General features: G+C 32.9%; 2 protein-coding genes and 1 long non-coding RNA gene across 9 annotated transcripts; 1 reads left to right on the forward strand and 2 right to left on the reverse strand.

Moving 5' to 3' along the window:
- The first annotated feature begins 6,040 nt into the window (after nucleotides 1–6,040).
- On the forward strand, nucleotides 6,041–38,789 carry LOC145327529 (uncharacterized). Its single transcript, XR_013882181.1, has 5 exons — nucleotides 6,041–6,396; nucleotides 20,668–20,709; nucleotides 21,779–21,841; nucleotides 26,133–26,192; nucleotides 38,712–38,789. It is a non-coding gene; the product is annotated as an uncharacterized LOC145327529 (long non-coding RNA).
- A 5,989-nt stretch (nucleotides 38,790–44,778) lies between these two features.
- On the reverse strand, nucleotides 44,779–105,943 carry LOC145328862 (RNA polymerase-associated protein RTF1 homolog). Of its 7 annotated transcripts, none has more exons than XM_080172776.1 (30): nucleotides 105,850–105,943; nucleotides 105,578–105,654; nucleotides 105,116–105,192; nucleotides 104,623–104,686; nucleotides 103,943–103,971; nucleotides 103,232–103,285; nucleotides 102,289–102,373; nucleotides 99,496–99,567; nucleotides 93,221–93,313; nucleotides 83,291–83,382; nucleotides 82,309–82,408; nucleotides 81,610–81,747; nucleotides 80,760–80,825; nucleotides 78,464–78,605; nucleotides 77,890–78,010; nucleotides 75,468–75,570; nucleotides 74,824–74,937; nucleotides 74,038–74,143; nucleotides 71,568–71,649; nucleotides 63,716–63,787; nucleotides 63,111–63,222; nucleotides 52,350–52,431; nucleotides 52,082–52,139; nucleotides 51,548–51,681; nucleotides 50,110–50,205; nucleotides 49,528–49,672; nucleotides 49,187–49,284; nucleotides 47,716–48,214; nucleotides 47,241–47,470; nucleotides 44,779–46,837 (listed from the first exon to the last, which is right to left on the reverse strand). In XM_080172776.1, exons 1-28 carry the CDS (start codon nucleotides 105,886–105,888, stop codon nucleotides 48,095–48,097), a joined length of 2,571 nt encoding a protein of 856 aa, XP_080028902.1. In that variant the 5' UTR covers nucleotides 105,889–105,943; the 3' UTR covers nucleotides 44,779–46,837; nucleotides 47,241–47,470; nucleotides 47,716–48,094. The 7 variants fall into 7 exon arrangements, with proteins under 7 accessions (XP_080028902.1, XP_080028901.1, XP_080028897.1 ...); XM_080172775.1 differs by having other exon boundaries at nucleotides 44,779–46,879; nucleotides 47,203–47,470; XM_080172771.1 differs by having other exon boundaries at nucleotides 44,779–47,440.
- On the reverse strand, nucleotides 105,932–120,656 carry LOC145328864 (uncharacterized). The gene is made up of 3 exons (XM_080172778.1): nucleotides 120,498–120,656; nucleotides 108,530–108,630; nucleotides 105,932–108,014 (listed from the first exon to the last, which is right to left on the reverse strand). Exons 1-3 carry the CDS (start codon nucleotides 120,563–120,565, stop codon nucleotides 107,095–107,097), a joined length of 1,089 nt encoding a protein of 362 aa, XP_080028904.1. The 5' UTR covers nucleotides 120,566–120,656; the 3' UTR covers nucleotides 105,932–107,094.
- Between the last annotated feature and the right edge of the window lie 1,240 nt (nucleotides 120,657–121,896).

The following is a 121,896-nucleotide window of genomic DNA, read 5'->3' on the forward strand; positions in this document are numbered from 1 at the left end:
TATTTATATAGAACTAAGAACAAATTATCATACATGGATCTTAAGGGATAAGACAATTGAAGGTAAAGCAATTAACACCCTCAATGATAAAAAACCTAATTATTATAAAAGTTATTGGTGCAAAAGTCTAGACACTGCAATTTTGTAAAAACCAAATGTAATAAAAGTATCTTTTTTTAACTAACTAAAGAGAGAACGTGGTTATAATAATGGGTCCAGTATAATTTTCACTAATTTTCCTGCCACTAATGCCAGTACTTGAAAAAAAAATCAATAATATTTCTTGGAATTAAAAAAATAAAATAATAAACAAACAAGAGGCTAAAAAGTACAGTTCTAAATTTCAAGACTTGATTATATATATGTTGGCCTAAAACATTTTGCCCAATCGCCTTAAAAATCACCATTCCAAAAAAGCAGTTATGTATTCTTCTTTTTTGGTTGCATTTGACTTTTGTAAAATTTTTATCAATATTTTTTTTAATATTTCTGTCTCTTACTATACAGCTACAGAAGTAGATATAGAATATACATGGATGTTATGACAGGGGAAAAATGGTCGTCAATTTAGATTGCTAACATGGAACTAAATTATTGATCAGTTCGTTCATCCAGTAGGAGGGGAAAGGATGGAGAAAAGGGTGTAGTTGGAGGGGAGGATATCGTTATTTTAGCCCGCTGCGAGTTTCACTTTAATAGAAAACATGAAAATCTGGTGTAACATTCACGTAATAATATATCCATTGCTACATAAGGTTTGTGCAAAACTAGTTGTTTGAATTACATATTACCATATTTTTGCATTTTTGTTTAAACAAAACGATGCATATTTTTAGCAGCGAAGCTTATTTATAATTTTGTAGTGTAAGATATTGGTTAGTTCTTTACATTGCTTAAATCATTTTAATTTATTGAAATGAAATCAACCGGATTTGTTTATGTCTTTCCCTTATGTTCAAGTAAACGGCGAGAGGTTCATGATATTTAGAGAAGCTTAGTTTTGGTCCAAAGCAGGGTTTTAGATATTTACTCTTGAAAAATGGGGCTATGAAAAAAGATATTCTCCCTGCTGGCATTATGTCAAAAATTATCCATGTGACGTCATAAAAATGAGGGAGATAAGAGCATTGGGAAAGAAAACCCCTAAAAGGGAGATAAATTATACCTCATTTTTATGACGTCAGATAGATTATTTTTGACACAATTTGGTCTTTGTCTCCTTGCCAAAAAGATATTTTATTAAACAGGACAATCTAGGAAATTCTTATTAACCCATTGGAGTTTTGTTATGCATAAAGTTTAAAAATCCTACACAAAAAACTTAAATTATTTAGGAAAACACTAATTTGATCAAAAGTGAAAATTACTTCTATGAATTACACAATTTTCCTTGGAAAAAATTACTTAAAATCTAATTTTAAAACTATTTCCTTTTTAAGGGGTCAATTGTAGCCAACCAGGAAACTGCATAGTTTTTGCATATGCAGAATATTTAGTGAATATTTCATTGAATCTGACAGCCCATACTAGGCTTTACATAAATATACAATACTACCCTTTTTACATGCATTGCATCTCTATAATATACAATTGTCAATTTCCGATTAAATTAATTAAATGTTTATTTTAGTGTACATACAAAGATGTTTTGTTTTGATACATTACCACTTTTTGCACGCGGCCTTGAAACATGCTGTGCGGCTGAATGGTCGGCAGTGTGTCCTTCAAAGATACTTTTATCAAAAACAGTGGCGTGCAGAGGATTTTGTAAAGTGCAACTGGAAGCTTTTACACTCCTTTTACACCCCTTGAAAAAAATCTACGAGGGTGTGGGCTTTAGATGGTGCATTACAGATAACAAAGTGGTTAATGTTTTTTTGTGTCAGGGGGTAGATACACCCTTCTTTGTGTCCACCTCCCACAGAAAAGTCTTAAAGTTTCCATGAATTTAATTGAACTTTTAACATCCCCCTTGAGTTTCAAAGGGGTGTAACTTTTTTACCCTGACATCCCCTGTGGCTGTATTAAGGTGGTGTAGACCCTTGTCTAGAGGGGTGTAGGGTTTTAAACAATACACCCCTACACCTCTGCACGCCTCTGATCAAAAACGCTTTCATTTGTCGTTTTGTAATTATGAAAACGAAAAAATCTGAAATAAAAATGAACCAACTTCAAAAATTTAAAATATTAAATAAAGTATTGAAATTTAAGTCTTTTGTTGGACTATCAATTCTGGGGTTTCTTATAATTTATAAAAATTCAAGAGTGCAAAAATTTTTAATTATCTAATATGTTTTTACACAGAGAAGAATACTTTTTCAAAATTAAAATTTTTAAAATTTACTTAGTTATGAATTTTTAGAATTTGAATGTTAAAATTGGTAAGTTTTGAATGGCGGAAAAGTTTGAGGCAAATTTTTATTTTTCTGATTTCCTATCCCTGATTTAAAAAAGAACATTGACAATGAACAACTGTTTTTATACTGAAATTCCTTTCTCGCATATTTTGCAACAAAATACTTCATTAAGTAAACAGTATCAATTAGTTGTAACAGGTCATTTCAAATTCGGTAGCTGGCACAATTTTTCCAGATAAGTAAAATTTAGATTCTATATTTAGTAAAACTTAAAATGTTAAATTTGCTAAATTTCTTTAAAGTTGCTAATCTTAATTCTTTATTCGTTTGAAATAAATAATTTAGAGATTTAAAATCAAATCTAGTTTTGGTAAACTAATATTTTTTTCCAAATCAATAATTCTAACTGAACAATAACTTTTAAGAATTTCTTTTTTTCAGATTGAAAATGTGAAGAGGAAATGTGATATAAAGTCATTTCTTGGTGTAGTCTTTTCATACAGGAATGAGCTGTTTTCTTTGATAATTATTTTTGCATCTTTGCATGTTTATTTAGTTTTGAGTCTTTTACTTTTAAAAGAAATGATTTTTTGCCTTTATGGATGCTGTTGTTCTTGTCTAACAAAACTTCCTCGAATGAAAATAGAACATTTTATGGCGCTTTCCCCAAAGTAGTTTGTTTAGCAGATAAATACCCCCTACAAATTTAATTTTAAAGTTAATTTAGAATAAAGGGGAGGGGAGATGTAGTTATATTAGGTACTGGGTAGTCCTGCAGGGTTGTGGAACTACAGGTATTTACCTGCAAGGTTTAAACACCCTGTAAGGGGTTAAAACATAGGGAAAGAAATCAAAATTCCCCTTTATTTTCAATTTTAAAATGAGAGGGGGTGTTAATGCTCGGCAGGCACTTTATGGGAAAGCAACCATTTTTTATACATATTCATCTAAAAAAATGCTGAGTTACTTAAAATGCATTTTAAATTTGTAAAAAAAAAACGTTAAATCTCTACAACTTTATGGTTCTACATATTGTTACATTTTTTATATAATTTCATAGGCAAATGAAATCTAAGTAATTTTTTTTAAAGAAGGTGTATCAACTTTTTTTTTATAGCTAGCCGGTTCTTTTAGTAAGTAGTAGATGTAAAATTTTTCATAGAATTCAGATATGCAATCGGTTTTTTTGTAGACCTCTTATTTTTTAAGTAATTTAAGTTTTTTTTTTTAAATTAAGTCGATTTTAAGGTACTAAAATGCAACAAAAAAAAGAAAGAAAATGACCATTTTGAACAAAAATAGTAAGATCTTTAATTTGACACCTTACTTTTTGAATTTTGTCAGGTAATTATTGAAAAAATTGATTTTTTTAAACCCACGAGAATAAAAAGTTTGAACTTGATTTTATCATTCCCCAGGCATAAGAAATAGGTGTTATATATACTGTTAGAATGAGAAAAGTATTACAAATCCACTCTAAGCAAAATTGAAATAAAAAGTTTACAATATAGTATATAAACTACAATAAAAGGAATTATATGAAAATATCATATTATATTATACAGGCAACGTCTTAATTCTTGAATTGAGTATAAAAATGGGAAGGGGGTAAAGAGGGGGTAAAGATGGGATGACAATAGTGTTGCCTGAACCAAAAAATATTAATGGCCATTTTTTTATTTTTTATTTTTTTACTTTTTTTCAATTTTGCTTACAATGGATTCGTAATATTTTTCTGATTCTAAAGGTATATATGAACCCATATTTTTTTACCTGTGAAATGATAAAATTAAGTTCAAACTTTTTATTCTCGTGGGTTTAAAAAAATCAATTTTTTCAATAATTACCTGACAAAATTCAAAAAGTAAGGTGTCAAATTAAAGATCTTACTATTTTTGTACATAATGGCCGTTTTCTTCCTTTTTTTTGTTGCGTTTTAGTACCTTAAAATCAACTTAATTTTTTTTTTTAAACTTAAATTACTTAAAAAATAAGAGGTCTACAAAAAAACCGATTGCATATCTGAAATCTATGAAAAACTTTACATCTACTACTTACTAAAAGAACCGGCTAGCTATAAAAAAAATAGTTGATACACCTTCTTTAACTGATTACATTGTAGGGTGGGTCGATTTTGGAATTTCACATTAGTAGACATTGGCAAGGGTTACTGGGCCAATATAAAACCCTATAAAACTTGAAAGAGGTTTTTTAATCCAAAAACAACGGGCGCGCGGGGGTATACCGCCCCCTTATAAAACTAAAAATTGAAATTCCTTCAAACACAGGCATGTTGCATATCAAAATGACCGCATTGAAATGCTGATTACAGATCTGAAAATCGTTTTGAAAAATATTGATTCAGTCTGAAATGATTTTCAAATAACCTTCTAAAATGAACAATTTTGACTAAATCAGCTGTTTTTAGGTACTTAATGAGATCTTATTCGAACTAGGAGCAATATTTTTCAAAACGGTTTTCAGATTCGCAATCAGCATTTCAATGCGGTCATTTTGATATGCAACATGCCTGTGTTTGAAGGAATTTCAATTTTTGGTTTTATAAGGGAGTGGGTACTATTTATAACCCCCGCGCGCCGGCAGCCATAAGAGCCAAGTCACTTTTGATACTTGAATGGGGCTTATCATACATATATATGACTTCCACAACTTATGATAACAGTAAAATCTAAAAAAAAAAAGGGTGAAATGGGCCCACCCTATTACATTGTATATATTTAGTTTTATTGCTGATAAATTGTCTTAAATTTTTAAGCTAAATGGAATGATTCTATCTTGTTGAAATAAACGAATTAAGCAAAATTTTAACAATCCTCAAATGAGTTAATTTTTTGATGCAAAAATTCTGAGAAAAAATTTTAAACTAATCTTTCTGTCAAATGTGTCATTTTCTCTCTAAACAAAATATGAAAAATAAAAGAAAATTTGACATCTAAAGCTTAAAAAAAATTCAAAACATATGGAGGTATTACAAAAAAGTAATAAAATAAAAAATAATAATATTTAGGTTTGAGATGAAAGGAAGGATAAATCTTATTTTAACTAAAGTAAAATTTATCCGTAAGTAGCTTATAAAAAGACGAAAAAAACTTATATAGTAATACTATACTAAATAGGGAAAAAAGATGGAAGCTGCTAAGAGACTCTAGAGTCTACTAAGAAAACTTTGTAGAAACTGTATGGTTATGGTCTAGACTGCGAAGTATATTTAAATTTCATAGCAGCGCCACAAAGGAACTTTTAGAAATAAATGTAAAAGAATAGAGGGGGAATGGGCTATATGTAGCTTTGCCCACATGGCGGACAACCTATCCCGTTTTTGTATTGGGTCTTTAAATTTATTAATAGCATCACAAATAAAACACAGCCGAGAAGAAGAAAAGAAAGCAATTTGGTAGCAGACGGAAAAGGTCTCCACCACTTTGGAAAGGTAGTTGTCTAGATTATACATCTAAACTAGCACATTTATTATTTTAGGGATTAATTCATTTGGTCCAAGGCAAAACAATTGGCTTATTTTTCGTAGATAGTGGTCAAAACAGGTTTTAATCAAGCAAAAAAATTTTAAAAGACAATTTTTAAATTTTGTATCCCCTTCAATTTCAAAAACAATTTTCAGGTCAGCAAAAATAAATGGCTCAAAACTGTTTATAATAGAAGCACATGAGGAGTGGGAGAGAGAGAGAAAATAACAATTCTGATTTGTGATAAATTAGTTGAAACAAAACAAAATATTCTAGTTGTGATTTATTAGTATTTTTGCTAGAATGTAGAAATAAAGAAAAATCAGCTTTATATGCATTAGTGACATATTATCATCATAAAAAAAGTGAATTATACAAACAAAATTATGATAATTGCATATATGTATATTAATTGTGATTTAAAGTGACATATATCCTAACAAAAAATCTACAAAAATTTTTGAGGAAAAAAAATCTGCGGAAAGGTTAAAGAAAAATCTGTCAAAATGGATGATATGGGATCAGAGGACATGGATTCAGCAACTGATTGTCAGGTAAAATCACATACCCCCCAAGACTACCTGGATTTTAATTGCTTATTAGAGGTTTAGAGTCTACATATTTAATAAGTTTTACAGAAAAGCTAATAATGGTTATCTATCGCATCGTATTATAGACAGCTTACCGCAGATAGAAAAATAAAAAATTTTAATATTAAAACCATACTGAAAATTTAATTCATTAAGATGTATAAGTATGTTTATTATTTGTCCGTGTAAATCATTTATCGTGTCGTATTTCAAATTATCAAATAGGAATCCTAGAATTAATCCATGTTTCATTGGCCCCCGCCAAAGCTTTAGGCCCCTAGGTGCCAATAATATAGACAAACCCTAAACCTGTCTGTAATAAGATGCAATTCATCCATTGAATAATAAATTACAATAATAAATTGTAAATTTGTGTTTTTAAACTTTTATATACATATTATCAATAATTATATTTTCATAAGATACAAGACAAAATAAGCATAGCAGTTTTATTATAATAATAACTATTTTTAAAAGCGAAGCTTTTCTATAATTAGGATCGGTCCGTCCGTCCGTCCGAGATAGATAGCTTTTATTCGTTAATTTAGGCATGTTAGAATTGTCATATCGATTTCAAACTTTGCATGATGATTCCTGTAGTAGTTACGTAGGATTTAGAAAGCGTAGCAACTCTATAATCATTACCAGAATGTCCGTACGTCCAATTTAAACATGTTGATTTTTCTACTTTTTTAGCAACAAATTTTTATGTGATCTAATTATCCGTTTGATCTGATTTTTGGTATTTTGATTCCTGGGACAACAAAGATCAATAGTATAAGCGAAGCAACTCTATAATAAAGTCCTTAAAATGTACGTATGTCCATAAACCTTATCCTGTATTAAGCAGTTTTGCAACAAATTTACTTACAATTTTGCTTCGACTCTTTCGATACTTTAATATTCTGATTATTCAGTTCAGACACTATACAAGTGTTATTGTCCGTTTGTCATACCGTTTCAGTGCTTCGTTTTTATGGATGTTGTCATCCTTGTTTTCTAGTATGTCATCAAGTTTTTTTTTAATTCAATGTATGATGTCATCCTTGATAAGAAAAATACAAAATTGATATTCTGTCTTAAAGTTGTAAGAAGGAAAATCCGTGAAAGTTATGGAATAACAGAGCTTTGCAAATTGCATAAAAATACCAGGGTTGCAATGATATGCAATAGGCATAGACATTGCCATTTAATCTACGTTTTTATTAGTAGCGAAGCTACTCTATAATTAACTTTTTATTTATTCTCAGCAGATGCTGCTTGTAAATTTTTACAACGACGCTGCTTGTATATTTTTTTTCCAGCTAAACCAACGTTACTTAGAATTTTTTTAAGGGATGGCCTTACTTGAATTGGATTTAAAACCTACAGGCGGCTGATTCACGGCAGTCGAGCCCTGGTTTTAATAGGAGGAGTCGTAGCCACTCAAAAATCATAATGTTGGCATTAAGTATATTTTTAAATAGACAGGGCTAATGGAAAGAAAACGAAGTAGCGGGTTTCGTAATATTTTTATAGTAGCTTTTATGGAACATTCTAGGTTAGGTTAATGATTGCCAGTAGAAAAAAAAGATCTATAGTATAGATGTATATACAGACAACTACCTCCATTACTTTTTCAAGGACCTCTTTCGTCTGCTTCTAAATTATTTTCTGCTCCTTGGCTGTGTTAATATAAGCGACACCATTGGTTGATTTTCAATGACTTAATAAAAGGGTTGCACAAGGTGGTTGCGATGGGGAGATACAGTTATTTAACCCTTTTCCCTCTAGTGTTTTACTCTAATGCCAGTAGGGTTAGGAAATAGGCCCATGAAATAGGAGAAAATAATACGAAACCCGATACTTTGTTTTCTTTCCGTGATCCAAAGATAAAAATATTTTTTTTATGTATCAAGCTTTTACCTATTCCTGAATAAAAGGGCACCGCAGCTTTTTCCCTTCAAATATCTTACATAAAAGTTACATTATTGTTTACAGTTGAAACAACTTAAATTTTTGCTGTGACAATAATGTTGCTTAAAATCTTGGAAACGGTGAATGTGTGGCTATATATTAGAGTAAGGTATGCATGTGTGTAAGGTGTCAGGGTGGGAGAGGACAATGGCCTGTTTATTACACCAGTTTCCAAAGTTTTAAATTAACGTTTTCTTATTCGTAAACTTAACAACTTTGGGAACTTTTATTGAATTTTGATTGGTTGGTTCATTAGTTTGAGTGTAATCGTTTCAACCACTAATTGTAATCAACAGAGTAATTTAGTGTTTCATCATTGGGGATGCAGATCAATTTATCAGATATTAGCTTATCCCTTAAGATCCCAGGTGGGGTGTGCATAAGGTTGGTTTTGTGCACACTCTAGGGAGCAGGGGAGCAGGGGGGAGGGGGGCTTTGAATATTTGATAGAAATAGAGGTACTATTAGATTGTTGTGCCTATAAATATCATAGATACATTACAATATTGAAACGGGTACCCAAAGTTTTATGGTTATACTCTCTCATTTGTGGCTTTAAAAACTTTGGGTACTTTGGATTGCATTTGTTGGTCAAACAAGAAGTGTCCTTTTTTTTCAACCTCTGGATTACTTTATAACAGTTTGCTGCTATGTTATAAATGAGCATTATTGTGTTAGTTTGAATTTTAAATTTTTCTAGATTTTTTACTTCTAATGTAGCCTAAATTCAATACATAATCAATGATATGTAGCGGTTTCCTTAGTTTTCCTATGCTACATTTAAAATGACACTTGCAAGATTTGTGTAAACTTTTAGATCGATTCGCTGCTGCTCTAAAAGTACTGTCGTCCCGTAGGTCTTGTGTAGCAGAAATAATTAATGTATATATTAAATAAGATAGAAAAAGCAATATTTTCGTTTTGAGGTACTAGTGGCCGATCACTTAGCTTATAGGGCGTTTGTATTCAAAGGTGAGGTAATTGGGACTAAAAAAAATAGCTTAAAGCCATCACTTGACCTATGTGATCTTGCTTAAAAAAGAGAGTACAATAAGTTCAGTTGTTATTAAGATCTTAAGCTTCAGACAAAAAAAAACATTATTTCTTTATATTATAGGATATTTATACTTATTTGCTTTATTTCATTATATTGCTTCCTAGGAATGTTAAACATAATGTTGTAAGCAATGCATCTCTACAATTCTTAACTCAGATGTATGTCCATATCTAGCATCCTGATGTATAATAAAATGTTGTATATACTTCTAAATAATATCAAATTGCGTTGTCACTGTATTTGTTCCATTTGTTGTGGATCTTGTTATCCTTGTTTAAACAAAATTGAAAGTCTGCAGCCCATTATATTTATTATTATTGTTCCTTATATGGTTTTAGGCTACTTTATTTTAGCAAATAAGTCGATGTAAGGTTTTAGGCTATTTTTCTGCCCTTCCATATCTCGTCGAATATATAGCTCTTCCATATACCTTCGAAATAAGAGCCACTAAATGCAAGGGAGAGGGAGATTTGAAATCTGCATAAAATTTTAAGGATTTTTTATAAAATTCTTTTTTTGTATAATTCTTTATCTAAAAGCGGAAATACAATTTAAGTTCATAAATTTTGACCAATAGGATAGGTGGGTTGGAAACTACCTGCGCTCTAATTGGTTTAATGATGTGCGACACTTAAGCTTCTCCAATCAGAGCGCAGGAAATTTTCAATCCACCAATCACAGATGTCAAAATTACTTAACTTAAATTGTATTTCCGCTTTTAGATAAAGAATTATACAAAAAACGAATTTTATAAAAAAAAATCCTTAAAATTTGATGCAGATTTCTAATCTCCCCCTAACATTAAAATTCTTTCCAACTTATATATCTTAGTAAATATCCTGTGACAAAAGAGTGGCTGGTTGTCCAGAGGAATGTCCAGATGTTGCATCCTTAGCTCTAACCTATGACGTAATCTTTACAAACAATCTTATAAAAGGTTAAGTTTGTTTCTACAGGATGCCAACAAAAGTTTTTCACCGCACTGTATTATAAACAGCTTTCCGCGGATATCTAAATGAAAAATTCTAAGGTTAAAACCAGTTTTGTTAACAAAAATGGTATGAATTATATGTTTTTTTATATTTGTGGAAAATTGTCTGTAATATGATGCTATACATGATTTTTAGTATGGCTGAGAACCGGATCTAATACAGTGGATATTTATCGGTTTCGAGGACTGTAATAGTTATTTCTCGTATCGTATTATAAACGGCTTTCCGCGGATATAGAATGTACAATTATAAGATTAAAACTAGTTTTTTTAGCCCCGTGGTGCCGAAGGCATCGGCTAAAAAACTAGTTTTAATCTTATGATTGTACATTTCTATATTCGTAGAAAGCTGGATATAATACGATGCTAGACATAGTTTTTTCGTATTGATGAGAACCGGTTCCTATCCACCGGATTCGAATGAATACGAGAAAATATTTTAAGAGAATATCTTTGGCGTAGAACCGGGAATTCAGCGGTTTTAAAGCCATACTGGAAAATTTTTGTCAGGCACTTATTTCTCCTTCTCTTACCTCATACAGATATGTACGGTTTTTACTATAAAACTTTCAACGAATGGCATTCCGTTTCAATAAAGCCATTCAGATAAAGCAGTAAAATTTTCGTGTTTGTCTGTTAAAATCTCCCTATAACGACATTGCCAATTGAGTTCTCAATTTGAGATATGCTGCATGAAAAGGAATTCTTCCTTTAAAAGTATATATGTCCCTAGAGCAGTGTTCCTTACAAATGTAATTAATATAAATTAATTCTAGGAATATTATTTCTCGTATTTATTCGAAACCGGTGGATTAGAACCAGTTCACATCCATACGAGAAAAAAAATATCTAGCATCGCATTATATCCAGTTTTTTACGAATATAGAAATGTACAATCATAAGATTAAAACCAGTTTTCTTAGCCCGTGCCTTCGGCATATCGATGCGAGAAATAACTATTATAGTAATAAATGATCTAAAATGATAGAACCATAGAAAGTTTACTTGAAGTCACTCTGTAGGTAACCTAAGCTGTGTGTGATATTCAACACTAAGCTAAGGGTGCATACTTTGATAGGGGCTAGTATTCTTGGAAACAATTAATATGGACTTGGCATATAAAGTATTTAAAAAAAGAATATAGGGGGCATGAGCTATATATAACTCTGCCCATAGTGCGGAGATCCCTACAAAAGAACAGAAAGCAATTTGCTCGTAGACGAAAAGGGCCACCAATACTTGTAGTCACTCTGTAGGTAACCTAAGCTGTGTGTGATATTCAACACTAAGCTAAGGGTGCATCCTTGGATAGGGGCTAGTATTCTAAAAAACAATTAACATGGACTGTCATGGAGGGAGGGGACATTGGACTGTTTATTAGATTAGTTTTATAATAACGTTTTCTTATTCATTAGCTTAACAACTTTGAATACTTTTATTGAAATTTTAGTGGTTAGATCATTAAGTTTAGAATCCAAACATTTCAACCTCTAATTGTAATCTACAGAATGAGTATTTTTTGTACTAGCATTGGGGATGTACATCAATTTATCGGCCATCGTCTTATCCCTTTAGATCCCTGACACAATATATTACTTTAAATAAATACTAGCGACTTCGCCCCTAGCCTATAGGGGCTTTGCCCCAAGAGGTAATTTTTAAAAAAGTTAAGTACCTCTGGTGCTGCAACCAAAACATTTAAATTAACAGACAGACATCAAGCTACTTTATATTATTAATTATATCTTTTAAAAGAACTAAACAGTGTAGTTTATTCCCATGTAATTGTCAAAGATTTTTGTTGCTGAACTGCTTATGGCCATGTTTATCCTTTTTCCAGTATATTTGTCACTGCTTCAGCGTGCATTTATGTGGATTTAAGTTTCCATAATAAATCGTCATGGAAAGGCATTTCTTTCATTCTATACATGCAGTACATTTATATGTATCATCCTTATTATAAAGTACAAGGATGTTTGTTTGTCTGTGTGTCTTTTTGTTCCAAAGGATCTCGCTAACCGCTAAACCGATAGGGTTATCTTTAACAGGGTAGCACCACCCTCCCATGAGAAATCGCCCCAAGAAAAAAAATGACCCCTCCTCCCAAAAAAATTTATATTTTTTAACTAAAATCAAAAATGGTGGGGGGACCCCCCCGGGCCCCCCCTCAAAAAAATTCTCCCTCACCCAAAAATACTTTTTTTTTACTTTTTCTTTTAAAATCTAAAATGATAAATTGGGTTATCAAATTCGACTCTTTTTCGCCCTAAGTGTCGCTAGTGAGGTATAAGAAAATGGAGGATAGATTAGTACACCCCCAAATCAAGACGTAACAAAAGTACCCAAAGTTTTTCAGCCAACAAATTAGAGATCATGTATACAATTTACAGTCCAATATCCTTCTCTTTGGATGGTGCAAACTTTTCTGCAAATAATTTTAAAATAATCTTGGAAAGCTCTTAAGTTCTGCTTAAACAAATTTTAAATGTGTGTCAGTTTTTGTGTTTGTTTAGAAGATATAAAATTAATGAAAGACAGAGAAAAGTTGTATTTAACAAATATGATTTTTTACCAAGAATTAAAAATTAGTGACTGCCCCTAGCATTTACGGGCTCTGTATTCTTAGGTAAATTGAACTAGAGGGTAGATATTTCGACTTCAATTATCCTAGGAAATATATAGAGCTTCCCAAATAGAAAAACTAAATAGGAATTTCTTCTCTTTAAATAATAGGATATACAAAACACATGCTGACGTATAAATGCTTTTTCTTAAGTCAGAGTACCGTAATAAGAATACACACTTTTTTTGAGTTGATTTATGAGAATAGTTATTTCTCGCATCGTATTATAAACAGCTTTCTGGGGATATCAAATGTTAAATTATGAGATATAAACCAGTTTTTTAGCTCCGCGATGCCGAAAGCACGGGCTAAAAAAACTGGTTTTAATCTTATTATTGTATATTCTTATATTCGTAGACAACTGGATAAAATACGATGCTAAACATAGTTTTTTCGTATGGATGGAAACCGGTTCTAATCCACCGGATATTAATCGGCTTAGAATGCGTACGAGAAAATATATTTTGACTAACAAAAAAGATATTCCTAAATGAATGCATTTTAAAATGGAATGTAGTTAAGTCTGTCTATGAAACTCACAAATATTGGGGAGCAGAATATCGCATAATTAAATACAAATTTATTTCTCGTATTCATTCGAATCCGGTGGATAGGAACCGGTTCTCATCCATACGAAAAAACTATGTCAAGCATCGTATTACATCCAGCTTTCTACGAATATAAAAATGTACGATCATAAGATTAAAACCATAATTGTACATTCTATATCCGCGGAAAGCCGTTTATAATACGATGCGAGAAATAATTATTAAAATATAAAATTCCAGGGGCCAACAAAACTGGTATGGCCTAGAACTGGTTCTAATTCAGCGGATATTAATCGGTTTCGAAGCAATGAATATATTTTTAACATATTAACAGCCAAATATTTTCGATTTTGGACGGTCCGCGTGTATTTTGTTTTAAATCTTATTCTTATTAATTAAGAGAACTATTGACAAAAGATAAAGAGAAAAATGTCGAAATTATTTTAGAATCAATACCCTATGAAAATATTCCTGTAGAAAGTGGAACATAACACAAAACAGGGTCAGCTAAATCTTAGTTTCCGATTTTGTACGTATCACCCTCATTCTATCTCAATATTTATTCCTAGGTAAAAAGCTTCACACTTCCAAAAAAAAATTAAAATTTTGAATGTATAATGTATACATCACTTTGTAAATGTAAAAAGCCTTTCCCTTTGACCGAAGTAGCTCAAAAGAGCTTTTGCATTAGTTGGGTCGTACAACTTCGGAAATTAGGAAACAAATGGGTAATTTATTTTCAGTTGATCCAAAACAGAGGTGTAAAAAAGTGTGTCCGCTCACTAATAGTAAAAACAATATAAGAAATGCTGGGGAGAAAAAAATGTTTCGCAGTTAGGAAATACAGATACATACAAAAGTCATATCCGTTACGAAGTTTTACAAAGTGTGCATAAAAAAATCAGCAATTTGAAGTCATAAAAATCAGCCATGAAGTCTCATGGCTGATTTTTTGAGACACTTTGTAAAGCTTCTTCATTCCACCCTCTTTACCCAATCCCCTCTTCTATTACTTGATAAACAAAATGACCAATAAACGAGTTCCATGATAGCAAGCTAAAAAGCTGAAAATAATTTTGGAAACTCTTTATAAACATATTTAGGCGTTAGTTTTTTAAATTAATTTAAACAAAGTGGAGATTTAAAAATAGTAAAATTTGGAAACTGTTTATAGTGCCTAGAAACAAATGACATCATACAATACAAATGACCAATGATAGGCCAATACACAGACTAAAATGGCAGGCCAGTATGTATTTTAATTTACCAATGGTAGGCCAGAATGAAATCTTTTTTAGAGGCACTATAAAAAGCTTCTAACACATGTGATCCGGGACTTAACTAAACTTTCTGTTGTGCAATGAAATCTATTGCAACAGAAATTTGTTTAAATTCCCTAACTGTCCTATACTCCTAAATAGTGAAAGTTCGTTTGAAATGTTTAAAAACTCCGGCACAAAAATTTTCCAATAACAAGAATTGTTCCTACATCTATCTGTCAGAAGGAAATACTAAAAATATTTTGTAAAACAAGGATGACAACATCCATAAAATCGAAGCTCTGAAACGATAGGACAAACGGACATTAACACTTTAGTGTAAGAACTGAATAATCAGAATGCAAATGAATAAGTGTCGAAGCAAGATTGTAAATAAATTCGTTTAAAAACTGATTAATACAGTATAATGTTTATGGACATACTTACATTTTAAGGACTTGATTAAAGAGTTGCTTCGCTTATAATATTGTACTTTGTTGTCCCAGGAATTTATATACCAAAAATCAGATCAAGAAGATAATTAGATCAGATAAAAATTTGTTGTTAAAAAAATACAAAAAATCAACATGTTTAAAATGAACGTACAGACATTCTGATAGTGATTATAGAGTTGCTACGCTTTCTATATCGTACCTAACTACTACAGGAATCACTATGCAAAGTTTTAAATCAATAGGACAATTCTAAAATGCCTAAAATAACGAAAAGAGCTATCTGTTTTAAACAAGGATAAGTTTGTCAATAAGTACTGTAGCAATAACAAACTAATTAAATTATTGCAGGAATAAATGAAAAATAATAATATCATTTTGAATAAAAATGTGTCAAAATTTAAAAAGCAAATGTATTATTTAGAAAAAGATTCACAATATGCCCTGAATATAAGGGTTTTGCCGGATACTTTTTTGGCCGGATATCCGGTATCTAGCTTTATAACCAAATATCAGGTATCCGGATAGTTTAAATATCCAGTATCCGGCCAGATATTGAAAATAGCCGGATACCCTGCCAAGCCGGATATTTGGCCCAACCCTACTGAATATAGAAATGCCTGAATATAGAATGTATTAAGTATCTATCTATCTATATTACTCAAATTGTCCATTTTTCATTTTTACTTGTTGAACTAATTATGATCTGTTTTCCATTTATCCATTTTAACTAAAGGAAATTTTTATTTTCTTTCTTCTAATTGTTCTTTCTAATTATTCTAAATAATTATTAGGCAAAATATCTGTTTTAAAACATTTTAAAGTATATATAACTAGTGCCTCTAGACGCCTCTAGTGGCACTTTAAATGTTTGTTTTTTATTTCAAATATGTAATTATTTTTTTGTTGCGTTCAAGTCTCTAGGTAAAATGTTTTTCAAATTCTCTTTGGAGGATGGTGGTACCCTCCCCTATGAGAAGCTACCCTGTTAAGGAGAACCCGATAGGTTCAGCGGTTAGCGAGATCCTTCGGTAAAAAGAGACAGACAGACATTTTTCTAATTTGTAATATAGATATTCAACTAGTGCCTCTAGAGTCAGTTGAGGGTAGGGGAGCGACCCTCCACTATACATTTTAGTGAGAAAAAAAACTTTTGGACTTTTTCAAGTGGATAAGTGGAGTTACCCTCCCCCAAAGTAGTTATAAACCTTCTCAAGACCTTTAAAAGCTTCACTGTAAAGGAGAACCATATCGATCTAGTGGTAAGATTTACAAACAAACAGATATCCTGTTACTTTCCTAAAGGGAATAATAATTATCTTAAAAGGCAGTGTTGCCTGAAATTACTACAACTGTTTATTTAATGAGCTAATATTTCTAATTAACATTTTTTCAGTAGCGAAGCTCCTCTATAATTTGAAATGTCTGTATGTCTGAAACGGTTTACGGGAAACGTGATATATTCGACTCCTAATCAAGATAGACAGCTGAAATTTTTAGTGAAGATTCCTTTGACATGTGCCCATTTAATCTATACTTTGTTTAGTTCATCTGTCTGTTACTTGGGGTGCTAGTTCGATTCCTAGATTTTCAAGTTTTTGTGAATTCCTATTCAAGATGGAATTCTGAAACTTTCAGAGATTAATTTATTTTGTATTCAAAAATTTTCACTGAGTTTTATAAAGATTTGTTTATTAATTGGGGTGCTAGATCGATTCCTAAACTTTTAGGTTTTCGTGATTTTCTCTATTTTATGTAAATTGTGAACTTATTTAATCCCTAAAAATATCAACCGCAAAGTAAAGAAAATCATTAAAACTAAAAAATATAGGAATCGATCTAGCACCCCAATTAATTGACAAATCTTAATGAAACGTATTGCAAATATGAAGGATGTTAACAGGATGTTTAACCCCTGAAAATTTCAGCCTTCTATCTTTTTATAGTAGCCGAGAAAATCACGTTTCCCCCTTTCTGTCTCTAACAGACGGACGGACAGACGAACGGACGGAAGGACGGACATTTCGATTTATAAGTAGCTTCGCTACTAATAATAGGGAGATATGATTATTGATTAAAGTTAAAGTATATATGTCGATTGATAAAAGATTTTTAAATAAGAAATGAGAGTAATTCAGATATCATTTAAAGTAGAAACAGTAAACCGAAGTAAATTAAATCCTAAAGTGTTTCTTATCTTGAAGTTAAAATATTTTTCTTTTTTCTTTTCTAAATATCTAGCTCATTACAAAGATAACGTACATTTTCTCTTTAATATTCCAGTAAGGCTTCGAAACCGATTAATATCCGCTTGATTAGAACCGGTTCTCAGCAATACTTAAAAATCATGTATAGCATCGTATTACAGAAAATTTCTCTGCGAAAATTAAAGTGAAAAATCATGAAATTAATAACATTTTTGTTATCCCGGGCCTTTGGCCACGCGGCCTAACAAAACTGGTTTTAATCTTACAGAGTTTTTACTTTAATATACACGAAAAACTGTCTATAATTCGATGCAATAAATAACTATTCTAATATTAAATTATGTATACAATAGATTTAGTAAAATATGCAGAAATAAATTTTAATTAACCTACTTTGTTTGGAAAAATACATAACTTAAAAAGAGGGTTGGGCCGGATATCCGGCAATTTTTAATATCCGGCCGGGTACTGAATATTTAAACTATCAGGATACCGGATATCCGGCTGATTTTTAATGCCAGGTATCCGGTTATCTGGCCGGATATCCGGTATCCAGCCCAACCCCACATAAAAGTTCTTTGATGCATAATTTTCTATGGAAACATATGCCTTTCTGCAATTATAGCCAGTTCGTCATACAGTTCTGTTTTTATAATGTATATTTATCATATCCATATATAAAAGATGATATATGTGAGCTTGTCTGTCTATCTGTTTGTACTGAAGGATCTCGCTAACTGCTTAATTATCCTTTAAGATGTAGCTTTTTTGGGGGGAGAGTACCACCACTCAACCAAGAAAAATCGCCCCTAGAAAAAATGCCACTCTCCAACACATTTTTTATTTTGTTTACTTTTTCTTTCTGGGGTGGGTTCAACTTCCTCCCCCACTTCTAGTTCCCCTAGAGGCCTCTAGGTGCGTAGCCGCCAGTTCTTTTATACAGTAAGAGGAATAGAAATGAAAAATCAATTAATTTACAAGATGCGAATCAAATAGTAAAAACTGTAAATTAATATGTTGAGTTTCACAAATGCTTGTTGCAAAATCTTTTGTATTGGAAATTAAGACATTGCAATTTTACAACTATACTCTAAAAAATCTTCACTATAAAGATTAAAGCTGAACCGATTGTGCTCTACTTTTCAGAGAATTTACTTATTGTTCCTAGGATGAAAAAAGTTAATTTCTTTGGGCGAGAGGAATACTCCCCTCCCCCCTCTTTTATTAAAAAATATAAGGTGACAGCGCAAAATGGCACCAAAAAATGACGTCATACGATAAAATAACCAATGAGAGGCGAGTATATATTTTACCATTGGTCAATTACAATGTATACTGGCCTCTCATTGGACAATTTTATTGTTCTGTCTCCGCAATCAATAATAATGTTTAAGCCAGAAATAAAATTCAGAAGAATTAAAAATATTTTTTTTATAGTGAAAATGCAAGATTTTGATATTTCTAGGGCGCAACTAATTACTTCAGGCCTAATAAAAGCTATGTTGACACTTAATTCGGATCTACTGCAGTTGACGGTAAAATGTTCCTGGTAACGAATATCTCAAAAAAAAACAATGAATTTCAAAGTCTGCCAACTGCCAAACGGCTAAACGTACTTATCATGCCTGCACGCCATTCTAAGCGGCATAAGAAGGCCTGCAAATAATCTTATATAGAAAACTCGTAAAATAAGTCGATTTCGCGCTTTTATGTGCACTATGCGAAAACGGTGCATTATTAATTAACGACTATTCCAGATTATTTGTAGGCCTTCTTGAAAATTGAAATTTTGTGCGAGCATAATCTTTACGTTCCACCGTTTGGCCGTTAGAAGCTTTTAAAATTTTTGGAGATATTCGTTACAAGAATAGTTATTTCTCGCATCGTATTATAAACGGCTTTCTGCGGATATAGAAAGTACAATTATGAGATTAAAACTAGTTTTTTTAGCCCCGAGGTGCCGGGGAGGGGTGCCTTGGCCCATAAACAGGTGCAACTCATTACCATGCACAGTTAGGACTTCTCAGACAAAGGTCGTGCAATCAAAGGGTTGGTTGTCTGATGAATGTTACTTAACCCAATATTTTTGGGTGTCAGAGTATTGCATCCCATTACAAGTGGATGATGCTCTGTATTCTGTAAATGATCACTAAAAAATCAAAGGAGAATCCCGCCCTTACGAGGTAAGGTAATATTTAACACTTTCTTTGGGTCTATCTGTATGTCAGTCAGGCTACAAAATACATATAAATAGGTCCGTACGTCCATTTTAAACATGTTGTTTATTAACTTTTAACAACAAATTTTTATGTGATAGAATTATCCGATTGGTCTGATTTTTGGAATATGATTTCTGGGACAGCAAGGTACTTTGTTGTAAGCGAAGCAAATTTATAATCAAGTCCTAAAAATGCAAGTATGTCCATAACCATTATCCTGTATCAAGCAGTTTTTCAACAACTTTACTTACAATTTTGCTTCAACTCTTGAACATTTATATTCTGATTATTCAGTTCTGACACTATACAAGAGTTAATGTCCGTTTGTCCTACCGTTTCAGTGCTTCGCTTTTATGAATGTTGTCATCCTTGTTTAAAAATTATATATATGAATGTAATAAATAAAGTACAAGTTATGTGAGAGTTACTTTTTAGTAAACTCTTTATGTCAGAAAAGTAATGAAGCAAATGACAGAAACTTATTAAGGATGATGGCTTACACTAGTCCTACGGCGGACACCTATGAATGAAACTGTTATGTAGTTGTATAGAAAACAAGTACAGCCACATCCATAAAAGACAGAGCTTGTCCAAGAGCGTGGAAATATATATTTCTATTGTGCTTACTCTCGAGCACTAAACAGGGGGTTGTTGCAGTAAATAGAAAATTGAAAAGGGACTGGATTTTTCTTTATTTCCTGTTTCTACCAATTTTGATGGCCCCTAGTGGCCATCAAATTAGAATTAATCTTATAAATTTTCATGTTACTATTAACCACGTAATGTCGTCTATGATACGACACGATATAAATTTAAATAACTATTATTAATTTAAAAGCATAATCTTTATGTAAATAAATATATATTGATCTAAAAGTTTATTTTTATGATTTTTTATTTTAACATTATTTTTTTGTATTTAGTCTACTGGAACATGTTCCGGCGAGGCTGCAGCCCTAACTATGGTAAGTCTGGTAGATATTGAGAAGTTACTATACAAGTATTGTTTCAGAAAGTCTAAATGTTTTTAATCCTTAGCCTTAAGTAAAAAAAAGACGTACATTGTACATCATTTCATTAATATTTCGATTTGCCCAGAGACTATTATTCGGTCAAACAGTTTAGGAGATCTTAGTTAACATTTATACAGATAAACATCTTGTTTTTACAATAGACTATATAAGTTTGAAGGAATTTTAATTAATATAATAGATTTGAAATCTGCATAAAATTTTAAGGGTTTTTTATTAAATTCGTTTTTTATTTAATTCTTTATTTAACGGCGCAAATACGATTTAAGTTAATTTATTTTGACCAATAGGAAAGCTAGATTGAAACCTACCCGCGCTCTAATTGGTTGAATGATGTACGACACTTAAGCTTCTCCAATCAGAGCGCAGATAGTTTTCAATCCACCAATCACAGATGTCAAAATTAATTAACTTAAATCGTATTTGCGCCTTTAAATAAAGAATTATATAAAAAACGAATTTTATAAAAAAAAAAACCTTAAAATTTTATGCAGATTTCAAATCTATTATATTAATTAAAATTCCTTCAAACTTATATAGTCTATTTTACAATAAAACCTGCTTAAGACCACAAGTTGATAAGAATTGGAAACTAAATTGGTCCATCTCTTTTAAATATACTACAGAATACAATCACAGACAAAATACCGTAAGCATAAAGGCAGTGCAGTCCAAGGGATGGAGGGTTAAAAAAGGGTGATTACCATTGTAAACCCCTAAAAAACCATTGTTCTAAATGTTCAAATCCAATTAGGTTAATTTTCACATTGCACATCCAAATTGTAATTGGTATCCCCCCCCCCCCAAAAAAAAAAGGAGGTAGTGTGATTACCCTACCTGTTGTTATTAAAACCCTCCCCCCCCTCAAAAAAAAAAAAACACGTCCTTGCAAGTATGATTACTTATTTATTAGAACGAAATTTTTATAGGATGGACAATAAGGAAAGTTAAACAAGAGACCTCTGTTGAAATAAAATTTGACTAAAAATTGATTTTATTTCAGAAAGTGGATGTAGTTACCCCATCAGTATTCCAACAAAGCATACTAGCAGCTCAACAATTTGGGGTAAGTTTAGAACAAGGATGACAACATTCATAACCTTTGGAATAAAAAAAAATGACGAAAAGATAAAGAGCGCTATAATAATTTGCAATAATTTGGTGGACAGTCATTTATAAATTAACATGAATGACAACATCCATAAAAGTGAAGCTCTAACATCAGTTGGAAGAACAACAATAACTCTTGTAGAGTTTAGAACTTAATAAGTTGAATATTTATTTGTAAGTTGTAATTAAACAAAATGAAAAATATTTTAGGATATAATTATAAAGATGCTGCGCATATAATACTGGACCTTGTTGTCCTAGGAATCATCATTCCTAATAATAGAAAAGCTTCGCTTTTAAATTTGACTTGATATAAAATGTCTAATTAGAAGTAATTATATTTTAAGATGATGACATTTTTAATAATTATGTCCTGTAAACATTTTGCCTAAAAATACAGCATGACCCTCAAAAAAGTATTTTTAAGCATCTGCAGCCCTTATTTCTCAATGAATTATTAAAAAATGCATATGTCCTTGTTCTCTATAGTATTCCACGTAAGTAGATATAAAAACATTTTTTTTACCTCCATTAACACCGGAGATTTTTAGAGCTAAAGTTTTGAAAAAGTGACTGAGAAAAAGAATTTTTTTTTGTTTCTCTTATTTTTTGGATGGTTATATTATTTTTTTCTGGCAACTGAATAATGAGACACAAAGAAAAACAAGTTAACTAATTATTTCTTTTTTATTCCACCAAAAAATATGAATTTTTAATGGCAAAAAATACTACTGAATGAATTGATTATTTGCAAATTTTAGGTTATTTATTAACCCTTATTTATAGAAAAGGATTAATTATGACAGTTGCTCCGCCTACTTTTCTGACATCTCAATTATTTAATAGGGGGTAAACTAAGCTTTTTAGACTAAAAAATCATTATGTTTATTTTTATTTTCTTTATAACTTTTTTGTTATTAAAGTTAGGATTGTGAAACAAAAACAATTTTCCTGCTATATTCATAGAGATTTATTTGGTTTTTTAATCTTAAACAATTTTGCCTAATAAGTAAGTTTTTCAAAATATCATTAAACTAAAAAGACTCAAAAAATATGTGTAAAAAAATGCTTTTTACTCAAAAACTAAATTTTTTATTTCATTTTTGTATAAAGTTTCTGCTAGTAACAAAAATAAAAGGATTTCTAGCTTAATTTTGCTAAAAAAGTCGTTTCATGTTAAAAGTTACTTTTTCCTCAGTCACTTTTTCAAAACTTTAGCACTAAAAATCTCCGGTGTTAATGGAGGTAAAAAAAATATTTTTATATCTACTTACGTGGAATACTATAGAGAACAAGGACATATGCATTTTTTAATAATTCATTGAGAAATAAGGGCTGCAGATGCTTAAAAATACTTTTTTGAGGGTCATGCTGTAGTTCTAAATTCAACATGTTATTTAATAATTCTTATTATATAATTTTTCCTTTCATAAATTTTTCTAAGAACAAGGATGACAACATCCATAAAAGCGAAGCTCTGACTTGGATTTACAAACTAACATTAACACTTGTAGATTGTCAGAACTGAATTAGCAGAATATTAATGCATAATTACAAACAAAATTGTAAATTTGTTGCAAAACTGCATAAATAGATAATACTGATTAAGAAAACACTTAAATTTTTAGGACTTGTTTAAAGAAATGCTTTGCTTGTAACATTGTACCTTGTTGTCATAGGAATCAGTATTCAAAAAATCAGTTGAATCGGATAATTTCAACAAACAAATCAACATGTTTTAAATGGACGTACGAACTTTTTAGTAACGATTATAGAGTTGCCACGCTTTCTAAATCGTACCTAACTGTTATAGGAATCATCAAGCAAAGTTCCAAATCGATAGGACAATTCTAACCTGTTAAAATTAACGAAAAGAGCTAACCGTTACGGACGTACGGAGCGATCCTAATTATAGAAAAGCTTCGCCTTTAAAAATATATATATTTGTTTAAATATTATTTCTTGAGATAATTCAAAATTCAATTCAACTTTATTTGTTTTAAAATAGATATTGGTTTATTTGGCGGTTTTTCTCAAATTGCCTAGTTCAGAACAGAACCCCCTCTCCCCCATCATATTTAGAAAAAAATACAAAAAGAGGAATGTATAATTTTCGTATGTTGGTCTATTACTTTAGCTTTAGGTCAGGTTAGGTTAGGTTATACTGGGTTTCTCCGTAGCCCCAAAGCAGTGGTTAGGTATATTTTTTAGTGATTTTATAAAAATGGGGAGAGTGTTTTTATTGCTCTGAAACCACTTTGCGGGAAAGCACCATTTATTTTATATAACCAAGACTAAGGACAATTATTCACATATTGCTAGCGAAAAATATGTTATTTTTAACAATGATAAGATAATAGTACTCTCACCAAATGTACCTAGAGTACAAAGAACCCTCCTACCCCCTCCCCTAACTAATAATTTTTCAAATTTTTCTAATCCATGCAGGGGGCCATAACCATACGGGGCCTATACAAGCGACACCTATCCTATAACTCCACCCCCCCCCCTGTTCAAGGACGTCCAAGATTTTTATTTGAGTGGGGGGAAGGTAAAAAATTGAAAAATAAAAGTTTTGAGGGTCGTAATATTTATATCATATAGCAAGGACGTCCAAGCAGACATGCCCTTATAAAAGAATAATTGCACTTTTGGGGAAAAAAAGAAATTCTATCAACAAAATATTCTCTTATTTTGTAAATACTTCAAATATCACAATTTTATTTCTGTTAGGAAAAATACAAAAAGAATTGACGCATTTGATTTTGAAAGAAACTAGGATAAATTTGTCCATAAGGTATCTAGCTGCTTCAGTCTGTCAAAGAGAAGTTGACTGTAGTACAGTAAAAGCAATTTATAGAAACACAGCATTATAAAACTGTATATAGAATACGTGGATATATTGACAGATGAAAATTTGTCGTTAATTTAGGCTGCTAATAAGAACTTCATTTATTGGTCAGTACTTTCATCCAGAAGGAGGAGAGGATGGGGTGAATGGGGGTATCGTTATATTAGCCAATTACGAGTATTACTTTATTAGAGTACATGAAAATCTGATGCAGAATATATCGATTTTCATAAATAGAAACTGTGAATTTAACTTATAGACTGACATAACTACGGCGTTGGACATGCCAAAATTGTGGAGTGGATACAAAACCGCGACAAACAAAACCGCGACAGGGACAAAACCGCGACAGTGACAAAACCGCGACAATAACAAAACCGCGACAATAACAGAAATATAACTATGTAGGATTTTTTGTAGAAATACATGGCCGCAGCGCTCGGCCCCCTGGCCTGCCTAGCCGCGGGCGCTCGGCCCCCTTTCCCATAACCTAACCAAACCTAAATATTGTAAAAAAAATATGAAATATGAAAAAAATCTACCAACCACTTTTTGTAAAATCCACGAAATTGTAAATTATAAATAAGTTAATGTACATTAAACATTCAAACATATAGGTTAGGTTAGGTTAGGTCATAGACAAGGGGGCCGAGCGCCCGCGGCTAGGCATGCCAGGGGGCCGAGCTCTATGGCCATGACCTTCTAGCATTAAGATTTTTATTATTATAGATTTTTTTGTAATGTCGCGGTTTTGTCACTGTCGCGGTTTTGTTATGTCGCGGTTTTGTTCCTGTCGCGGTTTTGTATCCACTCCATAATTGTAAAATAGTTGCGTTCTTAAAAAGTTGTTTGATATCTTGTTTTATGCTCTTGGCGTAAAAAGAAGTTAAAGCGTAAAAATGGTTCTTATCTTCTATGTAAATTTCCTGTTATACTTTGGTGTTATAATTATGTCAATAAAAATCTACACTTAAGAAGACATTATTAGAATATTTGTATTTTGTTACATGTCAAAATTAACTTAATTAAAAGGTCGTTGATGTCGAAATAAACACTCGTAAGCAAACAGAATGATTTAAAATTCAGAAGGGTTATATAATATAGGTCGAAAAAAGAGGCAAAAATAGATCATCTAAATTAGTTTATCTTGTCTTTATTCTTATTTTATTCTTTAATACCCGTTTTTTATTGTTGAAAAAAATGCCTTCAATGTAAGTTAGTTTTGATTTTATTTGAACTGGTCAGAAAATTTCTCATAAGGTCTCAAAGTTTGGGGGGAAAATTATTATTTTTAATCACGTGGTCGCACCCCTGGCAAATGTTTGAACACTCCACTGTTGGTTATAGTACATTTTTTATAACTCATGACTTTATTATTATTTGTTTTTTATTATAGGTGATAGTAGGAGTAGCGCTGCTAGTTGGTTCATTCTTCTTTCTCATGATAGCCGTTGAGGTAAATTTTGGACAAGATTCGCACCAGCTCTATAACTCTCTGTACAGGGACGTTTAAGCCTTTGATTTTGAGAGGAGTAATCCAATGTATTTTTATTTTATTTTGGAGGGGTAGATGAGGGGTTTCAAAGATTGTGGGGGGGGGGGGGTGTAAACACCTATTGGACGTTTATGTCTCTGTTTATGTCACAACCCTATATTCTAAAGTAATGGGATGTATGTCTCTTCGCTGAGATCTTGTAGACCAGTCGTTATGAATTTTCTATGATTGATCAGTATTAGTATTAAGAATCAAAATCAATATCCTAACCTATAAAATAAAATAGTAAGATTTTATTGATTTTTTTCTAAGAACTAGCTAACTGATTCAATTCTCCATTTTTGCGAAGCTTCATATTATTGGTCCAATGGTGATATTAGGCTATTATTAGTCCTTTTTCATGAAAAGGACCCTAGATTCTAGGGGCAGAACCACCGGTGAAAATTGTAAAAAGTCTAATTTCAATTAATAATATCTCCTGAGTACATATATTTCTCTAGTATTAAGGTTAAGAAATCCACTTCTTTTCCATAGACGTCGACATCGGACTGAAAAAGTCATTTTTATAGAAGATTTGCTGCAGTGGCGTGCAAAGCACTTATTAGTGGGGGGAGGGGGCATTTTAAACATTTTGCAAAATTTTGATGACAAATTAATCATTATTCTGTCATCTTGATCATGTGGGAAATTTTACTTTTCGCGGGAGTGAGGAGCTTTAGGGAAGCTAGTAAAAGTGGCTGATCAGATTATGACGTAAAAGAAATTAACCAATAAGAGGCCAGTATACACTGTAATTGACCAAGGGTAAACTATATAGTGGCCACTCATTGGTTAATTTTTTTTGACGTCATAATCTGAGTCAGCCACTTTTACTAGCTTCGGCTTTGGGGGCAAAATTGAGCATTTTTGTTCGTCAAGAATGCGGGGCAATTAGAAGCATTTTTCAACTTTCATGGGGTGGGGGCAAGGGGGGCGTTGGTGGATCAATTTCACCGAATGCCCCCTCTGTTTCGCACGCTACTGCTTGGCTGATAGAAAGACCAGGATTACAACATCCATAAAAGCGAAGCACTAAAACGGTATGACAAACGGATATTAATACTTATATAGTGTCAAAACTGAATAATCAGAAAATAAATGTATAAGAGGCGAAGCAAAATTGTAAGTAACTTTGTTAAGAAACTGCTTGATAACGGATAATGGTTTTAGGACTTGATTATAGAGTTGCTTCGCTTTAACTATTGTACTTTGATGTCCCAGGAACCAATATACCAAATATCAGAACAATCGGATAATTAGATCACATAAAAATTTGTTGTTAAAAAAGTAGAAAAATCAACATGTTTAAAATGGACGTACGGACATTCTAGTAACGATTATAGGGTTGCTACGCTTTCTAAATCCTACCTAACTACTACAGGTATCATCATGCAAAGTTTGAAATTGATAGGACAATTCTAAAGTGTCTATATTAAAGAAAAAATGACCGACCCTAATTATAGAAAAGCTTCGTTTTTATAAAGATGAAAGATTGTGCTAATAAAGAATCAGCAGCAACGTACTGCAATCTTTACATGAGGAAAAAATTATAATTACAAACAAGGAAATATATCAAATATTTTCTTACACAAGATATTTCATTAGAGTGGTAATGGACAGTAAGATATATAAGTTGGAAAGAATTTTAATGTTAGAGGTAGATTTGAAATCTGCATCAAATTTTAAGGATTTTTTATAAGATTCGTTTTTTTTGTATAATTCTTTATCTAAAAGCGGAAATACAATTTCAGTTAATTAATTTTGACATCTGTGATTAATTAATTGAAATTTATCTGCGCTCTGGTTGGAGAAGCTTAAGTGTCGTACATAATTCAACCAATTAGAGCGCAGGTAGTCTTTAATCCATCTATCACGGATGTCAAAATTAATTAATTTAAATTGTATTTGCTCTTTTAAATAAAATATTATACAAAAAAACGAATTTTATAAAAATAATCCTTAAAATTTGATGCAGATTTCAAGTCTACCTCTAATATTAAAATTCTTTATAAAACTTAAAAACTTATATATCTTAATGGGCAGTTTATTTAAGGCTAAAGGTTTCCCTCCTAAGGGTCTCTAGAGCCAAGAAGAGAAAAAATTTTAAATATTGTTTTTTGATGGGTCACAGGTCTCCTTAACAAAACCTTAGATTAAAAAAAATCTCCGAAGAAACGGACAACGGGGCCTTCAAATAGGGCACAGTGGTGGTCAGAATCCATTGGAGATTAAATCTTAGCTGCTCCTTCTTGCCAGATATTGCAGTTTGAAGTTTTGTGGTAAAAATGCCTAAAATTACAAGAATTTCAAGGATATATGCATAAGTGAACACCTTAATTCATCAAATAAAAAGGGTGAGTTAAACATTTGAGGAGTTTAGATATCTCTTCATATGTAAATTACACACTTCATCCTCATTTAGAACAATTTTTACTACTATCAGTGATGTTTTTAACTCCAATAAGAGTAACAAATAAGTTTAAAGAGGTTTTCCCTATTTACAACTTGATCCTAAAGGCTGTTACCCTAGAACCAGTAGGAAAAACTTCAGTTTAAGTTTACATATGACCCAAGTTACTTTTAGTAATTCTGCCCCCCCCCCCCCCCATACTCTCACAACCTGCAAACTTTAGGGTGGAGGGGGGGAGGGGAGCATAGTAAAACTATTATGTGTTTCACAAAAACTAATTGAAGTATAGTGGGAAAATTTTTATGTAAATTTTGTAGAAATTATGTTTACCACCTACTTCCCCCCTTGTCCTAACATAATTGGGGGGAGGGGGGTTTGTCAGAATATCATTCCAATGTGTTTTAAGAAACTATTAGAGATTTATACAAGCTTTTGGATTTCTATTGTTGTGGGACATAAAGCACTTTTACAAATATTGCTGACCTCTTCCCCTCCCCTCATAAATCAAAAGCATAACATTTTGTAAAGATAGAAAGGGGGGGGGGGATTTGCAGTTGAAAGGGCAATACTATGGTGTGTTACTAAGAAACCACTAGAATTATAGCAGCAAAGCAAACCTTTGAGATATGCTTTGGTAAGTTAAAAGTAACTTTTACAAACTTTGCTGAAACCTTCCTCCAACCTCCCTTTCCCTCCCTATTGCTTTACAATCTCCCCCCCCCCCTTCCTCCAATTAAGTAATAGAAGGGAGTACCCTTGTGATTTACTTTGAGATTACTTAAGATATTGAGGGCTTTTGGATTTAAACTTTAGTAGGTCCATAATTACTTCATACTTAAACAAATATTGCTGACCTTTCCCCAACCTGAACCAACCCAATCCAGAAAAATTATATTGCTGCTCAATTTCCTCTACCCCCATAAAAAAAATATTAAAATATTGATTGCCCTCCCCCTCCAGGTACCCTCCTTGCAACCTCACCACCTGTGTTTTACTCAGGAACCACTATATCAATAAGAAGCAAACTTTGGAATAAAGCTTTTAGATTTCCAAATTGCTTTATATGTATTACCTATTCAATGTTTGGGGAAGGAGCAATGGGTTGACAATATTTCTTTTATTAGTCCAATAGGTTGGAGGAGATTATGCAGCAAAATAAGCGTAATAGATTGGGAGGGTTGTAGTTGGAATAGATATTTATAAAAGTAAATATGGGCCTATATAAGTTAAAATATTAACCCTGAATATCTTCAGAGGTTTCTAAATAATATACAATACTATTTACCTATGCCACTAGCCACTATTACCAACAGATTGAGGGGGGGGGGGGGGATTCAGCAATATTGTAAAAGTAACAAGTATCCTAAAAAAGCTTAAATCCAAAGTTTATAAAATTCAGTGATTTCAAAGTAACACAAGAGTATTTGGTATTCTCTTCTTAGAATCTTTTTTTTTCAATTTTGATAATTTGAGTCCCCCCACCCCCCCCCTCCACAACAAACAACTAATTTAGGTTAGGTTATAGGCTAGGGAGCAAAGCGCTGCGGCCAGGCAGGCAAGGGGCAAAGCGCTGCTGCTAGGCAGGCTAGGGAGCTGAGCGCTGCAACGAGAGTTGTTCGTTGCTGGGGGGGGGGGGGGGGGGGTGTTTGTGTACTGAATTTACAAAATTGAAAAAAAATTTCTAAGAGGATATTACCGAGTATTTTCCATTGGGGAGGGGGTTAGGTGCAGCAATATTTGTAAGAGATTTTGATGCCTACTAAAGTTTAAGTACTAAAGCTTATATATTTCTTTAATGATCTAAAGAACTCAACTGCCTCTTCACCGCCTTCTAATTAGATTTCATTAGGAAGGGGGGGGGGGGTAGTAAACAATATTTCCAGAAACTTTGGGCCTCAGAATCTTACATATAATTTTTTCTTAAAGTACTTCAAGTAGTTTTAAGTAAAACATAATACTATTACTTTGCCCAACCCCTTCCCCCTAAAAGGGGGGGGGGTGTTGAGAGTATTTTAAAAATTTACTGAAGGTATATGTAATTTTGGATTGAAAATATCTCTACTGGTTACAGGGTAACAGCCTCTAGCTTAAAGTTGTTAACTGGACAATGTACCTTTTTCATTAAATAATTTCTTTCAAGTATTAAAATTTTCTAAATGGGGAGGGACTGTGTAGTTTACATATGCAGAGACATATAAACACCTCAAATGTTAAACTCACCCTTTTTATTTGATGAATTGAGGTGTTCATTTATGCATATATCCTTGAAATTCTTGTAATTTAAGGCATTTTTACCAAGAAACTTCAAATTGCAATATCTGGCAAGAAGGAGCAGCTAAGATTTAATCTCCAACGGATTCTGACCACCACTGTACCCTATTTGAAGGCCCCGTTGTCCATTTCTTTGGAGATTTTTTTTAATCAAAGGTTTTGTTAAGGAGACCTGTGGGGTGGGAACTTTGTTTTCTAAGGGTCGAGTTGCCCTGCTCCAAAATAGATTTAAACCTTCCCTGGAACTATAAGTTTAAATTTAAAAGATATCCATATTGGTTGAGCAGCGAGCGGTTAGCAAGATCCTACGCTACAGACATACATAAACAGACATCCTGTTATTTTTATATAACCTATATATGATTATGTGTCTGTTTTGTACAGCACATTTTCTGTACATATTTTTTCTCAAGTTTTACAAATTGTTTGAAAAGACTAAAATCACAAGATATACAAAAAAAAGTTTTTTAACAATCAAATTATAAATTGACTTATAAAGCAGTATTTTAGTGCCTTTTTTAATTCTAATTTTTAAACTGGTATACAGGCTTTATCAATTCCTATATTCAAATTGAAGTTAGAATCTTGAAGGATTAGTTGAAATGAATCTATGTTTCTTATAATTTTGACAATATTCGGGTATAGTCTCTTTCTTCGTTGCAACGCCTCTAAAGGGGCATTTCGTCGTATTTTCACAGTAGCTTTTGGAAGGTTATGTTAGGTTAGGTTAGGTTATGTTGGGTTAGGTTATTGCCATGCTAGGTTAGGCAATTGACCCCGCAGGGTTATAGCCCCTGCTTGGGCTAGAAATAGAGTAAAAGCAACCGTGAAAATACGACGAAACGCCCCTTAAGAGGCGTTGCCCCCAATCTTCTTGTCCATGACTATCATAATCCAAAAGTCCAAATGCCTCAGTTTCATTGTAAATGGTTAAACATTATCAGTGACTGACGATCTTTCATATAATATGGACGTGCAAAGCTAGTGTGTTATGAATGAAAATTATAATCATTTTAATTCATTGCTCTCATTAATCTCTTGTGTTTGAAATATTTTGTAACAGCAATTTATTTTGGTGTCATATTACAAGAACTTTGTCTATCTTTCTCTCCTCCTCTCTCTTACACCTTTTATTTTATCTCCCTCTCTCTCTCATACTTTATCTCCTTCTCTCACTTTATCTCCCTCTCTCTTTCTTTTTCTCTATTTGTCTGTCTGTTCTGTCTAGTATTTTAATTAAACAAGAATGACTGATTAAACTTTGTCGTAGATTTTTTTGATAAAGGGAATAGTAGCTTTCGCAAAATTCCGTAAAATTGTGAGCAAGCTTCCAGTCAAATGCGCGTATTAAGTCTAACTGTTCTTAATGTTGACCAAACGCATGGTACAATTAAACGCATATTTAAAAACAGTTTGACCTAATAAGCGCATTGATTGGAATCATACTCACAACTTTACTGAATTTTACGAAAGTTACTATTTCCTTTTATTTTCTACATGATTCTATATGTAATTCTATAAGGCTTTTCTATTTACAAAAGAAAATACACTAAAAGGACAAATATGGAACCCAGTAATAGTGTCTGACTGATTATGACGTAAGAAAAAAAATTAGCCAATGAGAGGTCATTATTGACCAATGGTAAAATTTATAGTGGCTTCTCATTGGCTAATTTTTTTTCTTACGTCATAATCAGTCAGACAATATTACTAGGTTCCAATTATGACCTATCCCCCCCTCCTTCCGCCCTTAAAATAATCTTATTAGGAGCGAAGCTACTCTATAATTCGAAATGTCCGTCCGAGACAGAAAGGGGGAAACGTGATTTTCTCGGCTCCTATAAAAGATAGAGAGCTGAAATTTTTAGGGATTAAATATGCTAACAGTCTTTATATTTTCACCAAGTTTCATTAAGATTCGTCAGTTGGTTTGGGTGCTAGATCGATTCCTACATTTTTAAGTTTTCATGGTTTTCTCAACTCTTATTCAACATAGACGGCTGAAATTTTCAGGGATTGAATACTTTCATATTCTGCATACCTTTAAATCTCATTGAGTGCATTCCATCAAGGTGCCTAACGATCAAATAAAAAATCAGGGAGAATTAGTTATGTTTAAAACCAGCCTAGGCGGGGCTACCAAGTACCCAATATAACCTAACCTAACCTAAAGTAGTGAACAAACAACAAAAATCTAAGAATGAGAGAAGGGGGGGGGGGTTGTGTTCAACAATGCATTTTGAAGAAAAAGCTTATGCATAACTAAACTAAGCACTTTCTGAATGTATGTCATTCTAACGGTTTTTTATTAACCATTCCCTAACAAACCTAAAGTTTAATGAAGGAAAGATATATTAATCATTCTCTCAATTCGATCAAACCATACAAAAAACACAACTTTGTGTTTTTGAATATTTATTTTTCTCATAGTAACTTCTTTCATTAATATGATTCTAGTTATGAATCCTTTTTTAAAAATTTATCCTATTTTTCAGTTTTATTAAGCAATGGGTTAAATAGTAGCTCTCCAATGTACGAACTTTTGAATTATTGAAGCGATGATAAATTTTCAAAACTCTGTAAAAAAAAGTTCTAAAAATTTGATCAAATAACTGAAAGATGATATTAATTAAAATATTTTAAATTTTGGTCATTTTTTTGATGTAAATTTTTAGCTTAAAACATTTCCACGGGACTGGAATAGTATACTGAAAAAAAATAAAATCTCACATACAAATGTTTTTAGGTTGTAAGCTGGGAATTCATACTAAAGATATTAAAACCAATTAAATTATGATTAATAGAATTTCGACAAAAGATTACTTTACCTCAAGCATAATTGTTAACAAAAATATTATAATATTTGATTCTTAGAATATAAAATATTAAAGAGCTTTTAAGTTGAATTATATTTGAAACTTCAACAATTTTCTAAGAAACGACATGCTAAAATTTAAACATATTAACAGTATGGCTTCGAAACCGATTAATATCTGCTTGATTTGAAGCGGATTTAACCAAACTGAAACAATTATTATTATTTAGTCAAATTGCATATTAAGTGTTTTGCTAATTTCAATGTGTCCAAAATTACAGTTAAAATAACAGGTATCTTGAGGAATAAGACAATGGCCGATAAATTGATGTATATTCTCAATGATGATACACAAAATACCTATTCTAAAGATTAAAATTAGTTGTTGAACCTTTTCGACAATCAACTTAACGAACCAACCTGATTCATTAAAAGTCCCCAAGATTATTAAGCCAATAAAGAAAACTATTGGGGACAGTGTAATTAACAGCCCAATGTATCCTCCTACCTCTTTAATCAATTAAAAAAAAAACGATTCTTCACATACATATAACATACTTTGATTTTGTATAGAAAGCAGGAACGAACAAGCAAATTAAACCAAAAAATAAAATTTGAGAGCCATTACTTTAGTTCCAGTGTTGCTTCGAAACCTATTATCATCCGCATGATTAGAACCAGTGTTGAGCCATACTAAGGACATGTATATTCCACGGATAATAAATTAACAAGGATGACAACATCCATAAAAGGGAACCTCTGAAACAGTAGGACAAACAAACATAAGCAAATGTAGAGTATCAGAACTGAATAATCAGAATATAAATGTATAAAAGTCGAAAGAAACATAATTGCAAGTAAATCTGTTGAAAATACAGGATATTGTTTAAGGACATACACTTATTTTTAGGACTTGATTATAGAGATGGTTCACTTATAACAATGTTAGGAATCAGTTTTAAAAAATCAGCACAATCGGATAATTTTATAAATTTATTGTTAAAAAAGTTAAAAATCAACATGTTTAAAATGGACGAACGGACTTTATGGTAACGATTATATAGTTGCTTCGCTTTCTAACTCGTATCTATCTAGGAATCATCATGCTAAGTTTAAAATCGATAGGACAATTCTAACCTGGTTAAATTAACGAATGGAGCTATCCGTTACGTACGGACGGACGGACCGACCCTAATTATAGAAAAGCTTGATACAAGTTTTGTTAGCCCAGGCCTTTGGCTGCTTGGGGCTAACAATACAAAAATCAATATTATAATTTTGCATTTTACTATCCGCGGAAAGCTGTCTGTAAGATGTTGTAAATAACTATTTTCGGATTAATTTGTTTGTTATTCAGAAACGTATGCAATCCACCAACTCAATAATCCTTATAATTACCTAAACACTTTCATATAATTTGATAAACAAGAAAAAAATAATTAACTTCTGTGGTTGACAAATTAGATGTTAATAAGACATTCACTAGACGTGCTTTAGACATACAATTAGCTATGTACAAAACATTAACCCGGCCCTGTAAGAAATTAAACTATTTTGTTGACAAAAAATATCAATTTTATATCAACTCAAAATTGTTTTTGTGAAAAATTCTCCAAAATCACATAAAAAATCTTCAAAATTAAAATAAAATTGCTCCAAGAGGTAATTAAAAAAAAATTTAAAAATAAAAAAATTAAATACTACTGGTGCTGCTAGATCTTAAGGGACGGACGGACAGACAGACATCAAGATACTTTGTATTATAGATAATAAGAGCAGCAAAGATTAACACGTAAGAATAAAAATAAAAAAAGTAATTATTAGTAGGTAGATTGGTTTTTAGAAGCAAAACTCTAATATAATTCGTCATATACTCATGTCTTTCAGTTACTTATATCGACCATCTGAAACCATATTGCCTATCACTGAAAAAAGAATTCTCCTTTGATTTCTAGGATATTATTGTACATGATTTTTTCAAGAAGTTTGTCAATTATGCCAAGACATCTATAATTGTCAGGGGTTGAGGGATCTTCCGCATTAATTAGGGTTTTACTAATATACATATTTCAACTCTTTTAACCGTAGCAGATATAAAACTATCATCGAAAACTATTTCTAATCTTTAGAGCAAAGTTGTAAGAATTGAAATACAAAAACTTGCTAATATACAGACGTATAATAAAATGATAAACTAGCAGATGCGCCCTATAGATGCCTCTAGGGGCACTTAAGTTGATGGTAGCTGGAATTTGACCCCCCCCCCCGCATATTTTAGTTTTAAAAAGATAAAGTTAAAAAAAGTTGGGGAGAATTTTTTTGTGGAGGGGGGGGGGGGTGGGTGGGTTAGCGAGATCCATAGCTACAGACAAAAAACTCCCTACTACTTTCTATAATAGGATAGGATAAATGTTTAATAATGGTATCCAAATGTCTTATGGTTAGATTTTCATCTTTATTTCAAGGCAGTTGTCATTCTTGCCATACTTATTACTTACAAGACCTTTCTTTCATATATTATTTGTAATAATATTCATGAAAAGACATCAAAATAAACACGTTATAATACAGTATTACAGACATGTTAATAGATTTTTTAATTAAGCATACGTCAAAAAAACATGTCTCGCTTTAATATGTTAGTACTTAAGGTTTTTCAAACGTTCCCATTCATTTAAAAATTTAGGTAGTCGAATTAAATGTTGATTGGTTGGTAAAAAGATAACAGTGTCAATACTTTTTAACCTAAAATTTTAATATTAAGAAGGATTAATTGTGATTATCATAATTGGGGGTGCACACTTTTTTGATTTTTCAAGAATTGAAACATTTTTCAAAAGCAAAGCTTTTTTTTCGTTAAATTAGGCATGTTCTATCGATTTCAAACTTTTCATGGTTATTCCTGTAGTAGACAACAAAATACAGTATTATAAACAAAGCAACTCTATAATCAAGTCCTAAAAATGTAAGTACGTTCATAAACATCATTCTGTATAAAGCAGTTTTTCAATAAATTATCTTACAATTTTGCTTCGACTCTTATACATTAATAATATAATTATTCATTTTTGATACTATGCAAGTGTTAATGTCCGTTTGTCCTACCTTTTCAGTGCTTCGCTTTTATGGATGGTGTCATCCTTGTTTAATTACTTTTACATCATCTAGTCATTTATTTAGCAAGTTAGCGAATAGACATGCAATATATGATAGAGAAGCTTACAAAGAAAAAGCAGAAAGAGTCATGTGTGACGTCATAGAAATACGTTTAAAAAAAAGAAGAATGATAGGAGATGTGGGAAAGGAAACCACCAAAAAGAGATAATATTTTTATGACGTCACACATGTCCCGCTTTTCTGAGTGTATTTTTGTTGGAGGGAAATCAATATATCTTCCATTTACCAACCCCTGTTCACTGTCCTTATAATAAAGTAACAGGATGTCTGTTTGTTTGTACCAAAGCATCTCGCTAACCGCTGAACCAATCGGGTTCTCCTTAACACGGTAGCTTCTCATAGGTCCTGGGAAGGTTTATCACTATTTTGGGGAAGGGTACCACCACCCTCCCAAGAGAAATCGCCCCTAGAAAAAAAACAAAAAAATTTAATTTAATTTTTTGAACTAGAAATAAAAATGAGGGGGCGTCAGCCAGCCCCTACCTTAAAAAAATTTCCCCTTCCCCATACAAATTTTTTTTTCTCTTAAATCTGAAATAAAAAAATTGTTATCAAATTCAACTTCAACTAGGGGGCGTAGCCGCTAGTGAATGATAAAGAGTTTAATGTTTCTCCCACATGAAAGTTTTGGCTGTAATTGATAAAAATGATTCCCTTAGTCTGTCTGACTTTCTAAAAAGATCCAGGATACATTTTCTCATGAAAAAGTATCTAATAAAGGAAATTAGCAAATGCAAGTATGTGTAATCTTTTTTAGTAGGGATAAGAATTTCCTGAGGAGGATAATTCCCCCCGCACCCCCCCCCCCCCCTTCCAGTTATATTTTGTGTACTTTTTACTGTTTGATTTATTAATTCTATCATAACATATAACATTTTTATAAGCAGATTTTTATGAACTTTTTTGATTACTTTTTACAAACAATCATGAATGATATTTTTAGTTCAGTTCCTAATTTTGTTCATCAAAATTTCTCTTTTCTTTAAAATTGTGTCCTGAGATCTGGAAGGAAAGTTTTAACTTTCAAACATATAATTTTATGGTTCTAGACTTGGATGTACTTTTTTGCAGATAGACATTTATACTCATAGAAAACTAGGACGGGTTTGTTTTATTATGATTTACATGGTTTCAATGGTTTTTTAAAGAATTTTTGAGTAAAAACACTTATGATAAATTTTTTATTGACAAAATCTGAAGAAAATGAAATTTTGGCAACTTTATGCAAATGCTAATATTGGTCGGTTGATGATACACTTGTCGCGTTATTTGTATAACTTACTAGTGACTGCCACTCTAGAAAAATAGCCTTAAACCATCCCGACACTAGATGAAGATTCCTTATAATGGAGAATTCAATCGGTTCACTAGTTATTGAAATCTAAAGTTTCAGACAAAAAATAACATAGTACTTTATACAATACTATCGGATGCGTCCCTAGCATATTTGAAAGGATTTGAATGGCAGAAAAATAGCTTTAAAACCATAACCAGACTAATTTATAAAAATGAAATAGCCTAAAACAATCTTAAGACCTATATGATGCTACATTTTAAAGGAGAACCATATCAGTTTTGCGAGATCCTTCACTACAGCCAAAAAAGCTTACCACTTTATTTAATAGGAAGATTAAATAAACGAAACAGTTTTTCACAGCGATAAAAAGTCTAAGTTATATTAAAAGTATATTATCAATCTTGAACAATAGTACATATTTATTAGGTTTCCTGGTATTGAAAATAATCATCCTTGTTCTTATTATTTCAGTTGGGAATGGACTGGTTAGAATCAAAGTGCTGCAAACTATTGGGAAGAAAAAATAACAAGGAAATTTCATATTTTTAGAGAAAATTTTTGTTGAGAAGTTGAATTTTTAGCAAATTGAACATTGAAAAAAACATTTTATCACCAAGTTGTAGGGTAGGGTTTAAAATATAAGGCTTCTTACAGTTGCCATCACAAGAGGGCTTGAAAACTAGTAATACGTTTTCCAGAATGGCTTCGAAACCGATTATTATCCGCTGGATTAGAACCGGTTCTCCAGCATACTGAAAAATCGTGTATAACATCGTATAACACGTTCCACGAATATTAAAATAAAAATATTATTACCAGCTTTGTTATGTAAGTAAAGTTAAATGTAGATAGTATTAAATTGTAACTGAAGATTGCTTAATGCATGAAACATGATGTTTTACAAATAAACTTTTGTTCATTCTATGTGGACTATAATGTTATTCAAAGAAATATTTCTATTTCACATTATGTTTCTTTAATACTTAATAATTAAGTAATTATTTAAATTCATAATTTATTAAATAATAAAAAATGTGAAATTTTCTATTAGGAAGCACCAGACCCTGCTTCACTTGTGGGGTCTTTTAAACGATATAAATAGTGATAAAAAAATGCAATTTAATGTAAAACTTTTTGGACAAGTGGTTTAACATTTGAAAATAGTTAACAATTAATTATGATAACATCTAGAAAAAATTATATAAAAACAACATATCAGAAGTTTAATAGTGAAAATTTCGACTTAAAAAACTTTGTTGAGGTTGGTGTTAAGAAAACGCGTGCACAGGAATTTTGCCAATAGGGTGTTCTCTTTAAAGGAATGTTCACGTCCAACCTGGATAGCAAACATTACCAAATCAGAAATTGCAAAATAAAAGCACATTTAGATATAAGGAATGTTTTACAAATGACATTCTTAGAATAATCTACAAATTAGAATTCGAAAACTAAGCGAATTTAGTTTAAATTCGTATCAAGTTTATTTAAGCATTAGAGTAAAACACTAGAGAGAGAAAGGGTTAAATAACTGTATCTCCCCATAGCAACCACCTTGTGCAACCTTTCTATTGGGTCATTGAAAATCAACCAATGGTGTCGCTTATATTAACACAGCTAAGTAGCAGAAAATAATATAGAAGAAGACAAAGAAGGTCGTTGAAAAAGGAAGGGAGGTAGTTATATGTATATACATCTAGACTATAGATCTTTTTTTAAGCCATGGTGTTTTACTGCAAATATCTATCTATACTGTACAAATAGAAGAAAATATTTTAACATGAAGAAAAGATTTCAAAGTACACAGCATCCAGTTGTATGGAAAATTTAAAAGATTGAATTTTAAAAATAGACAGATAAAGAGCCCCAGTTAATCTATTGTGATGATATTATATCAAACAATCAAAGTTTTAAAATGTCATTAATGAGTCACAATTAGTCGATCACATATTTCTCGTCAATAACATTTCAGCAATTCATACCTTTCATTAAAAGTAAGAAAGTCAACATCATCCAGTGCAAATAAATGTCAACACTGTGCCTCCAGGTTAAACTGAAGTGTATTATAAAATAGCAAATCATGTTGTAGAAAAATAGATGAAAGCCAATTCTTACAAGAAATAGTCTATACTCAAACATTCAAACACATCCGTGGAGAGGAATATGAAGTCTGAAAAAAGAAGAATTTTAAAGTAGAACACCTGTCCTACTCAAAGCCGCTAGGTTATGAATCCATCATGAAGGCTAATTTTTAGATAAAAACAACTGCATGGTAAGAATAATCTGTGCAGTTTTACCAAAAAAAACTGTTTTGTCTTCCAAAAGCAACCATCTACATTCTACATCTATACACAAAAAAAGTCATAAAATTCTTTAAAATCTTTTACTTTTATAGAACTAGCGGCTGCGCCCCTAGCATCTATGTACTATATATTGATGGTATACGGAAAGACAGGAAAATAGCCCAAAACCATCTCAGAAGCTTCACTGAAAAGAAGAACTATATCAGTTAAGCGGTTAAAGTGATCCTCTGCTACATACAAAAAAGCTTACTACCTTATATAATAGGATAGCTATCCCTTTCATTCCAGCCAGAAAATTAGTTTTTTAAAAAAAATTTTACAATGAAGACTGGAATTGTATATGCACTAAGAAAATATAGTTTGAAAACGTACTGAACGAGATGAAAGTTAGGAAAAAGGGAAAATATAGGATGAATGAATGTCGTCTTCAATACCAAATTAAAGTGTGGTTTTTTTATGTCCGCTTTTGTTTTTGTTTACATTCAGAATAGCAGGCACCAACAACCAAAACAGTATTTTATACATATCAAATAGGATCATGAACTAAATAACAAAAAATCCAAACAAACTGATAACTATGAAGTGATTTACAGAAAGTTTTGAAAAATGATATAGAAAAAGTGAAAAATCAACCAAAATTGTATTTAAACTAATAAAAATATTCTACTAAAAATATAAAAAAAGTGATTTTGTAAATAATTAAATAGTTAAATACACATGTACCGTACATATTAATTATTTAAAAAGAGAAAATTTCAACATGTTTATGAATTTATAATAAAAATTGAATTACTTTTGATATAAGGACAAAAAATCATCTTTCATTTTTATTGTAGACCATACATTTTGTCAGAAAAAAAACATTAGTTTCCAAAGTGAAACAATAATTTTTCCAATGACATTTTTATTGTAAACCATATTTGTCAAAGGATATAAAATACATGGTTATTGCGATAGGGGAAATATTTTCATCAAATTAGGTTGCTAACATAGTCCTCAGATATTGGTCAGGGAGGGTATGGGGTAAAGTCATAAGGGGAGGGGATCTTTATATTAGCCAGCTAGGTAGAAATATGTTATCAGAGTATGAGAGAATCTGTCACAATATCCACGTATTCTATATCAATTTATTTATCACAAAACCTGACAATCATGTTAATTTACTTTCTCGTATTCATTCGAATCCGGTGGATAAGAACCGGTTCTCATCCATACTAAAAAAACTATGTCTTGCATCGTATTCACACCCTGCCCTAACCAAATAAAGGATATTAGATATTTCAATTTTAAGATTTAAGGTAAAGATCAATTATTTTTCCAAATATACAATGCTAATCTACTTTAATATAGGAAGATGGGATACTTTTTTTTATAAATATCATGCTTCTGAGACACTTTTCAAATCAAATAAAATCTTAGTCATGTAAAATAAATAGGTAAAGCAGTTGTGATTTGACTTGAATCTGGTTAACTTGTCTTTGTGATTTACTTGTTTTCTTGTGTAAAGAATTCTATGCCCTAATGTTTGAGATGATTAAGAAAACAAGTAAATCATAAAGACAAGTTAACCAGATTCAAGTCAAATCACAACTGCTTTACCTATTTATTTTACATGACTAAGATTTTATTTGATTTAAAAAGTGTCTCAGAAGCATGCTTTACAAAAAAAAGTATCTCATCTTCCTGTATTTAAATTAGATTTGTCTTGTATATTTGGCAAATTTAGTGATTTTCACCTTTAATCTTAAAATTGAAATATCTGGCAAGAAGGTACAGCTAGGATTTTATGCTCAATAGATTCTACTTGTCTAGCTCTAGGTTCTATTTGAACGCTGCATTGTCCGTTTTCATGGTAATTTTTGTTTATCCTCTTTTTGGTTAAGGCAGGGTGTGTATTGTATACAGTTTTCTACGAATATAAAAATGTACAATCATAAGATTAAAACCAGTTTTTTAGTCCGTGCCTTCGGCATCTCCGGGCTAAAAAAAATGGTTTTAATCTTATAATTGTACATTTTATATCTGCGGAAAGCTGTTTATAATACGTTGCGAGAAATAACTATTCATTCTGAAGACCAAATAAAAACATTAGGATAATTTAATCAAAATTTTGTAATAGTTGTTACGATAATTGGATAAAATATTACTGTGTAATGTTTTTAATCCATAGTTAAGGATTTTTAAAAATTATGTCATTTTAACAATTTTATTTCATAATCAAGACGTTAAAAAATAATTCATTTACACCTCAGGGATAAAAATTGTATGTTTAATTAGTAAGAGTTAGGACAATGGAAGATAAATTTATCTTCCTTCATTTTTTATGTAGAATTCTGTGTTTGTTATTTGTAAAATACTAGCGGCTTCGCCCCTAGCCTCTAGGGACTTTGCCCCAAGAGGTTTAATCAAACCAATTTTTTGTATTTTAGATTTAAAAGAAAAATTAAATTTTTTTTTTTGGGGGGGGGGGTTGGGTATTTTTCATTTTTTGGGGGGTTAGGGGTGTCCCACCCCCCAAGAAAATAGTTATAAACCTTCACGGGACCTATGAGAAGCTATCCTGTATAGGAGAACCCTATCGGTTCAGCGGTTAGTGAGATCCTTTGCTACAAACAGACAGACATCGTTCTACTTTGTATTATAGATGGGGAAAGAAAGGGTTTCTAGAACTATTAATCACTATTGTCCTTACCCTTCCGTAAGTGAAAACGAAACATAGCTCAACATTTAATTGTCTGATCTAGAGTTATTATATTTAATCATGTTTCACCCCTCTCTCACTATAATTTGTTTTATGATGCATCCACATGAATGCTCGTGTCCGGCTGTATTTTCTTCAACTTCTCTAATATTGGACGTACTCATTCTTGTTAGTCTGCAAAATCAATGTTTATTTGATACAGCTTGACTTTAACAAAACATTTGATACAAAACCGAACTTAACTCAAATAATGGATATAAAAAAACGTGGCTATTATGACAGGGAAAAATTGTCGTCAATTTAGGTTGCTAACATGGACATAATTCAATGATAAGTTCGTTCATGCAGTAAGAGGGGAGGTAATGGGGTGGATAGGAGGTATGGTTATTTTGGCCAGCTACGAGTTCACTTTATTAGAGTACATGATAATCTGGTGTAAGATCCAAGTAATAATAAATCCATTACTCGAATGGTATTTGGGTCGAAATTTTCAGGAAAAAAAACAAGATTTATTTTGTGTTTAAGTTAACAAAAGAAATAAATCTTATACTAATTTGTTTCTATTACATATAGAACTTACAGGTTAGAATACAGGGACTTTAAGGGATAAGACAATGGATGATAAATTCTTGTACGTCCAAAATGATGATAAACCAAATTACCCCTTCTGTAGATTACAATTATTCATTTAAATATTTGGACATTTTTTTAAACCAATCAATCAAAATTCCCCAAAGTTTTAGAGCTAACGAATTTAATTTGTTTGTAAAACTTTGGGTACCAGTGTAATTTACAGCAAATTGTCCCCTCTCTTCCTGCAAAAAAAAATTATCATTTCATAAAAAACCTCAATATGTTGAAAATAATCCTAGAAAAGACTCTATTTTTCTGTAAGAAACACATGATCTAAGATAAAAAAGAATTATAAAAACCATGAATTTATTTTAAAGCTAGTTATATTTTTTGTGTTATTATTTTCATTGTTAAGTTTAATTAACATAATCATTGTTTAATTTATTTGTTCATATACATTTTATTTTTTGTTTCATCAGTTACAAATAAAAATTTTAATGATTTCTGTGTTAATTTAATCACTCTTAAAAACCAAGAATATCAAGTAAAAGAATAGAGTTTCTCGTATTCATTCGAATCCGGTGGATAAAAACCGGTTCTCACTCATACGAAAAAACTATGTCTAGCATCGTATTATAAACAGATTTCTACGAATATAAAAATGTACAACCCTGTCCCGATTTTGTATTGGGTCATATTATTCTACCTACAAAAGAACAAAAAGTATTTTTCTAGCATACGATAAGGGTCTTAAGAAGTCTAAGATGGCTACAGTAGCGATGCGGCCAATATTCCTATTACATAAAGTAGTAAGGCTTTTTGTCTTTTCATTTCGACATTTTAAAGCGATTTTTCTGAAATTGAGTCTTAGGATAGTTAAAGGCTATTTTTCTTCCCTCTCTCGACCCTTTCAAATACAGCGCCCTTAAATATTAGGAGCGCAGCCGATAATATAAGATAATAATTCTAAACAAAACTTTATTTCATATAAAAAAAAAACAATAATCATATTATACATACAGAAAGTAGTAACATTCTACAGTTCGTTTTTAACTGGAAGCATAACATTTTTACGTTACTTAAAGAAGGTATTTTTCATTAAAACTAAATATGAAAAATACAATGAAAAATATCAATATATTATACCTATCTAAAATCTGAAATATTTTTTTTTTATTTTCAATAAAAAAACGTTTGTGACTATAATATCACTCTAAATCATCTTTTTCTCTTAGATATTATACTTATAATTATCTAATCTATTAATTAATTTATATCAGTTTGAATTTGAGGATTTTTCTGTCTGAATCTTATTTGTTTAAATAATTTTTAAAAAATTATTAACATTGCTAGGGATTTTTACCTACAATTAGGCCAATAAAAAAAAACATGCCATTGTATTACAGACAATTTTACACAAATATTAAAATAAAAATCATTATTTTGTTAAAGCCCTTGCCTTCGGCCTAATAAAACTGGTTTTAATCAAATAATTTTTCATTTCAGTATCCGCGGAAAGCTGTCTTTAATACGATACATTAAAAAAAACATTCTTAAATTACATTAGAAATTTAGTTTTATAGAAATTGATTACAAGAATTATTTCTCTCTCTTTGCAATTACTCTTTTTCTCATTCCAATTGAAATTTTCATCATTCCTTAAAACTTTTTTAATTTCTGGGAATGAATCAAAAAATACTTTTGCTAAGTTCTAACATAAAAGTAAATTAGAACGATTGTGTCCAACGAGAGGGGGCATTCATTTTGGACCTTGAATTATACTCGTACCCAAAGTTTTATCTTCTGTTGTGTTAAAACTTTGGGTACTTTGGTAGATTTTTTATTGGTTGCTTGTTTAAAGACCAACAAATTAGTCTGCTTATAACAAAACAACACCTAGCATAAAAAATACATTTAGCGTTTAATTAAGTAGATAGGGGAGTTTTGACACATTTGCGTAAACCGTGTGTATAGGCTTTATCTTTAGACTGATAGGAGACCACCTGGAGGCCTGCACCTCCTGAACCTAGAGGCCTAACCAAAAAAATCTTAACATTTATCGTAAAAGAATGATTTTATCTCTAATAATCTATCCTCTCAGTCCAAAGATAAAGCCTATACACACGGTTTACGCAAATGTGTCAAAACTCCTCCCCTCTTAATTTTTACTGTAACAAAATTTAGACCAAATTGTAAGAACACTGAAGTTTGTGCGAAATTACATAGGATCATTGTTTTCCCTTACCTTTCTCATGAAACAATTTTACAACATTTTTTTATAACAGGAAACAACAACCCTACTTTTGGATCTAGTGCATTTGACGGTAAAATGTTCCTGGGAAATATTATCCCCAAAATTCTATGAACTTTAAAGTTTTAAATCTGGAATAGTCATTACTCAATAATGCATAGTCATCTCGCAGTGCACATAAATGCGCGAAAAGGCCTATTTTACGCGTTTTTTTCTTTTGTAAAGCTTACCCTGTGCATAATTGGATCTTGGCTATTCCAGATTATTCTTAGACCTGTCAGTTCAGCCTTTAAAGTTCATAGATTTTTGGAGATAATCGTTACCAGGAACATTTTACTGTGAAATGCACTAGATTCCTATTTCTAATAATAATGTCAGAAAGGGGGGATGAATCAGGTAGAGATTTCGTATATCAAAGTATTAAAGACACTAAAGAAAAAACTTCATTTATTGCTTCCTAGCAAAGCATATGATGGTAAAAATGGTAACACTAGCAGTCATTCATGTAGTACTTTTTGGCTCCTCAGTTGCGCTAGGTGGTCCCTCTCCTCCTTTTTAGGGGGTGGCCCCTCTTTTTTATAGGGTTTCCGTTCATATTCATAGGAGAAAAAAAGTTGCGAAAACCCAACTAACGCATCATTGTATGTATGCTAGCAGTCAATTATGAATTAACACAAAAAATAGTATATATGTGACGTGTCCTTATACTATGAATATGAGACCTCTATAATAATATATTATATCACTAGCTCTTTCCTTACTAAATTAAATCCTATAATAAGCAACAAAATATCACCTATATTTTTGCCCTTTTCTGCAGCGTTGCGGAGCCGTTTGATTTAGGTGCGGCTCCGGCTCCTGTTTTGGCTCCGACCTTAAATCAATAAAAACTCGACATATTTTTTTTCTTCACCCATCTATTTTAGACTTTTCAAGGCTTTAAAAGTTAAATATTTGATAAAAATGGACTTGAAAAACTTTAAAGGGGCATTTGCACATGACAAAACAGAGTTAACAAATTATAATTTATCAAAAATGCTTTTATTTATCTTGTCTGGAGCCGGAGCTGTTTTTAACGAAAATTACGGCTCCAGCAAAATATGGCGGCTCCAAAGCTCCCGGCTCTAGCTCCGCAACACTGCTTTTCTGCAAGGTAAAAATATATTAAAATTCACAGATTAATCTATAGGCACCACGGCTCAAAAAGCTCCTAATATAAATCTTTTCTTAAGATCTAAAACTTCTTAGAACATCTTAAAATAATAATTAAAAATATTTTTCTAATAAAAACTACTTATTAGCACACAGTTTTCCATTTAAACTCATTTTACATTATGAACTAGATAGGTTTACATACATAAAGAAAAAAATAACACTATGCAATAAAAAGAAACATAGGTGGATTCTTAAAAAACATTTTGGCTCACTGCCTCACTAAAATTAGTGAGGTTCGATAAAATTTTTCATGAAAAATCCTCCAAAATCGCATTAAAAAATCTACAAAAATAAAATAAAATCATAAAGGGGTTATTAACATAAGATTTAGTTTAATTTTTGTAGATTTTAAATGCGATTTTGGAGGATTTTTTCCAATATTTTTTAGCGAGCCTCACTAATTTCAGTGAGGCAGTGAGCCAAAAGCCAATCCACATTAGTTTTGTGATAATCAATAAGGTTTCGTTATAGAAACATTTAATACAACTGTGATATGTAATTATACGAATTTTCGTTTAATAAATAAGGCAACTTTAGTTTTCTTAATTCTTTTAATTTTGTAAATTTCTATCACTAAAAATTTTGGCACTTCAAAATTTAACTATTACTACTTTCTACAAAATTTGTTTTCTGAATGTAGACTTAGATTATTTTGCTAAATCTTTTTACATTGTTCATAAAAATATAAGTTTTTAACATCTAAGATAACATTAACAATAACTAGTAACCATATTTATTTCCCTTTAAATTACAGGGATTTTTACTTATAAGTAGGTATTTAGTATTTAACCCTGAACAAGAGCAGCTGATGGTTTTATATGATTCCTCTCTTTTTCTTCCATTCATCCAGCTTGAGGGAGCGTTTTGTTGGTCCTGCAAGGGTGCTACTGGCCGTTACGGGTTTCAGGCTTATGCTCGGTGTTATAGGAGTGCTCTGAATAGATAGATAAAGCATTAACTTTAATCATAAAAGTAAAAGAAAAAAGAAGGCATGAATGAACTGTATATGTTACTTTGTCAACAGTGTTGGGACCCTATTTTGATTTTGTATTGGGTTTTTGAAATCAGCTAATAGCGTCGAAAAATAAGCACAGTAGAGTCCCTAGAAAATAGCAGAAAGTTATTTGAAAGTAGACGAAATGAGTCTCCACAACTTAGGCCAGGAAGTTGTCTGGGTTATACAATACATCTATACTTATTAATTAGTTATCATCTGAAGATTGCAAATAGAAAATACAGACTTGCATCTTTAGAAAAAGTGAGGAAACTTTGAAAAAAATGCGAATTTTGGCAAATAGATATCTAGTGCTACAAAGTTTCATACAAAAAAATTATCATTTCGACAAATATTCCAGTAAAAGCAAAGCTTTTTGAACGAGTAATAGCACGATTAATCAAATTTAAAGCATCGTTATTTCAATCGATATATTATGACTTGGATGTTGCACCAGATATTCATGTACTCTGTTAAAAGGATGCTTGCAGCTGGCTAAAATAACGATATCCCCATTCCACCACTCCACTTTTATAGGAAGAAGGAATGGACAAATAAATGAGGTAATATTATCAAGCTAAATTAACGCCAAATTTTCCCCTTTCATAATATCCAAGTGCATTATTATTACATCTCTGATGCCAGATATCTCTGAGAATAACAATTACATGCAAACTCTGTATGAGTGACTGACAAACGGACAATGACATCATGCACTAGTAACAGAGTAGCTGCGCTACCTAACAGGTAAAATTAGGGTTGAACCGGATATCCGGCTGATTTCTAATGCCGGATATCGAATGTAGGCCAGATATCCGGCCGGATAACAGATATCCGGAATTATAATTCAGCCGGATTACCGGTATCCGGCCAAAAAAATTATCCAGCCCAACCCTAGTTAAAATACTTCACCTGAATTTCATCCACATTGATATCTAATTCAAAGTTATGAGCATCAAAGATATCCACACTGGGACCTCCCGCGTTCTTAGCGGCCTTGCTGAAGTCAACTTAAATAAATCGCTATATTAATACTTGGAGGTTGCACCAGATTTTCATGTACTCTGATAGAGTAATACTCACAGCTGGCTAAAATAACGATGAGTCCTTTATCCCATCCTCACCCTTCCTACTGCATGAACAAACTGGCCAAAAAATGAAATACATAACATAACATATCTATACGAAAGGTTTCTTATTCTGAAATAACAATGGAAATAAAAAATAAAAATAACAATATATCAAAATTTTACCAGTAGTTGCAGGAAAGATTGGTTTAATTTCGACGGCGGCTTTTTTCTTGGCAGCTGCCTCAGCCGCGTCTTTAGCTTTCTTCTCATCCTCCAGTTTTTTTAGCAACTCACTTGTCATTACTTGCTCCTCTTCAGCACCTTTTTGCTACAAATATTGGTGGTTACTCAATACTCTCAAAGGACGTGTCTTAACTTTTTTGATTTAAAAAAAATAGCTAGTCGGTGTTTTTAGTAAGTAGCAGGGGAGGGGGTCCCCCGGGTATGAGTGCTCTATAAGATTTTGAGGGAAATACCGAAAATTTTGTAATTACAAAAAAAAAATTACTAAGTACAGGTTTTAAATGGTCGTCCATCTAAAGAGTTATCGGATCATGTAAAGAAGAATAAGTTTTTCCGAAAAAGAGCAGAAATTACCTACCTTCCTAAGATTTGATCTCAAGGGGGCTAGGCATGAGCTAGTCTATCGGTGTTAAGGGTGTCTTGGCATGCTTTACAAATAACTCGACACAACCTAGGGTCTTTCCCTGGAATTTCAGCTTTGTTTGTTTAAGGCTTAATTTTCAGATCTCTTATTACTCGTACCTTAGTATTTCCAAGTCTGGGTTTAGTTTTACGTCTTGTGAACGGATCATCCGTTTCTCCTTCAACCTGTTTTCTTCTCTCCTCTAGTTTAATTCCCTAAATTAAAAAAAAAATATTTTGTATATTCTCTTTTGTGGCAACGCTTTTTAAGGGGCGTTTTTCGTCATATTTTCACAGTAGCTTTTGATAGGTTATTTTAAGCTAGGTTAGGTGATTGCCCCGCAGAGGCTAGAAATAGGGGAAAAGCTACTGTAAAAGGGACTATACCAGAATGATTTTTTTTTGTAAAAACTTTAAAACGTCAAAACCTTGGGTATATAAATCCGGTTAATCTTTCCTTTACTTCGTGTAAGAATGGTTATTGTATAGGTAAAATAGACTGATCTAAAAGTTTAAAAATAAATTTTTACTCTTCTTTTCAACTTTGATGAAAGAAAGAGCAGGTTTTAAAGAAAAATATTCTATAAGGAAAATTATTAAATAAGGCGGGTAATTGAAAGAATTTTTTCCTTATTTTTATGCAGAGTTTCGGATCCGGATCCGCATATTTTTGAGTCCAAGGATCCGGATCCGAATCCTTGGACTCAAAAAAATGCGGAAAAAATGGAAAAATCTACCTAAATTTATATAAAATTTCAGACATTCTCTTGATGAGAGCCAATCTTTAAGGTTTAGGTTCAGACTTGAAATTTATAAGTATTTTTGACTTCGAATTAAAGAATAAATATTTTTGAAAAATTTGGTGATTTTATTTTTATTGTCAAGGATCCGGAACCGGATCCGGTAGGATCCGGATCCGGATCCGCACTGACCAAATTTGGAGGATCCGGATCCGCAAAAAATCAATGCGGATCCGAAACACTGTTTTTATGAATAGCTTAAAATCAAAACTCACATTAGGGAAAATTCATAGAAAACTCAGTTTTTTTTCAATTTATACTTTTAACCTCCAAATTCATAAAATTTTTAACTAAAAAATCGTACCATTAATTTCATTTAATCTTTAAAAAAAGACATTCATAATAATTAATAAAGACATAATAACGTTTTCTTATTTGTTAGTTTAACAACTTTGGAGACTTTAATTAATCTTTAAAAATCAAGAGAGGGACACTAGGCTGTTTATTTACACTAGTCCCCAAAGTTGAATAATAACGTTTTCTTATTTGTTAGATGTTTGGGGACTTCAATTGATTTTTTTGGTTGGTTAAGTGTCAAAACATTCCAACCACTAATTTCAATCTACAGAAGGGATAGTTTGTGTATCATCATTGGCTGAACATCAATTTATCGGTCATTGTCTTATTCCTTTATATCCCAAAAAAAATATTTTGATTTTTTGATTAATCAAAGAAGCATTTCATACATTTTAAATCATCAAATAGACTTTTTAAAACTACCTAGCTTTTAAATTGTTCCTAGAGGCTTATTAACTAACCTTATACGCTCTCTCAATATTATTCTTTCTATTTCTATCATTGAGAAATGAAATACTGGAGATTGTTGATGTTCTCTTGCTGTCCAATTCTTCAGCCCTCTTCTCTAGATCATCCAGCTGCTTCTGGTAGTCAGCTACAAGATATAAAACATTGGAGTAAAACACTAGAGCGATAAAAAGTTAAATAACTGTATCTCCCCATGGCTATTGAAAATCGACCAGTGGTGAAGGGAATGGAATATATTAACAAAGCCAAGTAGCAGAATAGTCCCTTTCGTGGCAACGCCCTTTAAGTGGCGATTCGTCGTATTTTCAAATGGGCTTTTGATAGGTTATTTTAAGTTAGGATATATTGGGTAAGGTGATTGCCCCGCAGGGTTAGTCAATTGGCCCTGCAGGGTTAAAGCCCCTCGTAGTGGCTAGAAATAAGAAAAAACCCACTGTGAAATTACGAATAAACGCCCCTTTAATTACAGATTAATCATAGATAAAAAAGAATATTCTGACTAAAAGTTACTAACTATGTAACTGTACCTGCTTTTTCCATATCACCAGCAAACTGTGCAGTATCTCTTTCTTTTGTTAACATAGCCTAAACACATTTTATTTTAGCATAAATAAATTCAAAGTATGATGGCTTATAAGGAAGCTGAGGTAGGAAAAAAATTTTAAACATCCCCAAGACACATATAGACTTCGCTGAAAAGTAAAACCCATTCGAACAATTTCTGAGATCTTAAGCTTGAGACAAAATATACTTAAAGAGGATTTTTTGTTTGATTGAAATAAGAAATATAATGACCTTGTGCATAGCAAAGTTCTTTGGAGAGTTGTTGAACTTTTTCTTGGAGGCCAAAATCTTCTCAACATCGGCAGTACTAAATCTAAATGGCAACAACAGTTAGACATTGTAAAACAATTCAGACAATTTTTTTTAAAATGTGCTAAAAACTTATAATCCTTATACTAAAGTAACAGGATGTCTGTGTGTTTGTACCGAAGGATCTCGCTAACCGCTGAACCGATCGGGTTCTCCTTAACAGGGTAGCTTCTCATAGGTCCCGGGAAGGTTTATAACTATTTTGGGGGAGGGTACCACCACCCTCCCAAGAGAAATCGCCCCTAGAAAAAAATTATCCCTCCCGAAAAAGAGACTTGAACGAAACATAAACCAATTATTTCTCTAATTTGGGTAGTGCGGGGTTAATGCGGTCGGGGGGTAAAATTCCGGTCAATCGACCAACTTTTTTAAAACCGTTTTTTTACCGGTGTTCTAAACGTTTGCGAGAGATCTTCAGAAAAGCAAAGTTGTAGTTTATTGCCTATACTTTCATTTCTTACTTTAGCAAATTTGTCAGATCACTCCTTCTTTGATTTTTTTGCCCTCAAAAAGTTGCAAAAAATAAGCAAAAAAAAAATTCAAAATAGGCCATGTTCAACCTAAAATTGTGAAAAAATGGCTTTGTTTGTTTGATTAGCCATAGTTTCTTAGGGTTTGGACCTAAGACTCCTGGAGTATGTTGAGACACTTTTGTATAGCCACCAGGGCCAGTTTAAGCTCCACGTTCAAGTATGACTTGACACGCTGTCTCATGAGAGCTCCTCGTTATAACCTCACCCTCGCCGGTTTTGAGTATGGCAGGTGTCCCAGATTAAGTCACCGTAATGAATGACACTCTCCTCAGAGAAGCCTGGGATTAAGGGAAGTGATGGTATTATGCACTTGATTATTAGGCATCCAAACTACCTAACAATCTCCCTTCCAACGCAACTGGGGGAGGTTGCGTGAATACACATTGGAGAATTCGAGACTCCATGTTGTGATTGCAACATGCATGGATTTGAACTCGAATTCTCATCACCGTAACTCAGTGCAGTACCACAGAGCTACGGCGCCCCCGTGAAAAAATAAGTAAATCCTAGCGACCTCCGGGTTTTTGTAAAATGAAAGATATGGCATTCATTTATCGTTTGCAATTGGAGGCGTTGTTCCAACTTGATTTTTTCATAATTTTTTTTTCGTCTTAAAAAAATGGTCTATTACGGTCACTCTTTTTACTTTTTTTTTATTACTGTATTTATAACTGTATAATACCCTAATGTTTTATTTAGGTGATCTGGAAGCATAAACAACCTAAATGCATGACCTAAGCTTTAATCATTGCCTTGCCTGTTGTCATTTTACTAGTCATTTTACTGCTTGTATTATATCATGTTTTGTTGCCTAAGCTTTTCAATTTGTAAAGACATTACAAATTTTTCAGACACATTTTTATAGTAATGGGAAGAGTATATCACCCAAAGGAACGCCTTAAATATTTGCCTGAAGATGTATCAGCTGCATTGGCTCATGTAAGAAGGGGTATGTCTATTAGAAAGACCGCTAGAAGATTTAAAATTCCAGATGAAACCCTTGTATCTTTTTCGTATAAGAGGGTGTTTACGATATTTGCGCGGTTTGGATTTTTTATGTCAAATCGGCTAGGATTAAGCTAGAAAGGTGTTTAAGGTGTCTATAGAAAGCTCTTTGCATGTCCTAACAAAAAATCCCCGGGATATGGGTTCTATCTCCAAGATTTAGAGTACACATTCAAGATTTTGCATTTTCAAAATTCCTGTTGCATAAAATGTGTTGAAATATTAGAGTTAGACCCTATATCATTTTGAGTTAATTGTCAGGCATGTAATTTTGCATCTTTAGACACCTTAACCACCCTTGTAGGTCATTCCTAGCTAATTTGAGACAAGAAAAAATGTATCAAAAACGGCTGTCAAAACTGACAGGATTTTTAAAATAAAATTTTTGAGGAAAAAAATCACTTTTTTCAAGAAATTCCAAGACCTGCGAATCAGAAATTGCCTCTAATTTATGTATAAAGCTTAAAAAAACCTAATCATATAATAAAAAGTATGATTTTTAAAAAAAAGTTTGCATGAAAAAAATTGATGTTTTTTTTGCGATTTGACCGACTTTTTTCAATGGGGAAAATGTGGTCAAAAAATTGTCTGATCTGCATGCGACTAGTACCGTTAGAAAGCTAATGACCTCAGCTTTCTACTCATAGTTTAAAATGTTAAAAAAAATATTTTAAGGGCGTGTTCCACCCCCCCAAAGTCAACTGACCGAAATAACCCCATCGGTGGGGTTATTCCGGAATAGGCCAACCGCCACCTTTTAAACCGATTTTTGACCGACTTCTAGTTGCGAGATCTTAACGGGACCAAGACAGGCTTCTTCCTTATTGCCATATCGTTCATTTGCACTCTTAAAAACCGGAAAAAGTTTTTGGGAAGTATGTTTTTTTTAAGTTGAAGCAAAAAATTGACCGGAATAACCCCGCATTAACCTAGATATTTTAAATTTAAAAAAATCAAAGTGCCACTAGAGGCCTCTAGAGGGCGTAGCCGCTAGTCCTTATAATAAAGTAACAGGATGTTTGTTTGTCTGTTTGTGTGTACCAAAGGATCTCACTAACCGCTTAACCGATCAAGTTCTCCTTAACAGGGTAGCTTCTCATAGGTCCCGGGATGGTTTATTAATATTTTGTGGGAGGGTACCACCACCCTCCAAAGAGAAATCATAAAAAAATTGAGAAAAAAAAATTTCGTCTAGAGACTTCAACGCAACATAAAGAGGAATGTTAGAGACTTGGTCTCAAAATATGTAGATATGTATCATAGAGACTTGAACAAAAAAAAACATTTTAAGTGCCACTAGAGGCCTCTAGGGTGCGTAGCCGCTAGTTTATAAAAAAGGGATAGGACAATGGACAATATGTTAATCTTGCTCACAATTCTAAATAAACCACATAAATCCGGACTTTTTCTTATTTTTAAACAAATAAACATTAAATCGTCAATTTTAAAGATTTTATTGAATTTTAAAAACTGGGAAGGAACCTAGGTATATGACTATTAGATTATTTAATAAAATCGCCACCAGCCTCATTCACCGCCTTTAACCGCCCCCTGAACCGCCCGCCGACCCTGGTCACCATGTCCCTGTTCAAGCAGGCGAAGTTCTCCATGATAGGAGCAATGAGAGAGGTCTTTTTTATATGGGCGCGTCTATTGGTTCATGCTTTAACTGCGCTCCAGGCCCAAAAGTCCATTGGATTAAGATTGGGGCTGCTGGGAAGCCACATCTCCTTGAGGAGTGAGTAACAGCAGGATCCAAATTAACCAATCTTTAAAGCTACCCTTTGACACGGCGGCTCTCATTTGGGCCACAGTTAGGCTAGAACAACGTTTTATACCTTTTTTAAAATGGCACGAAGATTAAGATAGGGTTATCAGCGCAATACATAGTCTAAAACGAGTTTCAAGGTTCCATATGGGCCCCTGAAGTCAAGAACCGAGAAATTTTCAAGATTTTTGACGTTTTTGACATATTAAAATCTACCACGATCCACTTTGTCGGAGTACTACAGCCAAGTCAGCTGGGATAGAGAGCTCTAGTCTTTTCTTCTGTTTTCACTAGGTATCTGATAGTATATCCAGCAAGTTTTATAAGTCTATCTCACCTACAGATGGGCTGAGGTCAAATTTAGTAGGCCCAAGTCATAAATCCACGGTAATTTATCTGCGCGATTCGAATCTGCCTTGTTAAACATATGCGCGGCCAGCTCAGCGTACACGTCCTCCATCGTCCAAAGATTTTCATGGGCAAAAAGGTCATTACCTAAGCTTTTTATAGTGGGGTCAAACGTCCTGATTGCTCAAGTAGTTTTGGCGCTATGGCCATTTAAAAAAGTCCGGATTTATGTGGCGCACCCTGTACATAAGTACTCTTTGGTATATACAAAAATCATTAGTGAGACAATTTGGAAACTTTTTGTGTAAACTAATCTTTATCAAACCTTCACTTAAAGCTAACCAATAGCAGAACGCGTTTATAAACTGTAGGATGCTATTACCCTCTCCCTCTCTCTCTGGGAAAAAATAAAAAATATGCCAATAAAGTAAAAAATATATAAATACTCCTTTAAGTACTTGCTATTGATATAATAATGCAAAAGTTAGATAAGTATTATTGTTTATATATCAATATTATACCCTCTCTAAAATGTTTTCAACATATTTATTTTTATCCTAAGTAGGCATATGCAAGTAAATATTGCAAAAATATGTAGATTGCAGGAATATGTGTTATTGATTAAACTGACACTTCTCCTTCTTACAAGAATTATTACATCCAATAACCGGGAAACTTTTTTAAAATGGTAACATTTGAACAATGAAAGACATAGAACTTTTTATCAATTTTTTTCTTCATTTTAACACACTTTTGAAAAGTTTCAATATAATTTCTGTTAATTTTAACTTATTTCGTGTAAATGTCAATGTTATCCAATGTCTTTTAAAGGCAATATTAATTGAAAATGATTGTTAAAATTTAAAAAATCTTCATGTCTTAGACTAATGTAATTTCATTAAAAATAAATTGAAAAACATTCTAGATGTAATATACAGCATGACCCTCGAAAAAGTATTTTTAAGCATCTGCAGCCCATATTTCTGAATGAATTATCAAAAAATGTATATGTCCTTGTTCTCTGTAGATTTCCACATAAGTAGATATAAAAATATTTTTTTTACATCAATTAACAGCTGAGATTTTTAGAGCCAAAGTTTTGAAAAAGTGGCTGAGGAAAAAGTAACTTTTCAAGAAAAATGTTTTTTTAAAGTGAAATGACGTGTTTTTCTCATAATTTCAATACTTTTTATAAAACTTATATAAAGATGTTTCCAAGAAATTTATTTCATGCTGAAAGCACTTTTTTCACTTGCTCTAAAAGGCATTTTTAGATTAGTGTAAATTGTAAAAACACCCTTACAGAAAGAAATCCTATAAAAAATAGTAGCAAATTGAAAGTTTACATAAACAGAAATCAAACACTTTTTATTTTATCAAAATAAGTTAAAAAACCAAAAAGTTACAGCTACAAACTTTTATTAAACATTTAACAATTTAAATGATTTTTATGTGTCTTAGGTTAATTTGATGAGTGGGCGTGAATTTATTGGTAAAGGTGGCGCTAATCCTTCCGGTAATGAGCATAAATTGGGGAGGGGTTTATTTAAGGTCATATTAATAAGTGGGAGATATTATAAGATTTGAGGGAAAATGGTTATAAGAAAAATGTATTCAGTAAAATTTGAAAAGTAGTTTTTTATATGTAAAAGTAACGTTTTTTAATGCAATAAAAAATGTATCAATTGTAAACTTGCTCTTCTTTCTTATTTGTTTTTTAACTGGTTGATAAAAAGTAATATACTAATAAAAAACTAAGAAATATTTAGCAATATCCAGTTTCTCAAGCACTTTTTTCAAACTTTGGCTTTAAAAATCTCGGCTGTTAATTGATGTAAAAAAAAAATTTTGATATCCTTTGATGTAGAAAATTATAGAGAACAAGTACATATGAATCTTTTAATATTTTATTGAGAAATATAGGCTGCAGATGCTTAAAAATACTTTTTCGAGGGTCATGCTGTAGATGTAGTACAAAATAAAAATACAATTAAATTTGTGGTCGCCAGCGGTTTTTAGACTTAAGATTAATTTAAAATCATCCATAGGTGTATAATACATATTAGAATCATGTGCACGTTCCCGCTATGGTCTCATATAAAAATGTCTAAATCGACCCATCCTAACCCAGAATATGAAAACTGCAAAGAATTTATATTAAAATAAGCTTTAAAATAAGATATTTTTTTGTTAAAAGAGAAATAAAAAACTATTATCTAGTAGAAAATTATTTTTTTGCTACAATTTTCAATACATTGTAATCAAGGCTCAGTAGCCGCGCCTTGATTTCTATACTTTACACTCCAGTTTTGAGAGTCTTTTAAAAAAAATATTTTAATAAACTTTATTAAAAAATACTGGAAAGTTGGAAAGTAATTAAAAGTACACCTTTTCTGTAATCTTTGTTAAAATTAGTTTTCCCCTTCTTTCTTTTGAGGAAAAGTAAATTGCAAGTTTTTGTTGCAAAGTTGGGTGCATTAACAAAGGGTAGAGTGGCGCAAACATAGCAAATCAAGCACATCTCTATGAGTAGCATAAAATAAAAAGCTATAACAATTTTTGAATGAAAAATATAGTTAGTAATAAATGATCCTATTTCATAAAGTAGTAAGTAAGGATATTTGTCTGAAGTTTAAAATTTTAATAACTACTAAGTTAGGGAAGCTTCAAATAGGTTTAGGGCAGATTTTTAACCTAACTATTTTATTCTTTGATTAAAGTCTTAAGATGGGTTTCTGCTATTTTTTCCATCTTTGACTACGAGTCCCTAGAAGCTATATAAAGTTGTGGTCTAAATTCTATGTTGGTTCAAAGCTATCTTATTTTTAAAATTAAGTTGCAATATCCTCAATGGCAAAAAAAGAAGCACTGACTTATAGATTTAACATAGGGAACGAGGATTAAAAAAAAAAAAGGTCACGTCGCTGTTTTTTATAATGAAAAAATCGTCTAGTTTGGACAATAACAGACTCGTTAAAAGAAAGGTTTTTCTCGTATTCATTCGAATCCGGTGGATAGGAACCGGTTCTCATCCATACGAAAAACTATGTCTAGCATCGTATTATATCCAGCTTTCTACGAATATAAAAATGTACAATCATAAGATTAAAACCAGTTTTTTAGCTTTAGGAATGACTTCATTTCCTTAATATGATCTGGTTTTAATCTTATAATTATACATTCTATATCCGCGGAAAGCTGTTTATAATACGATGAAAGTAATAACTATACTTTTTACCGATGCGAAATAATCCAGAGAGATTGGGGACAATGGGCTGTTTAATACACCAGTACCTAAAGTTTTATAATAACATTTTCTTATTCGTTGGCTTAACAACTTTAGGGACTTATAATGAATTTTGATTGGGTAGTTCAAAAAATTGATTGTACATACTTTTCAACAAATATTTGTAATCTACAGAATGGGGTAATTTTGTATATTAACATTATGGATGTACATCAATTAGTCGGCCATTATCTTATCCCTTTAGAACCCTGGAAATAATCAAAAACTATGCTAGTAATTTTAAAGCCACATAGCTATTATATATCTCTAGAGCCAATTATTTCTTTTTTTAGGATATTTCTTTATAATAACAACATGAGAGAAGAAGAGAACAAGGATGACAACATCAATAAAAGCGAAGAACTGAAACGGTAGGAATAACGTACAATTACACTTGAAAAGTGTCAGAACTTAATAATCAGAATATAAATGTATAAGAGTCGAAGCATAATTGTAAGTAAATTTGTTGAAAAACTGCTTGATACAGAGTAATGTTTATGGACATACTTACATTTTTAGGACTTGATTATAGAGTTGCGCTTCTGTAATAATACTGTACTTTGTTGTCCCAGGAATCAGTATACCATCAAATCAGCTCAATCGGATAATTATATCACATAAAAATTTAATTTAAAAAAAGTAAAAAAATCAACATGTTTAAATGGACATTCTGGTAATGATTATAGAGTTGCTACGTTGCTAAATCGTACCTAACTACTTCAGAAATTACCATGCAAAGTTTGAATTCGATAGGACAATTCTAACATGCCTAAATTAACGAAAAAAAATATCTGTTCCGGATGGACGTACGGACCTGCCCTAATTATAGAAAAGCTTCGCTTTTAAAAAGAATGTTAACAAATAATTGAACATTCATGAGTAGCGTATGTCACAGGGATTTAATGGGTAAGACAATGGCCGATAAATACATCCCCAATGATGATACACAAAATTACCCCTTACGTTATTATGTCCCCTCCCTCCCTGCGTCGTATGTCAGCATTATTCAAAAAAGATTTAATATAAAATCTGAATATTTCAGATTAAACACCTATTTTTTATATAACTATTTTTTTCATTTTGTACAGCACAGCAACTTTATAATTGAACTGTCGGCTACGCCTCTAGGGGCACTTCAGGTGGTATGGTTGAATTCGACCCCCCGATCTTTTAAAATTTTAGTTTTTAAAAAAAATAGGGGGAAAAATATATTTAGATGGTAGTGGTACCCTCCCCTAAAATAGAAATAAACCTTTGAATAGGAAGCTAAATTGTAAAGGATAACCGTATCTGTTCAGCAGTTACGAGATCTTTCGGTACACACAGAAAAAACAGACAAACAGCTAGTTATCCTGTTACTTTTAAAATCCATGTTTAATCCTCTACCATAGCCGTAGTTATTAGATTTTCCATGAAGATTTAACTTTTTATTAGGGTTGGGCCGGATATCCGGTCATTTCCAATATCTGGCCGGGTACCGAATATTGAAACTATCCGGATATCCCATAATTTGCCGTTTATTGAACGTTGGCCAGATATCCGGTCGGAACCGGATATCTGGCATTTTAAATCTTCAGAATTCCGGTATCCGCCCAAAAAAGTATCCGGAGCAACCCTACTTTTTATCTAACTAGCGGCTTCGCCCCTAGCCTCTAGGGGCTTTGCCCCAAGGGGTGATAAAAAAAATTAAGGCGAAATTCGTTAAAGGACCGAGGAAATCTAAAGCAAAAAAAAAAAAAAAAGGGGGGGGGGGATTTTTTGTTTTTGGGGGGGTTGGGGGTGTCCCACCCCCCAAGAAAATAGCTTAAAACCAGCACAGGACCAATAGGTATATACCCTGAAGAGTAGAATCCGATCGGTTCAGTGGTTACCGAGATCTTAAGGGACAGATAGACAGACGGACAGACAGACATCGTTCTACATTGTATTATAGATATCTTACTTACAGACAGACAAGTAAGATATAGAGTAGCTATGCTACCTGAAATAAGTTCTAGTGAGAAAGGACAAGTTTATATTAGTTCTGTCATTCATTTATAAACAAAATATAGAAACAAAATTAGGTTTCATAACTATATTTTTCACAACACAATAATCTGATTCTGCATTTTAGGACTTATATCTATGAATAGTATAACACGGCAGATTCCTTTTTTAAGGGGAGGACGATTAATTTCTTTTATGGTTGTTTTATCTTCTAAGTGTTGAAATACACTTAGAAACAAAATTCCTAGAACAACATGAATGAATAGAATAAGAGTTAACAAAATATGGTTTGAAGTAGAACTTTTTGCAATAAATCAAACATAAAAACGTCAAACACTATACGTATCTATCCTTTTAATAAAGTAATATGATGTCTATCTCTACTGAAGGATCTCGCTAACCGCTAAACCGATATGGTTCTCATTTACAAATTAGCTTCTCACAGGTCCTGGGAAGGTTTATGACTATTTTGAGGGCGTGTACCACATCTCTCACAAGATAAATCGTCCAGAAAAAAAGGACCCTCCCCGATATTGTTTTCCTTTATTTTCAAACCTAAAATTAAAAACTGGATAGGATGGTCGACTCCTCCCCTCCTTCACCTCTTATGCCCCTAGAGGCCTCTAATATGACTATCAATAGATTTCATATCACCAATTCATTTTCTAATATTTTCTTGGATGTACAAAAAGAACAAAATCTTTTTTTGAGTAGTACAAGCTTATCTATAATTGGAGTCGGTCCGTCCGTCCGGAACGGATAGCTTTTTTCGAAAAATTAGAATTGTCCTATCGATTTCACACTTTGCATGCTGATTCCTGTGGTAGTAAGATACGATTTAGAAAGCGAGGCAACTCTATAATCGCTACCCAAATGTCCGTGCGCTATTTTAAACATGTTTATTTTTAACAACAAATTTTTAAGTGATATAATAATCCGAATGATCTGTTTTTAGGAATAATGACAACAAAGTACAATGTTATAAGCGATGCATCTTTATAATAAAGTCCTAAAAATGTAAGTGTGTCGTTAAACAGTATCCTGTATTTATGCAGTTTTGCAACAAATTTACTTACAATTCAATTTTGACACTCTACAAGTGTTAATGTTTGTTTGTTTGTTTGTTTAGCCCGACATCTACTCATCCTCCATCATCATTTACATCTGTTGCCAGATTTAGAAATCTGGCTGCTTCCAAGGGTCGGGTCCAGAGGTCTCTGGTTGTAAGGTTGGTCCTATTGTTAGGACATTCAAACAGGTGTCGAGTTGTGTGAGAGTGTTGGTTGCAGTTGGGGCATACATCTTGAATAGTGGGGTTGATTCTGGCCTTGTAGCTATTCAGAAAGTTACTGTATCCAGAGCGCAGCTGGGATAAAGTGGCTCTGGTTGCTCTGGGGAGACATTTCTCTGACTTGTGAATTTGGGGGGGAGGGGCAAGTAACACCTTGTTAGGCTCCATGGCATTGAGGGCCTCCTTGACACTTTTGGTGTGTATTTGTTTTAATTTAGACTTATATACATCCTCTGGGAGGTCAGGGCGAGACATGTGCCTGATTTCTTCTCCAAATCTAGAGGACAGGGTTTCTTTCATCTGGCGGGGGGGAGGGGGATCAGACAGGTTCACTCTGTTAGGATGGTGTGGCTTCTGTGTAGCTAACAGGAATTGCTTACTGAGTGTTAATGTTCGTTTGTCCTACCGTTTCAGAGCTTCGCCTTTATGGATATTGTCATCCTTGTCTTTATATCAATAATAATACCTGTATTCCAAGGCATATTTGATGTCTTTCATTTTCTGTTGTATGTGAGACACTGTCGGCAGGTTTGTGTTTCCCTCGACGCAAGCTTTTCTCCAATTTGCAAATTCAGTTTCTGCATAAAAAATGATATGTTTAATAATAATTTTGCAGTGCCTACTTTCCCACAAAGTGGAAGTCGAGCCTTAAATCCTTCCCCGTATTTTAACAAATAAGAAAGAGGTAGTTTTTTTGCAATGCATAACCCATACTGGGGGCTCTAACCCTGCAGGGCTACACTAACCCTCAGTAATAAACACTAAAAAATGCAACCTCTCCTCATTTTGTCCTAAAATAAAGGAGGGTGGTTTCTGTGCTCAACAAGACATTTTGAGCTAAATCGCCCATTATACATAATATTTTTCTTACACAATTCTACTATTGAAAATTGTCAGGAATAAAGTATGACCAACAAGCGAAATAAAGCTAAAATAACATTTTAGGGTGCAGATGTAAAGGCCGTTCATTCTACCATGTATTGCCCCCCAACGATAGCTACAAAACACTTATAGGGTTTGTGATTTTTTTTCGAATTGATTTCGTTGTTTGTATAAGCTTGAAAACTGTACCTGACACTGGTTGATTTGAAACAAACTGGAGTCGGAATATCTTTGTGTCTTTGCCAAAGCGCAACTTCAATCCTATAACCAGAAAGAAAAGATTAAATTATAAAAAAATATGGTTCACTTTAGCCTTAAGTGATAAACGCTAGTGCAGTATACTTAATGTGTTGTAGACTAAAGTACATATATGTTTGATAATAACAATAATGATAATACAATAGATATAATGTATCAATAATAGGTATTGTGTACACCATTCAATGCAATTCTTTTTATATTGAAGTATTTATATAAGCGTTCGAAGCGAAGCTACTCTACAGCTTGGTTATGTTTGTAACGCTGAAACTTATTCTTGGTGTGACTTTAATATTATTATGATTATTGAAGTTTGAACATTTATATTTAAACTAAAAATGACTTATTCAATGATAATTATATATTATTATTACTTGGATCTTACATCACATTGTCATGTTCTCTAATAAAGTGAAACACGCAGCGGGCTAAAATAACAATTCCCCCCCTTTACTCCGTCCCCTCCCCTACTACTGGATGAACGAACTGACCAATAAGTGAGTTCCATGTTAGCATGCTATACTGACGACATATTTCCACTGTCATAATATCCACGTATATTCTACATCTATTTAAATGATCTAAAGGAACACCGCTTAAATTTATTTTTTAAATTGAACACAAAAGTGATACTCAAGGATATAAATAATACTAGAGTTGGCTCAATATAACTATATCGCTATTGGCTAGTTTTCTATAAGTACATATCTATTTATCTATTTTTTAATAAATAAATTTTCCTCCCCCGCCATTACTATCTAAAAGAAAGAAGTAAATATTTATTAATTTAAATGATTTTAAAAAGATTTTTTCAATTATATTTTTTTCTTCACATTACCATCACCAAAGGGTTAATATGATTAAAATTTTAGTTTTAATATTTTAACACAAAGGAAGTGTCGCCACAATCGAATTCTTTTAAAATAGAGTTTTCTTAGATTTACTCTATTATGAACGTATATTTTTTATTTATGAAATAAGGATTAAATACTTCAATGTAATTCAAATATCTACATGAAGTGAAAAACTTAATTCATTTCATAAACAAATAGAATAAAGGTCTTATCGCTTTGGTCAATGAGAGTTTAAGAGGATAATTGGAGCACTTTGAGTTTTAAACATTTTACCATTGGAACACTCGAGCTCATTTATAGACGTTTATTTCCTATATAGATCTGTCATGGATCTTGATGCAATAAAGCAGGCTGTTTTGTAAATGTTTAAAATTGGAAGATTTCATTAAATAAAAGTAATCGCAAATATACTTAGTAAATAATTTCATAATATTCCTACCTAATTGATCGCTTATATAAGAACTTTCAATATGAATTTTGATAATTTTCTCTCTCTTTATAAATGAAAATTATTTTCTATAGGCACAAAAGTTTCTCTATAGGATAAATCAAAACTTTCTCGTTTTATGGGAAACAGCAAAAAATCAGATCCTGTTTAAAAACCTAGAATCATTTTGGCGATTAAAATTTATGTAAGTTTGTATCTATAATACAATGAAGCTTGATGTCTGTCCGTCCTTTAAGATCTCGGTAACCACTGAACCGATTGGATTCTACTCTTCAGGGCATATACCTACTGGTCCTGTGGTAGTTTTATTCTATTTTCTTTGGGGGGGGGTGGGGTTTAACACCCACAACCCCCCATAAAACCAAAAAAATCCTCCCCCATTTTTTTAAGGCAGTTAATTTAAAAGAAGTGGTCGCAGCACCAGAGGTATTTAATTTTTTTAAAATTACCTCTTGGGGCACAGCCCCTGTATGTAGGTATAGAAAAATCTCATAAACGGCCTTACCGACCGTTCCACATTTTTAAAGCTTTTTGGCTGGATGTAATATTATAATATTTTCTCGTATTCATTCGAATCCGGTGGATAGTAACCGGTTCTCATCCATACGAAAAAACTATGTCTAGCATTGTATTATATCCAGCTTTCAACGAATATAAAAATGTACAATCATAAGATTAAAACCAGTTTTTTTACCCGTGCATTCGGCACCTCGTGGCTAAAAAACTGGTTTTAATCTTAAGATTGTACATTCCATATCCGCGGAAAGCTGTTTATAATACGATGCGAGAAATAACTAATCTACAATTTAAAACTACATTTTATTTAATATACTCAACTAATCATAGGAGCGAAGCCACATGTAGTTTTTGTAAAATCTTAGACAACCAACCAATTTTGTACTTTACGAGTTTGGTAATAAGTAGCTTTTATTTTGTGCCAAGGCATTTTCAACACATTAAGATGGAGTGTAAGAACATAAAAACTTTTCAATATCTATAGACCATATTCTTTTATACCCACTATTCGAGAAAAAAGTGTGTTTGCTCTTAATAGTCAGGGAGGGGAGGGGACATTTTGCTGTTTATTACACTAGTCCGGTCCCCAAAGTGTTTAATAATGTTTTCTTATTGGTTGGCTTAACAACTTTGGGAACTTTTACTGAATAATGATTGATTCGTTTATTAGAGTGTCGAAACGTTTCAACAAATAATTGATATCTACAGAACTGGTAAATTTGTGTATCATTATTGGGATGTACATTCCTTTATCGACCATTGTCTTATCCCTTTAGATCCATGCTCAATAGTTGAGTGATAATGAGAATATTGTGAATGAAGAAAAACATTTTGCATCTAACTTTTTCATCAATCAAAAAGCAATTCTACATCACATTATTATGTTTAACTCAAGGCACAAAAAAGCAACATATTTTATTCTCAGAAAAAAATCCTTTTCTTGAGTGAAATGTGTACTCTTTTGCATAATCATCAGGTCAAGTAAAGCCTATGATTCAGTACACTAAATCTTTTCAATAACAATGCATAGATCTTAAGGGATAAAACAATGGTCGATAAATGTATGTACATCCATGTAAATCACCCCTTGTCTAGATTAAATAGTCATTGGTTGAAAAGTTTGAACTCTACAAGTTAAAACCAACCCATCAAGATTCAATAAAAAAACCTTTGTTTTCAAGCCAACAAATCAGAGAACGTCTATGTAAAACTTTGGGTACAAATGTCCCTTCCCTCCCTTTTACAAAGATATTACATAAAAAAATTAAACATATACTACCAAGAAATTTAAATTCTATTGATTAACATAGATATAAAAATTAATCTAAATAAGATGTACTACTTTAAATAAAAAAAGGTTGAGCTAATCCGAAATTAAATAAATGGCATATTAAACCTAAAAATTTTCCACAAAAGAATAAAAAATCCGGGGAATTTTCATTTGTGAGAATTAGAAATTCTATTTCCAACATATTTTCATTCCCTCCTGTGATTAAAGCTGAATTAGAAAACTTTGGTAATTTGGATCTGGTGCAGTAAACGGTAAAATGTTCCTGGTAACTATTATCTCAAAAATCGTTAAACTGTAAAATCTGCCGAACGGCTGGACGACGTACATGTCATTGTCATGTCCGCACACCGTAATATGGAATAGGATTGAGCCGGATATCCGGCCCAACCCTAATATGGAATAGCCAAGATCCAATTATGCACATGGAAAGCTATATTGCAGAAAAAATGCGTAAATTATGTCTTTTTCGCTCATTTATATACACTGCGAGATAACTGTACATTACTGAGTAATGACTAATCCAGTTTAATTAAATGCATAATTTTTACGTTTCATCGTTTGGCCGTTAGCAGCCTTTAAAGTTAATAGTTACCGTGAACTGCACTAGATCCGGTTTTTTCTTCTTTTTAAATATTCCTTTCAAAAAACTTCTCTTCAATTAATATCTTTTCATTAAAATTCAATTTTAAAGGCTGTTATTTGTCCGAAACATTTACGTCAAGATAAAATTTGCAAAATTTCTTCTCTTACGATTTAATTTAATTTGATACTTGAGACTTCTTACAGTAACATATTTTAGAAGCGAAGCTTCTTTAAATTTACTTTTTATGTTTGTAATGAGATATTTCGTTTGTTGTTTAAAGTAAATTTAAAATCTGTAATATATAAATGTAACAAGGAAATTGAATATGAAAAACTAATGTGTCAAGAACGAGCATGCTTTTTAAAAGCGAAGCTTCTCTGTAATTGAGGTTGGTCCGTCCGTCTGGAACGGATAGCTTTTTTTAGGTAATTATTAATTAGGCATGTTAGAATTGCCTTATTGATTCCGGTAGTAGTTAAGTACGATTTGAAATGCGTAGCAACTTAATAATTGTTACCGCAATGTCCGTACGTCCATTTTAAACATGCTACTCTTTAACTATTTTGACAGCAACTTTTTACATGATCTAATTATCGTATTCACCTGATTTTAGTAAAGATATTAAATATCAAATGTCATTATGCATAAACTTTTTCATCTTGTGATCATCAATTGTAGAGAGCAACTTTTCCTTCTTAACACATACTTATATAGGGCCCAAATCAGAAACAGTTACAATTATTTATGAAAACAGAATTGAAAAAATAAAACTTAAGTACCGATTAAATCTTAAATCAAATTGGACTTTACTTATTTAAGTGTTATCCTCTTGATAATTTTTTGTTCAATTTTGAAAATTTTGCTACCAACTATGACTATGACTCTGTTAGAGAACGATAATCAAGGTTGGGTTAGGTTACAGGCTAGAGGGCCGCGCGCCCGCGGCTAGACAGGCCAAGGGGCAGAGCGCCGCAGCCAGAGTCATAGTTTTGTCAGGGAGAGGTGAAAGGGGGGGGGGGGGATAATACCCTTATATTATAATAATTTATTGATATTGAAATAGCTTGATATCTACCTAATATTTTATACAATTATGAAGAAAACATTTTTTACGTGTATTTTTATAAATTTGTGTGTTGCGTTTATATAGTCAAATGCGCGTAATAAGTCAAGCTATTCTTCTTTTTGTCACAATATATATATTAAGATATATAAGTTTTCCGGAATTTTAAAGTTAGGGGGAGATTTGAAATCTGCATCAAATTTTGAGGATTTTTTTTTTATAAAATTCGTTTTTTCTATAATTCTTTATCTAAAAGCGGTAATGCAATTTAAGTTAATTAATTTTGGCATCTGTGATTGGTGGATTTAAAAAATCTGCGCTCTGATTGGATGGCGTACATCATTCAACCAATTAGAGCGCAGGTAGTTTAAACTCCACCTATCCTATTGGTCAAAATTAATTAACTTAAAATGCATTTCCGCTTTTAGATAAAGAATAATACAAAAAACGAATATTATAAAAAATCCTTATAATTTGATGCAGATTTCAAATCTCCCCCTAACATTAAAATTCCGGAAAACTTATATATATCTTAATATCTATAATACAAAGTAGCTTGATGTCTGTCCGTCTGTCCGTCTGTCTGTCTGAAGCTTAAGATCTCGGTAACCACTGAACCGATTGGATTCTACTCTTCAGGGTATATACCTATTGGTCCTGTGGTGGTTTTAAGCTATTTTCTTGGGGGGTGGGACACCCCCAACCCCCCCAAAAATGAAAATTTACCCCCCCCAAAAAAATACTCCTGGTGCTGCTGGTGCAGCTGGTGCTGCTGGTGCAGCTGGTGCAGCTGGTGCTGCTGGTGCTGCTGGTGCTGCTGGTGCTGCTGGTGCTGGTGCAGAAAATTATTTTTTTTCTTGGGGCAATGCCCCTAGAGGCTAGGGGCGAAGCCGCTAGTATATATATAAATGAACTGTTCATAGTTAATTAATGCATTTGACGAAACGCATAACTTTAGAGAAAATACACAAAAAAATGACAATCTTTAAGATAGTCCTATAAAAAACTGTCTTTTTTTAATAAAATCTTTTATCAGAACCTTATTCCATCACCATGGATATATCACATATTAGGATTGACAAGACTTCAAAAATAATTGGCAAGGATGGAGGAAAATTTATCCAGAGAAACTTTATCTTTCACTTCTGATTTGTCATATTAGGTTAGATATATTTTCTCTTATTAAATCATAATTTTTCTATTTTGAAGAAAGTAATAACAGTACAATAAGGATGACAACATACAATAAAAAGGAAGCTCTAAAATTAAAAGGAAGGGCAAACGAACAATATCTCTTGTAGAGTGTCAGAACTTGATTAGCAGGACATTAATTTGTAAGTATAAACAAAACTGTACATAAATTTGTAGCAAAAATGCATATAAAAAGGATCAAGTAAAAACATACTTTCATGTTTGTAATCAAAGTTAAAAAATCAGAAGTAGATTCATAAAAAACTTTTGCCTCACAAAAATTCTTTGTCTCACTAAAATCAGTGAGGCTTGCTAATAATTTAGATGGGATAATTTTGCCTCACTATGTTAGTGAGGCAGTGAGCCAAAAAAGTTTTTTAAGAATTCACCTCAGCATGTTTTAAATGGACGTATGGACTTGTAACGATTATAGAGTTGCTAGGCTTTCTGAATAGTACCCAACTGTTACAGGAATTATCATGCAAAGTTTAAAATCGATAGGACAATTCTTACATGACTAAATTAAAGAGCTACCCGTTACGGACGGAGGGACCTACCAAAATTATAGAAAAGCTGTAAAAAATACAGGGAGTAAGGGAGGGGACAATGGATCGAATATTCAATTTCTAGGAGTCTCAGACTTTGGGTACTGGCTTAAAGGGAAAGTGCAAGAATTTAGCAGTTTCTGACTGACTTTGGGTACTAGCGCACAAAATACCGCTAACTCGTTTGTTAATTTTGAATATTCCAGACAAGTATCAATAAACTTAATTTGTTATGATGTGGCTGGTTTTAATATTTTTTGTTCTCTCCAGAAAATATCATTTCATAGATAAAAACTTTATTGTGATATTTGTTGAATAAACAATCTAAGAATCCAATTAAATTTTGGTTATTGGGCTATGGGTTGAATAGGTTCCAGGGAGATTTTTCTAGTTATTAATTACAGAATGGTTCGTCAGTCTGATGTGCTTGTAATTTAATTTTCAAATGAATGCTTTTTTCTTGGAACTTTCTTCTTATTTTAAAGTTTTCTGTATTGTATTAACTCTTTCTTTACAATTTCCTCCATATTTTCTGGATTAATCTGGATTTCAAGGTTTTTCAGCAAATACTCTTAAATTGAATTAATTGCCCATGGCATTGTCCCCTCCCTTACTCCCTGAAAAAATAGCCACCCTCCTACCTAAAATAAATAACTATCTAGCGTTGTAAATCCCTATTAAGCAATAATAACTATAACTAAAACCGAATTTTTCAAAAATATATTTCATTGGAATGGATTTATAATATCGAATAAATATAAATAACTCCTAATATTTTACGTACTAAAAATATATCGAAATCTTAAAAATTGATATGTTGACAAAAAAAACTTCGAGAATAGTACATCACTTTAGTTAGTATAAACAAGTATGAAATTGAAAAGTAAAAAGTTATTTTTCAACGTAGTTTTTAAGTTTTTGCTTCGGATGCATTTTAATTAATAAAATGTTATTATATCAGTGAATGGGAAAGATGGAAGAATCGATATAATATTATCACTTGAATGTTATACCAGATTTTCATGTACTCTAAGTAATAAAGTCATGCTCGCAGCTGGCTGAAATAACGACACCCCCATCCACCCCCTCCCCTACTGGATGAACGAGCTGACCAGTAAATGTTAGCAACCTGAACTGATGTTAAACTTATTCTGTCAAAAAATGAAGGAGAAAGGTTATATATACAAAGGTTGAATTTTAGGTGATCATAAACTAAATTAACGGACAGACAGACATACTGAAATGTTAACTTATGGAATAGCATCGCTATCTAAAAGCTATAATATACTTGCCTACGTTAGTTTTAGTTTTCATAACATTGTACACTTTGCCCGTCTCACATGTGTCAACTATCTCACAACAACGATACACGTCCTAGAAATAGAATTAAATTATGGAGTAGAGATTTTAAAATAACAGGATATGTAAAGGAGGGTTGTGATAAAATAATGAATGGTATAACTAAATATAACAGATTAAGATGTTTACAAAGGTATGGATGTTTGGTTTTAAAAATAAAAAGTGAGAAAAAAAACAATTTAATAGGGATCAATTTTTCTTGAGGCCCTCTCCCCAAAAATAGTAATAAACCTTCTCAGGACCTATGAGAAGCTTTACGGTAAAGAAGAATCATATCGGTTCGGCGGTTAGCGAGATCCTTCCATACAGACTGATAGACATCCTGCTACTTTTATAAGAGGATTAGTTTTTCATACACATTGACCTTTAAAAGCTGTGCAGGAAGGTTTTGTATTTGTTAAAGACATTTTTATCGATTTCTAAATTAGTAAATAAATCCCTTCACCTAACTTAAGTAAGGTATCTATGTACTACTACCTTCTACTGTACACCATTGCGTCATTTATTTGGAAACTTTATGTAAAGATCTTGTACTATAATTGAGGTCTTGAGTACTTTCATGAGAGATTTACCACTGGGAATTTATTTGGAGTTTATTCAAAAAAGCTAAAGCTATTAGAACAGCAAAACAGTAAAAAATAACTTCAGCTTTTTTGTTTTTTAAGATATACATGAAGTTATCTAATTGTAAAACTAATAAGATACTAAAAATTTTTGAGTGTTTATTTAAACACCAAATTATAACAGAGCTTCTAAGATTTTGAAAAAGTAGAATCACTTTAGAATTTATGATTACATTCTTTTTATTTGATAAATTATGTAATATACCTATGTATATTATATAACTTAAACTTATACTGTGCTTGAGTTTATATATATTATGTTACCAAATTAAGCCAAATCAGGTTTGATTTGGTTTGTAACCTAATTTTAAATCAAATCAAATGTGATAATTGATACCTATATTATTACTTGGATGTTGCACCAGATTTCATGTACACTGATAAAGTCCTGCTCGAAGCTGGATAAAATAACGATACCCCCCATCTACCCCATTCTTTCCTACCAGTTGAACAAACTGACCAATAAATAAGGTCCATATTACTATTCTAAATTGACGACGAATTTTCCCTTGTCAATATATCCACGTATATCCTATATCCATTAATGTGATGGATTTGAAATTAAATATAGATCTGATAACCAACACTCTTATGAAACTTATCAAATCTTATAAAATATTGTTTTGGCATTTTAGAGAATGGCAATCCGAATCCGGAATCCGCCCATTTTTAGCCAATTTTGGAATCCAGAATACGAATCCGGAATCCTTTTCTTAATAGCGTGTTCGGATTCTTAATTGTTAGGCTAAATTAGCGTCTCAAAATTTTTCTTTCAACCCCCCCCCCCCCCCTCTTTGAAGACAAGGATCACAATCCCCCACCTCTTCCCACCTACACCACTAAGAAATTGAAGAAAAGCTACTGTAAAAATATGAAAAAACGCAGCTTTAGATTCTTCCCAGTACCCGGTAAAAAATTTAATCCCTTAATTTATAAAAAGCGAAGCTTTTCTATAATAAGGGTCGGTCCGTCCGTCTGTACGTCCGTCCGAGATAGTTAGCTTTTATTCGTTAATTTAGGCATGTTAAAATTGTCCTATCGATTTCAAACTTTGCATGGTGATACCTTTAGTAGTTAGGTACGACTTAGAAAGCGTAGCAACTCTATAATCGTTATCAGAATGTCCGTACGTCCATTTTAAATATGTTGATTTTTGTACTTTTCTAATAACAATTTTTTATGTGATAAAATCATCCGATCGATCTGATTTTTTGATTACTGATTCCTATTACAATAAGGTACAATATTTAAGAGGTTTTGCAACAAATTTACGTATAATTTTGTCAAACCTTTTATTTTCATATTTTGTATATTAAGTTTTGACACTCAACAAAAGTTAATGTTCGTCTGTCATATCGTTTCAGAGCTTCACTTTTATGGATGTTGTCATCCTTGTTTTTTTAAAAAGCCTTTAAAAATATTGCTAATTTCCGGAACCCGTCAAAAAATAAAAATCCGGAATCTGCGAAAATCCGTTTAATTTTTGGACGGATTCTTGTAAGAATCCGAATCCGGTCCAAAACAAAACCAAGACGGATTGCTAACCCTAAAATCATCAATTTATCAATCAATACTGTGATATTACCTTAAAATTGTTAGATGTCAAGCTGTCAGTTTAGTCATAAGATCTCGGTAACTGCTCGAACAATAAGCAAAACATTTTCATGCAAGTTTAACATTATAAACAAAACAAAAAATACCTTTATGAAAGTATGACAAATAAGCACCAACCAAATAAATATAAAGACTTATACATCAGCGTAGCTACTATAAAACCTACCCTTCCGTCTGGACTTTTCCCAATTCCAATTCTGACAAAGCATCCAATGACGGTTCTCTTGAAGATGGGCAAGTGGACAAACTTATCCAGCTTGAATCGAGACAGCCTAGAAAATTTATCTATTTATTTTCATTTAATAAATACGGAGTAGAAAAGTTACAGTGTGTTTGCTTGTTTCTTAAGGTCTACTAAACGGCACGGGAAAATTCTACTCAGATCTATAAGTAAAATAGCCTAAACCCATCCAAGGACTTATGTTAAGGTTCCCTAAAAATTAGAACTTAATAAGTTTAGTAGGTAGTTATTGCAATCTTAAGGTTTAGAAAAAAAACCTTACTACAATATGTCAATTTTCATTTGATTTTCATAAAAAAAGGGGAAGGGTGCCCCCAGGGGGAGAATTTTTTTCTTTCAAAGTATGGCTTTATATTACTTTCTGAATTCGTCTTGAAGAGTATATTAAGCATCAAAAATGATTTTTAAAAATATTGACCCTAGCAACAGTTATTTTAAAAAACAAACTGTCAAAATCAGCTGATTTTGCTTAAATGGCCAAAATTGCCAGTCTTTTGAGAATAGCTCTTGCTATGAACAAAATAGGGGGGGGGGTGGCTTAAAATAAAATTGGACATATTGCTGAAAAAAGGCTCCCAGAACACTTTTACTGGTATCAATGGTCATTTTATCATAAAACTTGGAATGGGTTGAATTAGCGCGCCCATTGAATTCCCAAAAAAAGTGTAGGTGTATTATCCATACTTTACTTTATCAAAACAAACCTCTCACCTAATTTTCTCCAGCTCTTGTAGAGTTTCAATGTTCATAGCCTTCTTAACAGTTTTCTTGGTGTTCTGTCTTTCTGTGTCAGACTCTCCACTAGATTGACTTGAAGAGCTCGAGCTAAAATAGTAAGGAAGTATGTCAGGATTATACCTACCATAAATTTTTTTTATATATTTTTTCCCCCTCCTAGGAAAAATGTAAAATATTTTCAGAACTTAAAATTTGACTTTAAGGTTTGGTTTCAAAATGTTTTACATGATAAAAAAAACACTGAAATCTCTAGCAATAATTTAAACATGGAATTTGCATAAAAACCCCCGACTGAGGCGTAACACTTTGCCCAAAACATACGAAACCATGCATAGATTGGACTTCCAGAAAAAGGTCGTACAATCAAAGGGTTGGTTGTCCAATTGGCGTAAGAATATGTAATCAGGCACAACAACTAAGCGAGATTTGGTGGATGCTAGGGTTGGGCCGGATATCTGGCCAACGTTCGATATCCGGCAAATTACCGGATATCCCGCCGAATAACCAAATATCCGGCATTAAAAAGCAGCCGGATATCCGGTGTTCGGATAGTTTCAATATCCAATCATATATTGAAAATGGCCGGATATCCGGCCCAACCCTAGTTGAGGCTTTACCTGGAACTTGAAGTTTTCCTCCTGACATCTCCCCCTTCATCAGAACTAGAGCTGGAGTAAATATCTCTGGCTTTTAGTACATTCTTACCTTTCTTCTTTTTGCCTAAAACATTAAAATATCCGAGTTACTAAAAGCCTTTGTAACGAGAATTTTACTTAGCCAAGAGTACCTAATTATCTCCAGATTCTACCTCAACCATTATAGAACATGAATCAAACTAAATACCTATGACTTTTGAATTATTTTAATGCCTCTGGTTATTAGTAAATTCTAACCTTTTTAAATAAAATATAATTTAAGTAATTACAAGTAACTAAAGGCCTTTAAACTTAAAATTTCTGACTTTTAGTAAATCTTCCCCCAAATTTTTTATCTAAAATAGCGACTTCACCCCTAAGATCTAGAAGCTTGTGTTTTAATGAGGAGGGAAGAAGGGGCTATAAAAATAGACTAAAACCAACCCAAAACATATGTGAAGCTACATCATATACTTTCATAAATATATTTTGAAATAATACCAATTTTCAATTTAACTAAGAAAAAGAATAAAGTACTTGAAAAATCATTTTATCTTTTATTAACTTAAAGAAAATAAAACGCACAATAAATTCTTAAGAAGGATTATTATTTAAAATTTAAGATTCTAAGACTTGTATCTCTTGAAAAGAGCTATTCAGAAAAGTTTGATAAACAGATAGTTAGATAATTCAGGGAGGGAGGGGACATTGGATTGTAAATTGCACTGGTACCCAAAGTTTTATAACCGCACTATCTTACTCGTATGCAAAAATCAGCACTGTGAAGCCGCAATATTTCGTTGGAGCCTGAGCTGGAGCCGTTATTTTCGTTAATAATGGCTCCAGCTCCGGGTTAACTAAAAAAAAGGAGATTTTTTATTAATCATAATTTGGTAACTCTGTTGTGTCGTGTGCAAATGCACCCTTTAAGTTTTTTAAGTCCATTTTTATCAAAAATTGAACTTTTAAAACCTTCAGTCATAAATAGACTTGACAAAAAAAATATGTTAAGTTTTTCTTGATTTTAGGTCGGATCCAAAGCCAAACCCGAAGCCTTTATTTTCACAGGCGGCTCCGCATCGCTGTAAAAAAAACTATGGGTACTTTTGTTGAATTTTGATTGGTTATTATAAACAAATAGTGTCTAAACTTTTCAACCAATACTTTTCTCTAGGTTGGTAGAGAATTGGTAATATTGTTTATTATCATTGATTAACTCTATATCAAATTATCGTCCGTTTTCTTATCCCTGAGACAATTAGACTTTATTAAAAAGCGAAGCTTTTCTATAATTCGGGTCGGTTCGTCCATACGTCCGTTCTTTACAGTTAGCCCTTTTCGTTAATTTAAACAGGTCAAAATTGTCCTATCAAGTCCAAACTTTGCATGGTGATTCATGTAGTAGTTAGGTACGATTAAGAAAGCATAGCAACTCTATACTCGTTACCAGTATGTCTGTACGTTCATTTTAATCTTGTTGACTTTTAAATTTTTTTTAAAACAAATTTTTTTGTGATAAAATTATCCGATTGATTTGATTTTTGGAATACTAATTCCTAGGACGACAAAGTACAATGTTATAAACCAGGGTTTCGGATCCGGATCCGCAAGGATCCGCATATTTTTGAGTCCAAGGATCCGGATCCGCAAAAAAATGCGGATCCGGATCCTTGGACTCAAAAAAATGCGGAAAAAATGGAAAAATCTACCTAAATTTATATAAAATCTCAGACATTCTCTTGATGAGAGCCAATCTTTAAGGTTTAGGTTCAGACTTGAAAATTAAAAGTATTTTTGACTTCGTATTAAAGAATAATTTTTTTTTGAAAAATTTGGTGATTTTATTTTTATTGTCAAGGATCCGGATCCGGATCCGCACTGGCCACATTTTTAGGATCCGGATCCGCATACAATCAATGCGGATCCGAAACCCTGTTATAAACGTTCTGTTCTTAAACAATATCCTGTATTAAATCAATTTTTAACTTAGTTAACTTACAATTTTGTTTTGACTTTTATACATTTTATTTTCTGATTACTAAGTGTTAATGCCTTTTTGTCCCACCGTTTCAGTGCTTCGCTTTTATGGATGTTGTCATCCTTGTTTTTCCATTACTAGGAAGAAAAATTTAAATTATCTGCCATTGAACCAGGGACCCAAAGGGATAGGACAATGGCCAATAGATTGATGAACATCCCCAATGATGATACACACAATTATCCCTTCTTTAGATTAGGATTAGTGGTTGAAACGTTTGGACACTCAACTAGATGAACCAACCAATCAAATTCAATAAATGTCCCCAAAGTTTTTAAGCCAACGAATATGAAAACATTGTTATAAAACTTTTAGGACTAGTGCACTGACAGCCCAATGCCCTCTCCATCCCTGCAGTGACCTTACCTAGCTTCTCATAATCAGAGCCAGAGGCGGAGTCTGAGCCATCATCTCCGCCCTTTTTTTTTTTCTTTCTCATTTTCTCCTCCCGCATTTTCTCTTTTCTCTCCTTCTCCTCTCTTTTAGCCTAAACAAAATATAACAATAATCCTGAAATAAAAAAAGTAACAGGATGTGTGTCTGAAGCTTTAGATCTCGCTAACAGATGGACAGACATGGTTCTCCTTTACAGTGAAACTTCTTACAGGTTCAGTGAGGTTTAATAACTATTCTGAAAAATATCCCCCCTCAAAACAAAAAATGTTTACACTTTTAAACCTAAATATAACTTAAAATTATATGGCCTATCTCCCTCCCCCCTCACTCAGGTCCTTTAGTACTCCTAGAGGCCTCTAGGGGCGTAGTCTAGCCGTAAATATTTATAATACTAGAATCCTGAAAGTATTATATGAGTCAGAAAATGATCGTTAGACAGGCTTATAAAAAAACATTAACTTTCATAAGTCACTAAAAAAAGAATAAGCAAGTTACTCATAGAACAGCTTACAGGTTATGAAAAAAAAACCTATTTGATTTTTACCTTAAGTTCTGATAGAGCGCTGAATTTGGACCCATACTTCTCCTCATATCCCTTCTTCCTGCTCATAGGATCTATGGAGTAGCTCTCCGACATGGATCTAGTTTCAGAGGAGCCCCGCTCCATTCTGCTTCCGGCATCCTCTCTGGCAGTTTCATAAGAATATCATATTGGTGTACAGTACAACAAAATGGAGCTCTAAATTAATGTAGATAAACCTCCATCACACTCCATTATTTCGTGCAGCATAATTTTGTAGGTATATGTCATGTTATTGTCATTCTATTTGATGATCTATTTTATTGATATTATGTTTATTTATTTCAGTGTGTTCCTGTCAAGATTATTTATTCATGTATGCTGATAAAGATGTTTAATAAATATTACTTAAATGTTGTGATGCTTTATATTTATTTCTTATCATATAAATAGACTTGGACGTATTTATCAATTTGCAGATATAAATCTTAGTTAACAACTATTCAAGGTTTAAGATTATTTGCTTTATTAACGTTCTGTTTATTACAGAATAACAATGGTCAGCTAGATTAATTCAGGTGTTTGATTGGTTTAATATAAAGGTAATTACATGTCAATATAAGTTATATTGCATTTGTCCACTCTTACAGTACTGGTATTTGTATATTTAATCATAATATAAAAGTGGGTTGATATATGGCGTGCACCGGATTTTTCCAGAGGGGTTTGAATCTTAAGGGAAAGAAAAAAGTAAAGGCTTAATTAGGAAGAGTGAATAGCTGTATGTTCATTGCTACGATATTCTGACCATTAACATAATAAGTTTTTATCAGCGTTGTGGAGCCGGAAGCCGTCATATTTTGCTGGAGCTGGAGCAGTAATGTTCGTTAAAAAACGGCTCCGGCTCCGGGTTAGCTAAAAAAAGAGATTTTATATCAATTATAATTTGGTAACTCTGTTTTGTCATGTGCAAATGCCCCTTTTAGGTTTTTCAAGTCCATTTTTATCAAAAATTAAACTTTTAAAACCTTCAAACGTCAAAAAAAATGTTGAGTTTTTCTTGATTTTAGGTCGGAGCCGGAACAGCACCAAAGTCAAACGGCTCCGCAACGCTAGTTTTTATATTAAAACGACTTCAAAAGTGCAGGTCACCTTTCCACAAATGTTAACTGAGGCAACCCAAAGAAATTGCAGAACCGGACAGCAAAATTTATTGACAAAATATAGTGATAAGAAATCTTTTAATTTAAAGAAGGTTTGGTGATTTTATCGTGATAAAATAATAGTAATTTTTTTAAATATTGTAGATTAAATAAATTAAGAGTGAAGTATTTTACATTGTATCTTACTTTTAAGAATCTCAATAAGTAAACTTTTTTATTCACCAAATTCGTACCTATCAATAAATACCTATTGTTGTTGTTTTGAAAGGTAGATTAAAAAGGAACGTATAATTTTAGTTTAAAATTGTCAAATATTTGACTTATCTAACCTTCAAAATTAATCTAAAATACTTTAATTTAATTAAAAACACGTATTGAATTTACATGAAAGGAATATTAGATCTAAAAAAAAAATTTAGAAAACTTACCAACGTCAATATAAATTGAGTTAATTTTGCATTTATATAACCAAAGATATCAAAATATATTGAAAATATTAAGTAACTTTTATTATTTCATATTTTTAGTAGCGAAGCTACACTATAATTTGAAATGTCCGTCTGTCTTAGTTTGGGGGAAACGTGATTTTCTCGGCTCCTATAAAAGATAAAAGACTGAAATTTTTGACAACATTCCAATTATTAAGGAGCCCAATTAACTTTAAAACATCAATAGCGGTCGGACCGCTTTTTAGCAGGTTTTAGGCTATTTTTGTATTTTCACATTTTTCTCCATATCTTTGGTGTTTATGGTCTAATTTCCAAAAAAATTTTAGTTTTAGACATCAAAATAAAATTTCCTGTCATTTCAAGAAAAAAACTATGACGGTCAGACTTCCTTTAAGCAGGTTTTAGGCTATTTTTGTATTTTTCACATTTTTATCCATACCTTTGGTGTTTATGGTCCGATTTCCAAAATTTTTCAGTTATAGATATCGAAATTAAATTTCTTGTCTTTTCAAGAAAACATCAATGGCGGTCAGACTGCCTTTTTGCAGGTTTTGGCTATTTTTATATTTTTCACATTTTTCCTCATATCTTTGGTGTTTTTGGTCCGATTTCAACATTTTTTTAGTTACATTATTCAGTTAGAACTTGAGCATACTGTTGGCAAGATCTTACAGGACAAACTAAAAAAAATCATAATATTCTTATTTCCTGTCAGAGCTTGAGTGTCCGCCTTTGTGTTTGTTTTGCTTCTTTAGCTTCTGAGATATCTCAAACCTAAAAAAAATTTAAAAAATAATACGTTTTCGTCAGGGAGGGAGGGGACAACGGGCTTTTTATTACACTAGTCCCAAAGTTTTCTTATTCGTTGGCTTAACAGCTTTGGGGATCTTTATTGAATTTTAATTGGTTGGTTCATTAAGTCGAGTATCCAAACGTTTCAACCGCGAATTGTAATCTACAGATACAGATGGGGTAATTGTGTATATCATTATTGGGGATGCACATAAATTAATCGGCCATTGTCTTATCCCTTTAGATCCCTGGGTATTGTGGTATACATTTTGACTATCAAATGCTTTACTAAAATCAAACTGCTTTTCTTTGACTAGAATCACATTTTATTTTACTTTATTTTAATGAAATAAATTAGATTAATTGATAATATGGATTGTAATAAAATTTAAAAAAAGGTTATAGGTATGTAACTCTAAATTTCCTAATTTTAACTTATTAAACTTATTTTTCATTTTCTATATTTCATTCAAAGGCTTAAAGCTTTAAAAATCAATTTCCTTTAAATTTCCTCAGCTTTTTAGATTGCCTTTTTCAGCAGGTATTGTACTTTCAGAAACTAAATGATTTTTAAACCACAAACTTCATTTTTGTTCTTCTTAAGTTAAAGTACACTGGCGACTGCGCCTCTAGCATCTAAGACTTTAACAGCCTAAAACCGTCACGTGACCTATATTAAGCTTACTTATAATAAAGAATTAAAGCGGTTCAATGGTTAGCTACACAGAAAAAAACCTTACTACTTAATAAAAAAAGAACAGCGGACCTTTTCTTTAATTCTTCTCTCTTTTCTGTTCTCCTATAGAACTCTTCCTCCCTCTCCCTCTCAGTGAGTGACTCCAGCATCCTTCTATCCTGTTCATCTCCAATGTAATCATCATCTAATCCGTCATCAAACTCATCTCTAAACAGTTTATTAAAGTTAACTAATGGTTTATTTGTGTAATATATGATTTGCTGATTTCATAATCAAAACGTAAAATTATGCTCAGCTTTCAAAAGCTGAAAGCTAAAAGTTTGTTATGTTTATTTTATTTACAACAACTAAAAACAGAATTACAATTGAATTGAATTTAGTATGGCAGTTGCTTCAAAACAATAGTCGCCACCGTTTCTAAACAGTTCCACTTAGCAACTCATTAGTTTAGTAACTTCTTTTTTTAGTTGAGCTCCTTTGCCTTTTATATTTAGCTTTAAAAACTGGCACACCCAAACCCTTTTTTTCCGCCGCTAAATTAAACACCTTTCATATAACCGCCGATTTTGGAGTTAAGATGAACCAAAGTGAACGAACGTTTTTCTGTCGTCTCACTTTAGACTTAAAATACAAAATCTGTTTATTTATCAGTACAACAAACAATCAATCGATCAATCAATCAATCAATCAATCAATCAATCAATCAATCAATCAATCAATTAATCAATCAATCAATTAATCAATAAATCAATCATTTAATATCCCTACCTCCAATTTCCCAGCTCTTCTTCCTCTGATGAAGACCTCGCCCTAGCCTTCCTGGGACTACGCTTATTGACAGGTGCGGATTTTCTTCTGTCAGATGCATCTTAATAAAATAATATATAGATTATCCTTATATATAAAGTATCAGGTTCTCTGTATCTATAATACAAAGTAGCTTGATGTCTGTCTGTCCGTCCGTGCGTCTGAAGCTTAAGATCTCGGTAACCACTGAACCGATTGGATTCTACTCTTCATGGTATATACCTATCGGTCCTGTGGTGGTTTTAAGCTATTTTCTTGGGGGGTGGGACACCCAAAACACCCCCAAAAATAAAAATTTCCCCCACCAAAAATTTTTTTTGTATTTCTTTTCTAGTTTTAATGTCTTTTAAGTTTTTATATAATTTTATATATGTTTTAAACTTTTTATGTTTTTTTATACTTTTTAATATTTTTATATTTTTAATTCTTAAAATTTTTTTCTTCTTTTTAAATTTCTAATCTTCTTTTAAACTTTGTTTTTTCAAATTCAAAAAGATTGTAAAACCTTCCTTCTTCTGTAGGGGCGAAGCCCCAAAAAGGCTAAATGCAAAGAAATTTTTAAAAACATTAAAAAAGAGAAAAAATTCGAAGGGTTTAGAAAATATAAATTAATATAAATAAATATTAACAGTTAAAACAAGTTATAAAGAGTTATAAAATGTTATAAAGAGTTATAAAATACAGAAAATATCTAAAAAAAAATGTAAAAATAAAATTTTTTAATTCTCCCCTGAACCTTTAGGGAAAAAGCCCCTAGAGGCTAGGGGCGAAGCCGCTAGTGAGTAATATATACCATTTCTCTTGAGAAGGTAATTTATATGAATCTGCACTATAAAAGAGAACCATACGGTTCAGCGGTTAGCGAGCTCCTTAACTACACACACGCCGGAGGCAGACAGATAGACATCCTGTTACTTTTAAATAAAAAAAAATAATAATTTACCTTCATCCTCTGAATCCTGTTGGAAAACTTGTTTTTCTAGTTTTGAAGAGGCCTTGTGGTCCTTACTCTTCTTTAATTTCTTAGATTTAGTACTATAATTGTTAATTAATGATACATGTTACATTATTTAAAGAGAAAATGATGATAACATCCATAAAAGCAAAGCTCTGAAACGGTATGACAGACGAACATTAACTTTTATAGAGTGTCAGAACTTAATTTACAAAATGAAAATATAAAAGTTTTGACAAAAGTATACGTATATTTGTTGCAAAACTTCTTAAATACAGAATTCTGTTTAAGAACATATTGAAATTTTTAGGACTTGATTATATAGATGCTTGTACTTTATTGTAATGTGAATCAGTACTCCAAAAACCAGATCAATCGGATGATTACCTATATCACATACAGACTGGCCAGCCAATTTTGAAAATAAAAAACGTACAAAACGTACACAAAAAAAATACGTTATGTACATTAAAAAAAGTAAAAAAACGTACAAAACGTACATTCCTAATAAAAATAAATATTACTTTATTAAAGAGAACTAGCGCCTACGCTCCTAAAGACCTCTAGGGGCACTTGAGAAGGGGAGGGTTGAATTCAATAACCCAATTTTTTTATTTTAGATTTATAAAGAAAAAGTAAAAAACATGGATAACATACATAAGTAGCGAAGCTCTAAAGTTTTATATAGACATCTGGAAAAATTTAACTATAAAAAATCAGTGAGCAATTAAAGTTCTTTTTTGGGGGGAGGAGGTAATTTTTTTCTAAAGTCGATTTCTCTTGGAAGGGTGGATGGTGATACTCTTCCCCAAAATAGTTATAAAACTTCCAAGAACCTATGAGAAGCTATCCTGTTAAGGAGAACCATATCGGTTCAGCGGTTAGCGAGATCCTTTGGTACAAATAAACAGACATCCTGTTATCCTATTATATAAAGTGATAAGCTTTTTTTTCTCTGTAACGAAGGATCTCACTAATAGCTGAACCGATTTAGTTCTCCTTTTTAAGAAATCTTCAAATATGTCCCAGGATGGTTTTAGGCTATTTTATTTCCGGACTTTTGTCTTGGGATGGTTTTAGGCCATTTTTGCCATTTCCTAGCTTTTGAAATACAGAGCCTCTAGAGGCTAGGGGCGAAGCCGCTAGTCTATAATACAAAGTAAAATGGTGTCTGTCCGTCTGTCCCTTAAGATCTCGGTAACCACTGAACCGATTGGATTCTACTCTTCAGGGTATATACCTATTGGTCCTGTGATGGTTTTAAGCTATTTTTTTGGGCCACCCCCCCAAAAAACAAAAAAAATCAACCCCCCATTTTTTTTTTTTTTTTTTTTTAGGAGATATCCTTGGTCCTTTTTTTGTAGGAGATATCCTTAGTCCTTTGTAGAAGATTTCCTTTGTAAAAGATTTCCTTGGTCCTTATTTTTTTTTTTTTACGAATTTCACCTTACACTTTTTTTGATCACCTCTTGGGGCAAAGCCCCTAGAGGCTAGGGGCGAAGCCGCTAGTTATGTACAAAGTATATCCTATTATAAGGACCAGCGACTACGCCCTTAGAAGCCTCTAGAGAAACTTAATTAAGGGGGAGTTGAATTCAAACACCCAATTTTACATTTTTTATTTAAAAATAAAAAGTAAAACACAAGGATGACAACATCCTTAAGTAGCTAAGCTCAAAAGTTATGGATGGAAATCTGGGAAAATAAATAAACTAGGCATAGAGTAGTGTCATAAAAAAAACATTTAACTTATTCAAATAAATCACAAAACCTTTTTAAAAATATATAATAACGTGAAAATCTAGGAATAAATTCAGCCCCCCAACCAATAATCAAATCTCAATGAAACAAAGTGGAAGTATTGAGAATAAAAACTTATACAATCCCTGAAAATTACAACTATCCATCAAGAAAATGAGTAGAGAAAATCATAAAAACCTATACATCTAGGAATCGATCTAGCACTGCAACAAATAGACAAACCTTAAAGAAACTTTTTGAAAATATGTAGAATGTGAATTTATCTATTTCCTGAAAATTTTAGCCGTCTATCTTGAATAGGAGTCGAGAAAATCACAAAAACTTGAAAATCTAGGAATAGATCTGGCACCCCTACCAAAAGGTAAATCTCAATGAAAATATGTAGGATGTGAACTTATTTAATCAAAAAACAAGAGCCAAGAAAATCACGTTTCTCCGATGGCATAACGGACTGAGAAAGTATTTATAGAGTAGCTTCGCTAATAATTTTTCTAGTGAGAAGGGGGGGGGGGGTGGATTAGACCACCCCCATTTCTGTTTTCAATTTTAAAAAGAAAGAAAAAAATAGGGGAAGGGTGGTTATTTTTTTCTAAGAGTGATTTCTCTTGGGAGGGTGGTTGTACCCTCTCCCAGAACCTATAAGAAGCTACCCTGTAAAGGAGAACCATATCGGTTGAGAGAGAGCCTTCGGTACAAACAAACAATTAGTCAGACTTACATCCTGTTATTACGTACTAAGTATATCCTATTATATAAAGTAGTAAGTTTTTTGTTTGATGCTTAAGATTTTCATTACTTCTGAACCGTTTGATTTCAATTTCAGGGAAACTTCACTCAGTTACCGAGATGGTTTTAGGCTATTTTTCTACCATTTTGAATACAGGTTCTCGAAGGGATATGGAAGGACAGAGAAAATAGCCTACAACCTCTCCCAGATCATGTCGGTTCAGCAGTTAACGAGATTCTTCGCTACAGAAAAAAAAAAGGATTTAGAGGATTATACATATCCTAATATATAAAGTGTTTTTGCTTTTTTGTCTGTAACGAAAGATCTAGCTAACCGCTGAACCGATATGGTTCTCCTTTACAGTAAAGCTTCTTACATACCCTGAGATGGTTTTAGGCTATTCGTTTTTAGAAATAAGTCTGGGTATGGTTTTAGGCTATTTTTCTGACATTTCATATTCCTTCGAATATATAGCCCCTAGATGCTAGGGGCGCAGCCGCTAGTAATAGGATATAGGGTTATTTTGTCTAATGCTAAAGATCTCAGAAAATACTAGTCTTTAATACAAAGTAAAACAATGTCTGTCTGTCTGAAGCTTAAGATCTTGGTAATAGCTGAACAGATTCGGTTCTACTCTTCAGGGAATATATCTACTGGTCCTGTGGTGGCTTTAGGCTATTTTCTTGGAGTGTGGAAAACCCAACCCCCCAAGAAAACAACCACTCCTTAATTTATTTTTGTAAACTAATGCAAATAAGCTGGGTGGGGCCTAAATGAAAAAAAATCATCACAATATCTTTTTTTCGTTTTTTTTACTAATTATGAACAAACGATCCTATGAAGGAGGGAACGAATCCTCTGGAGGATAGGGGCGAAGCCGCTAATCCTAGTAGTAAGTAAAAAGCTTTAAGTGTCCCACCCCCCAAGAAAATAGCTTTAAAATATTCCCTGAAGAGTAGAACCTAATAGGTTCAGTGGTTACTGAGATCTTAAGCTTCTAAAAGACAGACGGACAAACAGACAGACAGACATCATTCTACTTTGTATTATAGATAATATACTATTTTCGTAATACTTTTTATACAAATACAAATACATATACAAATACTTTTATACTTATATTTGATTCTTATTCTTTAAAAACTGAAGATACCAAAAAATAAAGACTTCTTAATCCTAAACTGAACACCATATGATATCTCGGAAAATTTACCTAAGTAGATATATAAAGAATTTGAAAAAAATTATTGTAAAATCTATTACAGGTTAGTTGCACAAAGTGCATTTAGACTTGAAATTAGTCAACTGCATATCATTTTCTGTTCAATTCTTTAAACTATATCTATAAAACATATATTTCAAATCCATAAATTTAAACTATAAGTTCTAAAAACATACATATATCACATATTTTACCTACATATTTTTGTTCTATGAAAATTTAAGATATTATTGAATTTATTTTTTATAATACACCTATAGTTTTTGTTAAAATTTTCGTACAAAACATACAATTACTTTTCTGCTAATATTTGATTCTTATTAATTTAAAAAAAACGTAAAACGTACAAAAATACAAATTTCAAAATACGTTACGTACACATATCAAAATAACGTCCAGAACGTACACAGATTCGATGCGTAACGTACAAAACGTACAAAACGTACACTCTGGCCAGTCTGCACATAAAAATTGTTGTTAAAAACGTTAAAAATCAACATGTTTAAAATGGACGTACGGACATTCTGTCATCTGATAATGATTATAGAGTTGCTACGCTTTTAAATCGTACCTAACTACTGCAGGAATCATCATACAAAGTTTTAATTCGATAGGACAATTCTAACTTGCCTAAATTAACGAAAAAAGCTATCCGTTGGACCGTTAAGTGCGGATGTACGGACCGACCCTAATTATAGAAAAGCTTCGCTTTTAAAAATAAGGATGATATTTTATAGAAGCGAATCTATCGAATATGGAAAATTATTCAACAGAAATCGATATATTATTATTTGGATGTTCCAACAGATTTTTCTGTACTCTAATAAAGCGATACTCGCAGCTGGTTAAAATAACGATAAACCCCCATCCACCCCCTTTACCCCATCCACATCCACAAACTAAATTGACGACAAGTTTTTCCCTGTCAATACATCCACGTTTCATTTATCCATAAAAATAATTTTGAAAAAACTGCTACAACGTACTTTTTTAGCATCTATTAATAAGTCTTTTGTTTATCTTTTATTTCTTTACAAAAACTTTTCTTCTAATAATTTCTAGATTTTCAAAAAAGTTTTAGAAGATTTTCCTTATAAGTTGATTATGAAAGAAAGAGGACTTCTTGGGTTTTAAAAAAGTTATATTAAAATACTTAGAATTGATATAAACACCGTATTAATTAAACAAGGATGACAATATCCATGAAAGCGAAGCTCTAAAAAGGTGTGACAAACGAACATTAACACTTGTAGAGTGTCAGAAATGAACGGGCAGAATATTAATGTATAAGTCTAAACAAAATTGTAAGTAAAATTGAAGCAAGCTATAAATTAGGGGATACTGTTTAATGACATACTTACTGTGAAAGATGTATTGAAGAAAATAGGAAGAGAAAAGTGTGAAGTCGATGTTAATAACAACAAAGCACTTTTAAACTACCTATTTATTGTTTGCCAGCACATAATTTCCACTAGTGGATCAGAGTGGAAAACTGTTGGCAAAGATGGCAAATGCACAAATCTGAAGGATGATGTGAAGACTGCTAAGGCTGAGGCTAAAGAAGCGTTTAATACGGCAGATTACTCATTGCAACGTAATCTTAAGGGCAACTTTATACTTACTAGCCCGCCTAATGTTGAAAAAGGATGGAAAAGTCTCTTTGAACCCCATGATGAACAGGACACAAGAACTCTGACAGAAAGGACATTAGATCTTGTCCAGGAGTGCTACGGAGTCAGAATTCCTGAATCTGACATAACAGCAGTACATGAACTAAAAAACAACTCAGTCCTGCTAAAAATTTGGAACAGAAAAAATGGGTCAGCCTATTTTGATTTGGTTTCCGCTGTCAAAAGAGGAGGAGTAAAGAAGTCAGATATACCGAAAAATGGAGGCGGGGCTCTGCGTGGGGAGGGGGTCAAGAATGAGGGGTATAAGGACCAGAAGGAGGGGGAGGGGGACAAGAAGGAGGGGGAGGATATGACCAAGAAATGTGACTCTTCACATCCTGGGCCGAAGGTAAAGTCATACATTCCTAGACAAAGGTTCTTCATAAACTTCCAGCTAACTAAAAATCGTTATAAGATTTTAGGTCATATCAAATTTCTAAAGAAAAAAGGATCCATTCACAAATTTGACACAAACCAAAATGGAGACATTAACACGACTGTCAAAGAAGGCGAAAAACCCGTTTGGCTAACTTACTATCCCAAAAGTGAAAATTTGTTTACTTACACCATAAGTGATATCGACAGCTATCTGCCTAAACATGTTGGTGTTAAATCTGATACAAAGCCAAAATATGTGAAAAAGAATTAAATTGATTCTAAATTTAAAAATCATTCTCTGATATCAAATCTAATATATGTCTAAACTAACGTCACCACTCTACACTTTATCTCTATTGTATGTCACCAATCTCTTACTATATGATAATCAAGTTTACTATTTTGGGGTTTAATAGTATAACTTATAAAATTAATTTTCCAAACTGGCACTTTTTAATTGTAAAATTTAAACTTATCTGTTATTATAGGGCTTTGATGATGATATAGATTTAATTTCAAGTAATGGTCAGAATGAGCTTGTATTGAATAGTGATTTTGGGCATAGTTGTAAGTATGTTGATCAAAATGAATTTAAATCGCTAGTTAGTAATAAAAGTGAAATTTTTTCCGTTTTAAGCTTAAATATTCGCAGTATTTCAAATAAATCAAATGATCTTAGAGACTTGATAGAGGAATCCAAAAACAAAGACTTTAATTTCTCTTGTTTATGTGTCCAAGAGACGTGGGGAATCAAAAATCAAGATTTAGTCTGTCTAAATAATTATAATCTAATCTCAAAAGATAGGGAAGTAAAGAGGGGAGGGGGTTTGGCTATTTATTTATCTAACTTAAAAAACTATGAAATTATCAAAGAATTCTCGTGCTTTAATGACAATTTTGAATCTTTAATAATTAAAGTTTACATTTCAAGAAACAAGTTTAAGATAATCGCAAATATTTATAGAATACCTAATAGCAATATACAATTTTTTTCTGATTGGCTTAATACAACTCTAACTTCTCTCAAAATTATGAATGCAGAAGAAATAATTCTTTGCTCTGACTTAAATATTAATCTGCTTAAATATAATGAACATTCTCCAACCAACGACTTTTTATATATGTTAATCTCTCATTCTTTTTTACCAGTTATTACATTACCTAGCAGAATTACACCAACAACTGCCACTTTGATTGATAACATTTTTACAAATAAAAGGATGGATAATTACAATGCCGGACTTATTTACTCAAGTCTATCTGACCATCTCCCAATATTTTACTTAAATGTTAGTAATCCTAAGCAAAACAAAGATTCTTTTATACAAAAAAGAAATATGTCTAATGAAAATACTGAAATATTTAAGCAATCCTTATCCTCTTTTGATTGGTCTGACATAACTACAGATTGTAATCCAGAGAGTGCTTTTGAAAACTTTTCTAATGTTATCAATGAAAACTTTGAAAAATGTTTCCCTTTTAAAACTATAAAACCCAACAAAAGAGTTATCCCCCAAAATCCCTGGATGTCACCAGCTTTATTAAACCTAAGAAAGAAAAAAGAAATGTTATTAAGACAAAAATTTAAGGATAAAACCGTTGATAGCAATAGAAAATTTGTCATTGCAAATAACATTTATAAATCTGCAGTTAGGAAAGCCAAAAAAGAGTACTATTTTTCTAAATTCAATGAATTTTCGTCTGACATGAAAAAAACTTGGTCTACAATTAATCAACTTATTAACAAGAATAAAAAAACGCATTCTATCCCAAATCTTTTTACTGATGATAACAGATCTTATGAAAACTTTCAAGATATTTGTGAGGGTTTTAACAATTTTTTTATTAATGTTGGTCCCAGCCTAGCAGATGAAATTCCATTTTGCGAAAATGATTTTAATGACTACCTTGGGGTTCCAGTCAATGAAAATTTTGTCTTTCAAAAAATCACCCCTCAAATAATTTTTTCTACTCTCAATAAGCTAAAACCTAAACTAAGTTGTGGACCTGACAATATTTCTACTAAACTTTTAAAAGAAATTATGCCAAGTATTATAGATCCTGTTGTTCACCTATTTAATCTTTCATTTAAACATGGCTTTGTTCCAAACAATTATAAATGCGCTAAAATTTTGCCAATCTTTAAATCAGGAAGGAATAATTCATTTGATAACTATAGACCTATTAGTATATTAAATGCCTTTTCTAAACTACTGGAAAAAATAGTTGCCTGTCAAATGTTTAAATACTTAAATAAGTTCAATATTCTTTATAAACATCAGTATGGATTTAGACCCAAGCACAACACAACACAGCCCTTAATTCAATTATTGAATAAAATATATCAAGGTCTTGATTCTCAAACACCAAAATACACACTGGGGTGCTTCATTGACTTAAAAAAGGCATTTGATACTTGCAATGTCCAAATTCTTTTAACCAAGCTAAACCATTATGGTTTTAAAGGTTTATCAAATAAATGGTTTCATTCTTATTTAAATAATCGTTCTCAATATGTAGAAATTAATGGTGTCAAATCATCTATTCAAAACATAACCCATGGAGTCCCACAGGGTAGTGTTCTGGGTCCTATACTGTTTTTATTATATATAAATGACTTGCCAAATGCAATTGATATATTTTCTTCACTTTTTGCTGATGACACAATTTTTGCACACAGTGATAGCAATTTAAAAAGATTAGAGGAAAGGGTTAACATTGAACTAGAAAAAGCTAAACTTTGGTTTCAAGCAAATAAACTTTCACTTAATGTTGCCAAAACTAAGTTTATGGTTTTTAGAACCAAAAAAATGCAGTGTGTCCAAGATTCTCTAGTCATAAAAATTGGTGGTGAAAAGATTGAAAGAATTGGAAATGATTGTAATATTAAATCTTTTAAATTTGTAGGTGTTCATCTAGATGAGTTTATAACGTGGGAACACCATATAAACTCAGTTATTAACAAAGTATCTAGTGCTAATTTTGTATTAAATCAATTGAAAAAGTTTGCACCAACTAAAATTCGTAAATCTATATATAATTCCCTTGTAAAATCGCACTTGGAATTTTCTATTATAACATGGGGTAATGCTAAATGTGAGGGAATGAGTAGATTATTATTAAAACAAAAGCAATCTGTGAGATATGTCGCTAATGCAAAGTACAATGCTCATGTAGATCCATTACTTGAAAAACTTGATTTACTTAAACTTGAAGATATTATGACTGTTAACATAGGTAGCTTTGTAAAAAGTTTCCTTGCAGGACAAATGCCAGACTCATTCAATAATATTTTTGAACCAATGTTATCCAACAGAGTAATGAAATTAAAAGTACCTTTACCTAAACATAAAGCTCTAGAAACTTTTCCTAATGTTTGCTTTGTTAAAATATGGAACAACCTAGACACTGCTATAAGGTGTGCTGAAACTAAAAATTCCACTAAAAATCTCAACAAAAAGAAAGCTTTAGATAAATATAAGAGTTTTAATTCTAATAAGCAAAAATGTTTTGTCTGTAAAAATAATTAAAATTTGCCTTAATTTACTAACAAAATTTGAATTTCTCTAACCCCATTGTATCATAGTGTAAATAGCATCATTAATACCTTACTATTTATTTATACTATTTAAACCTATTTATATGTTATATGTATATATCCAATTTAATCATCTGATTAAAATTTCTATGTAGCTAGAAACATTAAAAAATCATTTGAATATGTTTGTCTTAAATCGGTACTTCCAGCTTTTGCAACGGCCAACCCAGGTTATGAAAGTACCAAACTATGCATAAAATTTTGTAAATATGTGTAAGAAATATTATTATCATTTTGTATGCTTATGTTGAAATACATCTATCTATCTATCTATCTATTTTTGCACTTGATTATAAAGATGCTTTGCTTGAAACATAATATTGTACTTTGCTGTCCTGAGAATCAGTATTCAGGTAACGAATTAGTGGTTGAAACGTTTGGACACTCAACTTATTGAACCAACCAATCAAATTCAGTATAATTCCCCAAGAGTTAAGCTAACAAACAAGAAATGTTATTATAAAACTTTGAGGACTAGTGTAATAAACATCGCAATGTCTCCTCCCTTCCTGGGTAAATTGACACAATATAGGTATTTTGTAACATGTATTATTATATTTTCCTGCTACTGCTAGAATCTGATTTATGTTGACTAGAATTAGAACTAGAAGAACTAGAGCCGCTGGAACTTGAATTTCCATCTTTCTGACTGTTCCTAAATTTGATTTAGTTACATGGGTGTACATATATTCTAAACGGGATCCCATGCTAAAGGGGAAGGGGGGGTAAAAATATTTGGAGGGGGAAAAAATAAAGAAATAAACAGTTAAAATTAAATTTTTTCCATTTTTCTCCCCTTCTTGGAGGATAAAACAAGAAAAAATATGTGTGAGGGGCAAAAAAAATTTAAAAAATAAAGAGTACTGAAAACATTTTTCCATTTTCAACCCTCCTTGAGGGAAAACAAGGGGGGGGGGGGGAATGAAATATTTTACAACAATGGGAAAAAAATAAATCTTGAGTAGAATATACAACTCTGTATAGTTATAAAACATAGCAGAACAAAGAATAATTAAAAATTAATATCAAATATCAAGCTTATTTAGTAGTATTTTTTTTCTTACAAATACTGGATTTTTAAAATACAATGGAATGTTGTTGATTTATATCGTTCACCTGAACATACTACTAGCAGACAGCTGAAAAAAGCCTAAGTTTGAAAATAGTATTTTTCAAATATGAACCTTCCAGTTTTGGTCCAAAACTAATAAAAAATAATACAATTCATGCCCAAGCAATGACAATGAGAAAACAATATTGACTTTTGAATCTACTCAACTCTCCAGAGCACTAAAGCTCGAAACCTAGCCCTTGTGGAGAAATTTGATCTACCAGGAAAGTGCATATTTTATTACAAAGTATGTCTTAAAAACAGAACAAACGGTCTTAGGTACATGAAATCTTGTAGACAGTTCCCATAATGTTCAGAGTTTTTGATAGGGCATGTAAAGACCTTTCTTTAGACACCTTAACCAGGTTTCTAACACAATCCTAACCAATTTGGCATCAAAAAGAAAGACCTGGCAAACATCGTGAACTAAAAATAGACAATCTCAATGTTGGATGGATCTTTCTTGTTTATACCAAATTGGCAAGGATTGAGTTAGAAATCTGGTTAAAGGGACTGTGAACGTAAATTTTTCTCATCTTAATATCAAATCTTAACATTATCTCATTCATAATATCTCACAGATAAAGCAAAACGCGCTTTTGTTTGCTTAAAAAACGGCTTTTTCCGACGATTTTTATAAGGTACAGGGAAAGGAAGAAATTTTCCGTATTATATAAAATGTGCATTAAATTGCTTTTTTCTCCCATTATAGCTAAAATTAAACTTTTTCACATAGTTCTAGATTTTTCCTAACAGTTAAGCTGACTTTTAACATAATCCTTGCTTTAAACCAATGTATAGTTACTTAGAAATTGATAAAATAAGCAATATTTTTTATTGAAAACCAAATACAATAACTAAGCCAGAAACAGGTTTTTTATTAGTATCCAATTAACTTTAGATGGCCCATCTCTCGCCCACCTTTAATTACAAATTTGTAAATAATAAAGACGCAATATTTCTTTATAAACAGTCTGATAAAAGTGTAAACTAATTCTCCAAAGTGGGTTATTTATTGTCCAACACAATAAAAAAGGATATTATTATTTTAAATAACCTATGAGATTCAACCCTTTGTAGACACTGAGGTATTTTTTTGTCAATATTAAGAAATTTAAAATATGTCTTTATTACCTAAGGGGGGGTTTTTAAATGCAACCATCTCGTAATCAGTGAGCAAATGGCACTTAGAATTCGAATTTTGATCTGGAATTTTGCATGAGTAATCCTTGGTAGGTCTATTTTCCCTAAATCGAACAAAAAGTTGGAAAAGTAATGGCTAACGGCTGGCGGCTCAGCAGTTTAGCCATTTTTAAAACTATTTCAAGGGAAATCATCACGAAACCTATCTCCACATAATACTCTATGCTGCTCCAAAACGTTTTCAAACTGTTCTAGCCGTTAGTTGCTGGTACTAGAAATCTAAAAATGATTTTTTTGTATCATTTCACATGATTTAAAGCAAAAATATGTTTCAAAAAGTTGATTCCTACATAATTTGTGGCAGATTTGCCCTAAAAATAGCCAAAAAACGGCTAAACGGCTGAGCCGTTAGCCGTTACTTTTTAAACTTTCTGTTCGATTTAGGGAAAATAGATCTACCAAGGATTACTCATGCAAAATTTCAGATCGAAATTCGAATTGTAAGTGCCATTTGCTCACTGATTACGAGATGGTTGCATTAAAAGCCCCCCCCTTACTACGTTATAAAAAAACTAATTGGCAATTTTATAGCATAAAATAAATCCTTAACAGTAAGTGAATTGTTTCAACTATATATGACAAGTTAAATATCCCTACAAACACTATAAGACACAAAAACGTTCTTATTTTCCCTGTTTTTTCCTTTTTCCCTCTCAAAATACCTTAAAATCAAGGCATTATTCCTGGATATTTTTGTTAATAGGACGTTTTTGGTTGATCAGTGTAGTGAAATGTGCTTAGTAAATGTTAAGATTTGATAATCAGATGAGAAATATTTACGTTCACACTCCCTTTAATGTGTCTATAGAAAGGTTTTTACATGTCCCATCAAAAACTCTAAACAAGATTTGAAGTAATTAAGATGGTTCAAATTGTGAGCGATGGGTTCTTTTTGAACACCCTTTAGCTGTTTGTCCGGTATCATCCTATAAAAACATCCAACTGATGTCTCTTTTTGTTTTTTAGACTTGATCTTTATAACGTGCATGCAGACAAAAAGTGGGTAAGACATCTACCCTCATATAACATCATTGGACAATTATAAAAATTAATTAACTTTAGATAATGTTAGTTACAAAATAATCAAGTAAAACAAGTATGATGATGTCCGACGGTTTCCTTAAAAGTGCCAAGTCGGGCACATAGCCACCTCTCCCTTTGTTATGAAAAAAGTGACAAAAAGGGGGGGGGAAGGGGTATTATTGTGTAAGCTTTTACGTAAGTCTAGGTTAATTTAGGCTATAAGGGATACATTACAGGAACGCCCTGCAGGAAAAGGAACCACAGGTTTAGGTTTGGAGGGTTATAAGGCCTCTCGCAGGAGTAGGGCATAAAGAAAAGAAAAATGTCCCGGGGGGAAGGTTAAAAGTAGGGTTGGGCCGAATATCTGGCCATTTTCAATTTCCAGCCGGATACCAGATAATGAAACTATCCGGATACCGAATATCCAGCTGATTTCTAATGCTGGATATCCGGTTGTTCGGCTAAATATCAGGTAATTTGGCGGATATCTAACATTGGCCAGATATCCAGCATTTTAAATCAGCTGGATATCCGGCCCATCCCTAGTTAAAGTATAAGAGGTTGGAAAGGTTTATGTGCATTCTAGGCTATTTAGGGAATGCACTTTATGTTTTATAAAAAAAATAGCTACAAAAGAATAAACATTATATTTGTAAAATTGAATTATCAAATAGAATCTAAAGCCTTGAATTTAACATAATCTATAATACAAAGTAGCTTGATGTCTGTCCGTCCGTCAGTCCGTCTGTCTGTCCGTCTGTCTGTCCGTCTGTCCCTTAAGATCTTGGTAACCACTGAACCGATCGGATTCTACTCTTCAGGGTATATACCTATTTTTCCTGTTGTAGTTTTAAGCTATTTTCTTGGGGGAGGACACCCCTAACCCCCCAAAAAATGAAATTCCCCCCACCCTCAAAAAAAAAGTTTGGGGGGAGAGTATGGTTCGGAGCACCAGAATTTTTTAAATTTTTTTTTTAAACTACCTCATGGGGCAAAGCCCCGAGAGGCTAGGGGCGAAGCCGCTACTAATTACATAATCCAACATATATTTAAGAGTAGTATAGAAGCGTCGCGCATTGCTAATAATGCAAAAAAAACCTAATTTAATAATTCCATTTTATCCCAATTTTCCCTGCTATAATTAAACTAGGGTTGGCAATCCGCCGAATTTTTTAGTCGGATTCTGATTTGTACAAAAATCCGCCAAAAAATAAAGCGGATTAATCCGTTGATTACGGATTCTTTTTTTTGGCGGATTGCGGATTCTAGCAATATTTTAAAAAGTTTTTTTTACCTAAATTAAAAAATTCTAGCCCCTACAGCGGACATTTTCTAACCCTTACTTAACTTAACCTAACCTAAATTAAGCATGAAAAGCTACTGTAAAAATAAAATGCAAAAAAACTTAAGATGCTACCCACCATTTTACTAGTTGTTAAGAAACATTAAAATACTTTTTTGGTTTTTATGTGCCATATTTTAAATAAAAAAATTCAAGTGCTACAAAAGTCATACAGGGCGACCACCGCCTTTGTGATATTAATATTGAAAATATTGTACTACAAAAAAATTACAATGAACACAATAACGTACATTTTTTGAAAAAATAACGTACAATAACGTACCATAAAACACATTATACATCTATAATAAAAGCCATCTGTCTGAAGCTTAAGATCTTAGGAACCACTGAACTGATTGGGCTCTACTCTTCAGGGAATATACCTACTCCTGGGATGGATTTAAGCTATTTTCTTGAGGTGGGTGGGAGCAGCAACATTTTTGGTGGAGCCGGAGCCGTATTTTTCGTTAAAAACGGCTCCGGCTTCAGATTAGCTAAAAATGATGTTTTAAACTCCAATTTCATCATGTAAATAGTACCAACTAATAATGAGGTTTATATTCATTTATTTAAGTACGATTAAATATTCCAGCATCTTCGCCCCTAGCCTCTAGGGGCATCGCCAAAGGCAAATTTTTTTTGGAGGGGGGAATTCTTTGCCTAAAACCACAACAGGACCAGTAGATATATTACCTAAAGAGTAGAACCCAATTGGTTCAGCGGTTACAAAGACCTTAAGCTTAAGAAAGACGGATAGATAGATAGACATCGTTCTACTTTGTATTATAGAAAGTAGTATCTCATTCATATAAGTACAAGAAAACATAAATAAATATCAACTAAAAATTATCTTGCTAACAGATGAACAAATATGATACTCTTTTAAAGTTTAACTTCGCATAAGGTTTGTAATTGGTTTAGAGGATTTTTTTAATTTTTACTGAAATCCTTGATTAAGTTGATTTTTTTTATTTTATGGAAGCTTGACTTTGACGTCATAAATCCCAGGATAAATTGGTAAAATGGTGCGCAAAGCGCGGAGAATTTTTTTGTAGTTTTTATGAAATACTTGGTATTTCAAGTATATTGAAATGAATGGAAATTTTCTCTAATGTTTTGCAATGAACGTGTTATTTGTAACTTATAATTTTACCTTGTTTTTATCTAAAATTCATCTTTTTATCAATTCTAATCTTATTATATTTTCAGATTTTAAAATTTTATACAATAACGTATGCTGAAATGTTCATATTGTACACAAAAATCAATAACGAACAAAAACGTACCAAAAAACCTAAAAGTGGTGTTCAATATGAACATATTGAACATAACGTACATAGTGGTCACCCTGGTCATAAATTAACTTCCAAATCCGTTATTAAAATTGCGGATCCGGATATTGGGTTAAAAAATTTCCAAAAATTGGACGAATTGCGGATTCGGATTGCAACCCCTAAATTAAACGTCACCCACTCAATTGATAATCTAATTATAAATGTAATGGGAAATACTAATAACATTAACATTCAATTTACTTTTTATAATAGGAAATAATATACCTAGAAAAAGGAAATAAGGAAAAATTGTAAAATTAAGTAATTTTATTCATTGTCTATTTATGAATCTATGATTGATGAGCGTCAAAATATTATTAAAATTTTATATAGCCAACAAGCAAATTAAATATTAGGGTTGGGCCGGATAATTTTTGGCCGGATACCAGATATCCGGATGATTTCTAATGACGGATATCCGGTATCCGACCAAAAATCTGGCCAACGCCGGATACAAGAAAAAATATAGGATATCCGTCCGTATAACAGGATATCAGGCATTAGAAATCAGCCGGATATCCGGTATCCGGCCGGATATGGAAAATGGCCGGATGATATCAGGCCAAACCGGATATCCGGCCCAACCCTTTTAAATATATTATAAAATTTAAGAGAAGCAGGTAAAAAAGGTCATCTTTACTACGAATACAAACCCATACAAACAAATAAGTTAAAATTAAGAAACATCAACAAATGTTTTAGTTGTTGTTACAGCTGACTTCCCGAATATATATTTTTGTTTTCTAGAAGAGATTAAGAGAATAGGTATACTTTTTGAGATAATATATTTCTTTAGGTTACCATATTCTAGGTTCTAATGATACCTGGGACTAGAAGATTGCGCTTTCCTGGGGCTGGCAGGACCAGAATCAGACCTGGATCCTGCGGATGGACTCCTGGATAAAAAGGAATTGTGTAAATATTTTATTCTAATCAAGTGGAATGTAAAACTACTAGAGTAGATACTACTTTAAATCAGCGTTTCGGAGCCGGAGCAGCAACATCTTGGTGGAGCCGGAGCCGGGAGCAGCAACATTTTTGGTGGAGCCGGAGCCGTATTTTTCGTTAAAAACGGCTCCGGCTCCAGATTAGCTAAAAATAATTTTTTAAAGTAATATTATAATTTGGCAACGGTCTATTTCTATATAATAAACTGAAAAACTATTGTTACTTAAACGACACACATCCTTCTACTTTAACATAGCTTTAACCAAATAAAAGCAAAATATTTTATATTATTTATTTTAATTTATCAAATTCAATAATGAAAAATATATATTAACTTTAAAGTAGGAGCCGGAGCCGCATCAAAATTATACGGCTCCGAAACGCTGCTTTAAATGTTTCTTGATTTTTTCTAGTTGTGATTTAGGGTGGAGGTACCCCTCCCCAAAATAGTTATAAACCTGCCCTTGACCTATAAGAATCTTTACTGTAAAGGAAGACCATTTCGGTTCAGCGGTTTGCGAGATCTTTTGCTACAGAGAGATATACAGGCGTCCGGTTACTTTCATACAGGAATAAAAGTTTTTCAGAAACAATTAAATCAAGTACATAGAATTTGTATCGTATTATAGACAGCTCTCAGCGGGTATTAAAATGAAAAATTTTAAAATTAAAACTAGTTTAGTTAGCCAACGGCCCAGGCTAACAAAAGTGATATAAACTTTTTGTTTTTATTTTAATATTCGTGGAAAATTGTCTTTAAATACGAGGCTATACATGAATTTATCAGAATGTCTGAGAACCGATTCTAATCCAGCGGATATTAATCGGTTTCAAACCCATACTGAAAAAAAACACTAACATGCAGAAAAGATAATAGGGTAGTGCGGGGTAATTCTGGTCAATTTTTTGCTTCAACTTAAAAAAAAACATACTTCCCAAAAACTTTTTCCGGTTTTTAAGAGTGCAAATGAACGATATGGCAATAACGAAGAAGCCTGTCTTGGTCCCATTAAGATCTCGCAACTAGAAGTCGGTCAAAAATCGGTTTAAAGGGCGGCGGTTGGCCTATACCGGAATAACCCCACCGGTGGGGCTATTTCGGTCAGTTGACTTTGGGGGGGGGGGGGTGGAACACCCCCTTAAAATATTTTTTTTTAACATTTTAAACTATGAGTAGAAAGCTGAGGTCATTAGCTTTCTAACAGTACTAGTCGCATGCAGATCAGACAATTTTTTGACCACATTTTCCCCATTATAAAAAAAGTCGGTAAAATCGCAAAAAAAACATCAATTTTTTTCATGCAAACTTTTTTTTTAAAATCATACTTTTTATTATATGATTAGGTTTTTTTAAGCTTTATACATAAATTAGAGGCAATTTCTGATTCGCAGGTCTTGGAATTTCTTGAAAAAAGTGATTTTTTCCCAAAAAATTTTTAATTTTAAAAATCCTGCCAGTTTTGACAGTAGTTTTTGATACATTTTTTCTTGTCTCAAATTGGCTACGATTGACCTACAAGGGTGGTTAAGGTGTCTAAAGATGCAAAATTACATGCCTGACAATTAACTCGAAATGATATGGGGTCTAACTCTAATATTTCAACACATTTTATGCAACAGGAATTTTGAAAATGCAAAATCTTGAATATGTACTCTAAATCTTGGAGATAGAACACATATCCTGGGGAGTTTTTGTTAGGACATGCATAGAGCTTTCTATAGACACCTTAAACACCTTTCTAGCTTAATCCTAGCCGATTTGACATAAAAAATCCAAACTGCGCAAAAATCTCGAACACCCTCTTATACGAAGAAGATGCAAGGGTTTCATATGGAATTTTAAATCTTCTAGCAGTCTTTCCAATAGACATACCCCTTCTTACATGAGCCAATACAGCTGATACATCTTCAGGAAAATATTTAAGGCGTTCCTTTGGGTGATATACTCTTCCCATTACTATAAAAATGTGTCTGAAAAATTTTTAATGTCTACAAATTGAAAAGCTTAGGCAACAAAACATGACATAATACAAGCAGTAAAATGACTAGTAATGTACATCACACAACAGGCAAGGCAATGATTAAAGCTTAGGTCATGCAGTTAGGTTGTTTATGCTTCCAGATCACCTAAATAAAACATTAGGGTATTATACAGTTATAAATACAGTAATAAAAAAAAAGTAAAAAAAGTGACCGGAATAGACCATTTTTTTAGACGAAAAAAAAAATTATGAAAAAATCAAGTTAGAACAACGCCTTCAATTGCAAACGATAAATGAATGCCATAGCTTTCATTTTACAAAAACCCGGGGGTCGATAGGACTTACCATTTTATCACAATTTTAGATTGAACATGGCCTATTTTGAAATTTTTTTTTTGCAAATTTTTTGCAACTTTTTGAGGGCAAAAAAATCATAGAAGGAGTGATCTGACAAAAATTTGCTGAAGTAAGAAATGAAAGTATAGGCAAAAAACTACAACTTTGCTTTTCTGAAGATCTCTCGCAAACGTTAGAACACCGTTATATAAAAAAACGGTTTTAAAAAAGTTGGTCGTTTGACCGGAATTGACCCGATGACCGCATTAACCCCGCACTACCCTATCTGTTGCTGTGTTGGAAGTGAACAATGTGTGTGAAAAATACACGAGCTATCTACCAATTTTTTACCTGGAACGTCTTTTCTTGGCTGCAGGACTTCCAGATGGACTGCCAGATTTATTGCCAGAGGAATTGGAACGGGTCCTGTTAGAACCTGCAGTATAAAATTATTTATGTAGAAGATAAAAAATAAAAAATAAATTGAAAGTATACATATTTGTCATCCTTGTACAAATTCAATTTATTACTTGCTTTCAATAAAGTATTTTCAGTAAATATCCTAATAAATAATGTAAAAGTAATCCGCAATTAAACATATTTTCTTTCTTATATTAGTTTCTTATGAAAACATGGAGAAGAATAATACATAGAGTTAAAATAACATTATCTATGTAGATTAAGTGCACTCAATAAACAGATTTCTTAACAAGGATAAAAACTTTACAGAGGCAGAGCTGGATCTTTAAATCATTAAAGTGGTGAGCCAGATCGGGGTAAGCCGAATTTCAGCCAATCACAGCGCGGCATTACATAAAATGCTCTGCTCTCATTGGTGGAAAGTTGGCTCACCCCGATCTGGCTCACCACTAAAATAATTTGAAGATCCAGCTCAGGTAAACATAACCAACTTAGATTTATAAATGTAGAATACAATCATTAGGCAATAAGTAACTGTATGAAAAGTTTAGAAAAAAAACTGTCAACTTCATTAATAATGTTAAAATTCTGGCAGTTTCCTTTAAAGTACCTAGTCGAGCACAGAAACCCCCCCCCCCTGAAATTAATAAAAAAAATAAGAAGGGGGGGGGGGGGGTTAGTTAGTTTGTTATCTTAAGTACAGGGTAGCCCCTTAAGGTTAGTGCCCCCGACATAGGGGTTAGACAGAAAGGAAAAAGATGTTTATTCTTTAATAAATATGGAGGAAGGTGTTCTGTCCTCACTAGAAACTTTGAGGAAAGCACCAAAAATGTTTTATCAATACAGGAAACTCTCAAAAGGTGTTGCACTATACCTCGTTCTTGACTAGAATGCCCTGACCCACCGGTACCAGAATCTGATGAATTTCCTAGGTAAAAATTTAGAGATTTAGTAGAAATAACGACAAGGCCAAAAATATCATTAACAATATTAAAAGTTAAAAGTAAAACATTGATATTTTTAAGTCTGCCTAAATTGGTGGTTACTGATTAGATTAGTTATACCGTACAAATTCTCCCTTTAATCAACGGATCTTTTATAACACCCACCCCATTTGTTTAAGTTTTGAGAAAAAAAGTGTAAGTATTTGTAACTATTATAGGATTTGGAAAAATACAGGTTAATCATAATCAAAGAATAAAAGTAAAAACAAAGTTTTAAAATAGGGGATTAATCAACGGTCAAGCAGCAGTACAGTAGATTCTGTCTAATAAGCTTTTACAAAAATTACCAATATGGCTTCGAAACCGATTAATAACTAAATAATAATAAATATAAGAATCGGTTCTCAGCGAGAAAAATCATTTATCGTTTCATATTATATGTTGGTAATTATCTGCGATTAATAAAATAAAAATAAAAAATCTGGGCAATAATAGAACCAGAAACTAACTTATAATTTTTCATATTACTATATGTGGAAAGCTGTCTATAATATATTGCGATGAATATTGAATAACTATAAAGGCCATCCAAGAAACAAGAATTATAAAGTAGCATCGCTTCTTTAAAAAAAAGAAATTACCTCCGGATGCCCTGCTACCAGATCTGGACCTAAAATGATTTGTTTATTAATGCAAAGCTAAGTACTTAAGTCAAGATATAACAAATGCTTTGCTGATGTTAAATTGATTTGTTTTATAAAATAAAAGCATAATTGTTCGAAATCAGAGGTGGATTCTTTAAAAAAAATTAGAATCACTAGTGAGGCAAAATTATTTTTGTGAAAAATCCTCCAATATCGTATAAAAAAAATCTACAATAATTAAATAAAATCATAAAAGGGTTATTAACATAAGATTTTGTTTAATTTATGTAGATTTTTACGTGATTTTGGAGGATTTTTTACGAAAACAATTTTGCCTCACTAAGCGACAATATTTTTTTTAGGAATCCATCTCTGATTGTGGGTATTGTTTTTGCTTCTATGCATTGCAAATATTACATATTAGATTTTATGGTTAGAATTTCGCACATGTTTAGTATTTAAACCAGGGATTTAAAGGGATAAAAATAATGGTCGACAAATGATGTACATCTCCAATGATAATAGACAAAATTACCCCTTCTGTAGATTATAATTAGTGGTGAAAATGTTTGGACACACAACTCAAAGTCCCTAAAGTTGTCAAGCAAACAAATGAGAAAACGTTATTATAAATCTTTGGGGATTAATGTAATAAACAATCTCTGAATAAAGCTTACTTTGATTTCTTGGAAGAAGCTCTTGAACCTCCAGAGGTAGATCTGGCAGTTCCAGAATCTGAACCTGAACAAATAAAATATCATCAATTGATAAATAGTTAGTAAACAATTTGATGGACGGATAAGAATTTAATAAAGTAAATCTAAATTATCCAAAAAATCTCATTTTTCCTATACTATAAAGTTGGATATTTACATATACAACATATATATATTAGATAAAAGGTACACCACAAAATCATAATTGGTCAACTATATCTTTCTTAACAAGGTCATCATAAAGTATTTCTCCAGGTTCTAGCTTAAGGCTCTTTAGGTAAGTTTAAAAGCAGCGCGCAAACTATGGATATAACTGTAAATGACCATGCCTGTTAAAGTGTCAAGGCATTCTACGACGCTCGAAAATTGCAGCTATAGAAATCAGAAGACCAGACTTTTGAATATAAGATGGATAAACGACATTTGTGGATAAGTTAGAATAGAGAATACATACCTGAGCCTGATTTATTCCTAGGTCTGGATTTTCTACCCTTATGACCTTCATTATCACTTACGTCTGAATTCTGATCACTAAAACAAGGATAATTCAGTCAATAAATAACTGGCAAGTAACCAGGGAAATAGGACAATGGCCGAAAAATTTATGTTCATACCCAATGATGATACACAAAACTACCCTTTCTATAGAACACAATCAATGGTAATCTAACTTCTTAACAAGTATTGGTTGAAACGTTTAGACACTCATTTAACCAATCAAAATTCAATAAGAGTCCCCAAAATTGTTAATCTAACAAATAAGAAAACATTGGGAACTAGTGTAATAAACAGCCCATTGTCCCCTACCTCCATGCAAGTAACAAAGACCTTTTTAGACAACTCATTAAGTATATATTTCTTATACTTCAATTTGCTGTTATCTTAATTTAATACAGGTAGGTAAATCTAAACTTACCTAAGCTCATTTTTTCTTGACTTTTTAGCCAGCGGAGGCTCGCTGGTATCACGATCAGAATCCGCTGCTGACGACTCCTGAAATATTTACAGGGGTGTATATTCTGCATGGGACATCCTGCTAAAGAGAGGGGGGGGGGAAATGAGGAAATAATGAGTTGTGAAAATTTTTTTGGAATGTGGTGTTGGTCATTCTCCCCCTCCCCCGCTCAAGTGCTCTTAGAGGCCTCTAGGAGAGCAGCCGCAGGTCCTAAATAAACTACTTTTTTTTACCTCTGACAAGGTTGAATGTTTCCAAGCTGCGGAGCTCATCTTATATCACAACACTAATATCACAAGGTCGTCTCTGAATGAATTCTGAAATTGACAAAAAAATACAAAAGCGTGTATAAAAGACTCATTTTTTCAATATGTAGCAAAAAGTAAAACAAAAGGTATGTTTGATATTATAAGAAAGTACCTAAATTGTTTTATACAAAAAATGTAGAAAATAATTCACACTACAGAAAATGCAGTTTCCGTGCCTACAATACTTTGATTATACTTTTTTAATACGGACGATTGAACGCCAACGTACATGCCTAAATTAAAAAGCGGCGATTATAAAAAAAATATATACATAAAATTGAGTAAAAATGTCTTATAAAATGCTACAGATTTTACAAATATCACATTTAAAGAAAAATTTTAAAATATGTTTTAATAGGTTTACAATAAACTCATAATACTTTATATGAAAACTAGCGGATACGCCCCTAGAGGCCTCAAGGGGCACTTGAGGAGGGAAGAGTCGAATTTGATAACCCAATATATTATTTTAGATTTTAAAAGAAAAAGTACAAAAAGAATTTTTTTATTGGAAAGGGGGGGGGGGGGGGGTTATTTTTTTCTAGGGGCTATTTCTCTTGGGAGGGTGGTGGTACCCTCCCCCAAAATAGTTATAACCCTTCCCAGGACCTATGACAAGCTACACTGTTAAGGAGAACCCGATCGGTGCAGCGGTTGGCGAGATCCTTCTGTACAAACACTCATCCTGTAACTTTATTATAAGGATATTTGTTAATAATAGGTACTTTAAAATTAAGAAGATATAACCTTCACCTTGCATTGAGATTACAAATTTCATCACTAAAGTTTTGCTTTAGTGATGCTTTAAAACGATAATATTCACTAAATATTTTTCACTAATATTTTTGTCTTTAGTTCTTTTCCATAAGGAATACACATATTTAGTGAATATTATCGTTCTTCTACTGTTTTTAAACCTTTGAACTTACACCTTTGCGAAATTTTAGCACATCCTACCTCCCCATCTATTCTACTTTACACAATACTGACAAGAAAACTTTTATTAACTTTGTAAAAACAAAGACAACAAAGTAATTCATTTAATAAGTGGATATTGTTTTTTTTCTTTTAGTGTTTTGGCTTTTGAGGTTTGATTGAGTCATGAATTGTAAGTAATTTTTTCCTGGATTTGTAATGTAGAATTAAAATTCCACTGCATATGATTTTGTTTTAGGATGGCTGAACAAAATGCATTCGGTGCAAGGCCCAAGAGACAAGATTCATATTGTACAGCAAATAACTATCATTCAGCGGCATTGTGCTTCTATAATCCTGATCAGAAACTAGCTTCCATGATTCGAACATTGTCAATGTTTTGCGGAGTTTTTCTTCTGTGGAAAATTGCAGTGGTTTACCGGGGCCCATGCCGTGGTCAAAGATTTTGTTATTTTTGCCGCACTGAGAACAAGAAGTATCCCCTCCTTTTCCAGCACACTCTTTGTTCAGATGAAGACAAATATTGATCCCTTCAATATTTCCATCCCTGTCCACGTAGATGTGTGTGAAGCTTTGTTTATCGTTAAATGCTAGCGACAGGGCACTTTGTGGATCTTTAAGTGCTGTTTTTTGGTTCACATCAAATAGTTTCCCAGAAACTTTGAATGTGACATGATCAGTTCTGATGCTTTTTTCCAATAGCAACAAGTGTTTACGACTGTTTTCTATATATTCCTCAAGGCTTGAATCATACACTGAAGATCTTGACACAATAATAGTTTCATTTTCATCTGCAGCTAAATATTCAGAACTCATAAGATTTCCAGTAAATGCTTTCACATTTCTGATGTTTCTTGTAACAAAATTTACAATTGCGTAATGGGGCACATTTCCAAAGCTTGATTTTTTAACGGAGAATATTTCAGTTTCTTTGTCGCCTACTTGGTTAACAGAAGTATATTCAAACTTGTATAATTCTAGCTTATCTAGCCTGCCATCAATTTCCTTCTCTAAGTTGTTGAGTTGAAAATATCTGGCTTCATTTCGCAGAGACTTAAGCTCGTCCAGGGATAATTTTGGTAGATCATCTTCTCTTAGGAAATTGAGGATAACTGTGAACTTTACAGGGTCACGGTCAAGAAAATAAGCTCCATCCTGAAGGGATTAAAATACAAATTATGAAAGCATATGAAACTAAAAATACGGATTAAGGAAGATTAATTTTGCTTTTACTGCCGTTTATTAGTTTAATTCTGTCAAAGCTTATATTATCAAAATACATAGGGAGTGAGTTATAGTATTATAGTATAGCCCCTAGCCTCTAGGGCTTTACCCAAAGAGGTAATAAAAAAAATACCTCTAATGCTGCAACCACTATATTTTAGTTTACTGCATTAAAAAAAACAATAATTGAGGGGGATCTTTTAGTTTTTTGAGGGGGTTTGGGGGTGTCACACGCCCCAAGAAAATAGCCTAAACCACCACAAGACCAGTAGATATATTCCCTGAAGATTAGAATCCAATCGGTTGAGTGGTTATTGAGATCTTAAGGGACAGACAGACGGACGGACGAACAGACACCAAGCTACTTTGTATCATAGAAAGCGCTGGATAACTGATTTTAAGCAGCTTAGCTACTTTACAAAATAAAAAAAATTGTATTTTCATCCCTCAAGTTTTGCAGCTGGTTGAAATGGCGAGTCAACATCAAACATCCTACCCAACACTGAACTTGGTTCTCTCATCAATGTTTGTCTTGTTGTCATAAACCTGAGAAAAGGAGAAATTTAATTGTTAATGTTACTAATGTCATATATTTATGTTGTGATGTCATATATTTAAGCTTGCAGACCATATGTTAATTGTTACTCTTAATTGCTCTTTAATTGCTCTCAGAAAGAATAAAGAGAAAATATATTTAAGTCAGTTGATATTGAGAGTCCTAACACAGAACATTATCTGGTTTGGGTTTGAGTCTTTATTAAGACCAATACAGCTATTTACAGACATCCTACTACTTTAGATAGTTTGCATAGGCAGATATTCTACCCCTTCAAAGTGCATAGTTAATTAATACATTGTATTAATTAAACAGACAGTCATCCTGTTGTTTGGTGTCCTGATATACAGACAGACATCCTGCTACTTCAGAACTATCCAGCTTTGAATAATCAGTAGTTTTGACTTATTAACATATTTAATCATTTCTAAATATAGTATCAATATATAATCTTATTTACTCAAAAACTGCATTTAATCCAATATAATAAATACTTAAAAATCTGTTTGCATTTTGAATTGAACATTAAGTCTACTCTATCATTAACTTATGTAAGTCTGTCTATATCACATTTGGCGCAGTCTTATTGTGCTACGTGTTATTTAGACCTGCTGCTGAGTTAAGGGTGGGGGAAGTGGTGTTTAATTTGAAGTCACTCACTTTTTGAGATATTTTTTTATCTCGGATTTTTCACAGTTTTGTTTTAATTTTTATATTTCTAACTTGATTTATATTTCAGGTTTCTGTGGAATTTCATTCTTTAACTCTTTTGATCTAAATTTCACGGCGGATCTAGTTCCAGTGCTCGGATATGGCTGATGGAGAAAAAGGAGAGCGGGGTAAAACTGAAGGCAAGCGTGGACGGCCGCCTAAACGTCCTCGGGAGAATGACAGTCAGGATGATGATGGAACTCCCGAACATTGGGAGGAGGAGGATGCTGCAGCTGAGGATGCTGGTGCAGGTGCCAATGCGAATGTGGAGTTGGCGTTGGGCGAGGTGGAGAATGACGTTGTGCCTGAAAGCATAAAAAAATATGTTAGGGCAATGTTGCAGGAGCATACGACTGTCAAAGATCAGGTGGATAAGTTAACGGCGGCGAATAAACGGCTGGAGAATAAGGTGAAAGAGTTTAAGAACTCTGATGAGCATAAGAAGTTAGGTTATGATGTTGATTTGGCTACTATTAAGAAAAAGGTGGCGCAATTGCCAGTGGATGGGGATATTAGCGGTTTTTTGTATGAGACAAGTATGGGGGCTAGTGTATCTGCAGTCAAGGCGACGGGGGATGATTCGTTTAATACATCTTTCATTAATCGTTTGAGTGTGGAGGCTAAATTGGATTCTACAAATTTTGAGGCTAAAAGCGGGAAAAGTGCTCCTGGACATTTGAAGTTTTCGCAGATTGAGTTTTTAGGTCCTGTTGGGAATGGAAATTGGATGAATGTTCGTGAGAGTTGTCTGACCGAATATGAAAATCAATTGTTGGATATATTTCCTTTAATTGAGGAAAGGGCTGAAGTGCTTAAGGCCTATAAAAAGGTGGCCGGCGGTAGTGCAAGCCAACAGACTGTAGAGGAGAAGTTTAAGGAGTTTTGTCTTGTAAGAGGAGTCAAGTGGGATAGTGATTTTGTGCGGGATGCTCCATTTTGGGATGGAAACATTGATTTTGAGGATTATTTCTTATCCTTATGGAGGGTTGCTAGGTTCGCAAAGTTGGAGGATCCTATGCTTTTCAAGGACATCCTGTACAATAGGATTTTTGAGTGCAAAGGGAAGAAGATGGGGAGGTTGATTACGCCGGAGGCTAATGCTTCCTTAAGTGCTTTAGGTTATTACCTGTTGATAAGAAGGTTGGTGATACCCTTTGCTGATACAGAGTCGGCTACCGAATTCTTTTACGCCCTGAAACAAAAGAGTGGTCAGAATGTGGATGTGTTTTTCAATGCTAAATTGCGTCTGTTTAGGCTTATGCATCCTGGTCAAATTTCTAGACAATCTTGGCGTGATTTCTATAATAATGTGGCTAAGAATTTGCTGTTTTCTGATTTAGCTAGAGATATGGCTAATTTCATTGAATCTATGCATTACCTGGAAGATTACAGTGCTTTCTTGACTTATTTGATTCGCAGAGGTCAGCATTATATAAGCTGGGCTCGTTCTGGACACGTATCACCTGAAAATGTAACGTCCTGTTATTCTCAGGCTATGGAAGGGTTGAGGCTAGAGGATTCTAGGGAGGTGAAAGCTAGGCCTGTAATCAGTGAAGTGCATGTATCTGATATGGAGGGCAGGACTGAGATTGGCGATAATAATGCGTGGATTGAAGGGAATGATGATATTCCTTGGGATCAGGTTGAGAACGTGATTGGGGCTCTGAATTCGAAGGCTAAAACTATGATTTGTTGGTATTGTGGGAAAAAAGGTCATGTAGTGGCTAGTTGCTGGCAGAAGAGAGATGGCAAGCCGCCAGCTCCTGATTCTCGCATAGGAAAGACCAAAGCTAAGTTTTTCTCAGCCGGTAGCGAAAAGAAAGAGGGTCCTGGAGTGCCTAATAATAGGGTAATACCTGAGCAGTTTTTGAAGAAGACAGTCAATCAGGTGGGGCCTGTTGTGGATAGGTGGGGCAATCAGGTGGGGCCTGTTGTGGATTCTGAAAAGAGCAGAGATGAGAAACAGTATGAGGCTATGATTGCTGACATAGCCAGAAACAATTTCCAGCAATATCCTATGTAATGGATATGATTGATTTGATGTATAAATCTCATTCTAGGATGAAATTTATAGATCGTTCTTTTATTCATATTCATTATATAGGCTATAGTACTGTAAATAGTTAATTTTGCTGTTTTGTATTTACATTATTGCTTTCAACTTTATAAAGCATTACTGTCTTGTTTATTCTTCAGTCAAGGTGTGATCGTGTTAATGAAAACATTATATATATATATTTATATATATATATATATATATCTACTATATATTATATTTTGATAAGTACCTATGCAAGGTTGAATACTTCGAGAGGTACTTACCTGTATAAAAAAAAAGGCTTGGAGTGTAGCTGTGTGATGCTGGTAGTCTGGGAGATGTACAGGATTTCATAAATTGAACAGTATGTTGGCGGCTGGTGACAGATGAGGGGCTGACTGCTGTGTAGTGGAATGATGTATATCTAAAATATATGGATATATTAATTATAATGACTAGTGTTTTCAAGAGATTGTGAAGTTTTTGAAGATAACGAAAATGCCTATTTGTGCGGATTTAGAATTTCTTGTGCCTGGGGCTGATATTCCGGTGAAGGAGTTAGGAATTATTGATACAGGAAATAATTTTAATTCTTTGATATCTAGAGAAATTCTTGATAAACATGGAGTTGAGTTTTGTCCTGCTAAATTATCAGCATATTCAGTAGATTTAAAGAAAGTTAATATTATTGGATATGTTGAGTTGAAATTTAGATTTGCTGGAACTCAAGCTGTGTTTACGGAGATATTTTATGTACCTGAGGTGACGAGTAGGTTGGTAAATCTTGGATCTGATTTCCTGAAAAAGAATAAAATTAATATTTGTTTGGATGAAGATAAGTTTGAATTTTGTGGGGAATCTGTTCCTATTAATTCCTGTTTACAGAAACAGGTGGTGGCAGAGATACAGAAAATTCCTATTTTGTCCGGACGAATGAATTCTGAAATTCCATCTAAACCTACCTTGCCAGGGATAAAGGAGGGGGGTGGGTTTGGAGAGTTATATTCAACGAAGTATAATGTGAAGTTGCTGGATAAAACTATTTTTTATCCTGGAGGATCTACCGCTGTGGTGCATGTGACTGGATTAAAGAATGACGGGCTTTGGTACGTGTCCCCTAATTCTTCTAAGATGACAAGTGGCAATGGGATTATGATTATTGAGGGGGTGTATCAGCCACGGAAAGATGGGTCCTGTGTGGTTAATGTGGTTAATGCGTCAATAAAACCTATTACCTTGCTGAGAAATGTGAAGATGGGGCATTGTTTCATCATGGATAATCAAGATGTTACCTGTAATAAAACAATTAATGAATTGGATAAGCCAGAAAAGTTGTCGGGGCAAAAAATGCATGAAAGGGTACAGTTTATTATTCAAAAATTGAAGTTAGATGAAAACCAGATGATTAAGGAAAATCCAGAATTGAAACCCAGGATTATTAAAATTTGTTTGGAAAATTTTGATATCTTTTCAATGAATGATTCAGATATTGGTGATTGTAGATTAATGACATATAATATAGAATTGTTACCTGGAGCTAAACCTGTGAAGGCCAGAAATATTCCTTTGAATCCAGAGTACGATGCTAAATTGAAGGAACAGTTGACCAAATGGCTGGATGCTGGCATTATTGAGGAGGGTTTCTCGGATTGGTCCAGTCCTATCTTTGCTGTGAAAAAGAAGGCTGCACCTGGAGCAGAGGCTAAGTTGAGGTTTGTCATCGATTTCCGCAACCTCAACAACGTGACTAAGCGGGTGGCGTGGCCGCTGCCACTGATCTCGGATAATCTGACGAAGCTGGGTTCTGGCAAGGTGTTCAGTACTCTTGATTTGACAGCTGCCTACCATTCGATGACTATGGATGAAGACTCTAAACCGTTGACAGCTTTTAGTGCAGCAAACAGGATGTATTTGTTTAACAGGTTGCCATTTGGGTTGTGTAATGCACCCAGCCTGTTCTGTGCTCTGATGGATAAGGTGCTGTCTATCCTGCCAGGTATGTATGGATTCTGTATCAGCTACTTGGACGATCTGATCGTGTTTTCATCAAGTCCAGAGGAACATGTAGAGCATCTGCAGGCACTGTTTCAAGTTCTTCGGCAGGTCAACCTGAAATTAAATTTAGATAAGTGTGATTTATTGACTAGAGAATGCCATTATTTGGGACATATTATTAGTGCCGATGGATTGAAAATGAATCCTGCATATCTGGAACGGATTAAGGATTGGGGCAAGCCTAGAACAGGGAAAGAGTTGCAGAAATTTTTGGGATTTACTAATTATTACAGAGGATATTTTGCTGATTATGCCAAGAGGTCGTGCATGTTGGATAGTCACAGGAATGACACGATAATAAAGTGGACAGAAGAGTTGAACAGAGTATGGACTGAATTTATGGAAATGTTCAAGACTGAAATGTGTAAAGGCTATCCTCAATGGGATAATCCTAATCTTTTTATTGTGGATGTAGATTATAGTTCTCAGTATTTTGCAGGGATTATTTCGCAAGAACAGGATGGTGTAGAGAGAGTGTTTGGTGTCTGTAGTAAAAAGTGTAATGCTGCAGAACAAAATTATCCTTCCTATAAAGGAGAATTAGGTGCATTAGTATATGCATTAAAGAATTTTTTACACTTTTGTAGGTTTCGTGAATTTTTGGTTCGGACAGACAGTATTTCACTAGTGCATTATAAACGTTGGGCTAAAGGATCAATAAACGGTGTCACCTATCGATGGATAACTTTCTTGCAAAGTTTTGACTTTACAGTTATCCATCGACAGGGGACTAAGCATGTGAACGTAGATTATTTGTCGAGAACTGAGTTAGATTGTAAGGATCATCGACTGAAGGATTGTCAGGAGTGTAGAGAGACAGATAATAAAATTTTGGATCCTTACCTGGATGATTCACCATTTCTGGATCAAATCTATTCTATTATGCAGGTACATTCTGCAGAGGATGAGGCGGATGTTGAGTTTGTCTGGCAAAGTAGTCTTCAGCAGGACGAGATCCTAAATGAAATAAGGTTATGGATATTGGAAAGGAGACAGTTGTCGTCTTATGAGAGGGCGGAGTTATCGGGCAGAAAAGAATTATTGTACAATCTTATTGGCCATATGTATGTGCTAGAGGGGGTTGTAATTTTCAGACAGCCTTTGGCCGAAGGGGGTTTCGTCGAGAGGCCTGTAGTGCCTCTTTCTTTATACAATGATATATTTGATTCAGCTCATGGTGGATATGGTTCTGGACATAGAGGTGTGCAGGAGACAATACGTAAGATAAATGAGAGATTTTTTATGCCTGGCGTGAACAAGTTTGTGGAATCGAGAATACGAAGTTGTATTACATGTTTGAAAAAGGCTGGAAGTAATCCTAAACATGTTTCACCTATAACTCATTCTGTTCAAAGTAGTGAAGTTTTTGCTAATATGTCCGTAGATCTGGTTGGACCTTGGACTCCATGTTATCATCAGGGACAGACGGTTAAATTTGTCTTAATCATGGTTTGTCTATTTTCTAGATATGTTTTTACATGTCCGTTGGTTGATGCTAAAACTGAAACAACTGTAAAGGCTATATTGGAAAATTTTGTACCTACCTATGGTTTATTTAGAGCTTTGAGATCGGATAGAGGTACAAATTTTACAAGCAGTGTGTTTAAAGGCGTGATGAAAGGATTGGGGGTGGATACTGTCCTAATTCCCCCCAGGAATCCAAATTCGAATCCTGTAGAGAGGCAAAATCAAAGTTTGTATGCTGCTTTGAAAGTAGACGAAAATCATGGAACAAAGGACTGGGCTAAAAAATTACCTTTGGCTACGTTGGTGATTAACTGTTCCAAGAGTACTAGAACTGGATATTCTCCATTTTTTCTAGTTTTTGGTCGGCAGCCACGTATTCCTCTCGATTTTCTATCACCAGTCCCGTCTGTTGAATCTTCATCCTCGCGGTCGTATTTGGAATTTCTGAAAAATATGGAGGATGTAATTAAGAGAATTTCTACAAAATCCAAGTTATATTTAGAGGTTCAAAATAAACACAGAGTACAGAGGGAAGCATTAAGAGTTACAGATGTTTGTTATGCTTTCTTTAATATTGTAAAAACTGACGTGTCCAAGAAATTACAGTCTTTCTATGGAGGGCCTTTTATTGTAGTTAAGAAATTTTCGGATGCATTGTATGAGTTGGCACCTTTTGGGAATAATCCCATCAAGAAAAATCAGGTTGTCGCTAGGGATAAAATTCGAAAAATTCATGCTCGAACGGAAGTTCTAGGGGAGGAGGTTAATTTTAACGTTTTTCCTTTACCTGAAATTTGTCCGTCCGATGAGATATTTTTGGAGGTTGACAATATGCCTGTAGAGAAAGAAACTGTAGAGGAGAGAGAGAGTGAAGATGTTGTGTATTTGTCATCTGAAAATGATGGTTTTGAGTTGGCAGAGGAAAGACAGAGTGACGAGATTCAGGAGAAGGAGAGTGAGGTTGAGGTTGATAATGACAGAGTTTCAGAGAATGAGAATAGAGAAATTATACCTGTAGGTGAAGGAGTAGAGGTGGGAGTGACAGATGAATCTGTGGTGCCTGCTCCTGTAGCTGAGGGTAATTTTGACGAGGTTGAGCTTCCATCGGAACAGTCGTTTTTGACTACGGCGCCGCCGCAATCTTCACCTGAAAGATTAGTTACAATTAAGAAAAGTGGATCACGGGTGGCGAAATATTTATGGGACACTGGGAGGAGGTTAAGATCTCAGGTAGGGGGTCCTGTGGTACATGTTCAGATAGGAACTCGAGGACGGAGAAAGTAGGGAAAAGAGAGCTGATAATAATTATTTTTGAGAAAAAAAATATTATTAAAATACATATAAATATTTAAAAAAAAAATATATTATAATAAGAGTTCATGAATTGTTATTTGATTATTTTAATAACAAATATGTGCTGACAAAGCTAGTAGGTAGAAAGTTGCCCTGCAATGAAAGGCTAAATCAGTTGATATTTGCGGGTGAATTGGTGAACAGTTATCAGCTAATAATGTCTGGTCATAATAATAAATTCAAATCAGGTAAATATTTTTTAATTTGGGGATTGTGTTTGTTACCCTGTGGTGCTGATGTGATACCTGTGCTAGTAAAGGAGTGTGTTGGCGATGGTCCTGAGTTGAGGGCTTCAGAATGTACAGTATTTGGTCAGCATGAGTTTAATGGAACAGTCAGCGGTCATCTGTTAAAAAAAGTTGGAGTGAGATTTTTGCCCGCGGTACAATGTCACGTCGACAGAACGGTTCACACCTGGTATTGCGGCAAATATAGCCATCTACATTTAGGGGCACCAGCTGTTGTTAGTAGTGATGAGTTAATTTCTAGTGAAGATTGTAAAAGGATGGAGGAACAGAGGGTGTTAGACATAGATGGACGACGGTTGCCTGTAGCGTTTTATGACCGGTCACTGACTTATTTCATAAATGGTACCATCCTGTATGATGATATGATGACGTATGGGATTGACCCTCAGTGCAGAGGAGATGGTATTTATTTAAATAATACCTTTGTGCCTAATACTTTTCAAGAAATTCAGATTACAAGTTATTTGAAAAATATACAAATTTCAATGTTACCTGATAACAGTTGTTTTCTTGAGGATCAGTTCATTGGGGCACACTGTCTGGAGTCTGATCTGCGGCTTGGGCTTGATCGAGTGATAGTTCACAATAGATCACAGGAAGATAGACGTTATTTTAGTTATTTTCGGACTGTTGAAATTGTAAATTTAACTTTGTTTACATTTTCTAATATGGCGGATGATGCTAATAATCAGGGTGGCCAAAGTTGGTTGGCGATTTCTCCACAGTTTTCGTTGGGATTAAAACTGGGGAAAAAAGTGGAGTTTTCTGACTTTCTGACTGATTTGCATTATTTTCATACCAACGTTCCTGATGTATTTTTGTGGATTACAACTGCTAAAAAGAATTTCTTTCCTTGGATGCGAAAAAAAGAGGAGGATGGTGCTTTATTATTACAGTTAACTTCTTCCTATCATCAAGTGGAAAGGATTTTGCAGGCAGAACAGGGGTGTTGGGAGAATAATTTGTTTCATTCCAACATCAAGCAAGTCGGAAATTTGTTGGTACAACATCTGGGGGAGATGGAGCTTGTGTCTGTATGTAAAAAAAGATGGTTGAATGTGACTATAGGAGCAAATTTGCCGTGTTATCTTGGTCATTTTTCTCTGTTTATGGATGATAGAATTGTTGCTGTAGAACCATTCACAAGATTAGTTAAAAATGTTTCCTTGTTAATGGTTGTCGAGTGTAGGAAAAATCCAGTATTTGTGAGAGTTAAACCTGGATTATATCTAGGCAATAAGGGGGCAGGAATGCAGCTGGTTCAGACTAAACGGCTGGAGGATAGTTGGTTGAAGGTACCATTGAATTTTGAGCATCTGCTGGATAAGGGAGAGAAAGGACAGGTGTTGGAGTCTGTGGAAGAGGCTAAACTTTCGGAATTGGCTGCTAATTCAAAGGCGTTTGTTGTAGAGGTGACAGAAGATTGGTTTGTTCATTTGTATAATTCCTCAATTGATTGGTTGACTAATAGTTGGCAGCATTTTGTTATGGCTGTGATGGGTGCTGCTGGGGTGGTTATTGGATTGCTGTGTGTTGGTTGTCTAGGCAGACTGTGTAACTGCGTCAAATTTTCGCGTTATCGGGAAAACAGTAATTAAAATTTGGCATCCCTGATAAATATAATTTATGTAAAGTATTTCGTTTTGAATGTCGTCTTATATATGAAAACTGTTAAAATATTAAAATATTAAAATGTTAATATTTAATTATTGATTATTATCAGGAAATGGAGATGGAAACGAAAGGCGGTATCAGCGGCCGTCTGGTCGGCGGGAGGAGCGTGAACCGTCTGTTGAGATGTTGGAAGCTGGTAGATCTAATCGGCGGCATGTTGTGTATAGAAGAGATGACAGGAGGCAGTATGATGTAGAATCCCCCAGGTATGAGCCTGGATATGATGATGAGGACGATGTTGGCAACGTGAGTCTTGAAGTTGAGCTTGATTCCAGGGATCGTCTGCCCAGTGAACAGAGTGGTTCGGAGATAGACAGTTGGACTGAGCCTACTACGGACAAGCCTGAAAAGGTGGCAGATAATGGTTCTGGTGAGGGACGTCGCAGATTTGGTAAGTTTGTGCCAAATCAGGCTGCTGGGTCGGTCAGGTCTAAGGGAGCCAGCAAGGCTTATGATGATGCTGGGGAAGGTACTTCCAGAAGGGGAGCCAGCAATGCTTATAATGATGCTGGGGAAGGTACTTCCAGAAGGGGCGTGGTCAAGCGGCCTGCTGGGGCAGATTCTCTTGGGCCTAAACAAAAGAGGGAGTTACCAGATTTACGTGCTGAGGTTGAGAGAAATAAGGCTGAGCGCAAGAATGACAAACGTGGCTTGGCGCCGCTCAGTGATGAAGATATAGGTAAAATCAGTAATTCTGTTGCTGTGACTCTAAAGCCTATGATTGAGGAAAAAATTCGTGAAGCTGTAAGAGAATCAGTCAAAAGTTTGAACACTGCACAGAAACTTTGGCAGACGGACAGTCATAATCGGATTAAAGATATGTTGGCCTCGCATAAGAGGGATCTAATGGACTGTATAAGGAAGGTAGATACAGAGATGCAGCAAATGGTGGCTACTACTGCACAGCAAAAGACTTCTTATATGGTACAAAGTGTACAGACAGCAATGACTGATAATTGGGAAAGTAGTTCAGCCAAGTTGGGACAGCAGGTGAGCCAACAGGTGGAAAGTGTTTTGGCAGGACAGGGAACTAAGGTTCAAGAGGCTATTTCTGAGATGGCTAAGAAAGAGGCTGAAGTGCAAAGGCACCTGTCCAATATTTTTAGTGAGCTTAGCGAGATCCGGCGCAGAATAAACAATGACTTACCGGCGGCGTCATATTGGCAGTTGCAGCAGGCTGGAACTTCTGACGGTGCTGGGGCTAGCAAAGGAGTGATGATGGTCTCGGGAGGTGTTCAGGTCACTGGTGGCGTTGAGATGGAGGTGGCAATGTCGGCAGATGGGCCAGCGGTTGCTGCAGAGGTGGCTGTTGCGAATGATACCGCCTCAGCGGTAAATGATGCTGTGATGGTGGCTGTAGGAGGGCCTGTAACTGCTGCAGCGAGTAATGCTGTCATAGCGGCAACAGTGGGCGTTTCGGCTGAGGTTGGTGGAGGGGCGCTGAACACTCCTCCTCCAGTGGGTGAAGGAGAGGAAGGACTGGAGGCCGGGGTTAATTTCGATGTAGGTTCACCCAGTGAAGACATTGATCCTAGTTTATTGGATCAACCTGATGGATGGTGAAACCATGCTTAGCTGGATGGTTACAGAAGGGGGTAAATGTCATATATTTATGTTGTGATGTCATATATTTAAGCTTGCAGATCATATGTTAATTGTTACTCTTAATTGCTCTTTAATTGCTCTCAGAAAGAATAAAGAGAAAATATATTTAAGTCAGTTGATATTGAGAGTCCTAACACAGAACATTATCTGGTTTGGGTTCGAGTCTTTATTAAGACCAATACAGCTATTTACAGACATCCTACTACTTTAGATAGTTTGCATAGGCAGATATTCTACCCCTTCAAAGTGCATAGTTAATTAATACATTGTATTAATTAAACAGACAGTCATCCTGTTGTTTGGTGTCCTGATATACAGACAGACATCCTGCTACTTCAGAACTATCCAGCTTTGAATAATCAGTAGTTTTGACTTATTAACATATTTAATCATTTCTAAATATAGTATCAATATATAATCTTATTTACTCAAAAACTGCATTTAATCCAATATAATAAATACTTAAAAATCTGTTTGCATTTTGAATTGAACATTAAGTCTACTCTATCATTAACTTATGTAAGTCTGTCTATATCACACTAATATTGAATTAGAGAAATGTTACTTTGCTTTTTAAATAAATAGCGGGTTCGCCCCTAGAGGCCTCTCGGGGCACTTGAGGCGGGGTGTGTTGAATCTCAAAAAGAAGAGTGGGGTTTAAATGTTTGATAGTCTGCACTATGTAGGGAAAAAATCTTATCTTTACCTTGATCCGCCTACATTCAACTTGATAATATCATTATACGACATTTTTATTTTGTTCTTTATGGACATTTTTAAATATTGTTGTTTTAAGTCTCAGTACGAAAGCGAAAGTAGTATTTCATTTTAAACATGAGATCTTAATAATTTTTATTATTCTGAAAAACTTGAGTTTTTTAAATGTTAAAATCAGGGTTTTTTAAGCTTGTTTTTTTTGGTTTAAACCACTTGGTTAAGCCAAGTGTTTTTTTTAATGCCAACCCTGGTTAAAATTCAATCGTACGTCGGAGTGGAAAAACGCAGTAGTGTTAAAATATTAATTTAACTAGGAATTTCTATATAGATTAGGTTAAGTTAAGATATGAATGTATAAACAAGCCCCCCGCATGGGTTAGGCATTTTAAAAGCCTATAAGATAATCTAAAATAGGTTAGGTTTGGGACTCCTGCGTTTGTCATAGGACCTTTAAAATTAATGAATATTTTCTTAAATTGGTTTTTAATCAATTTCATTATATCATAATTTTAATGTTTCAGTTTTAATTAAAAATTATACACTTTTGCAAATCAAAAATAATTTTATATCAGACAGTAATAATTTAATTATTTTACACTTTAGACAATTTCAACCCTTTAATAGCAATATCAATTAATAGCTAGCACTGCCCCATGGCTATAAATAAGTATTTTCTAATTTGGTTACGTCTACAAATATATACGAGGAAACATGACATGGCATGCACATATGGGAGAGGGGGGGGGGGAATAGATAGATGGATATTTCACAATCCGTTTTCAAGGTCAATTAAGAAATCCGCCAAAATTCGCTTGCAGTTTTATTTTAAAATTAGTTTTAGAGACCTAAAGGGTTTTATTATTGATTAACTGTTGTTTCCAAGCATTAAAATTGGCTAAAACGCAATAAATTGCATAAAATATATTAGAAAGTTGGGTTTCAAACCTAATGTTTACATTTGAGTTGTCTGCTAGTGTGAGTGCACGCACATGCGCGCCTGCCGCGGATAATTTTTACAGGGTAAACAACATAGTTGTGAAAATATCGCGGATTTTTTTGTTGTTAAAAGGGAATATTTAACGATGTTTTTTTCAGTTTGAAGACTGGAAAAATATAAAAAAAATACAAAATTTAATGAAATAAGGAGTTTCATTTTACTTTTTAACTAACATTTGAATAAAAAAAACTAAAAAAAAGTAGTTTGGTACTCTGTTATTGTAAGGTTATAAAACAGTGATTAATATTATCCAAAAAAAAATATTTAAAAAAAATCATTTTAAAAAAATATTTTCAGTTCGTCATATTGAAATTAAAGTCGATTTTTAATTATATTTTATTATTAAAATATGTAATATTATTTTATCCCTGTTTACAGGTAGATTCGTTAA

Source organism: Acartia tonsa, chromosome 9 (assembly GCF_053477335.1).
Source record: "Acartia tonsa isolate MP-2025a chromosome 9, ASM5347733v1, whole genome shotgun sequence".
In the NCBI taxonomy this organism is placed as follows: domain Eukaryota; kingdom Metazoa; phylum Arthropoda; class Copepoda; order Calanoida; family Acartiidae; genus Acartia; species Acartia tonsa.

Coding starts and splice junctions, on each gene's coding strand:
- LOC145328862 (XM_080172771.1), bottom strand. CDS start 105,888: ATGAGCTCCGCAGCTTGGAAACATTCAACCTTGTCAGAG. Junction 93,314..99,495: donor GCGCAATCTTCTAGTCCCAG/GTATCATTAGAA, acceptor AATCAAATTTAG/GAACAGTCAGAAAGATGGAA. Junction 63,788..71,567: donor GAAAACTAAAACTAACGTAG/GCAAGTATATTA, acceptor TTCTGGTTATAG/GATTGAAGTTGCGCTTTGGC.
- LOC145328864 (XM_080172778.1), bottom strand. CDS start 120,565: ATGTCCATAAAGAACAAAATAAAAATGTCGTATAATGATATTATCAAG. Junction 108,631..120,497: donor TTGAATGTAGGCGGATCAAG/GTAAAGATAAGA, acceptor TCCTTTTCTCAG/GTTTATGACAACAAGACAAA. Junction 108,015..108,529: donor ACCAGCTGCAAAACTTGAGG/GATGAAAATACA, acceptor AATCCCTTCAGG/ATGGAGCTTATTTTCTTGAC.